Here is a 144,179-nt window from a genome sequence, read left to right as displayed (position 1 = left end):
TCTACTTAATCAAGGTTTTTACAGAATTACTTATAGTAATAAAGCTGGTAAAGTCCATTACGATTTGAGGTTATCACACAATACCCTGTGATCTTAATAAAAGAGGCACGTCTTTTTAGTGTGTCTAGACACAGTGTCTAGGGACCGTCTAAATATACACCTGCCAATCAAGAGCCACAGGTACAGGCCACGGAAAGAAAAGACCAATTAAACAAGAAAACAATCCGACTATTATTTCAGTACGTGGGTTAATTTATATACAAAATATAATACAGTTATTTCAACACTTTGACAATGGTGGTTTATTTTGTATTGAAAAATAAATCACATATACACGTTGCTGTGTTACTGGGATATATATTTTTACAGAACACTGCGATGCATCCGCAAAAATCAGGTATGTTTTGTTTCTTCAGTTCGAAGACTAATTCCCGACGTGACACGTTAGGTATTACGTAACCACCAGCTCGCCAAAGGGCGTATTCACTGGGATGGTACAAAATGGCTGCGCCTGTTATATATAATAACCGTCACATTTAACCGTTTTATTAATTAACTATGCGATTATACTTGTTGATATTAAGCAATAATGTGCATTATATATCGTTGAATATGCACACCAGTCCAAAAGCCTTGCTTTAGCATTCCTTTAAGATGACACGATCATTTGATAAAACCAGTCATGCATATAATGGTGGCCTGACTGGAGATATTGTTTTGTAACTTTCTTTTACATCCCGTGATAGCTCAGTTGGTAGAGCGGAGGACTGTAGAGTTGTATACATTGATATCCTTAGGTCACTGGTTCGAATCCGGTTCGCGGGAATCTTTTTTTAATTATTATTATTTTAAATTTTATTATTTAATTAAATTATTTATTTTAAACATTTCAGGCATTTCATTTCATGCGAAAGTTCCAACAGAGACCAGGGGATGCAGGTGGTTCTTTACGATTACATGACCTGGCTTACGAACACCAAACTATATAGAGCATAATATTATACATGAGTGGCCGTTAGATACCATTTATCTTATAACGAGTTGTTTTAAAATGTATCTAACGAGCGAAAGCGAGTTTGATATGTTTTTAAACAACGAGTTGTAAGTTAAATGGTATTTAACGGACACGAATGTATTATTCTATTTCTTACATATCCTCAAAAACCAGGTTTTAAGCAAATTAAAAAACCCATTTCGACTAAAAGTTATTTACAGCCCCTGCACTTACGCGTTACAGACAAATGACTGTCAGGTTAGCTATACGTCACAGTGAACTAGATTTCGACGTGCTGTTTTTCATTGGATGTATGGCATTGGTGACCTGGTCATCACCTAGGATCAGCCAGTCGTATGTCTTGAAACTGTTAACACACGTATATGTGTTAACAAGTATGTATTACAAAGATAACGAATGATGTTCCGGATCTGTAGTCCATAGGCCAGAGACCAAAACCCTCCTCCTCCCTCAGTGTAGTGGCCACTGGACTCACTCTGGGCCGGAGCTGTAGTCTATAGGCCAGAGACCGAAATCTTCCACCTCCCCTCTTAGAGATTTTTGGAGACAAGTATTTTTAGATGTCCCATTATATATCAATTTCATAGCCGCTTGAGTGCAGCAAAAACGTTAGTGGAATAAAAAAAATAAAAAATTAAAGAAATCGGAATTTGAATAGGGGTACCATTGCATACTTTGTGTCCCAATAGTACTACATGTGTATAAGGAAAAATTAAATATAGTGATGAAGTTACCATCCCCAGGAGGAGCCAGTAATCATTCCTAGACTGAGAACCGGACATAACAGACTGAATATCCGCCTACACAGACACAAGCTCTCGAATACAGCAACGTGCCTATGTGGACAGGGAGAAGAAACAACAACCCAATTCCTCCAGGAATGCAACCAGCATCATCAAATAAGAGACCAGATATGGCTTGCTTACGTATCCTTGGCAGAAAAATTACATGGCAACAAAGAACGCCTTAAGGAAACTGCCCAGTTCATCCTGATGTCGGGTAGAATCGTTTAATTTGGGAAAAGCAACCTATTTATGACTTGACAGTCATGATTAGAGTGAACGAACAGAAAACGACGACGACGAATCCAGCCAGTATCAGACCCAATTAGATGGGTTAAAGGGATACCAAACCGGCCTCAGTGGTGTCGTGGTTAAGCTATTTGACTACAGGCTAGTAGGTACAGGGTTCGCTGCCTGGTACCGGCTCCCACCAAGAGAGTTTTAACGACTCAGTGGGTAGGTGTAAGACTATTACACCCTCTTCTCTCTCACTAACCACTAACAACTAACTCACTGTCCTGGACAGACAACCCAGATAGCTGAAATGTGTGCCCAGGACAGCGTGCTTGAACCTTAATTGGATATAACCACAGAAATAAGTTCAAATGAAATAAAGGGATACCAACGCTAACGATTCATGTTGCGAGGTGGACAAAGTTAACTGTCCATCTTGAAACCGAAAATGATCCACTTAAAATGTAATTCATGACCACACTAGCTAACCACTGGAGCACATAACGGGTTTTCATTTAGCGATTAATTTGAGTGCGAGTGCGAATAATTTTTACGTGCTCATATACCACTAGAATTTCGAGCATGTCCGTCCCGGGGCCTGTCTCTGGATAGCCAGGGGCTTGTCCCGGGACAGAAAAAAATTAAGCTGACAATTTTGAAATTTACATCCAAAAATTAAATAGTGGGCCTTTAAATTTTTGATGCGCATCTCTAATTAATATAATTAATAAAGAAAATTCTACTCATTCAATTTGGTCGCTAGGATTAATTTCATAAATCTTATAGCCGCAGATTTGTCTTCCCTTGTAAGGGGAGATAATTCAATCGTATTGTGGTGGGATGTTAAGATGACACGATCATTTGATAAAACCAGTCATGCGTGTGATGGTGGCCTGGCTGGAGATATTGTTTTGTAACTTTCTCTTATATCCCGTGATAGCTCAGTTGGTAGAGCGGAGGACTGTAGAGTTGTATGCATTGGTATCCTTAGGTCACTGGTTCGAATCCGGTTCGCGGGAATCTTTTTTTTATTATTATAATTATTTTAAATTTTATTATTTAATTAAATTATTTTTATTTTAAACATTTTAGGCATTTAGTTTCATGCGAAAGTTCCAACAGAGACTAAGGGATGCAGGTGGTTCTTTACGATTACATGACCTGCCTTATGGATACCAAACTATATAGAGAATAATATTATACATGAGTGGCCGTTAGATACCATTTATCTTACAACGAGTTGTTTTAAAATGTATCTAACGAGCGAAAGCGAGTTTGATATGTTTTTAAACAACGAGTTGTAAGATAAATGGTAGCTAACAGACACGAATGTATTATTCTATTTCTTACATATCCTCAAAAACCAGGTTTTAAGCAAATTAAAAAAAAATTTCGACTAAAAGTTATTTACAGCCCCTGCACTTACGCGTTACAGACAAATGAGTGTCAGGTTAGCTATACGTCACAGTGAAATAGATTTCGACCGTGCTTTTTTTCATTGGATGTATGGCATTGGTGACCTGGTCATCACCTAGGATCAGCCAGTCGTATGTCTTGAAACTGTTAACAAGTGTTAACAAGTATGTATTACAAAGATAACGAATGATGTACCGGATCTGTAGTCCATAGGCCAGAGACCGAAACCCTCCTCCTCCCTCTGTGTAGTGGCCACTGGACTCACTCTGGGCCGGAGCTGTAGTCCATAGGCCAGAGACCAAAACCCTCCTCCTCCCTCTGTGTAGTGGCCACTGAACTCACTCTGGGCCGGAGCTGTAGTCCATAGGCCAGAGACCAAAACCCTCCTCCTCCCTCAGTGTAGTGGCCACTGAACTCACTCTGGGCCGGAGCTGTAGTCCATAGGCCAGAGACCAAAACCCTCCTCCCTCTGTGTAGTGGCCACTGAACTCACTCTGGGCCGGAGCTGTAGTCCATAGGCCAGAGACCGAAACCCTCCTCCCTCTGTGTAGTGGCCACTGAACTCACTCTGGGCCGGAGCTGTAGTCCATAGGCCAGAGACCGAAACCCTCCTCCTCCCTCTGTGTAGTGGTCACTGAACTCGCTCTGGGCCGGAGCTGTAGTCCATAGGCCAGAGACTGAAACCTTCCATTTCCCCTCTTAGAGATTTTTGGAGACAAGTATTTTTAGATGTCCCATTATATATCAATTTGATATCCGCTTGAGTGCAGCAAAAACGTTGGTGGAATGAAAAAAACAACAACTTAAAAATCGGAATTTGAATAGGGGTACCATTGCATACTTTGTGTCCCAATAACACTATAAGGAAAAATTAAATATAGTGATAAAGTTAACATCCCCAGGAGGAGCCAGTAATCATTCCTAGACTGAGAACCGGACATAACAGACTGAATATCCGCCTACACAGACACAAGCTCTCAAATACAGCAACGTGCCTATGTGGACAGGAAGGAGATACAACAACCCACTTCCTCCAGGATTGCAGCCAGCACCAACAAATAAGAAACCAAATATGGCCTGCTTACGTAAGTATCCCTGGCAGAAAAATTACATGGTGACAAAGACCACCGTAAGAAAACTATCCAGTTCACCCTGATGTCGGGTAGAATTGTTTAAGTTGGGAAAAGCAACCTATTTAGGACTCGACAGTCATGATTAGAGTGAACGAAAAGAAGAAGAAGACGCCGACGAATCCAGCCAGTATCGGACCCAATTAGATGGGTTAAAGGGATACCAAACCGGCCTCATTGGTGTCGTGGTTAAGCCATTTAACTACAGGCTGGTAGGTACAGGGTTCGCAGCCCCGTACCGGCTTCCACCCAGGATGAGTTTTAACGGCTCAGTGGGAAGGTGTAAGACTATTACACCCTCTTCTCTCTCACTAACCACTAACTCACTGTCCTGGACAGACAACCCAGATAGCTGAGGTGTGTGTGCCCAGGACAGCGTGCTTGAACCTTAATTGGATATAACCACGGAAATAAGTTCAAATGAAATAAAGGGATACCAACGCTAACGATTCCTGTTGCGAGGTGGACAAAGTTAACTGTCCATCTTGAAACCGAAAATTATCCACTTAAAATGTAATTCATGGCCACACTAGCTAACCACTGGAGCACATAACGAGTTTTAATTTAGCGATTAATTTGATAAATCTTATAGCCGCAGATTTGTCTTCCCTTGTAAAGGGAGATAATTCAATCGTGTAGCGGTGGGATGTCCGGAAATGTGTATAAAATCTTTCCCGTTAAGATCACACGATCATTTGATAAAACCAGTCATGCGTATCATGGTGGCCTGGCTAGAGATATTGTTTTGTAACTTTCTCTGATATCCCGTGATAGCTCAGTTGGTAGAGCGGAGGACTGTAGAGTTGTATACATTGATATCCTTAGGTCACTGGTTCGAATCCGGTTCGCGGGAATCTTTTTCTTTTTTTAATTATTATTTTAAATTTTATTATTTAATTAAATTATTTATTTTAAACATTTCAGGTATTTCATTTCATGCGGATGTTCCAACAAAGACCAAGGGATGCAGGTGGTTCTTTACGATTACATGACCTGACTTACAGATACCAAACTATATAGAGAATAATATTATACATGAGTGGCCGTTAGATACCATTTGTTTTACAACGAGTTGTTTTAAAATGTATCTAACGAGCGAAAGCGAGTCAGATACGTTTTTAAACAACGAGTTGTAAGATAAACTTTATCTAAGGGACACGAATGTATTATTCTATTTCTTACATATCCTCAAAAAACAATTTAAAATCTTTTTCGACTAAAAGTTATTTACACCCTTGCACTTACGCGTCACAGACAAATGAGTGTTAAGTTAACTATACGTCACAGTGTAATATATTTCGACCGTGCTGTTTTTTCATTGGATGTATGGCATTGGTGACCTGGTCATCACCTAGGATCAGCCAGTCGTATGTCTTGAAACTGTTAACACACGTATATGTGTTAACACGTATGTGTTGCAAAGATAACGAATGATGTTCTAACCAACGGGTGTGTAAGAAAATATTCTTACATTCATACCTTGTTATGAAAGTAGACGACCTGAATATCATCAGATATATGTGACATGAGATATATGGGTTGGAAGGAAGGAAGTGTTTTATTTAACGACGCACTCAACACATTTTATTTACGGTTATATGGGGTCGGACATATGGTTAAGGACCACACATATATTGAGAGAGGAAACCCGCGTTCGCCAGTTCATGGGCTACTCTTTTCGATTAGCAGCAAGGGATCTTTTGTATGCACCATGTCACAGACAGGATAACACATACCACGGCCTTTGATATACCAGTCGTGGTGCATTGGCTGGAGCGAGAAATAGCCCAATGGGCCCACCGACGGGAATCGATCCTAGATCGACCGCGCTTCAATTGAACGCTTTACCACTGGGCTACGTGCCGCCCCCTGTATGGGTTGAGGATCGCCCGCCCCCCCCCCCCCCCCCTTGATGGACACACTCAGTTACTTATTTTCCATTTCATAAATCAGTAGACTACAGACACATATTCTAAAGATGGAAATATATTTAAATATGTAATGCTAGTGTCAGACTACCAACTGTCAGCACAAAGTTGGCTAATTTTCTGCTCTCACGACTTCTACGACTTCTCAGTTGCTAGTCTGAGCGCTCTTACAACTCGATTCTCGTCGTATAGCCCATTAGTTAACACGGGCGCATCCGTCGTAAGCTGGGAGTTGCGGGAATTAAAACGCAACCGTCGAGTTGGCCAACTTCGTCGTAACAGTTGACAGTATGAGCCTAGCATAGCTTTCTTTGTTGAACCGTCTCCGTTAGTCAGGGAAATGATAACAATGGCAACAAATTCGGGCCTGACAGTATCTTTAATAACGTCACCGTTTTATCTCTGAATGTGCACTCACTTCTACAAATATTATCTCAGCTTCAGAACTATCTGTATTTCCCATCTCGAGAAATCGGCACAAATCCGATTTATTAAAATTAATCCTCACCGGTCTTTTCCAATAGCCATTGTTTTTCCTGACAGCGGTTTTGCGTTAAGCTATTGACAGGGCGGATCCAGAATTTTTGAGGTGGGAGGAGGACGAGAATTCTAAAACTGGATTCCGTAAACGACAAAGATCCGTTAAGTTAAAGTTTGTTTTGTTTAACGACACCACTAGAGCGCATTGATTTATTAATCATCGGCTATTGGATGTCAAACATTAAATTTGGGTAATTTTGACATATAGTCTTAGAGAGAAAACCCGCCACATGTTTCCATTAGTAGCAAGGGGTGTTTTATATGCACCATCCCAAATACAAGATAGCACATACCACGGCCTTTGATATAACAATCGTGGTGTAATGGCTGGAACGAGAAATGGCCCAAATGGGCCCAAAGACAGTGATCGTTCTTAGACCGATCTCGCACCAAGCGAGCGCTTTACCACTGGGCTACGTCCCGCCCATCTGTTAGGTTAGTACACGGCAGTGTTTCTGAGGGTACGGAGGTTAAAGTTATGTACGCTAAAATGTTGGAAATTAATGGATTTTTTGTTCACTTTTAGATAGTAAGAAAATTTCTATTTTAAAAGTTGTCAAAGCGCATGAAATGCAGTGTCCAAATTGAAACTCATAACCACGCAGTAGAGGTATTTATGGTCTGTTTTGTTTTTATTACCTACTCTCAAATTGTTTTCTGGCAGAAAGCCTGTAAGGCTTTTGCATCATATGTCAGTGTTTATAACGAAAATACGATAGGAAACAAATAGGATCTGTCATCTCTATGGGGGGATACCGGCCTCAGTTGCGTCGTGGTTAGGCCATCGGTTTACAGGCTGGTAGGTACTGGGTTCGGTTCCCAGTCGAGGCATGGGATTTTTAATCCAGATACCGACTCCAAACCCCGAGTGAGTGCTCCGCAAGGCTCAATGGGTAGGTGTAAACCACTTGCACCGACCAGTGATCCATAACTGGTTCAACAAAGGCCATGGTTTGTGCTATCCTGCCTGTGGGAAGCGCAAATAAAAGATCCCTTTCTGCTAATCGGAAAGAGTAGCCCATGTAGTGGCGACAGCGGGTTTCCTCTCAAAATCTGTGTGGTCCTTAACCATATGTCTGACGCCATATAACCGTAAATAAAATGTGTTGAGTGCGTCGTTAAATAAAACATTTCTTTCTTTCTTTTCTCTATGGGGAGAGGGCTCAGACTCCCGTGTCACCCCCCTTAAATGCGTCCCTGGATTGGCAGACCGCGGTCCATACAAACATCATCTGTTAGTTCGCAAGCTTGTAGCCGGATTTGGAGAAAAGTGAATTGTTTCTGCAGTGGTCAGTTTGTTTGTTAATCGTTAGTGCGGTGCGTATCGGTGTTTGGTCAGTCCGTCTGACCACACGGCGGGATTAAGTGGGGGGCACAAGATCTCGCTCAGGACAATTAGCAGCCAACTGTCCACTTAGAGTGAGATGTTTCTACACCTCTATCCGACAGACGGACGGACGGACGAACGGTGGGATACACCATCTGTTCTGATTAATGGTTCATGTCCAGCATTCTGTGGTTTTATTTGATTCAGTTAGTGAAACGAGAAAAACAGTGGTGAGATGTCGTTATTTAGTTTATTTATTTATATCAATAATAGGGGCCGGGACGTAACCCAGTGGTAGAGCGCTCGCTTGATGCGCGGTCAGTTTAGGATCGATCCCTGTCGGTGGGCCCATTTGGCTATTCTCGTTCCAGCCAGTGCAACACGACTAGTATATTAATGGCCGTGGTATGTGTGCGGAACGGGGAGTGAGGGGGTGGGGATAGCGGTGGGGTTGGGGGTTGGATGGGATGTGGCATAGCCCCGTCATTTCTTTATTAATATGTTCTGCATCAGAAGCTAAAAATGTCGTGTTTGAACACCCGACATTTAGACATCTGGTTGGGACGGGGTTAAAAAACGACCAGAGAATGGGTTCACTGTGGTGAATCGCTCCCACGCCGCAACCGCCTCAGGCGAGCGCTCGAAAGACATCTCGCGCATATATGTTAAAATCAAGCAATCACGTTATAAGTTAAAGTTAAAGTTAAAGTTAAAGTGAAAGTTAAAGATTGTTTCGTTTAACAACATCACTAGAGCACAATTGTCGACTGTTGGGTGTCAAACATTTGATAATTCTAACATATAGTCTTAGAGAGGGAACCCGCTACGTTTTTTTCCATTAGTAGCAAGGGATCTTTTATATGCACCATTCCAGACAGGATAGCACATATCATGGTCTTTGATATACCAGTCGTGGTGCACTAATGGACGCACCACCGACTGGGATCGATCCTAGACCGGTCGAGCATCAAGCGAGCGCTTTACTCCTTCTAGTTAGAAAGTGCCGAGGTGTCTGAAACCAAATATTGTTTAACATCCAATAGTTAATGATTCATAAATCAATGTGCTTTAGTGGTGTCGTTAAGCAAAACAAAATTTTAACTGTTTTTATTTATTCTTTTTCGGAGTGGGATTTAGCTCAGTCGGTTGAGTGACTTCTTCAGGTGCTTGCGTAACAGGATCGGTGGATCCATTCAAGAGATTGGGGTTTTTCTCATTCCAACGGCGAACCAATGCACCACAACTGTTCAAAGACCGTGGTATGTGCTTTCCTGTCTGGGAAAGTGCATATAAAAGATTCCATACTGTATGGGGTTTCCTCTGATTACTACGTGTTTGACATCCAATAGCGGATGATAAATTAATCAATGTGCTCTAGTGGTGTCGTTAACAAAACAAACTTTTAAAAAGTATTTTTCAAAAGAACGATTGGGAAAAATGTTACAAAGCAAAACAAAACAAAACAAAAAAATTCCCGTGAACCGGATTCGAACCAGTGACCTAAGGATATCAGTGTACAACTCTACAGTCCTCCGCTCTACCAACTGAGCTATCACGGGTTATGAAAATAACGGTATCTCAAGCTGGACCATTGTTCGCATCACTGAGTCGTGACCAATTACGGTATTTGACCCAACCTGTCAATCACTCGCGCAATCTGCGTGAGTACCACGGACCTCTGTGATTTAGTGATTAAACTATCGGACTTGAGGCTGGTAGGTGGCCTACTGGGTTCGAACCCGGGTACCGGCTTTCACCCAAAGCAAGTTGGCTACTACAATGACCTCCGTCTCTCTCTGTCTCTCCCATTTTCTCTCTCTCTCTCGCTTGCGCTCTCTACCATTCTCTCTCTCTCTCTCTCTCTCTCTCTCTCTCTCTCTCTCTCTCTCTCTCTCTCTCTCTCTCTCTCTCTCTCTCTCTCTCTGTCTCTCCCATTTTCTCTCTCTCTCTCTCTCTCTCGCTTGCGCTCTCTACCATTCTCTCTCTCTCTCTCTCTCTCTCTCTCTCTCTCTCTCTCTCTCTCTCTCTCTCTCTCTCTCTCTCTCTCTCTCTCTCTCTCTCTCTCTCTCTCTCTCACTAACAACTAATATTGCCACAACTAATTCACTGTCCTGGACAGACAGTCCAGATAGCTGAAGTATGTGCGCCCAGGAGTGGGTGTTTGAACCTTAATTAGATATAAACATGACAATAACTTAAAAAATGAATGAATGAATGAATGAATGAATGTTTAACGACACCCCAGCACGAAAAATACATCGGCTATTGGGTGTCAAACTATGGTAATGAAAACAAATAAAGTGATGATCAACATCAATACAAAAACTCAAGATTTAAATAAAAACACAGTGTAAAGAACTGTGCAAAAACACAAATATCACAGATAGATACCGACTTTTACTAAAAAAAAATTGTGCTGTATTGGCCATTCTCAAAGAGAATGTTACACCCCTGTACCACGGTGAGGTTACAGCACGCGCAGGGGCAAGTTAAACAATGAATGAAATCACGTGATATTGACGTTTTTTGCATCGAGCACGCACTCACGACAGCGGTTCAAGCACGCTGTCCTGGACAAACATCTCTGTTATGTGGGTCGTCTGTTCACAGGATTAACAGTCAGAGCTTCTAGATTATGGTAGCCCCACTCCCGTGGCTAGTGATATTCAATTTTGGGCTTGTAAATAACTACTATTACCATGCCCGACGGCTAGTGAAAAAAAGTTGTCAAATGCTGCATTTAAGTCTATTTTGTAAATATGAATATCCTGTCCCCACTTCTTCATGTACCTCCCAAATCTTAATGTTTTTAACCTCTATCTCCCTCTTTGGGTGACATATCTGATTATTACTATTAGTAAAATTGTATTTACTTTAAAGTAAAGTAGGGCTAGTGGATTTTTAATCGTGGCTAATACATTTAAAAAAAAATACTGATCCCATGGCTAGTGGATTTTATAAAAATTCTGGAAGCCCTGACAGTGGTTAGACAGAGAAGCAGAGACAGAGACACCGAGAGAAACAGAGAGCGCGAGATAATAAACCCGAGATGTACACCCACTCTTGGCTGCTGCCAGTACTGGGGTTCAAACCCTGTACCTATCCGCCTAAAACCAGATGGCTTAATCAGTGCACCATTGGGGCTGGTCAATCGCCAATGTGTTATCGTTAAATTGTTATCATTAAATTAGTCTAGCTAGGCCAGATGACAAATGCTAGCGTCGCGGACACACGCGCGTATTTACTAATCCACTTTCTTTTCAGCTGTTTCGCGAAACCACGTTTGATTTCTCGTCCGCCATGTTTGATCCCATGGCCCCGGGTCACGACCTCGCGAGAATCCGCGAGACGTGCCTTTCACGGCTGGTGAATGCACAAATATGTGATTGATATGCCTCTTACAATTATATTGTACCGCAGACATTGAATAATTGGTTCTGCATATTGAAGTAACGGCGAGTCAGCGCGTCCATTGTTTGTTAGACATCAAACAATACGACCCGGCTCGTTTGCGGTGACCTCCCCGTCTGGGACCAAGATGGCGGCTGGAATTCTATGACATATAGGTGGCGCGAGTAAAGCAGCGTGTGTGTAGCTCCTGGTTGTACTCTTAAATCAGTTATTCATTTTGAAGTACAATAGGTTTTAATCAAGAATGGAACTGAGAAATATTGAAACAGATCACAAACATCAATGACGTAGATCCATTTGTTTCCCTAAGGAGTGCAATGATCCTAGTATTCATGATTAAAGATCCTAACCTTAGTTATTAATATATAGAGGTTATTATCAGTGTTTTTCGGTATCGTCAATATCATATATTAGGAATACAAATTGTATTATGCGAGCCATAATATATTATTTTTATTCATAATATATGATACTGACGATACCAGAACACACGAGGGCAATAATCTCTTTTTTATCATACAATATCAAGCTTAATACAACGTGTTTTTGTAAACTGTATACGCAACTTTAACTCCAGTCAGCCATTACCCGATATTCAAATGATGTAAGAATATGTAACGCAGTGTCTTTTTGAATGGAAATGACGTCATTTTGGATGTCCTTACATCAAAATAAACTAGTGAGTAACGTTTTGTTTCCTGAACGCTGGGCAGCTTTCAACGTAAAGTTGCTATTATAATGTTTTTTACTTGATGACTATGACTGCATACGTCAAATATGGAGTGTCACCCTAGTACGTTTGATTAAATTTCAATAAACCTAGTGCCGTGACCTCGATTAATTTACATCTAATTTGCAAAATTATCAAATTCTTAAAGTATGTGATCTGAAAAATATCACATACTTTGATTACACGGGAAATGTAAGATATTACACATGTATATGAAAACAAATATTTACTATTATAATATTTTTGGATATTACAACTGTTTCGTCATTATGTTATAAATTACTTTTATCAACTAAATATTTGATGGCTGATGCTATTCCATATTTTGAACTTGTGCATACTTTTTCATCTCTTTCGTGAAACTCTTGCACATTTGTTTTGTCATCGTTTTAGATGAAGTGACAGCTGTAGTGGCAGTAATTATGACGGGTACCACCGGTGGGGCAGGATATGCTCACCTTTCGCCAACACTTGATACCATCACTGTTAGGACAGTGATTCATGAGTGCATGTCACCACAGCTACGTTTATTCCAAAGAGCTCTGTCCTGTGCTAGTTTTGATTTAGTAAACTAGTCCTGGGAGTGGCAGTCCTCTTTTTGGTGGTGCAATGATTTCTCCAGTATAGGATCCTTTCGAGAGTGGCTGTCGTCCTATAGACGAGGCACTAGATAGATATTCATGGACTCAACCACTATTTTGCCAAATACCCATTCGACTCTTCATGGTGCAGAGATCACGGATAACGGTTTTGATGCTCAGATTCATTCTTCAATTATAAATTCAGGAAATCAAAAGCAGGTTTTTTTGGGGGGGTTTTTGGGTGGGGTTTTTTTTTGGGGGGGGGGGGAGGGAGTCTTCTTCTTCTTTTTCCCCCTCGTCTTTGTAGTAGCCCAAAGTACCAGGGCTGGGCGATATTACTAGCAGCCTATTCAAAATGTAAATAACACGCATTTTGATAAACCCTACTTGTAGATACACTCGATAATTTCCGTATTTCAAGTTCGTTGTCGGTCGGAAATCCCCATCGAGTGGTCTTGTTGACTGTATTCATAAATGTGAAGAAAGGAAGGGTCTGACATTATAAAAAATATTGAATGTTTTAGTTACACTGAAGTCATCCATATATTTCATGTTTTAAATAAGAAGAAGTTTGTTTTATTTAACGACACCACTGGAGTACATTGATTAATTAATCATCGGTAATTGGATGTCAAACATTTGGTAATTCTGACTCGTAGTCATCAGAGGAAACCCGCTATATTTTTTCTAATGCAGCAAGGGATCTTTTATATGCACTTTCCCACAGACAGGAAAGCAAATACCACGGCCTTTGTGGTGCACTGGATGGAACGAGAAAACCCCCAAATAAGCTGAATGGATCCACTGAGGTGGTTCGATCCTGCGACGCAAGCACCTTAAGCGAACACTCAGCCGACTGAGCTAAATCCCGCCCGTTTTAAATAATGAACTTCATATCAACTTGTATCATGTATTTTCTTTATTGTTTCAAGTCTTGCTAAAAAATGGTTGACGCTGCTGTAAATAAAACAAATTCAGTCAGCCTCATCGTCACCCTCTAGTCCGGTCCAGGACGAAGGAGTTTTGTTTTTTGTTCAAGGCCAAAATAGAGGTCTCTAGAAGCTTTTTAGCATGCTTTTAAAGCAAGGAACCGGCCTCGGTGGTGTCGTGGTGAAGCCATCGAACATAAGGCTGGTAGGTATTAGGTTCGCAGCCCGGTACCGGCTCCCAACCAGAGTGAGTTTTAACGACTCGGTGGGTAGGTGTAAGGCCACCACAACCTCTTCTCTCTCACTAACCACTAACAATTAACAACTAACTCACTGTCCTGAACAGACAGCCCAGAAAGCGACCGTTTAGAGGAAATACGGTATATACTCGCCTGAGGTGCTTGGGTCGTAGGTTCGAGTCTCCTCGGTGGAACATTCTCTTATTAGTTTTTTCCACCTCACGACTGGTATATCTGTATCTCAAATGCCATGGTATGTGCTGTCCTATCTGGAAGAGTGCATATATATAAAAGATACCTCGCTGCCAATGGAACAATGTTTGAGGGTTTCCTATAAGATTACCGGTATGTCAGAATAAAATAATCAATGTGCTCTAATGGTGTCGTTAAACAAAAACAAACTTTAACCTTCTCACACTATTAGTATCAGCAATGGTAGCCAGCCAAAAAGTACAAAAGTATTATGTGGATGATGTCATGATCCCGCTAGAGCAAATCCTCCAATAATTCGGCTAAAATGAGTTGTCTGAACCCTTTTGACCATGTATTTCCATCATTTTACTCACACTATTGGTTGTAATCCATGTAAAAATCATAACGATTCATTTGCAACCCTATATAGTTCTATATAATCCAGATTTGGATATATTCGTTGAATCAGCCTGCACACCTACAAAAATGGAAGCCCGTAAGCCTATGGTGGGGTCAGCTGTATATTAATTTGGTTTTCAACTGGGGGGGGGGGGGGGGGGGGGACAATGCATTATGTCCAGTTGGAGGACATTGCCTCCTTCCGTTCCGACACCTATGCAATAAATGCATAATATTTAGGTAAACAGAATTAAACCGTTAATATAATTAATTTCATTTCAACTTATTTTCGTGCTTATATCCAACCAAGGTTCAAACACGCTCTCCTGGGCACACACCTCAGCTATTTGGGCTGTCTGTCCAGGGCAGTGGGTTAGTTGTTAGTAAGAGAGCAGTAAGAGAGAAGTGGGTGTAGTGGCCTTAGAGAGTGTTGGAGCCGGTACCGGGCTGCGAACCCTGTACCTACCAGACTGTAGTACAATGGCTTAACCACTGTGCCACCGAGGCCGGTTAATATAATTGTAAGTTTAGTAGTCAAAGGGCCGTAACTACGAAAATAACAATAAATGGGAGGAATTATCTCCCATCATTGTAACTATCGTTTCAAAGAATCGCGCACACTTCGACTCGAGCTCACGATGAGACAAGACGCTGCGACTTGTGCTCTCGACTTACCCCCCCCCCCCCCCCCACACACACACCTGGGGGAATGATAGCTTCCTTCGGAGCATTATTGGAGTACCGAGTCGCGTACACGGGGTCACGGGCAACCTCAGTAAAGAAGACTAGAAGAGGAGGGAGGAGCCGTGCGCCAGGGGCGGCTCGGGGGGATCCAAAGTTGGCGGCTCAACCGCCAGCGGCAGGTCCTTCTGCGTCGCCGCCCCCACCGATCCAGCAGAAAAGGACGACGACACCTATAGTGGAGAAGACCTTAGAAGCGACCTACGACGAGTTGAACACGGCTATGGCCCAGTCGCCGTCGAACCCCCCGACTTCTACGTCGACGCCTAGGCCAGCTCCGGTGATGCGGTCAACTTTACCGACCGCTCCCGTCGAGCCGCCAAAGGGACCTGTTGTTGTTGCGGCGGCGAAGCGTAAGGCCACTACACCTGCCATCCAGCCCGACACGGACAAGCCGCCGAGCCGTCAACTTAGCCCCCACCCACCACCAGCCCAGCCGGAAGACGCATGGACGCTTCAAGGTAGGAAGATCAAGCCAGCGTTCCGGCATTGCGTGCAGGGGGACACCACCGAATCCGGAAAGCTGATGGGTAAGTTCCTCAAACAGGCATGGACTCCGTTGCAGGATGGTACCCACTTCGAGCTACACCACCTCCGGACCAAGGACGGGCAGTCGGGACTCGTGCCCCACCGGCGCCGAGACTGCTTCCGACAAGCGATCCTATTACGAGAGATGGATAGCCAGACCATCCACAGGATCCTCAAGGCTATTATCGGCGCCGGCTACCACCAGGTCATCCCAGCTATATTGGACGGACAGGACGAAGTCCCGAACTTGACCGCCGGACCCCTCATCAGCTCGCCGTAGACGTCAACCTTTCTCAGGACATATAGATCGGACTTTAAACTTTTAGATCTCCGTTCAAAATTTTATGTCGAAATTGCTTCTTTTTTAATATATTATTATAATAGTATTAAATATATTATTAAACAGATTATAAATAGATGGATGAGAAGAATTGTAACACCACTTGGCAGAATATCTATAATAAAAGCCTTATTAATATCTAAACTCAACTATTTACGCGTAACTTTACCAAACCCCACTAAGTCGTTTCAGTGTGAATTAAACAAAATATTATTCAGGTTTGTATGAAATCAAAAACCAGATAGGATAAAAAGAATAACTGTATGTAAACCTGTTAAAAAAAGAGGCCTCGGTATGATAGATATATTTAATTATATCAAGGCTTTAAAGATTACCTGGATTCGAAAATTGGAAACGAAAGATTCAAAATGGAAACCTATTTTATTTGCTTGTTTTCCTCAATTTCGTAATATTTCTGTATTTGGTAACAACTTCCCCTCAAAATGTTTTAAAAATGTAAATAACCTGTTTTGGAAGGACTGTATTCAGGCTTTTTACGACTTCTCGACGGCAATAAAAGTAACATCCTTTGAAGATTTCTTATCTGAACCAATTTTTTATAATTCCCAAATAAAAATTGATAGGAAAACCTTTTTGAAAAAGAAATGGCTTGAGAAAGGCATTTCTCAGATTTGCGATCTTGTCAATGAGAGGAGATTTTTTGACTTTAAATTAATTTAATGATATATACGAGTTAGATGTTTCTTTTCTAGAATACCATGACGTCGTTATTTCCGTTAAGTCATATTTTAGGAAAACAAATATTAAAAAAGTTGAAACAAATATCTCCTTGGACGATTCTCCGGTTCAACGGACACTTTGCTCTATTAGAAAAGGCTCAAAATTATATTATTATACATTAACGTTGTCGAAAGTTCCGAATATTGCCATACTAAAATGGCAACTTCATTTCACTTCCAACCTAAACGGGTCTGTTATCTATTTAAAGCCATTTATAACCACTCAAGAAATAAAATTAAGATGGTTCCAATATAGAATTTTACACAGGATACTGACTACCAGCACCTTTGCTTATAAACTAAAACTTATTGACAGTAAAATGTGTACTTTTTGTCATGAAATGCGAGAATCTATAGAACATCTATTTTGGGAATGTAAAGTTGTTTAGCTTTTTCGGAACAATTTTTTGAATTGGTTATTAAAATGTTGTAATCATATATTTAACCTAAATTTATCATTTGATCTTGTTATATTTGGATGTAAAAGTAATACTAAAACAGATAATATTGTTGATTTATTATTATTGTTAGCCAAGTATCTTATATATAAATGCAAAGTGCAAAATGTACAGTTAAACATTACTCATTTCCAAAACGAAGTTAAACAAAGATACCTGATTGAGAAACATATTCACTACAGTAAAACCTGCTTTAATAAATTCGTTACCAAGTGAGCAATGTACCATTCTCTATTTGATATATAATCTTAAAATTACTTTTGTTCATTCATTTGTTTTTATCAGCCCGAACAGGTCACGTAAAATTGATGTAAAGTAAAACACCTTAATATCTGTATGCCTATTGTATATCCTACTTCTTTTTACAGACCACTGAAACGTTGTTATAAATAATGATAAACATGTACATAATCAAAACACGTGCGTGTGTCTGTGTGTGCATATTTGTTTTTCCTTTATCCTCCTCCTCTCTCTCTCTCTCCTCTCTCTTTTCATATATCATTATATACTTTCATTTACTCTAGATACTTGTTAAAATCCAGGTCCTTGTGAATATAATATTTTAATTAAGTCTGCCTATAAAGTAGTAACTACATTATGTGTGTATAAATTATATATAAAATTACTGTAACAACCCATGTCTTCTCCCTTTGCATGGGTTGATATTTGTCAACAAGGGAATGGTCAAGAAAAAATAAACAGTTATTAATATGAAGAAAAAAAAGAAGAAGAAAAAAGTCCGATCCTCTCTTCTTTCTCTTACATGTATTTATTTTTAGACTGTCCTAAAATGCTCCAAATTATATAAATATTCGGCCGAGCAGTCAATTCTTTTTATTTTTGGCTCGTAACTTTTTTTTATTTATTCTACTAACGTTTTTACTAATTGCTATTTTCAAAATTCTGCCCATTTTCAACACTACCCTCGGCTTCCCCATCCCGAGTCAGGCCACCGATCTTGTCGGAGGTCGGACTCGGGATGAGCGTGTTCGAGACACTGGTGGTGCACGAACACGTTAAACTAGTTATCCATCTATCTAATTACTTTTTGACCACCCGATCTAATCTAGCGCCAAATTTAATGAGCAGAATTTATTTTTTATTAATTATATTAATTAGAGATGCGCATTAAAATTTTAAAGGCAAGTCACTGGCTATCCAGAGACGGGCCCCAGGACGGACATGCTCGAAACTCTAGTGGTATATTAGCATGAAAAAATTATTAAAGTCAAGTCAAAGAATCACGTTATTGAATAAAAACAAACAAACTGATATCACGTAATAAATTAATTTTATTTGGCATATTTCTCAAAACAAATGTAAGTTACATTATTTATAGTTATGAAAAACATAATATATTTATGTCTCATATTCACCATCCAGTTGTAAAACGTTTTCAAAATGCTAGCTTAAAGGTGCAATGTCAAAGTCGTAATAATAGTGGTTCCCGTCAAAAATATTTATCAATTTTTGCTTTGAAACACAAAGTTTATACCTTCACTATATATACAAAATTACAACCAAGTAATTACATTTACTAGTAGAAAATTGGAAATGGATTGGTAAAATTACTTATAAAATATTATACATGTACATGTCAAACTGTGTTTCGGCAACAATGTGACTCAAACCAATTTACGAGTATAGGATTATTTGAAAATGACTGCATTATGGTCACGGTTGCAGGGCAATTAAATAACAAAATATTGCCTAAAAATTTAATATCAACCTAAATATATAATTATATAGATAAATATAAAATATATACATGTAGTTTTAAAAGATAAAAGAAATAAAAAGTACCTTTTTGTTAAATATATCATATGAAAAAAGAACCATTGGATATGTTACATTTATTGTGTACACAGCCAAAACAAGGGTGCAAAGAGTGACTGTCATCGACCTGAGTCATTTCTCTAAGACATTTTCTTTGAGATAAATGAAACATAAATGATTATAAATTTGGAATAAAGGAAAGATGAATGATCTCAGGAATAAAGAAGAAAAAGAGATGAATAAATTCATGCAATGTTGTTTTTCGAGTATGGATTTCTGATGATGCAAAAGAAATGAAAAAAATAATGTTAAGTTGTTTCTTTAGGATTTTTCATAAGGATAGACAAAAGATGAATGGTTATAATCTCTGGAATAAAGGGTAGTTGAATGAATTTAAAAAAATTTTTTTATTTAACTTTAAAAAAAATCATAATCATACAGTTAATACAATAACATTACGTAACAAATCCAATGTTTATAAATAAATATATAAATGTGAAATGTATACACAAAATACTAATAACAATATCAATACTAGTCTTGTTCTTGAATAAAATCCTAAAAGCAGTATTCAAAATACAGAAAAAACATCCACCCCCACAACATATGGACATTATAAATTAAAAAGATCTAAACAGTCGGACCTCGTTATCTCGATCTTTGTAAACTCATTATCCCAGGAAATCAGTAGATCGGGAAATGGTTCCACAACATCATTTTCATCAAAAGGCTACCGGGTAGTTTCAACTCATGACTGAATTCTTGCTATTTTGTTTTTATAGGATGGTTTCTTGTTAATACAAAAGAGATAAATTCATGGTAAGTTGTTTCACTAGGATATGTCCATGGGGATACAGAAGAGATGGATGATTATAACATCAGGAAAATGGACCGATGAATGAATTCATGCCATGTTTTTTTTTTTTTAAATTTAGTAACAGAGGAGAGGTGAACAAATTGATGCTATGTTACTGGTGCAACCCCTGCAATTAAGAAAATGTTTTATTTAACAATGTACTCAACACATTTTATTTACGGTTATATGGCATTGGACATTTGGTTAAGGACCACACAGATATTGAGAGAGGAAACCCGCTGTCTCCACTTCATGGGCTACTCTTTTCAATTAGCAGCAAGAGATCTTTTATATGCACCATCCCATAGAAAGGATAGTACATACCACGGCCATTCATGGTGCACTGGCTAGAACGAGAAATAGCCCAATGGGCCCACCGACAGGGATCGATCCCAAACAGACCGCACATCAAGCGAGTGCTTTACCACTGGGCTACGTCTCACTCACAATTAAGAAAAGGTCTATGGAAAACAACAACTAAATATACTAGTAGTCCATAGCCAAAAAAAGGTGCTGCAGAGAATTAAAATAATCCATGGTATTGATGATTGCTGTGGTCAATTGCAAGGGTTATGTTGTTTCTCTACTAAGATATTTTCTTGGGGAAACAGTGGTGTGGCGAAGGTGACTCCTGGACTGACAATAAAAGGTGAATGACCCCATGCCACATTGTTTTGCTAGGACGGTTTCTAGGACGGTTTCTAGGATGGTTTCTTGATCAATGCAAAAGCGATGAAGAAATTCATGCCAAGTTGTTTTTCTAGAATAGTCCAGTAGGAATATAAAATAGATGGACGATTATAATCTCAGGCACAAAGAGAGGTGAATGAATTTGTGCTATGTTGTTTGGGATATTTTCTTGTGAAAAGAGCTGAACGACTCCATGCTACGTTGTTTTTTCTCAGATGGTGTCTTGATGACCATGGGGAGGCGAAGGTGACTCCTGGATTAACAATAAAAGGTGTGTGAATTTGTGCTAAGTAGTTTTTCTAGGATGGTGTCTTGATGACAGGGGGCAGGAGGCGATTGTGACTCCTGGATTAACAATAAAGGGAGGGGATGACTTCATGCTATGTTGTCTTTCTAGGATGGTGTCTTGATGACAGTGGTGAGGCAAAGGTGACTCCAGGGCTGACGGCTGTGGCATCACTCTCATGAAGCTGTGGGTGAATCTGGCTGTTGCATGGCTCGCTACATGAACGCAACCACAGAGGAAACATACCGGTCATCATCGACATGTAGTTACTCTGAAATATCAAACATACCGGTCACCATCGACATGTAGTTACTCTGAAATATCAAACATACCGGTCACCATCGACACGTAGTTACTCTGAAATATCAAACATACAGGTCACCATCGACACATAGTTACTCTGAAATATCAAACATACAGGTCACCATTGACACGTAGTTACTCTGAAATATCAAACATACCGGTCACCATCGATGTGTAGTTACTGTGAAATATCAAACATACCGGTCACCATCGACACGTAGTTACTGTGAAATATCAAACATACCGGTCACCATCGACACGTAGTTACTGTGAAATATCAAACATACCAGTCACCATCGACACGTAGTTACTGTGAAATATCAAACATACTGATCACCATCTACGTGTAGTTACTGTGAAATATCAAACATACCGGTCACCATCGACATGTAGTTACTGTGAAATATCAAACATACTGATCACCATCTACGTGTAGTTACTGTGAAATATCAAACATACCGGTCACCATCGACATGTAGTTACTGTGAAATATCAAACATACCGGTCACCATCGACACGTAGTTACTGTGAAATATCAAACATACCGGTCACCATCGACGTGTAGTTACTGTGAAATATCAAACATACCGGTCACCATCGATGTGTAGTTACTGTGAAATATCAAACATACCGGTCACCATTGACACATAGTTACTGTGAAATATCAAACATACCGGTCACCATCGACACGTAGTTACTGTGAAATATCAAACATACCGGTCACCATTGACACGTAGTTACTCTGACACGTAGTTACTGTGAAATATCAAACATACCGGTCACCATCGACACGTAGTTACTGTGAAATATCAAACATACCGGTCACCATCGACACGTAGTTACTGTGAAATATAAAACATACCGGTCACCATCGACACGTAGTTACTGTGAAATATAAAAAATACCGGTCACCATCGACGTGTAATTACTCTGAAATATCAAACAAATGTTTTTGTTGTTAAAGAGCACATTAATGTATTAACCATTGGCTATTGGATGTCAAACATATGGTAATTTGGATATACAGTCTTAGGAAAGAAACCCGCTACATATTTTCTTAAGTCACAAGGGATCTTTTATATGTCCCCACCCCACTGGACTAGGTATGACGCTGGAATGGTTTATCTCACCTGAAGTGTTACAAATCTGCTACTGGGTGGAGTGTTGGCTTTCTTCATTAACAACTGTTCACAGTGTTCTACATCCTGAAACAGAACAATAAAAAAGGAATAAACACATTTTATAAAATGTAACCTAGAATTAAAAACCAATTAAATTAAAAATGATATTTCAATTGTTAAAATGAGTCCCAGCAGAGTCGGTTTAAGGATCGTTGGGGTCTGTAACACAAATAACAGCGAGTCCCCCTTCCCAGGATATATATTTTGCAACCCCCAAGGGGAGAGGGGAATATATGACCTGGGGAAAATATATGTACACATCACCGCTGGCCCCCTGAAGCACGGGTACATGTGCTAATAGGATAAACTGGCTCTGAGTCCAAGCAAGTTATATAACAGCAAAACAGGGTTCAAACTTAACAACGGAACCAACAGCACTTGACGTAGCACAGGGTTCGACAAATCCTCTAGTCCTCGGTCCTAGCTAGTTAATGTTTGGTCTGGGCTAGTAGAAATTATCAAATGTTTTACTATAATACATAGAGCACTAACCAATGGGCTAACTGACTGGTTTCAACATTTGCTGAATACTGACGTTATGACAATATGAACTGCTGTAGGTCACACAGGTGGGACGTAGCCCAGTGGTAAAGTGCTCGCTAACTGACTGGTTTCAACATTTGCCGAATACTGACGTTATGACAATATGAACTGCTGTAGGTCACACAGGTGGGACGTAGCCCAGTGGTAAAGTGCTCGCTAACTGACTGGTTTCAACATTTGCTGAATACTGACGTTATGACAATATGAACTGCTGTAGGTCACACAGGTGGGACGTAGCCCAGTGGTAAACTGCCCGCTTGATGCACGGTCAGTCTAGGATCGATCCCTGTCAGTGGGCCCATTGGGCTATTCCTCGTCCTAGCCAGTGTTCTACGACTGGTATATCAAAGGCCATGGTATGTACTATCCTGTCTGTAGGAAGGTGCATATAAAATATCCTTTGCTATTAATGGATAAATGTAGTGAGTTTCCTCTCTAAGACTATATGTCAAAATTACCAAATATTTGACATCCAATAGCCGATAATTAATAAACCAATGTGTTCTAGTGGTGTCGTTAAACAAAACAAACTTTTGTTGTAGGTCACGAGTTTTACAGAGGCAGTGTTTTTGCTGCTGGATAAAAATTACTGTCATCAGTTGTTGGGATAATTTATGGTTTTTAATTATGTTTATGTTTATTTGTTGCAAACGTTACTGTTTTAAAATTGCTGAAGGCAGTCTCCAAATTACCAAGCAAAAACCTTAATTTTTTTACTGTAGGTGACAAAATCTTAAATTCGAGCCCTGCAAAAAACTTGGGAATCACTGAAAGTTAAAAGTTAAGTTTGCTTGGTTTAATGGCGATTTATTAATCATTTAATCCTGTACATTTTTCCATGAGTAGAAAAGGATCTTTTATATGCACGATCCCACAGACAGGATTGCACATACCACCACCTTTGATATATCAGTCGTGGTGCACTGACTGGAACAAAAAACCAAAAATAGCCCAATGGGCCCATCGATGGGGATCGATCCTAGACTGACCACACATGTTAACAGACATTTTTTCACATCCAGTAGGAACATTGTGAAGGCTCACACTGGAAAATGTTTTGGTTTAGCCAATTTTCAGATTATGTACATCTATACAGAGTACTTCCTTAAAATTGTTAAAATGTGGTAATTTAAGGAATATTTTATTAGCCAAAACCTAAATGTTGTAGCCACTTTGAATAAAAATTAGCAATTGGCTAATTTGGCCATATACAGAGTGCGCCCTGTAATTGTGTTACTGCAGTTATATATAGTATACATTATACTCAATTATAGCCTTTTCAAATCTTTATACAGAGGACTGTTACAGCTCATACCAAGTGATCTACATCCACCCCATGATGCTACAGATACTTAAGGCACAAACCTGAATAAGCTGATTATTCCTACTAGCTACATCCACCCCATGATGCTACAGATACTGAAGGTACAGACCTGAATAAGCTGATTATTCCTGCTAGCTACATCCAGCCCATGATGCTACAGATACTGAAGGCACAGACCTGAATAAGCTGATTATTCCTGCTAGCTACATCCACCCCATGATGCTACAGATACTGAAAGCACAGACCTGAATAAGCTGATTATTCCTGCTAGCTACATCCACGCTACAGATACTGAAGGCACAGACCTGAATAAGCTGATTATTCCTGCAAGCTACATCCACCCCATGATGCTACAGATACTGAAGGCACAGACCTGAATAAGCTGATTATTCCTGCAAGCTACATCCACCCCATGATGCTACAGATACTGAAGGCACAGACCTGAATAAGCTGATTATTCCTACGAGCTACATCCACCCCATGATGCTACAGATACTGAAGGTACAGACCTGAATAAGCTGATTATTCCTGCAAGCTACATCCACGCTACAGATACTGAAGGCACAGACCTGAATAAGCTGATTATTCCCGCAAGCTACATCCACCCCATGATGCTACAGATGCTACAGATACTGAAGGCACAGACCTGAATAAGCTGATTATTCCTGCTAGCTACATCCACCCCATGATGCTACAGATACTGAAGGCACAGACCTGAATAAGCTGATTATTCCTGCGAGCTACATCCACCCCATGATGCTACAGATACTGAAGGCACAGACCTGAATAAGCTGATTATTCCTGCTAGCTACATCCATGCTACAGATACTAAAGGCACAGGCCTGAATAAGCTGATTATTCCTGCTAGCTACATCCAGCCCATGATGCTACAGATACTGAAGGCACTGACCTGAATAAGCTGATTATTCCTGCAAGCTACATCCACCCCATGATGCTACAGATACTGAAGGCACTGACCTGAATAAGCTGATTATTCCTGCAAGCTACATCCACCCCATAATGCTACAGATACTGAAGGCACAGACCTGAATAAGCTGATTATTCCTGCTAGCTACATTCATGCTACAGATACTGAAGGCACAGACCTGAATAAGCTGATTATTCCTGCAAGCTACATCCACCCCATGATGCTACAGATACTGAAGGCACTGACCTGAATAAGCTGATTATTCCTGCTAGCTACCGTATATCTTCGCCTATAAGTCAAATTTTTTTCACCCAAAAATTATTTTATAACTTGGGGGGTCGACTTATAAGAGGGTAAAAAAATTTCCCCCAAAAATATTACCGTTTTGGGGATTATTTTACAAGTTTTATTGTTGAAGTTTGCCCTGTATTTATACTCAAATATGTTAATTTCACACATTTGTTTTTTAATAACCCTTTTTTTTGACATTAGAACGGTTTTGGTTATGCAAAATGGCGTGTGATCTCACTCGCATGCCAAGAGAACAGTCCACTTAGTTAAAATAACAGTCATCACTAATAGCAAAAATGTCAACAATACTAACTACCTGTTGCCTGAGTTTATTTTGAAATCTGGTCACTGGCATTAATGGTTGTTCAAACAATGTTTTGTTGGTGATTAACTTCAGCTTAGACTGATATCTGCAGTTCACTGGAGCAATAGGGACATACATAAAAACCAGTGTACTTTCCAGAATTATCCTACTTACATGTATTAATATGGCGGCAAAACATGTGATTAACTGATACTTTCAGTTTTATTGTAGTGATCTGTTGTCAGTGTTTATAAATAAAGTTGTTGTCTGTGCACAAAACCATGCTGTACAGTGCCATACGGTAACAGCCAAACAGCTTTCACTATCTACTAAGGGAATATTTCGTTTTGATGCTATGTTACTTGTTTGCTATGTACAAAACGTTAAAACCAAAGTTTGTAAAATAATTTTCATTTGTTCAAATATTGTACATTATTGTTCTCATGTGCTGAAAATAAGAAATACTTCAATATTTATAAGTTGTTTTTCATGGGTCGACTTATAAACGGGTCAATAAAAAAAATACGTTTTCAGGGCTTGAAATTAGGGACTCGACTTATAGCCGAGATCGACTTACAGGCGAAGATATACGGTACATCCACCCCATACTGAAGGCACTGACCTGAATAAGCTGATTATTCCTGCAAGCTACATCCACCCCATGATGCTACAGATACTGAAGGCACAGACCTGAATAAGCTGATTATTCCTGCAAGCTACATCCACCTCATGATGCTACAGATACTGAAGGCACAGACCTGAATAAGCTGATTATTCCTGCAAGCTACATCCACCCCATGATGCTACAGATACTGAAGGCACAGACCTGAATAAGCTGATTATTCCTGCAAGCTACATCCACCCCATGATGCTACAGATACTGAAGGCACAGACCTGAATAAGCTGATTATTCCTACGAGCTACATCCACCCCATGATGCTACAGATACTGAAGGCACAGACCTGAATAAGCTGATTATTCCTGCAAGCTACATCCACGCTACAGATACTGAAGGCACAGACCTGAATAAGCTGATTATTCCCGCAAGCTACATCCACCCCATGATGCTACAGATGCTACAGATACTGAAGGCACAGACCTCAATAAGCTGATTATTCCTGCAAGCTACATCCATGCTACAGATACTGAAGGCACAGACCTGAATAAGCTGATTATTCCCGCAAGCTACATCCATGCTACAGATACTGAAGGCACTGACCTGAATAAGCTGATTATTCCTGCTAGCTACATCCACCCCATGATGCTACAGATACTGAAGGCACTGACCTGAATAAGCTGATTATTCCTGCAAGCTACATCCACCCCATGATGCTACAGATACTGAAGGCACAGACCTCAATAAGCTGATTATTCCTGCAAGCTACATTCACCCCATGATGCTACAGATACTGAAGGCACAGACCTCAATAAGCTGATTATTCCTGCAAGCTACATCCATGCTACAGATACTGAAGGCACAGACCTGAATAAGCTGATTATTCCCGCAAGCTACATCCATGCTACAGATACTGAAGGCACTGACCTGAATAAGCTGATTATTCCTGCTAGCTACATCCACCCCATGATGCTACAGATACTGAAGACACTGACCTGAATAAGCTGATTATTCCTGCAAGCTACATCCACCCCATGATGCTACAGATACTGAAGGCACAGACCTCAATAAGCTGATTATTCCTGCAAGCTACATCACCCCATGATGCTACAGATACTGAAGGCACAGACCTCAATAAGCTGATTATTCCTGCAAGCTACATCCACCCCATGATGCTACAGATACTGAAGGCACAGACCTCAATAAGCTGATTATTCCTGCAAGCTACATCCACCCCATGATGCTACAGATACTGAAGGCACAGACCTCAATAAGCTGATTATTCCTGCAAGCTACATCCACCCCATGATGCTACAGATACTGAAGGCACAGACCTCAATAAGCTGATTATTCCTGCAAGCTACATCCACCCCATGATGCTACAGATACTGAAGGCACAGACCTGAATAAGCTGATTATTCCTGCTAGCTACATCCACCCCATGATGCTACAGATACCGAAGGCACAGACCTGAATAAGCTGATTATTCCTGCTAGCTACATCCACCCCATGATGCTACAGATACCGAAGGCACAGACCTGAATAAGCTGATTATTCCTGCAAGCTACACCCACCCCATGACGCCCGTCAACCACCGTCAACTCAATCTGACGGACGCGAAATAATGCGCCCCTAAACTGAACAAATCACACTTGTATTGAATCCAATCCACAACGCCACAAACCTTTCCATTCTGTTCACAATGAACTTCCTAGAATACATTTTATAAATTGAAACACGATTGGTTGGTTATCTTTACACTGAGCCAATCAACTAGGAGTTCACTTATTATTAAGATCTCGAAGGTTTGGTTTTGTTTTATTTAATTTATTACAATGCAGGTAATGATCGCAAAATTTATTTTACACTGTTGTCGTTTTGATCACGTGCAGAAAAAATAATAGGTGCGTTGTCCAATAATTCTATGATGTGTATAATGTTTATACATGTTGATATCACAGTAAACGCGTATACCAACAACAAACGAATTTAGTAAAGCAGGTTTTGTTTTTGTTAATAGCATAGCGACGTACTCCAGACATTTCTACTTTCTATTTCACGATACTGCCACGTGATTTAAAGCCAAGAAGATTGACCTTGGTAGAGTCAGATTTCAAGTACATGTGATCGGTTGACGGGCACCTGAAACAAACACCGATTTAATTTCAACTCAGTAATTCCAATTTACTGAGTGTAAAGCATGTATATTTTAAAATTAAATTTACATTAGGTTTTTTTTTGTTTTTGTTTTTTGTTTAATGGGTTGCTATGATTCGCGTGTATAATAAATGACATGATGAAAGCTAATCCTGTTTGTAAAAAAATGTATTTATAAAAATTGTAGAAAGATATATTTGGGTAGAAAACAATAGATGTTGACATTTTCTCTGTTATGACGGTTTGTTTGTTTTTTGTTTTTTTTAAATAAAGAATTTGCAGGTACATAACATGTATATTATGATACCATGATAAATGTGATAACCCTGTGCCATGTGGTTGTTACACTTTTACATTCAGTTCACAGGTTTGTGTCCATGGAGAAATCATATCATTCTGCGATGAAAACCAAAATTATTATACTGTAAACCGTGAAAAAATGTGTGCGTATAAATTTCGCGTCGTTCGCGTTCCAACCTTATTTCGTGAAATTAATACGCACGCACTATTTTCCAGTTTGAAGTGTGCTTAAAGTGATGTCTCAATTTTCTAGTAAACCATAAAGGAAAACACAAACAAAATACAGTCATAATTAAATTTATTGAAAGTTGTATTAGAATATTCATTTTACAAAAGGTAACACAAATAAGTTAATAACTAGTAACTAACACTGATCAGAAACACAAATGTGGCCTTCAATTTTACGATCACCGTTCGTTTTCTGCAGATAGCGATACATGTTGCAACAACAAATTTCCAAGCGCATTTGATAAACTTTTTGTATTTATTTCATGTACTCTCGTTTCAGAAATGAAACTCAAAATCATGCAAAAATAACATGTTTATTGAACAAGCTAACATACACTGCGACTAATTGTTTTGTTTTGAAATATTTTACTGAGAATAAAATTCACAAAAAGATTCACTCAACAGGCACAGCCTATACACGAGCTCTCCTTGATGGCGACTAATCGTTAATTGTTTTATGTCACTTCAATCGATGGTGACTAATCGTTTATTGTTTTATCTACCAAAGGGTGTTAACAGTTAACAACTGAAGCTGTGAGTTGTGATTCTAATACAGGTGAGGTGGGTAGGGCCTAATCCCCTCTATAGACTCTGTACCAGGCACAATTGCTTGATGTAGGATAACAGAATACTGATTTACAGACAGTAACTTTATAACAATTACAGTGAGCTGTCTTTATCCACTTTTTTTTTTTTTAGCTGTCAACGGTGGTTCACGAAGGTATACATTCGCGAAAAAAAACACGTCTCAATATTAATACGGTTTACAGTACTTGTTTTAAATAAAACAGAATAAGCACAAACAAATCAGTTTCAATTCCTTATTCATAAATAGTCAACAGATTATCATGATTCAGAAAAAAAAGAAAGAAAGAAAGGTTTTATTTAACGATGCACTCGGTATTTTATTTACGGTTATATGGCGTCGGACATATGGTTAAGGACCACACAGATATTGAGAGAGGAAACGCGCTGTCGCCACTTCATGGGCTACTCTTTTCGATCAGCAGCAAGGGATCTTTTATATGCACCATCCCACAGACAGGGTAGTATATACCACAGCCTTTGATATACCAGTCGTGGTGCACTGGCTGGAACGAGAAATAGTCCAATGGGCAATCATGATTCAGAATTCTAATGCAACATGATATGCATATAATACATAAGAAATCGATAAATATTGTGATCATGGTTTCTTTTTCTTGTGTAAGACTGCAATGGCCCATTCCTTCATCTTTGAGAATAACCATCATATTAGTTAAATTAGGATATTTATTTTGAAAACACAAAACATTAACCCTTAAGATATTTAATTTAGAAATCATTACTCCTCAAACTTAATCATGTTCATGGGTGCAATTCCTCTCGGTCTCTTGCCTCTAATTCTGATTATTTTGAGGGTGCAATTTCCCCCTCTGCATTTTGAGGTGTGCGATTTCCACCCCCCCCCCCACCCCCCGTAAGCATTTTGAGGAGTGCAATTTTTAGCACTCCTGGGTTTTTCAAAAACGAAGGTCTGATCCACCCCATGATGCTACAGATGCTACAGATACTGAAGGCACAGACCTGAATAAACTGATTATTCCTGCGAGTGGCGTCAGTGGGTGACAGTGGCAGCGTGTTGGTCATCGAGAGTGTGTCCCGTCCACGCTTTGACTGCTGGAGGTTGTAACTTCCTGTGGTCCTCATCAGAGATTCTCTTTGCCCAACACTGTAATTTAAACAGACAATATCATAATTTAAATACCGGTAGCCACAACATTGTAATTTAAATAGACAATATCATAATTAAAAATACTGGTAGCCACAACATTGTAATTTAAATAGACAATGTTCTGATTTAAATAAACAACACCAGGGCTATCTCTGCCACTCACCAAATTCGCAAATTGCGAAGTTTAAGAACAGTTGGCAAATTTTATTTTAATTTGGTGAAACAAATTTATACAATAAGTGGTATTTTGTTGAAAAATATCTATATATTTAGCATTTTGGAGATAAATTGGCAGAAGTGTTTGATCACCAAGAGACAAACCCTGCAATATCAATTTAAACAGACACAATGCTGTCATTTAAATAGACACCAAATTGTAATTTAAATTACAAAATTGTGACTGAAATATTTAATTCACAACACTGATTTAAACAAATGAAATACTGTCAATTAAATAGATTATGGCAATTGAAATAGGCACAACACTGTAATTTAAATAGCAATAACAGTGGTTTAAATTTAGATAAACGACTAATTTAAACAGGCCGATTTTAACAGGATACTGTAATTTAAATAGACAACTCTGGTATTCAAATACCAGGTAAGCAAACTGTTGTTTAAACAGACACAACAATAATTTAATTCTACACACCACTTTAAAACTGCATTTTAGACATGCAACTGTTGCTTAAATATACAATATTAAATTAAATACATATATCACTGCAATTTAATGACAACACATACCCTATTTGAGTAATATAAACACATGTACAATCATACCACGTTTTCGCTTCATTCTCCACCCACCCCGACCAAAATAAATGTAAATACTTTTTACTGATGACTCAGTCATACATGACAATTTGCACTACAAGATATCGAGTTATCTTTCTTTGTTTATTAGACAATAAAACGAAACAAACAACTCACATTTCTTCGTGTAACCGATTTAGCTGCATCTCTTTCGCCGTCCATTTTTCCACCGTGGCTTGGTAGGAATCGCGCGGACCCATATGCATCATGAATATTCAGTCTGACAAATTGAACAATCTCATTTTTTTCAGATTGACTTGCCAATGCCACTTCCGTTAACTAAGGACGCCGTACCGCGATACTGCCTTCTAAACCACTCATTCATATTTACCCACCCGGTCTCTGTCTCTCTATTTTTTAAAGGGACATTCCTGAGTTTGCTGCATTGTAAGATGTTTCCGACTAATAAAATATTTCTACGATTAAACTTACATATTAAATATATTTTCTTGTTTAGAATATCAGTTTATGTATATTCAATGTGTTTCTGGCCGTCTTAATATTTGTAAGAAGCCCAATCTGGATTTTGTCTTCAAATAATTTGGTACGTACCAAAAATGAAATTTATCCTAGTACAAATTTTAGAACGACCAGAAACACGTTTAATATACAGTCACTAATATTTTATACAGAAAAATCTATTTGATATATAGGCCTAATTACAATCGTTAAAACGTCTCTGTTTTTCGATAACATCTTTTAAATTGCAGCCAACTCAGGAATCTCCCTTTAATTATTTGTCTATTATCTTATGTTCAATATGGCTGTAAAATATGAAAGGTAGCGTAACTTTAGGAAGACAGAAGTTTACTATTCAGTCTACTGTTGTTACTAAAACTACATTTCATTTCAAATTATTTTGGTGCTAATATATCCAATTAAGGTTCAAGCACGCTGTCCTGGACACACGCCTCAGCTATCTGGGCTGTCTGTCCATGACAGTGGGTTAGTTGTTAGTGAGAGAGAAGAGAGTGTAATGGATTTACACCTACCCACCGAGTTGTTAAAACTCGCTCTGGGTGGGAGCCGGTACCGAACTGCGAATCATGTAGCCTACCTACCAGCCTAGCTTACGTCCGACGGCTTAACCACGACACCTCATAGGCCGTTCTACAACTACAAACTCTGCTGCAGCTACTGCTACAAGTGACTAGGCATCCACCTCCTTCTATTACTAGTACGATATTACTGCAATCTAATTAAAATTAACTCCACTATTACATGTGGATCTAACAGCAGCCCATTGGAGCTCATGTCCAGTTGACCTTTCATTCGACCAATCTTAACCTTACTTGCAAAATCAAGCCAGTGATTTGAAAAGAATTTGAAAACATTCGGGATTATGTAGAGGATATACGAAATGATTCGGGTGAATTACGAAGTATGCCGGAAACTAATTGCAATATAAAAATTTATATAAAATTCGTTCCAAGACAGGAAAAACAACAAAAGGTAATGGTATAGCCATAAAATCTGTTTATACTAGTATACAATCCAGAGTTTATTACTGCACTTTCACCCCTGGTTTTTCAATGCTGAAATAGACCAACAAGTTTGCCTATTGCATAAATAGTCTCGCCCGATATTTTTAGAATTTGTATGCTCCCGAATAACGCTATGAAAGGCGAAGTGTAATTGGTCGATATTTAAATTGTTATTTATAGATGAAATGTCACCTGGACATGGGAGTCCACGCAATGCTGTTAGATCTACTGGCAGACCAGTAGAGCTAATTTTAATCAGATTGGATATTACTGCTACTATCATCTTCGTAGACATATGATTGACACCCAATAGCCGATGATTAATAAACCATTGTGCTCTAGTGGTGTCGTTAAGCAAAAACAAACTAACCTGTAACACGTATAAAATCAGAAATTATATAATTTATATAATCAATAAAAGAAAAGACACGATTCAACAGGATAACTTTTATTTTCAACGCAAACAATAGTCTAAACCAGTGGGATACGACAGTGTAAACACAATACATATAACAACACCTTAAACCTAACAACCAGTTAATTAGCTCTGGTTTATCAGTCACCTCGTCGGCATTTCATTTACAATACCCGTATTGATATTTCACCCGTCTTATATCGACCAAATAAAGTTGCACCGTTACATCTATCTGTGTAGGATTAACATAAGTACATGATCACAACCATCTATGTAGGATTAATACAGAACAGAACAGAACAGAACAAAACAGAACTTTATTACACTCAGGTCGTTCTGCAACAGTGTAAGAGGAACACACATAGTCTGATTTTGGCATCACTACAATGAAGGATTACTACAGCCAAAGTGACGGTCATATATGTAGAATCAATACAACCACATTATAACAACGATGTTGGATCAATACAACAATATCACAACCACCCGTGTATGATTAATACAATCACATCATCACAGTGATGTTGCTCTAATACAGCCATATCACAACCATATAAGATTAATACAATCACATCATCACAGTGATGTTGCTCTAATACAGCCATGTCACGACCATATAAGATTAATACAATCACATCATCACAGTGATATAGGATTAATAAAACCACATCGCAACCATCCGTGTAGGATTAATACAATCACATCATCACAGCGATGTAGGCTTAATACAACCACATCGCAACCATCCGTGTAGGATTAATACAATCACATCATCACAGCGATGTAGGCTTAATACAACATATCACAACCATCCATGTAAAATTAATAAAATCACGTCATCACAGCGATGTAGGATTAATACAACCACATTGCAACCATCCGTATAGGATTAATACAATCACATGATCACAACAATCTATGTAGGATTAATAAAATCACATCATCACTAAGACGTAGAATTAATACAACCATATCACAACCATATCACAACTATATCACAACCACATCACAACTATATGACAACTATTCACATAGGACTAATACAATGAAGGAAAGGGTGTACAGCTCATGACATACACGCCCTCCTTCCCCATAACTCTTCGTAAGGCATCCCATGATACCCCCCCCCCCCTAGAGCGTTACGTAATTGTTGAACGACCCTCTCCATTCAATATCAGAACGCTTTTATCATTACAGCTAATATTAAAATAATTTTATCATTTCAACCAATAAGCTTATCATTAAAACCTGTATTAGAATACTTTCGTCATTAAAACGGAAATTAGAAACTTTTATAATATAAATTAATATCAGAACACTATTATCATAACAACCAATATCAGCATGATTTTATCATCTAATATTAGAATACTATTACCATAACAAGCAATATCAGAACACTTATCATTACAACTAATATTAGAACAGTTTTTATTATTAAAACCAATATGAAAACACTGTTGTCATCTAAGTCAATATCAGAACACTATTATCATAACAACCAATATCAGCACTATTTTATCATCTAAATCAATATCAGAACACTATTATCATAACAACCAATATCAGCACGCTTTTATCATCTAATATTAGAATACTATTACCATAACAAGCAATATCAGAACACTTATCATTACAACTAATATTAGAACATTTTTTATTATTAAAACCAATATGAAAACACTGTTGTCATCTAAGTCAATATCAGAACACTATTATCGTATTTTATCATTAAATCAACAGAACACTATTATCATCAACCAATATCAGAACACCAACTAGTATCAGAACATTTTATAAATAAAACCAATGTTACTTAAAATCAATAGCAGAATTATAGTATCAAACAACCAGTACAGAACACTTATCTAGAAAGTATTTTCATTAAAACAAATATCAAAATACTAAAAATCATTGTACAACATATTTTCATTACATCCAATATTCATTATTACAACCAATACCAGAACACTAGCTTTTGGTTATTTAAAAACCCCAACACTTTTATCATTAAAATCAATAACAATGCACTTTTATCATTAAAATTAATATCAAAACACGTTTATCATTACAACTAATGTCGGAACACCAGGTAACTGTTACTCAGTATAGTTAAAGGGACAGACTCTAGTTTTTAAACACTAAAGCATATTTTTCACTATTAGAGCCGTTTATGATAACTGAAATCAAACATTAGTTATATTTTATTGTTTAGATAATCCATTTTTACCGAAGTGTTTCTGGTCATTCTGGTGTTTCTAATACCACAAAATGGTGGTTTTTTTCTTCATATTTTTAAAAACGCACGTGCGTCTGAAAAATAACACTTATGGAGTTGATTTTTAGTCTATTTTTAACGGTATTTCACCGTTTCAACGTCACAGACTCCTGTTTTACTCTCTTGTAACGTTGTCCAAATGTGTTACAGGTTTGTAACTTAACCAAACTTAGTGTCTATTTTCACGGGTTGAAACTAGGGTCTGCGACTTTAATACTTAGTATCAAATTTGAATGGAGTAGTAAGGTAAGGTGGGGTTGGGTAGAGGGTGTGGGGGGGGGGGGGGCATAATACAACAAATAAACAAACACAATGTATTTAATCTGTAACTGTAGTTGCTAAAAAGGTTAAATGTTAGTTGGAAACATAACACAATGGCAGCAAACTCTGGACAACCTCTTTAATTTATGCATGGCAGCTAGACATGTATTTCATGTGAAACTATGAAAAATGGGACCGGAACGTAGCTCAGTAGTAAAGCGTTCGCTTGATGCGCGGTCGGTCAAGGATCGATCCCCATTGGGCTATTTCTCGTTCCAGCCAGTGCTCCACAACTGGTGTAACAAAAGCCGTGGTATGTACTATCCTGTTTGTGGATTGGTGCATATAAAACATCCCTTACTGCTAATCGAAAAAGAGTAGCCCATGACGTGGCGACAGCGGGTTTCCTCTCTCAATATCTATGTGGTCCTTAACCATATGTCCGACGCCATATAACCGTGAATAAAATGTCTTGAGTGCGTCGTTAAATAAATCATTTTCTTCCTTCTACAAAAAGGGGGAAAACAAGAAAAAGTATTTTCTTCGAAAATTAGAGTCGGAGACTTTTACATCTCAAATAATCAAAATATTTGTGGGGTGTGGGTAATTTTTTAGCATGCTTCCATCAGAAAATGGTTTAAGTACGCTTGTCGTGGACATAACAGCTTTCTTCGCCTGAGAATTCTGTCCATGACATGTTCTAAATAGGCTATGGGTGGGACGAAGTCCAGTTGTAAAGCGCTCGCCCGATGGGCGGTTTGTCTAGGATCGATCCCAGTCAGTGGGCCAGTTGGGCTATTTCTCGTTCATCACGACTGGTATATCAAAAGCCATGGTACGTACTATCCTGTCCGTGGGAAGGTGCGTATAAAAAACCCTTGCTACTAATGGAACAGTGTAGCGGGTTTCCTCTCTGAGACTATACGTAAAAAAATACCAAATGTTTGACGGAAATAGCCGATGATTAATAAATCAATGTGCTAAATATACCCGAGATTGTGACCATTAAATTACGAGGTGTCGATCGAAACTTTATAAGACTGCGCCGACAATTTGTAAGCAGACGTGCTGACGCTTGCGACGGACGGTTCTACTACCTCGCGGTGGGTCAGTCGCTGTATGCACCGCGCGATGGGCTTCTTCGCGATGTGGTACATCCTGCGATTACAGAGCAGCGCGAAGCTGATCAGAAACCCGAGGGACCCGTTGATGATCGTGAAAAGCATCCATGCGAAGTCGTACTTGAGCACGATGGCGAACAGCCCCACCAACCACGTGACCCCGACCAGGACGATGACCTTGGCGGCGAGTTCAAGGTCCATTTTTCTGTTGACGGTGGCCACGACTCTGAAGGCTTTTCTCTCCTTCCAGATGCCGAGGAGAGCCAGGTAGACGAAGACGCTGTTGACGATGGTGATGAAGTTGGACGGGATAACGAAGAAGACGATCATGCTGGCCGATTTGGTGATCCAGCAGACGTCGTTGCCGTAGTTGGGGCTGTAGTCGCTGTCCGGGATGAAGTTGTCGAGAAGCAGGGCCGTGATGACGGTTAGTAGAGGCGGCACCACCGCGAACACAGCGGACCGACACAGGGTGAACGTCGTCTTGGGGTTTACCTGCAGGAATTAAAAACAAACAAACAGAGGACTGCATTAAGGACAAAACAGACATGAAAACCCGTATTAAATCACTCTACAGATCTCCCAAACTAACTGATGGTTATTTCCAGCTAACTCGGCATGAACAGGTGATCATGTTCCGACTAAGGACTGGACACAACAGACTGAACCAACACATGCATAAGCGGTTCCGGCTGGTACCCTCTTCCATGTGCTCCTGTGGAGAACCAGAATAGACGACCGAAGATGTCTTCCAAGACTGCAAAAATCTACAGCAGCTGAGGGACACTACCTGAACAACTACAACAACACTCCAGAAGAAGATGTATGGTGCTAAAAGTGATCAACATACAGAAGACAGTGTCATTCATAGTCATAGCTGGCCTCAACGTGTAGTCGTCAAACGAACGAAAATGTTGTCTGTTTTATTTAAAGACACTACTAGAGCACGTTGATTCATTAATCATCGGCATATGGTCATTTTGACACAGTCATAGAGAGGACACCCCACTACAATATTTCCATTAGTAGCAAGGGATCTTTTATATGTACCATCCCACAGACAGGATAGCACATAGCACATACCACGGCCTTTGTTGCACCAGTCGTGGAGCACTGGCTGAAACGTTAAATAGCCTAATGGATCCACTGACGGGGATCGATCCCAAACTGATCAAACATAAAGTGAGCGCTTTACCACTGGGCTACACCCCGTCCCGTCGAATGAAAAGAAGGACAACACCACTACTCTAAAGATCTACGGTAATACCTCAACCATTACTGATAACAATGTAATCGTTGTTATCATCACCATGCTATCATCGTCGTTGAAATCGCCATTTGAAGCCGACTAACTTACCATAGTCACCACAACCAGAAGGAAGGAAATGTTTTATTTAACGACGCACCCAACACATTTTATTTACGGTTATATGGCGTCAGACATATTGTTAAGGACCACACATATATTGAGCAGCAAGGGATCTTTTATATGCACCATCTCACCAACAGGTGGCACTGGCTGGAACGAGAAATAGCCCAATGGGCCCACCGACAGGGATCGATTCCACACCGACCACACATCAAGCAAGCGCTGTACCAATGGGCTACGTCCCACCCCCACTACCAGAATATCCTAAGACTAACACCAACATCGTCGTCGTCGTCATCATCATAATCAGCAGCAGCAGCATCATAATCACCATCTTCAGTAGCAACATCCACTAATGACCTTACCCCCACCACCATCATCATTATCTGCTATTAATCAGCTTAGGACAACTGGCTATTTTATTATTATCATTGTATCGTTCAATCGCCATGACTACAATAATCCTCATTAGTATTCGCCACTAATAACTGATTACCACTGCTTTCAATGACACCACCATCATCAACATTATCATCACCACCATTAGCACCATCTGCTACTAATTAACTGAGGACAACTGCCTGATCACCATTGCCTACAATATCACCACCACAAACAATTTAATCTTCATCATCACCACCACCACCACCACCACCACGACCACCAACAACACCATCTAATTACTTGAGAACACTACATGAGCACTGTCTACGCTATTACCACCACCACCACCATCATCGTCATCGTCATCACTATCATGAGTAAATACACCTGCCTACCTGACACCTCCATGACCGGAACGTCTGCCACATCTTGAAGGCGATCATGTTCATCACCACTATCATCATCATCATCATCCACATCCACTAGTTAGTAAATACAACTGTCATCATCACCATCCACATCCATTTTTAGTACATGCCACCACCACCATCATCATCATCATCATCATCATCATCACCACCACTATCCACATCCACTGTTTAGTAAATGCCACTTGCCTACCTGGCACCTCCACGACCTGAACGTGTGCCACATCTTGAAGGCGATCATGTTCATCATCATCATCATCATCATCATCACCATCCACATACAGAGTTTAGTACATGCCACCTGCCTACCTGACACTTCCACGACCTAAACGTCTGCCACATCTTGAAGGCGATCATGTTCATCCACAAGAGAGCGCTGAGAAATCCCCAGTGCGTGACGACGGACAGAACCACACAAATGGTGCTTCGTTTGGGCACGATCTCGCCCAGCAGGAACACCACGTAGGCGATGAACAGGGTCAGGCACAGGCAGAACTGGACCTTGCCGGGGTCACTAATGAAAAGAAATTAAAAAACAAAGTGAAGTAAAAAAAACTTACAAGGAAAAAGTTAAAGTTTATTTTATTTAACGACACACGGTCTACTGAGGTGGGTCGATTTTGCGATGCAGGCACCTCAGGCGAGAGCTCTTCCAACTGAGTTAGATCCCGCTCTCCCAAGACAAATGAGCAAAATGTTGGGTTTACCTTTCTATACAATACACATAGTTTTCACATAATATTTCAGACTGCAATCAATAGCACATATTACACTCACAATTTTGCAGAACCTACTTTTCATAATTAGCCTTTCATTTTCACTTTTGTTTGAGAGCACTGAATTCATGGTGATGCATGTATGTAGCTTTGTAAGGCAAGGCAAAACAAAGTAAAGCAAGGCCAAATATGATAAAGTTGGGCAGGGTCGGGTAGGGCACGGCGTTACATGTTTATGAATGCCTGGTAAAAGTAACTAAAATGAACAATGAATTCATGGTAAGACAGGTAAGGCAGGGCAGGGCAGGGCAGGGCAGGGCAGGGCAGGGCAGGGCAGGGCAGGGCAGGGCAGGATGATAAGGCAAGGCAAAGCGATAGGGCAGGACAGGAGAGAGCATGGCAGACAGGACAGGGTGTTACATGTTCATGAATGTCTGGTAAAAGTAACTAAAATGAAATGCCAACAGCTTACGTCTGATAGAAAGGTATGAACGCCTGCAGGATCAGCCGGATGAAGAGTGACACGACGGATATGGTGCAGACGACATTCGAAACGATGGACTCCACATACTCACTGGCCCGGAGAACTCTGGCGGGCGCCGTCCCTTTACTGGCCGTTTGGAAACAGACGTCGTACACGGTCGAGACGGAGTCCTCGTCCATCAAGCAGACGGCAAACTTAGCGTCCACTTTGACCGTCAGTTGCGAAAAAGCAAGCTTCAATGCTCTTGTCATTTTTAACGAGAGATCTGTCTGAAAGAAAGTAAGCTTGTCCAGAACATCGTCGCCAGATCTAGACTTGCAGAGGAAGGTCTGATCCAGTTTCCAGATGACGTCGTCGTCGTCGTCGTCGTCGTAGATCAACGATTTAGTCTCGCTGTCCAACACGCACCGGCTTCCTTCAGCGCCGAGGTGTCCCATGTGACGTATCAGAAACCGCGATAGTCTGGAGACAAAGGTTTCCATGGATTCGTAAGGCGGATCCTCCATGCCAGAGTCCGTCGGGTTGATGGTGCTTTTGATATTCAGCTTCACGCGACGCCTTTGACACGATCCTTCCTGCAGGGTGTAGGACTCGACGCAGTGGGTTATTTTGCAAGACGTAGTCCCGTTGTCGTAACAAGTCAACACGCTCACGTGTCTAGGTGGATTCGACATCTCCGATATCAGCCATTCGTTGTCTCCAGGTCCTTTTCTAAACGTGAATGACACATTGTCTGACCCGGAGGCTGGAATATCAGTTTCTGGTTCGCACGATACGTTGCTGGAATTGCTGTCATCAAGTCCTTCAAAACAGAACCTGTTGCGGTAGCGCTTTCCTGTTTCGGTAGAACGTACGTACGACGTAAAGGCGTTGCATAAAATCGAACTAACGTTGCTACTGTTTGCAGCAGAAGCTTCACTTCTTTCTTCTTGAACGGCCGGAAAACATGGCCGCATATTTGTGAGCGGTGGAGTCTTCCATTCGATGATCAATTCGTCTCTCGAAAGGCCACGCATGAAGTTATGCAATCCTCCAAAGCCAGCTTCACCGACAACCGAACCCGACCAATACTCCGTGCTGTACACCCCATTGCACTCGGCGCAGAATCTGTTTTTGAAGTGCAGGTTGAATTCAAATATGGAGACCGGCACGACATCTGCCATGGTGTTAGGGTCATTCTTCAGACATCGTCTGCTGGCTTTAGTGTCCACGTCTGCTGGACAACCCGATATCAGTAGAAAAGGGACGTACGGATGACACCCGATATTGACGGATATGTTGACGATAGGTAGATAATTTTCTTTGATCTGGTCCAGAGTAATACTCTGACAGAAGTCTAAAAAATCTTCGCAGCAGTTTTCATACAGCTGGCAGGCGAAGTCGCAAGAGCAAGGAATGGCGCGATATTGTCCGCACGCGCCTTTGCATGACGTCACGCTACTGCTACAGACCTTGGTATCATTTCGAAACTTGAAAAACCTTTGTAGGCTAAGTTCCGCATTAGATAGCCAATTGGTATTAAAGAATTTCGGTTTGTTCCGGGTATCTAACGATTTAGTCCGCAACGTTTTCTCGACGGTGGACACATCGACACTAACTAGTCCTACTTCTAGAACAAAGAGAATTCCAATCAAGTGATGATGCTTCATGTTTTGACTTCGCGTATCAACGCTTTGCTTCCTACAAAATTAATAAGATTTTCATATAAAATTAATCATGAATACTTTCAAACCAACAACAACAAACACGAAAACACCAACAAAACCCAAGCCAAACCAAAACAAGCAAAAGGTGAAAAACCAACAAAAAACTAGTTAAGGCCTTTGGTACGTGACACACCAGTATCTAGGGCCTCCACGAGTCCAAAATATTGGATTCGAGTACTCGAAGGTGAAACTCCACCCGGACCCAAATACCTGACACTTGCACTAGATGATGATGAGACTAAGGAATAAAGTAAAATAGCATTATGCATCTTAATTCCAGTGCTGAACACGGATGCCAAATAATGCCATTGTATTGCATTGCGCACATTCTCATAGCCCTGTGATTTAACCTGCGGCAAGCATATGGCAAAACGACGTAAAAAATATAATTAAATGAGAATGCTCTTCCTTGCACGGTGCTTGAACCTTAACTGGATATAGGCACATTAATGTGCTATCTCATTCTATCATATGCTTTGCACGGGTACTCGAATCCTGTGAACGGTCTTGAGTCTTACTAGACTCGACCTGTACTCGAGTACTCGTGGAGACCCTACCAGTATCCCTAGTTGTATTTGCATACATGTACACGCCTTTAAGGTTTGATAATTTTTATATAAATTGATAAAGAAGATATGCCCCTAACAATGATTTCCTTTAATGTACAGTAATCCGTAACAGATAGGTTGCAGTAACCTAGTTAATACCTTGATTCCCAGCTGTACTTTCATGCAAGGTTTGATGATCTTATATGGATTGGTAAAGACGATATGGCCCGGACAAGGATCCCCATTAATAGGTCGCCCTGACCTAACAACATTTTTGTTTTGTTTAACGACACCACTAGATCATATTGATTTATTTATCATAGGCTATCGAGTGTCAAACATTTGGTAATTCCAACATATCGTTTTAAAGAGGAAAACTGCTACATTTTTCCATTAACAACAAGAGATCTTTTATATACAACAAACCCAAGGCAAGATATCACATACCACGGTCTTTCATATACCAGTCGTGGTGCACCGACTGGCACGAGAAATAGCTCAATGGGCCACCGAAGAGGAGGTTTGACACCCAATAGCCGACGATAATAAGTAATAGCTCAATGGGCCACCGAAGAGGAGGTTTGACACCCAATAGCCGACGATAATAAGTAATAGCTCAATGGGCCACTGAAGAGGTTTGACACCCAATAGCCGACGATAATAAGTAATAGATCAATGTGCTCTGGTGGTCGTTAAAAAAAAAACAATTTTAAAAAATACAGTATATCTATTTTTGGTTAGTACTTACCTTACACGTGTATGGAGTCTTCATATCTACACTTTCTACAGATGTATGAAGCGTGTTCGGTCTATACTTCTCTTTACAGCGGTGGACAGTTTTCGTCTGCACTTCTCGCTTCAAACCTTTACAGTTCTAGTTATTATATACTTCTTTTTACAGGCGTATGACGTTTTTTCATTTGTACTTCACTTTGCAGGTGTATGGAACTGTCGTCTGTACTGTTCTCTACAGGCGTATGGAATTATTGTCCGTCTTTCTCTTTATGATGGTTTGGAGTTTTCGTCTATACTTCTCATTATAATTGTTTGGAGTTTTCGTCTTATTTCATATGGATGCTTCGTCTGTTTTTCTTTTAAAAAATATTTGTAGTCTAGTTCAGGAAACTTCTCTTTAACGACGTTTAGAGTTTTCGTAGGTATTTCTCCTTACACACGTAGAAATGCTACAACTGTCTTTTTTCCTCATGCGTTTGCAACGCTATTCAGTATACGCTGTTCTGTACACTTCCCTTGGTTCGTCACTTTTTCTCTGAACTTTTTTGAACTGACGAACGTTGTGCCACGTTTTTGGTACAGGCACGCAGAGCTTTGATCTGATTAGACCGAACGTTGTGCCACTTTTTTTTTGTACGGGCACGCAGAGCTTTGATCTGATCTGACAAACGTGCCACTTTTTTTTTGTACGGGCACGCAGAGCTTTGATCTGATCTGACAAACGTTGTGCCACTTTTTTTTTGTACGGGCACGCAGAGCTTTGATCTGATCTGACAAACGTTGTGCCACTTTTGTTTGTACGGGCACGCAGAGCTTTGATCTGATCTGACAAACGTTGTGCCACGTTTTAAGTACAGGCACGCAGAGCTTTGATCTGATCTGACGAACGTTGTGCTAGGGTTTGGTACAGGCACGCAGAGCTTTGATCTGATCTGACGAACGTTGTGCCACGTGTTTGGTACAGGCACGCAGAGCTTTGATCTGATCTGACGAACGTTGTGCCACGTTTTTGGTACAGGCACGCAGAGCTTTGATCTGATCTGACGAACGTCCGTCGTCTGCTATGACGTGTGTCCAATGCATATCCTACCATCTATTTATAAGCGAATAGACGCTGTTGTTGAAAGCAGAACCACTGACACGTGGAGCAACACGATAGCTGTCACGACGTCGGCTAATCAACTCCCAGTTTAATCCATTGTCAGAACTTTTCTATAACTGTCCAGGAACAGGTGCATGGTCACAACGCTCTTCAGGACCGACATAAACAGAACAATGTCCCGATCGAGCGTCCATCCATGGGCAGGGCAGTTCCATGATGACGCACGTCGAAGCGCTGTTCGGACAGGTTGAAAGAAGAAGGAGGCAAAGCGGAGCACCGCTAAGGATTAGGCTTAGCGAACCCCAACCCCCACACCCAAAAAATCCCAAACAACCACCCCATATTATTGGCAGTTACCAGTATTAAAATTTTGTCATGAAGAATTATAGTTCTAGAATGCACCAAAATGGAATTTTAGGACATCTAGTTTTCACAGTTTTCCACAACAATATGCTCCAAACCCCTCTAGAATTAGTGCATAAGCGTACGAGACAGGGGAGGGTGAGGGCAACTGCCTCCCCTAGGGCTGGAGCAAATTCTCAAAATCGGGCAAAACAGATAGATATTCGGGCAAAATGAACTTGCCTGAAATCTTTCTTGAATCCCCTGGAAACCACGAGAGAGAGAGAGAGAGATTAAATTGAGAAAAATGTTACCTCCATTCACGCTACTAATCCCACTCCAAGAAGTTTAGGTTGCAAAACTTACCAATTACTGCTATAAAAGATCCCTTTCTGCTAATCGAAACGGGTTTCCTCTGTCAATATCTGTGTAGTCCTTAACCATATAATCGTAAATAAAATGTGTTGAGTGCGTCGTTAAATAAAACATTTCCTTCCTTCCTTCCATTCTAGATCCGCCCCTGCAATCGGTGTTGTTTTGGCGCTTTTAATCAGCGGAAGAAATCCGACCCAAGTCAATCGAGTGCGGTTGTCGGGTACGTATTTCGGTCTTCGACGTAAATATGAAACATAACGTGATTCACATTCAATGTGTGCATTGATTTTCATTTCCAATTTTATAAACCTTGAAACTGATCTTGAGTTGTTTTTGTTGTGTGTAAAATATACTTTAAATTGTTTTAATAATAATAGAAATAGATTAAGAATATAGTTTTGTTGACAACAGCTGTTTGTAAAGTAGAGAGCTGAAAATGATGTCCAGCAACAAATCCTTCAGCGTGTTCCAGAGGCCGAGCGCTCACGAACATTTTTACTGGTACCATTCACCCCAAGTTAGAAGGGAGAGGGGCGAGAGTTTATGCAATAGGCGAACTTGTTGGTCTATTTCAACATTGAAAAAACAGGGGGAAAAGTGCAGTAATAAACTCTGGATTGTATACTAGTATAAACAGATTTTATGGCTATACCATCACGGGTTCCCCCCCCCCCCCCCCCCCCGTCTTGAAATGAATTTTATATAAAATGTTATATTGAAATTAGTTTCCGGCATACTTCATAATTCACTCGAATCATTTCGTATACCCTCGGCATAATCCCGAATGTTTTCAAATTACTGGCATGATTTTGCAAGTAATGTTTTGATTAGTCGAATGAAAGGTCAACTGGACATGAGCTCCAACGGGATGCTGTTAGATCCACCTTGTAATAGTGGAGCTAATTTTAATTAGATTGGTCCCCAAATTCTTTAGTGCTGGAGCAAATCCTCAAATTCTGGCAAAAACGATAGAGATATTCAGGCGAAATGAGCTGGTCCGAAACCGTTACATCATTCTACCCACAATATTAGTTATAATCCATGTAGTAGCGATTCGTTTTAAAACCCTATATAGCTGTTTGGCAGTGATACTAATATGAATAAATGTTGTTATCCAGATTCGGGCATTTCAGTTTAATTCAGCTTGCTCCCATCCTCCCCTTAAAGTGGAAGCCCGTATGCTTAAGACCGCATCTTCGATGCAATAACCTTTCAAGTTTGTGTGGGAGGGAAGACAACGAACTTCCTGCGTCTAAATGTATTGGCAACCTTTGTAAGAACATACTTGTGACGTTAGCAGCATTGTGTTAGCATCAGATCCAAAAGAAAATTAATCTGAGAACGAAACTGGCTGACTTCCTGTTAGCCCATGGTATAATGTCAACGCCGTTCATCTGCACGATGTAACAGTATAACCTCAAGTCCGATGCTTTATTACCCTCCCAGGTGAAGATATAGCGTTATCGTACAAATTTCGTACGCACCACCAGGTGCGTATTACAAACTGTATTTTGATTTGTCAACAGGGAACAGAGTCAATTTCAATTGGTTGGACAGCGACCTTATTAGCATAACGGGCCTATTTTTTTCATTCATAATTAATGTCAAGGTCAGTAACATCCACAACTTTTACTACAAATGTCATTCATTAAAAGTTGATGTAAACTGGACCGCGCGAGAAATATTTTTAAATAAAAAATAAAAATAAAAGAATGAATAGAACAATAATTAAACATATTCATTTTATTTATTATGTGGATTTTTGGTCTACAAATTATTATTGTCAGTTGTGATTTGTGAATTCATCATTATTAAGGTCTACGACAGTCACTTTTTGGACCCTTGTTTTGGCTTCGTACACAATAAATGAAACATATCCAACGTTAATTTTATCATATGATATATTTGACAAAAGGTAGTTTTTTATTTTTTTAAACTTAAACTTAATATTTTTTGTAGAATTATGAAAAAGTAAAATATACCGACCTGTAAACAGCGTTGTTTGCTTGTTGTAGAAATTTAACAGGGGTCAAGGTTAGTAGACCAGTTTTTATTTTAATGTGGCGATGCATTGTAATAATATAGCTAATGTTGAATTTGAATGACGTCAGAATTCCAATGACGTCACTTTGCACTTCCTTACAATAACCACAGACTGGGTACATGACGTTTCCGTTTTAAGAATGCTGGAAAAAATCCAATGGAAAATTCCTATTGATTTTTTTTTTTTTCGAACATTACTGAAGCACCTGAATGTGTTTGAAGAAAATTCTGTGATTGAAAAATTGTACCTTTTACGAAATATTGATTTCAAGTGAAATTACGGTAAGATATGCTATATTTATTGTGTACAAAGAAAGCCAAAACAAGGGCGCGAAAAGTGACTGTCGTCGACCTTAAAGTTATAACTAGTTTTCCCGTGAACTCAGCTGCTTTTGCAAGCTACACGTTTTTAACTGAAAAAACACTTGTTATTCTCTTATTTTTGGTCAACAAATTGTTATTGTCAGTTGCGATTTGTGAATTCATCATTATTAGCATAACCAGTGGGGTAACGAGAACATTTGTTTCTTGGGGGCGTTTTGTTAAAATATGGAATTATGCATTAGTTTTACCCATTTTTCAACCAATATGAAAATAAACATATATTGATGCATGTACCTTACAGCTTTCTTTAAATTAAAAAAATGAAACCCGATGGAAATTTATGGGGAAGTACGTCTACACCTCCCCTGAAAACGTCACTGAGAAGTAGCGGAAGTACAACGAACTATTTCTCAATGCGGCGGTACGTAGTCGTGCACCGGCTAGTTATGCAAATCAACATTCGGTCTTGAAATAGGCTACAAAATTGATTGATTGATTGATTGATTTATTTTTCATAATTTGCGTGATTTAAAGGAGGGTAATAAATAAAATACCACACTCGTTTTCGCTAGATATCATTTTTACGAAACTCGTGAACTTCCCAAACGTATCTGACCTCACTTTCGTTCGGTCAGATACGTTTGGGAAGTTCACTCGTTTCGTAAAAATGATATCTAGCGAAAACTCGTATAGTATTCTATATCTATATGAACAACTCGTTGTGAGATAAATGGTATCTAACGGCCACTCATATCCAGAAGATTCAGAATATGTAAAAACTCTCAATATTAAGATTAAACCTCATCAGTACGGACAACTACTTCTACGCGCCCGTTTTGGCTGCACTACAATTAAGGTGGTGATTAAATAATGTTCAGGTGTATACTAATGTACTGAGTGCGTTGTTAAACAAGAATTCTTATTTCTGATAGTACTGCTAAAGCAGTACATGTCCCCCTACCGCACCCAACGAATTTTCATATCTCCAAAGTTCAAGGGTCATTACTGTCAAAAACAAAAAAAAGAAAGAAAAAAAATGAAAGAAAGAAAGAAAGAAAAAAAAAAAGAAGAAAAAAGAAGAAGTCAAACTTGAATCTGTAACAGTACATAATAAAGATATAGGTTACAGTAAAATTTCAGCTCAACATCTTCAGGCATTCTTAAGGAAGAAACGAATTGGTTTATTTAACGACACACTCAACACATTTTATTTACGATTATATGGCATCGGACATGAGGTTAAGGACCACACAGATATTGAGGGAGGAAACCCGCTGTCGCCGCTTCATGGGCTAACCTTTTCGATTATCAGCAAGGGATCTTTTATATGCACCATCCCATAGACAGGATTACACATACATGTACCACGGCCTTTGATGTACCAGTCGACGGGGATCGATCCCAAACCGACCATGCATCAAGCGAGCACTTTACCACTGGGCTACGTCTCGGCCCCAAGGCATGTGCAAAAAACAAGTTTTCGTATATCTCCTAAGTTCAAGTACCATAACTCTGTCAAAAATATGCAAATCGCCATTATGGAAAAAACAAAAAAACATCCGAAAAAATACGTAGTACCGTGGGAACGACGGACAAAGATGAAACCTACAGTTTCCTTCGGTTGGTCCGGTAGGGGACTAATAAAATATTTGGGGTTTTTTTCAAACACTATATAATATTACCGACATGTTTTAAACACTGTATAGGCCTACAATGTAGTACAAACAAAAACTAACGAATCATTTATTAATCAAAAGACTTTTGCCAATTTTATTTGTGTTTGGGGATTTGGTGAGGTGAAAAACACTAAACAATTTATAAAAATGAAACAATGGTGAAAAACGTACAACTATAGTCCCCCCCCCCCCCCCCCCTTCCAAACCAGTACTGGAAAAATACCTTAATATCAGGCAAAAATAATAGAGATATTCGGGCAAAATGTGCTAACCTGAGACCTTTTAACACATCATTCTACCCTTAAAATTAGTTGTAATCCATGTAAAAATGTGTCGTGATTCGTTTACAACCCTATATACACGTAGTTGTTTGGTAGCCAGCATTTTCATTACATTCGGGGAAAAAGCATGTTTGCCCCCCTTCCCTACAAAAATGGGAGCCAGTACCACTACATGTATAACTCATATGATTTATTTCTTAACAGATTGTTTTCTAAATTACACATAAAAATAGTGTTCTTTTTTTTGTTTGTCATTTCCAAAACACTTACTTTTCTTCTTACGTCAAACCAAACTGAAATTATTTACAACCCCCCTCCAACGTATTTGTAGGATGACACGGACTATAGAATTCAGACATTTTACTTCATAACAAATCTTATGAAATATACAAATCCACAAACATTGGCACGTTGACTGTTGACATCTAGACAGGTTTGTCAGAATGAATGAATGAATTACGGTTTAACCTCAGGTTTTTCAGAGAATGTGTGTTGCAACTGGCAAACTTTGGCTCAACTGAACACATGCAATTCTGCAAGTCATCCACTTAGGATTTTCCAGTAAACTTTTTTTTACTACTAAATTAAACTATTTGACAGTAATGTTTATGGGGATATTGAGGAAGGTGTAATGTTTACGTTTTAAAGCAGAAGTTAATAAATAATTTTGACAGGAAGCTGCCATTATGCAACTACGACAAAGCACGTTTAAGATATTACATTCTCCCCCCCGGAGAAAACCTGGAGTCAAAAACTTTCCAAGCATGTGTGGAGAGTTGTGGGAGTGGGGACTCAGTTTTTTTTTTAGCAAAAACTTAACTCTTTACATAACGTCATAATTCAAGTTCTAACGTTTATAAGGACATTATTTCAAATGATGACTCACCTGTTGTTGTTTTTAGCAAAAACTGAACTCGTTACATAACATCATAATCCAAGTTTTAACGTTTATAAGGACATTATTTCAAAAATGTTAATTCAATCTATTTAATTTGAATTTAGACTCATAATACACTCACGTCTTACACCATGAGCTAACTGACTAGATGACCCCACATTTGCACCTGGCTTTATAAAGCAGACACAACTTTGTACAGATGAAATGATGATGGCATTGCAAATAAGCTTGAGATCTCATCTTTATAGTTAATGACAATCTGAACGACAAAACCCGTCAAAGAGATGAAGAAGCATCAATAAATTTAAAATATGGAATAGCATCAGTCATCATTTTGGTCAGTTATGCATCGTATTTAGTAGATATAAGTCTCCAAATGTCTATCGTAAAACTGTTTTGAATGTCCTCAGGAATCCGTGGACGTCATAACCCTGATGGATCAACGTCTGTGCCAGAATGATATGGCATTGTTTAAAATCTGCAAGTATCCAATGAGCAAAGATACACTGATGGAAAGAAATAAGGGAACACATCAAATTGTAGACCATATTTAATTCACTACTAGCGTAGTAATGTCTGTATTTCATACCAAGTTGTAATGTGGAATTGAATGTCTGTAGTGTTGACTGTGCTGCCTATATGTTCCCAGTCAACTTCTGACAATATCAATTGATTTTTGATGCAGTCATTATTTCTTGTTGCTACCCTGTATCTGTGTGATCCTTTATTTCTTTCCATCAGTATATTTTTATTAACAGAAAGACATCATGTGAATCTTGATGCAGATTCCAAGGGCTGCATCATGTATTAAGATTTTACTGTCGACCAGATTCAGAACATCAAGAATTTACATTACACTGTCCGATAAAGAACTTCACATTTCATGACAAGAACAAGCAAATAACAGTCAAGACAAATTAACAACAAAAAACGCACCTCAAAACATTATGGGCCGAATTCAGAAAGTCTGTTTTTTGGTGAAGCACAGGTGTTTAAGCATTATAAATATAAGTAGTTACATGCATGCAAGTTAAAAACAGGTTTTGTAAATTCAGCCCAAATTTGATTGCAAACGCCCAGTATTTCTTCTCCATATTAACATAATATTCAATCATGTTTGTCATGAATGTTTTTAAATAGCCATGCAACTGTGTCAACTCAATGTTTCCGTCCCCGTTTATATTCATCACCCATTATAAGGCGTTAGTCCCGTTGTTTTTCATTTACAAAGGGCACTTAACTCTGAACCCAGTAATTTTGCTCCCTTGCACATTTGTGACAAATCATCAACATTTGTCCTGTGTTTTACAACATGCAAGTAACTCTGTGAACCCAGTATCGTTATCCTTTGTAAATTAATAACAAATTATAGATGTCTGCCCTGTGCTTTACAACATGCAAGTAACTATTAACACAGTATGTGTATTCCGTGTACATTAATTACAGATCATAGACGTTTGTCTTATGTTTTAAAACACTTGAACAGGCATGTCACTATCAACCCAGTAGTGCAGTATTTCAACTTCATGACAGCAATCAGCAGTGCTGTAAGCCCTGCAATTAAGAAAATGTCCACGGCAAAAAAAAAAACCCCATGCCATTGAAAAAATCCTGAATGTAGTCCACGTCAAAAAAAGTGCTGTTGAGAATTATCAAACTCCACGGCATTGCCGATTGCCATGGCAATTGTAGGAGTTGGTGCTGCCAAAAAATGGCATTTTTCCATTGATGGATATTTACTTTGTTATTATTTGTAAAAATATTTGCGTCGCAAGATGATGTGAATTGCAAGGGCTGGTGTTTATCCTTCCATTGACATTTCCTGTCATGGACGTAAGAGCCGGTGTAAGTTGACAGATGTGCCCATGACAGATGTGCCCATGACAGATGTGCCCATGACAGATGTGCACGACAACAACTTGCACTGAATGTGCACATAAAGCCCTATGACCTGACCTGATCCTCCCACGTACATTACATAACCTTAGATCATTGTCCTTTGTTTTACAAAATGCACATATTAACTTGCTTAAGAAAGATTAACAGGAAAAAAATGTCATGTATTTGTATTTCATTGCCTATCCAATATTTGTACTTCACAGTTCATTCCTAACCTATTGTCGACTTTTGTAATGCATTTACAATGGGCATGTAATGCTGTCACCCTAAGATTTCTGCTCCCTTGTACATATTCATCACCCATTTAAAGTCATTTGTCTTGTAGTTTCATAACATGCATGGAACTCTTTTTAACGCTTTTAACAGCAATGGCGATCGAATGAGCACTGTTAAGAAGATCAGACTCTCTGGTACAGATACAGGTAGGCTAGGTCTCTGGGAGGGTGTTCTGAGAGTGCAACCTTCTCATCGTTGAAGATCACCCACTTGCCGTCTTTCAGAATGTGACACACGTAATGGCCAACGTTTGTCGATGTTCCCATGTGGCTGATGAAGGCAACTAGCTTGTATTCTGGAAAAAAACAGAAAAAGAAAGAAAAGAAAATCAGTAACTTGAATTTATCCTCCACAACCCCTGCAACTGCCCACGACAATCGGCAATGCCGTGGAGATTGCCGTGTAGTTTTTAATTCTCCACGGCACTTTTTCGCCTTGGACTATATTCAGGATTTTTTTAATGGCATGGTTTTTTTTTTTGCCGTGGACATTTTCTTAATTGCACATTTTTTTTCCAATAACCAGTAATACTGGCTGTTTAAAGTAATTTTATTTAGAATAACCAATCAGTCCCAGCAATGGGTTTTGAATTTTTTTTAATGATAATACAAGAAAACTTTAATGCAAACAAAATAGGTTATGCAATTTTGTTTTACGCAATCCTTTTCTGGGTTATGCAAAATCAGAATTTTGCTGAAGCTTGTGCAAGCCTTAAAGCTTACCGCTTGACCACTACACCATCCAAGCCAGTTGAAAACCTTTTCAAATTTTACATTTATTTAATTACGTTGTGGAGATGACAGCATGCTACATGTTCCATTGTGGAGGTGAGAGCACGCTACATGTTCCATTGTGGAGGTGACAGCACGCTACATGTTCCATTGTGGAGGTGACAGCATGCTACATGTTCCATTGAGTCGTGACAGCATGCTACATGTTCCATTGAGTCGTGACAGCATGCTACATGTTCCATTGTGGAGGTGACAGCACGCTACATGTTCCATTGTGGAGGTGACAGCACGCTACATGTTCCATTGTGGAGGTGACAGCACGCTACATGTTCCATTGAGTCATGACAGCACGCAACATGTTCCATTGCGGAGGTAACAGCACACTATATGTTCCATTGTGGAGGAGACAGCACGCTACATGTTCCATTGAGTCGTGACAGCACGCAACATGTTCCATTGCGGAGGTGACGGCACACTACATGTTCCATTGCGGAGGTGACGGCACGCTACATGTTCCATTGCGGAGGTGACGGCACGCTACATGTTCCATTGCGGAGGTGACGGCACGCTACATGTTCCATTGCGGAGGTGACGGCACGCTACATGTTCCATTGCGGAGGTGACGGCACGCTACATGTTCCATTGTGGAGGTGACAGCATGCTACATGTTCCATTACTATGACGTCTCAGGCCGTGACATCATTCCAGCGCTGACACAAAAAGGTTAACAGAATATTACTCACTTCCCGATCCGTCTCGATATGCCTGTCTCCCTGTCTCGGTGGACTGCTCCTCAGTTTCCATTGGCTGTTCCAGCTCATCAGCATGGCTGAAGATCCAATCAACAGCTCTCTCCACATTGTTATTCTGAAACACAACACCACTCATCAATCTTCTTTCAATAATAACACTCACACAAGACAGGTTGCAAAAAAAGAGAAGAGAGATAGAGAGAGAGAGAGAGAGAGAGAGAGAGAGAGAGAGAGAGAGAGAGAGAGAGAGAGAGAGAGAGAGAGAGAGAGAGAGAGAGAGAGAGAGAGAGAGAGAGTTAGGGGGGGGGGAAGGGAGGGAGGGAGTGATGAAAGATAAGAAACAGACAGGCAGATAAGTTAGAGATAGTCAAACAGAAAAGGAAGAAAAGAAGAGAGACATAAAAATACACACACACACATCCTAACATAGAGGGACATGCTGATAAAAAAGAGAAGAGACACACATTAAAGAGGCAGACATTGAGAAAAGAAACAGACAGACAGGTGATTTGTTTTGCTCAACGACACCACCAGAGCACATTATTCATTAATCATCATTTATTGGATGCATACACTTCATAATTCTGATATGCTGAGTTAACTTGCTACATTTGTTCTTTAGCAACAAGGGAAAGAAAGAAATGTTTTATTTAACGACACACTCAACACATTTTTTTACGGTTATATGGCATCGGGCATATGGTTAAGGACCACACAGATATTGAGAGAGGAAACCCGCTATCGCCACTTCATGGGCTACTCTTTTCGATTAGCAGCAAGAGATCTTTTATATGCACCATCCCACAGACAGGATAGTACATACCACAGCCTTTGATATACCAGTCATGGTGCATTGGCAGGAGCGAGTGCTTTACCACTAGCAACAAGGGATTTTTTATATGTACTTTGCTACAGACAGGAAAGCACATACCATGGCTTTTGATATATCAGTTGTGGGGCACTTGCTGGACAGGAAAAAAAAAAAAAAAAAAATCAATCAAAGAATGGGTCCACCATGGGGGTTTGATCCTAAGATACAGGCAGCTGGAGCCAGTGCTCTACCAACTCAACTAGATCCTGCCCCAGATAGACAGACAGAAAAAAAGAGAAGCAAATTTGTTTTGTTTAAGGACACCATCGGAGCACACTGATTTATTAATCGTCGGTTAATCGATGTCAAACATTTGATAATTTTGACTATTAGTCTAAGAAAGAAAACCGCTACATTGTTTCATTAGTAGCAAGGAATCTCTTATATGTATCATCCCGCAGACAGGATAGCACATACCATGGCCTTTTTAACATACCAGTCATGAGGTACTGGCTGGACAGGGTGAAAAAATATATATCGGAGAACGGGTCCACCAAGGGGGTTTGATCCTATGATCAAATCACTTCAAGCGAGTGCTCTACTGACTGAGCTAGATCCTGCCCCAGATAGATAGACAGACCGACAGAAGCGTACCGTAGACTTGAGGGCCTTGGTAGCCTGGTCCTTGTTGAATCCCATAGACATGATGTTTAACAGTGCTTCCTCGTTAGGTTGGAAATTGGCTTCACCCGACTTGGTGCCAGACGGCAACACGAATGGATCGGAAAAATCTGCAACAAGGCAAATAAAACATCACGTCGCAATTTGCCATGCAAGTTTCAGATATCGCTACACAATTTTAAAACATTAAACAGTAACTGCTAATAAATGTTTAAGTGACTAGAAATATCACTAATCAAGATTTTGAAACCAAAGTGTTCTCTGTAAACCTGACAGTTCCTCTGTCCAATGTTTATAAAATTTTAAGAAAAAATATGCACAACTAATGGCAAAGCTTTCAGCACATAATTACAAGGAATTAAAGGACCTACCTACCATAAACTGGTTTAATGTGGAGGAAAAAAAGACATTTTTAAAATTATAAAATTCATGATGTGTTTATAGTCCGTCTCATAGGGAACGCCTTTTTTCATACTATGGAATTTACTACAAGTTATTTATATCTGAACCGATGGTTGTCTAAATTGCACTCAAAAATAGTATTTTTTTGTTATTTCCAAAACACTTTAAACTTTTCTTCATACATCAAACCAAACAGAAATTATTTACAAAAAACATTTTTGTAAGAGGATGGGACAGACTATAGTTCCATTTACGCAGAAAGAAAGTTCACAAAAAAAGCTGCAAATAACATTAAAATCCATACGAAGTCGAACAGGGAATAAATGAATGAACTACAATACAAAGTAAAAATCAGATACGCTATCAAAGTAATTTCAAACTGTATTCTGCGAAAAAAGCGACCTATCATCTCAAGACAGGGAGGAGGGACTGGATCCCCCCAATCTGCCCCTGATGTTAACGAATACTGATTAAATGTCTCACCCCTTCCCCCAATCTGCCCCTGGTGTTAACAAATACGATTAAATGGCTCCCCCCTCACCCCAATCTGCCCCTGATATTAACGAATACTGTTTAAATGTCTCCCACTCCCCCCAATCTGGCCCTGATGTTAACGAATACTGTTTAAATGTCTCCCACTCCCCCCAATCTGGCCCTGATGTTAACAAATACTGATTAAATGGCTCCCCCCTCCCCCCAATCTGCCCTTGATGTTAACGAATACTGATTAAATGGCTCACCCCCAATCTGCTCCTGATGTTATCAAATACTGATTAACTGGCTCCCCCCTCCCCCAATCAGCCCCTGATGTTAACAAATACTGATTAAATGGCTCGCCTGGATCTCCCATGTGCTCCATGATCCAGTTGAGAGCGACCTCGGCTCCAGAGTTCTTGGTGTGGAACACGGCTCGACAACAGCCATTCCGGGCAAACCCCATGTCTACCAGCTGTTTGACAGTGGACTCGTCTATCTGTATCGCTGTAAAACAGTACAAAATTTCACATTATAATATATATATATATAACACAGCTAGACAACAGCCATTCCGGGCAAACCCCATGTCTACCAGCTGTTTGACAGTGGACTCGTCTATCTGTATCGCTGTAAAACAGTACAAAATTTCACATTATAATATATATATACTCTTCAAAAGAAGAAACGCAAAACCACATTGTCGTAACATTTGGAGAATTGATTTAATTATTGAATGGTGAGTCCGATAATTACCAAATGTTGCAGGATTGTTCACAATTCACTCTAGTCCATTGTGAGTAAGTGATAGGACACACCACCAAGGTCAAGGTCATCTGGAGTCAATACCGGGTGTGGCCTCCGCGTGTGTTGACAACTGCCTGGCACCGCCTGCCCATTGAAGCAACCAGAGTACGGATGACGTCCCGGGGGATGGTGGCCCACTCGGCCTGCAAGGCTGCTGCCAGCTCGGGCAGGGTCTGGGGCTGTGGTTGTCGCTGCCGGAGGCGTCGGTCCAACTCGTCCCATAGATGCTCAATTGGGTTCAAATCCGGTGATATCGATGGCCAAGGAAGGACATTAATGTTGTTGTTCTGTAGGAAAGCCGTTGTGAGACGTGCTGTGTGAGGCCTGGCGTTGTCATGTTGGAACACTGCGTTGGCGTTGGCCATAACTGGAACGATGTGTGGCCGGAGGATCTGGTCAATGTAGCCCTGTGCATTCAGGTTGCCCTGCACGTGGACCAGGTCAGTTCTGCCAGTGTGTGAGATGGCTGCCCACACCATGACACTACCCCCGCCGAATCTGTCCACTTCCTGCATGCAGTTTGCCGCATAACGTTCACCACGACGCCTATACACGCGACATCTTCCATCGTGACGTCGGAGCAGAAATCGGGACTCGTCACTGAACCACACCTGTCTCCATCGCAGTTGAGGCCATTGTCGATGAATCTGGCACCACTGCAGTCGGAGTCGACGGTGTTGTGGTGTTAAGATGACACCTCGAACTGGACGTCTGGCACGAATTCCTACCTCACGTAGGCGGTTCCGTACGGTCTGGTCGGATATCCTGCGCAAACCTGGTATTGCTGCGGCTGTGGAGGTGGCAGTAGTCAATCGTTCCCGAAGGTGGCGTACCAGGATGTAGCGGTCCTGCCCGGGGGTAGTGACCCGTGGTCGACCGGATCTAGGGAGGTCACGTGTTGATCCATGTTGCTGGCAACGGTCCCACAGTCTGGAGATGGTGCTTGGGGACACATGGAATGCCCTGGCAACGGCCGTTCTGGATTCGCCTGCGTCTAGTCGGCCGATGGCATTGTTTCTCTGCGGTTCACTGAGACGTGGCATGTCCTGGATTGTCAACTGTCGGCCAGATACAGAGGCCAGGCAAGCGAACACCCTGCACTTTTATACTGTCGGTGTTCATGTTGCACGTGCAGACAACGCACGTGCAGTGGTGACATGGTTTGCACGTGGCTGCGTTTTTGCAAATATTCACATTTTGGAACTTTATTGTACAGTAGCTGCGTTTTATCGAATGTAACCGTGGGAATGTGTTTGGGACATGCAATGACCTTATATTCACAAAGCATGAACCGGTAGGAAACATAAAATCGGAGTTATAACCCATTTGTACCCTTTTGCGGTTCTTTTTTTTAAGAGTATATATATATAACACAGCTAGACAACAGCCATTCCACACAAACCCCATGTCTACCAGCTGTTTGACAGTGGACTCGTCTATCTGTATCGCTGTAAAACAGTACAAAATTTCACATTATAATATATATATATATAACACAGCTAGACAACAGCCATTCCACACAAACCCGATGTCTACCAGCTGTTTGACAGTGGACTCGTCTATCTGTATCGCTGTAAAACAGTACAAAATTTCACATTATAATATATATATATATATATAACACAGCTAGACAACAGCCATTCCACACAAACCCCATGTCTACCAGCTGTTTGACAGTGGACTCGTCTATCTGTATCGCTGTAAAACAGTACAAAATTTCACATTATAATATATATATATATAACACAGCTAGACAACAGCCATTCCACACAAAACCCATGTCTACCAGCTGTTTGACAGTGGACTCGTCTATCTGTATCGCTGTACACATTATAATATATATATATATATATATAACACAGCTAGACAACAGCCATTCCGGGCAAACCCCATGTCTACCAGCTGTTTGACAGTGGACTCGTCTATCTGTATCGCTGTAAAACAGTAAAAAATTTCACATTATAATATATATATATATATAACACAGCTAGACAACAGCCATTCCACACAAACCCCATGTCTACCAGCTGTTTGACAGTGGACTCGTCTATCTGTATCGCTGTAAAACAGTACAAAATTTCACATTATAAGATATATATATATATATATATAACACAGCTAGACAACAGCCATTCCACACAAACCCCATGTCTACCAGCTGTTTGACATTGGACTCGTCTATCTGTATCGCTGTAAAACAGTACAAAATTTCACATTATAATAGTGTAATAATGGCACGCGCATTGGCACGGTATTTTTTTTATTTGAATGACATTGGCATTCGAATGACGCCACTTTGCATCTCCCTACAATAAAATAAACTGGGTGCATGACGCGTCCTTTTTCCAAATGCTAGAAAACATTAAGCGTAAAATTGTTGTTGAAAGTGTTTTGTTCAGAGATTAATGTATCCAACCGTGTTTATGCAAAATAGTGTAATGTAAAAGTGTACCATTACGAAATATGCAATTGTGATAAGATAGGCTGTTATATTTAGGTTGAAGACAAACCGATGTGGCTGGTGTTTTTCATCAAACTGCTACTTTTTTTACGGCCCTATGTACAAAATTTCAGTGTCACATCTAGTCAATCCCATTTACTCAACTCAATCTTTGCTGGTACGATCAACAATTCTGTAATTATTGTGAATTTCAACCCCTCATTAATTGACAATTAATGCAAGCTTTGCAACAAATTCTAAACTGTACACTGCTGATGTCTTGTTGCTCATTGAAACATCATTTAAGTTTACATGTGACATAGATCATTTACTGACCCAATTCGTAGAAAAATAACGTGTAGTAGGTCTCGATATCTGCTTACTTCTGCATTGCGGCTTGTTTGCAGTTGGTTTATAATAAATAAAAAACTAAACTTGCTTGCCTGTCATACCATTTTTACGCTCGTCAAATACCAAAACTGTCCACTCATTTCAGAAAAATGGTACGACAGTCAAATTTGTTTAGTATTACACACACACACAGACACACACACACACACAGACACAAACACACCCGACGTTAAAATCGTAGAGTGAAATCACTTCTCTTTCAAACTTTTGAGAGGGCAAACTTGTTAACAGAAGGGAGACTTGAATTTTTAATCTAAAATAATCTAAACTGCAGGCGAGATATCTCACCCGACGTCACGTCAGTCGACATACTGTATACTGTATACAGCGCATTCCCCAATTCATATTTCCCGCTGTTTTGCATAAGACACTCACCGGAAATGGAAATATAATAAAAGTAAAAAGATTTCTTTTCAAAATGGTGGCTTTTGTTTTGATTTTTTCGGCAAGTATTTTCGCTTGACAACAATGGCGGCACATTGCGGTCATTTTCAGGGATCGATAGCTGATTGTGACAGCTAATTTGATAATAAATTTGATTGTTTTACCAATGAAAATCACCAAATATTGCAATATGAATTGTAGTTCGGGTTTTAAAAATAATTCTGGTCAGAAAACCACTGTTATCAGGAATAACGGACATAAATACTGGACAGCTGGCCACAAATATCCTAACTAAATGCAACTTTTTCGATTTTTTGCCTAATTTTAATCACCATTAACTGATCTAAAAATCATAAAAATTACAAAAAAGCACGAAAATAATAGTTACCGATTCATATATGAACTTTATTTCATGTATTTATGAAACATTTAAGTGAATATATGTCAGTAAAAATTATAAACTTGTACCCACTCAACGTGGTTTTTGTTAAAAATTAATCCAGTAGTCTCAAGGTTAAACCTGTCTTATCGAACACACAGCATATTTTCCGGTGGAGCATGACACAAACTCCATAAAAAATTTGCTTGCCATAATCTAGATCCCCACTCATGTACAGTTTCCAGCACATATGCTTGACAATAGAATTAAAGTTGGTAGCACATGTAGGCCAACCTTTCTTACCAGAATGCGTTTTGTATGATTTTGTGGCACCAGTCTCGCTTCGCACTCTCAGACACCTTAACACCTCAAGTCCTTCACCATTCATCCGTGATTGTGTACAATGCAAGTGGTCACTATGTTTAAAAAGGAGACACAAAGAGTTCACCGTATGGTGACTGACACGGCGCAGTCAAGCTGGTCAAAACAAAGTTTTAGCTCACTTCACAGGCTTGCATGAGCCCTGTATATACTATACATATTTTGCCGTGTCATAAATTCTATCATTGTCTCATACACCTAATCAATCCTTGAACTGTGTCAGATTATTATATTCCTCCTTAATTGTAACTCCTAGGTCCTGAAATGTCTATGGCTGTTCAATTAGACCTAGGTCATCAGATCAAGCTGGCATCTCCATTCTCACTATGGTTTACTGTTGACGATTGACGACCCTAACATGATGTGACATCCAAGGATGATTTATTATATAAACGTAATCATTAAAAAATTATTCAGAAAGTTTTAGCTTTAAATTCTGCTAACAATTTCACAGTCTGTATGTAGACCTAAAGAGAATACAAACAATCTGTACCTGGCTGTTCCTGCTGGGCTGGCTGGTCCTGAGGTAGTTGTTCTTCACCGGGCTGAATTCCACTACCCCGCAACCGTGATATATCCAGCTCCAGTGGGGCATCAATGGAAACATCTACAATTAAAATTCAGCACAGAGTCAGCATTTCTAAAGTCTCAAGAGTTCGATTTCAAATAGTGTCATCTAGCTGGAGGGCTAAAACTAGCGACCGACCACGATGGCCCCCAATAAGCAAGGTTGCACGATGAGCTAGAATTCGAAAAACTAAGCAAACATTACTCAGATAGCGCCATTACTTTTTGATGAGCCATTCCAAATTACGCCCCAAATTAACTCATGAAAACTACACTATCTTTTCATATTTCGGACTTAATCCTATGGAACATTCAAAATTCAATAACACCATGAATGTGCCCGCCAGCTACCGACCTTGGTCGGGCTGCTGGTGCTCTCTTGCACTTGCCAGCACTGGCGACACCTCTACCCACCTCAAACTCTTTCCTGTAATGGTCGGAGGAGCCGGCAGTCGACACCTGCGCCCATGAGAGTTGTGTGCTACAACAGCTTGCTCTGAATGTGCACGTTAATCCCTGTGACCTGACCTGATTGTTTTCTCTTTTCATGAATACCTCAACTGACCTCTGATCTACAGCACTTCCCACCTAGTCTCACAGCAAACCTCATCGTTTCAGGAGAGCGATCACTCTCGATCTCCATAAGGAAGCTCTTAAGACATAATTACCTAGCTTTTTCGGGACCCAGTCATAGCCGACAGGTGAATTTCTTTAGCTGCACCATGAGGAAATCTGGAAATGTGGATAATCTTGTTGTTCTAGAGAGATGGAAGGAAACAAACAAAAGAAGAAAAGAAAATGTCATTCACATGGATAAAATATGATACTCAGCAATAATTAAATGCACATAGAAGGAACAAAAGAGCCTAAACAATTTTTTTAATCAAATATATTTCCAAACCCACTGCAATGTTTCAATTCATACTAAAACAATAAATCTTTTTTAAGGAAAAGAAAAAATAATTCGGGGGTGGGGGTGGATATTTAAAAAACCCACACAAAAAACAACAATACAATAATATAACTAGACCTACCTTATTAAAAACATAACCAACTAGAATCATTTCTGTTACATAGTAATGGAAAATTACTGAGAACTGTTGAAAAAGCAGGCTTTTTGTTTTTGCTTATAACTTTTGAAATGTTAATAGGTTTTTACAAAAAATATAATAATCAATATATATTGTTGCAAACTTGTCATTTACAACATTCTCACTCACACACGCACGCACGCACGCACGCACGCACACACACACACACCAGTATACATGAAGATAAAGATATTTCACACGTACTGCTTGGCTTGTGTTTTTGACTTGAGGGCTGAGCTGTAGAAGTCATCGACACTGACGACTTCCATGAAGGCATCTATGCACGATTGTAGTGAAATCCTAGGACGAACAATTTCTTTAGGATCTCTGAAAATAAACAATAAAAATTAACTGCCTGTACCCATCGATACATTTCATGTTTAATGACACCCATGCACATTTTAAACAACAATTAGATCAATGTTTGTTTTGCTTAAGGACACCACAGGGGCACAGCAAGCGATGTCTTACGTTTATTAACAAAACCTAGAGCACCAAGCCAAGTTGGAGGGATATTTTTTCTGCCGTCGACAGGATCCGATTTTTGGGATACAAAGAGCAAGGAGGGCAATGCTGATCATTGATTGGGGTTACTGGACACAAAGAGCAATTTATGGAGGAATCTTTTATATGCAACATGCAATACCTATACCTCCCCTGGTGGAACAAAAAATTAATTCTACAGGAACTTTAAGGAACTTCAGCTGCGTTTTTTCTTCTTTTTTTAAAATTATCTTTCCATTTGTGTAACAACTTAACAATGTCAACCTAAGACTTTGCCCCAGTATTCAAATAAAAATGTCACAAGTATTTTAGTAATAAGAAAACCCTGACATTATATTGTGTTGGTATTGAGCCAATAAATTACGATGTTTGGATAAATTCAATTCAGAGAACCAATTTAGATTGGAGCAGATTTAGTTTGGACAACTTACATTGTTTCTTTGTTGTTTTCTAATTGTTTCTTCTTTGCTTCATAAGCAGCCACTGCCTCTGCAATAGTTGTATTTTAAAGTAAACTATAGGACAAACATTATTTATAAATGCTACCACAGTAACTTCAGCTATTGAGAATTTCACTATATATGTCAGGTTTTCTGCCAGAAAGGAATTTTTGGGGGTATGGCACAATGGATTTTTGGGGGTATGGCACAATGGAATTGAATATTATATCTGCTCATATTTGAGAACATCTCCAAAGAAAACAATAATTAGCACAGAAAAATTAACTATTTTAATGCAATTCTGGAAAGACAATTAACGTGAGTTCGAATGCGTTATTTATATCGAAAACATTGAAAGATTCAATTTAACTATATGGAAGAAGAATCAAATCCCAAAGACGACAATAGTAGCATATGTGGCTAAAACTCCTACCTGCAGCATATCAACTGACATAAATGCCACGGATATAAATACTACCACCCCTCAACCTTAAGTGAATCAGAAAAAAATTGCAGGTCAAGCTGCTCATTTCTGAGATAATGGGTAGCATCTATGACTACCCTAGTTCTGCACAAAATATGAGTACTTTTTTTACAGGTACCCCATACATGTTTCAAGCACAAGGCTACTTGACACAGTGGTACTATTGCATACATTTTTTGCCCAGATGAAACTATTTTTTTTTTACAACCAACACACTCACATTTATCACCAATCACAGGACTTGTGGTGTTCACTTCTCTATCAAAAGTTGGGTGCAAGTTATTTGGTTTAGTACTACCTATAGAGTATCTTAAACATATACACGAGCGACCGGGGCTGTGATGTCTGTACAACATTACTCACCTAAGTTATCTGCCTTGTCTACCGGCACCGGCAGTGACAGACAGAAGTCCGGCCGGCTCGTGTATCTCACTTTACCGGAACCTGCGCACTGCAAGCGCTCTTCAATCTGGAAGCGGAAACACTCACCCGGGTTCTCGCTCCCTTTACTGTTTCTCTGAAACATATCAGACACAAGAAAACTTAGACATAAGTGAAACCTCTCAAAACTGGACCCTCTGTTTACCGGACGTTTCTCACCGTCACCTTTTAAATATCTGTACAGAAGAGAATCTCTCTAAACTGGATACCCCTTAAAACTGGACGTTTTACTTGGTCCCGAGCGTGTATTTATAAGATGTTAAACGAACTTCCATTTTGTATCATGTTTATATCCAGAATGAAATAATTTTCAGTTGTCACAAGCTTTGTTTTAAAATTATGTAGCGATTTCTGAAACTTGCGAATTGAATCGCAATGCAAAACCAAACAAAATGTTAATTGTGGGGGTGTTGTTAAACATTCATTCGTTCGTTTGTTCCGTTCCGTTCCGTTCATTCATTCATTCATTCATTCATTCATTCATTCATTCATTCATTCATTCATTCATTCATTCATTCATTCATTCATTCATGTATGTGGTAAAATGATTCAACCATCTTGGTCTCACCTCCGTCAGATTGATGAGATGCAGAAAGAACTCTTGTGAATCTTGTTGTCGTTTCGTTGAAAACTCGGGATGACCCTTCCCGATCAGCGTCTTGAACATCTGAGGTCGTATTCCAGACGGAGGCTACAGATAAAACACAGAATCATGTAGTCAGATTGGAAGTTTGTTTTCTTTAACAACACCATTAGAGCACACTGATTTATTAATCATGGCTATTGGAGATCAAACATTTAGTAATTTTGGCGTATAATCTTAGAGAAGAAACCCGCTATATTTTCCCATTAGTAGCAAGGGATCTTTTATATGCACCATCCCACAGACAAGATAGCACATACCATCAGTCGTGGTGTACTGGCTGAAGCGAGAAATAATCCAATGGGCCCACTGACGAGTATTGATCCCAGACCAACCGCGCATCAAGCGAGTGCTTTACCACTGGGCTATGTCCCACCCCTGTAGTGAGATTGGAGTCAAGCAGCCATTAGTGAGATTATTAAATAGCGGATGGCCCAATGCAGGGTCCGATTTTACGATGTGAACTCGGCGCTAAGATCACCTAAAGTGCACAAGGTAGTTATGTACTTAGTATATCTTAGCGAAGGTGATTTTAGAACTAAGATTGCTTCGTAAAACAGGGCCTAGGTCTTTATATTAACTGCCTAATGATTATTTAGATGTGTCACAGAAATAATGTATGCTGGGTTCAGAAGCCAAAATGGCTGTGATTTTGTAACATCAGTTTTCTTCGAGTCGATTATTTGGTGCAATTATTAACATTAATATGTGCAATATCCTTCCTGCTCCAGTCACTAAAATTGATTAAATTTGTATTTACACTTCAAATCCCAACTGTTAAATATTAACAGAAATAAATATTATTTAAATCAATATTATGCCTCTTGGAATATAAGGATTTGCAATATTTATCTACTGTAGGAATTTAAGCGATCTTTCCTACAAAAAGAACAAATTTACCATGGCCTCTGATAAACCGGTCATTTAGAAGTGGGTATACCATTACATCATTAAAAAATAATGAATCCATTAAAAAAAACCTCAATTAATTCAAATTCGTAATTTTTAGAGTATTTTCCTGTGTATCAAAACCATTAACAGTTTTTGATCACTGTTATACCTGCCTTTTAAAGTGCAAAAGACAAATTGTTGAGATTAAAACACAGCAAAAGGATAATACGTCCGAACTAAAACAGCGAAGGAAAAAGAAGAAAGTTACAGTCGCGTGACCGGAACAAGAGGGAGCATACTGCAGAATAATTTTAGGTCATCCCATTGGCTGATGGGATGTTCGAACCAGACTACTACCCATACGGGAATATGCACTAGTTTGAGTACAGATGATGTTGAAAAGAAGTGAGACAAACAGATCTAGAGCAGCACTCACTTGAATCACTTTGTCGGTCTCCATCGGTGACTGAGAGTATTCGCCCGACAACAAACCATGTCCTAATTTAGCCCTGAAATGAAAAACAAAATTAAACAGAATCCAGTTAAAACATTAACTATTGCATAACTTGTAAACAAAGATCAACACATATATTATAAGCCACTGTTTGTTTCTAAGTATTTTGCAGGACAGAATGTTTTAAACATAATTAGATATAAACATACAAATTATTTAAAATGAAATGGAAACCATTATCTAATGTAAAATAAAAAAAAAAACAAATCAACTGTTAGCAGTAACTTAAAAAACCCCAATGAAACTAATATTTATATGGAATTCATTATATTGCTTTCACTTACATCTGTACATTGAAATCCTGTACACAATTAGCTGGAGCATTGTGAAAAATGGCTTCTTTTCTGTCAAAATATCTGAAATAACAAACAGGTTGCTAGTTTTTTTATGATTACCTAATATGTATAAACAAGTGGTACAAATGACAAACAAAAGCATCAGAGCTGTATCAAGAGATATAAGAAAGAAAAAAAATTACTGGAAGATTATTAAGCTTCCATTGATCTAGTACAGCAGGGATTCTACAATGTTTATAAAATCCACTAGCCATGGGATTAGTGATTTTAAAAATATACTAGCCACGATTAAAAAATCACCAGCCCTATTTTACTTTAAGTTAATACAATTTTACTAAACTATAGTAATAGTTGGTTATATCACCTAAAGATTGATATAGAGCTTAAAAACACTAACATTTGGGGTTGGGGTTGGGGTAGGATATTCATATTGACAAAACAGACTCAAATGCTACATTTGACCAAAACAAATTCACTAGCCGTCGGGCATGGCAATAGTAGTTATTTACTAGCCCAACATTGAGTATCACTAGCCATGGGAATGGGGCTACCATAATCTAGAAGGCTAAGTACCTATACTTACAGTTTGAGAGAAATACAAAGATAATACAAAAGTTTCAAAACTATAAAAACATTAGATGCAATAGGACCAATAAGTATCATCCTGCTGGTTTTCGTCGTCGTTGTTGTTGTTGTTTCAGTCTTACTCTATTTCCTTCCAGTTATCTTCTTCTTTTTCAAGTTAAAATAAAAATATCTACAGTCCAACACACTACAACAATGACAAGTTAGGCGACAGCATAGCAAGAAATAATGTGTAGTGAACAACAAAACAAGCAACACAAATATTTGATAAAATTATTTCTTTTCACGATAAAATTATTTTGGTAAATAAGACTGTGAAAATGGACCTACATTTTCACAAAGATATTGATAACAGACAAAGAAAGAAAAAAAGAAATGTTTTATTTAACGATGCACTCCACACATTTTATTTACAGTTATATGGTGTCGGACATATGGTTAAGGACCACACAGATATTGAGAGGAAACCCGCTGTCACCACTTCATGGGCTACTCTTTTCGATTAGCAGCAGGGGATCTTTTATATGCACCATCCCACAGACAGGATAGTACATACCACAGCCTTTTTTACACCAGTTGTGGAGCACTGGCTGGAGCAAGAAATAGCCTGATGGGTCCACCGACGGGGATCGATCCTAGTGATAACAGACAATAAAACTAATGTGATTCAAAGTGAATGATATATTAAATAACTTGTAGAAAACTACATTAATAATCGAGTTTCCTTTGTTATTCAGTGTAATTATTCGAGACACTCGTCTCCGCCTGATGCGACAGACAACTCACTTCTTCTGGAAGTCTGGAATCGTGAACAGCACCTGCATCACCGAGTTCATGTAACAGCTGTTGCCAAGGTTACGCATGCCAGTGTATCCCGGGCCGTAGAGCGGCTTCAGTTTACTGCCGGCCTCCTGTATGACATCCCACTCTCCGATCTTCTGGTTCAAATCTATCTCCAGTTCCACCATCGTCTTCTCCGTCTGGCAAAGGAAAGGAATGATTCACAGATGAAAGTAGTTCACGAAAATAAACTCTGTACATTTTATTACTGGTAGTTGGGTACTGAGATTGACCCAAGGGCTAGCGCTGTACAATGGTTTAAAATGGAGGCCCCAATTCAGAATATACGCACAGCATCAGTCGAAACTATATTTAAGTTTTGAACAAAGAACAGGACAAATTTTTATACAAACAGTGGTAAACCTGGAAAGACTTTACATATGATTAAAAATCCAGAATTCTCGATAAATGTGAAGAACTTTCATCTCTGTGATGATTGCTGTAATCAGTTTCGGGATGTGACTTCCGACTACCTTAGGTCCACACAAAAATTGTCTTCTTAATTTTGGTAGGACCCCCCACACATTTTAAGCAAAATAGTAGCTGATAACGATAATAGTTCAAATTAAATGACCAGAATTTACTCTTAAGATGAAACAACATTTTATGACATCAAGTCCACAAGTCACCAATGGCAGGTATGGTCTTATTTAATGCAACATTAAAAGTTATGTGTACTGTGAACTTTGACCTGGTGAGATGCTATATGGTATTATGCAACCTAAAACTGTATAATTAGTTACAGTGCTTACCTTTTCCAGCGCCGCCAGATTGATTCCAAAGTGTGCTAAATGTTTTGCTAGGAGTGGATCTTCTACCATTTCATCTTCATCATAGGAATAGACATCTGTAAACAAGACACACAACAAATTAGTGAACGACTGGTTAGTTCTGTTTTGTTTGACGGCATCATTAGAAGACATTTATTAACTTCCAGATACTGTATATCAAACATTTGGTAATTCTAACATAGTTTTCAGAATTAGCAGCAAGGGATCTTTTATATAGATTTTGCCACAGACAGGGCAGCATATGCCAGGGCTCGAAACTCCCCACAAAATAATAATGGATGTCGGCAAATTAAGGTAAGTGAACCATGAACCACGAGCAAGATTTTAATGTGGAATAAATATATGCAATACAAATATTAATAGTGGCTCATATGTTATAGCTTTAAAGACGATCGCCCAAATATTATTTGGGCAACTAACTCCATTTTTTTTTTTTTAATATTTAAGTTGCCCAAACGGGACATTAGTCGCATTTAGTGACCTTGCCACAGGCCGTTTCAAGTACTGGCACATACCATGACCGTTGATCTTGGGGCAATGGCTGGGAACGCGAAAAAAGAAAGAAAAAGTAATAATAAAAAATAAATGAATGAAAAAGGGTCCTATGATGTAAGCACAACAGGCAGCTGTTTACCCAATGGGTCTGTTGAGGTGGTTTGATCCTATGACCGAAACACCTCAGACAAGCATCCGACCGATTAAACCAAGTCCCAGTATCAAAACTGTATCAGCTGATTCTGTAGCTAGATATACAAGGCATCTGACAATAAAGCTTATTTGTTAAAATAACTTTACAGGGAGAATAGGTACCAGGACCCCATTCCACGAAGTGATCTTAGCACTACTCTATGCACTAAAGGCAATCTTAGTACCAAGATCGCTTCGTGGAACGGCAACCAGAAATCTGGGCTAATAACAAACCACAAAACATTTGCCATTCACTTTTATGTTGGTTTTGTAACATTTGGTAATTTTGAAATAAGAGTCTTAAAAATGAAACGTACTACATTTTTCCATCCCACAGACAGGATAACACATACCACAGCCTTTGATATACCAGTCGTGGTGCCCTGGCAGGAATGTGAAACAGCCAAATAGGTCCATCAATCTCAGACTGACAGTGCATCAAGCAAGCGCTTTACCATGGGCTACATCCCCGCCCAATCAAACAAAATTAATTGTTTGGTCTGACGTAAGAAGAAAAGTAAAAGTGTTTTGCAAATAACAAACAATTCAGACAACAATTGGCTCAGAAATAAATAACTTGTAGTAAATTCCATAGTATGAAAAATGGCGTTCGCTGTGAGACGGACTATAAAAAAGAATCGGCTCAGAAATAAATAACGTGTAATAAATTCCATAGTATGAAAAACGGCGTTCACTGTGCGACGGACTATAGAAAAGAATCGGCTCAGAAATAAATAACTTGTAGTAAATTCCATAGTATGAACACACAGCGTTCACTGAGGGACGGACTATAGACAGTGTTCGCTGTGGGACGGACTATAGACAGCATTCGCTGTGGGATGGACTATAGACAGCATTCGCTCTGGGATGGACTATAGATGGCGTTCACTGAGAAACAAACTATAGACGGCGTTCCCTGTGAGATGGACTATAGACGGTGTTCACTGTGGAACAGACTATAGACGGCGTACACTGAGGAATGAACTATAGACAGCAGCGTTCACTATGGGACGGACAATAGACGGCATTCACTGAGGGACGGACTATAGACGGTGTTCACTGTGGGACGGACTACAGACGGTGTTCACTGTGGGACGGACTATAGACAGTGTTCAGTGTGGGAAGGATTACAGATACCATTCACCTGCTGAATCGCCAGTGATCGTCCCCAGCTTTACGGCCAGTGGGTGTTTCGCATGGTTGAAGTGCTCCACCGCGTGGTTGTTGCCACCGCTGCCGTCGAAGAAGCGTCGTCCACACAGGATGGTGCCATCAGTGAGGTTGAGCCAGAGGTTGGAGGTTAGCTCACACTGCTCACACTTCCAGCCACTCGGTGGGATCTTGGGACGGTTCTCCAGCTGGAGAAGATTGTCTGCGTGTCTGAAAAATATAAATAATGTTCACGTCCATGGTCGGGAAGCCAGGACCGATTTCCATTTTGACAAACAATGACATCTGGGATAAGCTGACAGGCAATACCTATTTGAAAACTCTTATTTTATACTTATATTATTTACAGGCCTCTGAGAATAGAAAATTTGCGTAAACCATTTACGGGTTACGCAAAGACAAATTTAGGTAATCCATTTCATTTTTATGTAACCCATCATGAACTTGTAAATGATGTCATAAATTCAATGCGCGCACAAAATGTGGGTTATGCAAAATATACTTATGCTAGCTAAACACGAACGAAACTCTCTCTCTCTCTTTCTGTCTCTCGATTTTCAGAGACCTGATTAATTATAACTAAATTGTGAATTAATTAGTCTTTAGTCCTTTAGCCCATTGTAAAACAAACAAAACAAATCCATGAAACAAACAGAATTCTTGTCCATTCCCACGACACTAAAACTGGAAACCATACTTAAATAAAGGTCAATGTTCAGCATTTCAGATAAAATCCAGACTTTTAACTTAATTCTTGAATGGTCAGCTGGTTTGTATTAAAACCTTTTTTTGGTGATTTTTTATTTCTACTCTGAAGTGGTTTCCTCAACAATGAAAATGTTGACAGCAATAAAAGTTTGTTTTGTTTAACGACACCACTAGAGCACACTGATTTATTAATCATTGGCTATTGGGATGTCAAACATTTTGTAATTTTGACATATAGTCTGAGAGAGGAAACCCGCTACATTTTTCTATTAGTAGCAAGGGATCTTTTATATGCACCATTCCACTGACAGGATAGCACATAACATGGCCTTTGACGTACTAGTTGTAGTGCACTGGCCAAAACGAGAAACAGCACAATGATCGATCCCAAACAGAACGCACATCAAGCGAGTGCTTTACCACTGGGCTACGTCGTACCGCACTATCGGCAGCAAAACAAAATCTAGGTTTACCAATACAATCTGTAATACAGTGAAACCTTCTAAACCAGACACCCACAGAATCAAGTAAAAAGTCTGGTTTTATGGGGTATACAGTTTAGTGAGGCTCTGTTCTGTACTGATATTCAAACATCTGCTATTGGTCTGGTTTTGAGGGGTTATGAAGAAGTTTGTTTTGTTTAATAACACCATTAGAGCACATTGATTTATTAATCATCTGCTATTGGATGTCAAACATTTGATAATTTTGACAGTTTTAGAGAGGAAACCTGCTACATTTTTCCAATAGTAGCAAGGGATCTTTTATATGCATCATCCCACAGACAGGATAGCACATACCATGGCCTTTGATGCATCAGTCGAGGTGCACTGGCTGGAACGGGAAATAGCGCAACAAGCGAGCACTTTACCACTGGGCTACGTCCTGCTAAGGGGTTATGAATAATAATCAATTTCAACCAACTTGGACTTCTGTCTCTTTTCGCCTTCCCACGTTCCTGCCATTGCTGCGGCTTCTTCCAATTTCCATGCATCTTCCGCGGCTAAAATACTCTGCACCGACAGTTGTACCTGGTTACAAAAACACACAGTGCAATTCAGTCATTACTGATAGAAATGGAATAAATGTTTCTTTAACAACACCTGAGCACATAAGAGTCCAACATGAGTACTGCAATGTTTCGACTGAAGTGAGGACCAAAAACAAAACTGGTTATCAGGGAACAGTTTGTGTTAAAACTTGATAGACAGTAAGTTGCTTTCGTGACACTCTTCTGAAGGAAAGGCAGAGCTAGCTCTGGGTGGACAGAAAATTTCGCCAAATCATCAACTTAAACTTCAATAATTTTCAAAAGCCTGGTTATTTTGTAATAAATTAACATGAATTAAATGAAATTTATTCGCCATATGACATAAGGAAATATTGATTTAATGACGCACTCAACACATTTTACTGACGGTTATATGGCATCGGACATATGGTTAAGAACCACACAGATACTGAGTGAGGAAACCCACTGTCACCACTTCATGGGCTACTCCTTTCGATTAGTAGCAAGGTATCTTTTATATGCACCATCCCACAGACAAGATAGCCGTTGATGTACCAGTCGTGGTGCACTGGCTGCAGCGAGAAATAGCCTAATGGGCCCACTGACGAGGATCGATTCCAAACCGACTGAGCATGAAGCGAGTGCTGTACCACTGGGCGACATCTCACCCCCCAAATGACATAAATTTTGGTATTAAACCGAAGGCAACACTTGCCATGTCCCCCCCCAATTTTTTTTTTTACGATTTGACTCCTGGGTGACACATGAACAGAACGATAGTTAGCATGAAATAGTGTGCAATTTAACAACTTACTATATCGGGTATATCCTGGTTGGGAAGTGGAACCTCAACAAAGTCCGGTAAGACGACTACAGACGTCTGCTCCTCAAACTTAAACTTCTTCTCGTCAACCTGAAATCCTCCTTCAACCCCTGAAAAACACAAATAAAACATATCTTTCCACAATTATTACAAATATTAAGACAAGAAAGCTTTGTATATTCAACCCCTGCAATTGCGCACGGCAATCGGTAATGCCATGGAGTTTTAATTCTCCAGAGCACTTTTTTTGCCTTGGGACTATATTCAAATTTGTTTTCCAATGGCGTGTTTCTCACCGTGGACATTTTCTTCATTGCAGAGGTTGCATTTTATATCATCTCTGCCTGGTGATGTTTGCCCAGCATATTAAAGTTAAAGTTTGCTTTGTTTAACTACACCACTAGAGCACATTGATTTATTAATCATGAACTATTGGATATCAAACATTTGTTAATTCTCATATAGTCTTAGAGAGGAAACCTGCTTCATTTTCCATTAGTGGCATGGGATCCTTTATATGCATCATCCCAGACACAAAAGCACATACCATGGCCTTTGAAATAACAGTCGTAGTGCACTGGCTGGAACAAGAAATGGCCCAACTGGCTTGAAACTGTTGGTTTTTTGTTGTTGTTGTTTTTTTGGTGTGTGTGTGTGTGTGTTTAACTGGAGCACATTGATTAATTAATCACCAGCTATTGGATGCAAACATTTGGTAATTCTGACTCGTAGTCATCAGAGGAAACCCGCTATATTTTTCTAATGCAGAAAGGGATCTTTTATAGACAGGAAAATACATACCACGGCTTTTGTCCAGTTATGATGCACTGGTTGAAACGAGAAAAAAAATAATCAAAGCAGCTGTATGGATCCACCGAGGTGATTCGATCCTGCACCTCAAGCGAACACTCAACCGACTGAGTTAAATCACGCCCCGGCTTGAAACTGATACAAGCAGGAATTTATTCAGGATATTTTGCCAGGATCCCATGTCTCATAGGATTGGCAAAAATATGACAAGTACAGTAAATCATACTTGGGATATTTTTTCAGACCAGTGAATAATGCAGTACCCCACTTTTACATTAATTTATTATAGAGAACAGACACAATTAAAGATATACATATATTGGGAATTCTTAGTACAGAAATTGGGAATTTTCAGTACCACTTTCTTTTGAGAAGAGGCCTAAGTTTGTACCAACAGAATGACTGGTTAAATCCCTGAAAACAGTGCTCTACAAAGCGAGTAAAATACTCGCCATGGCGACTAAAAACATTCCCTGGCGTCTAAAAAATAAAATCACATTCTCCTGTTGGCTACTGTCCAATAATTTTACTTTAATTGTAAACAAAACTGGACATCGGAAAACACAGAGAACCAGTAGCAATTTATCTTCCATAAAACATGTTTTCTATCGGTAGTTTGTTTGAAAAATAAAAGTTTGAGACAAGTTAATCGGACTATGAATAACGATTTTCCAGTATTCAAGAGTAAACACAGTGACGTTAAAGCGACATTCCTGAGTTTGCTGCAATATTTAAGATGTTATCGACTAATAGACTTTTTAACCATTGTAATTACATATCAAATCTATTTTTTTGCATAAAATATTAGTGGTTGTATATTAAACGTGTTTCTGATAGTAATATTTGTACTAGGTTAAATTTCATTTTATTTCCTAAAAATAAATAAAAAATTGTATGTACGAAATTATTTGAAGACAAAATCCAATTTGAGATTCTTACAAATATTAGGCCAAAAAACAAGAAGAAGTTTGTTTCAGGTAACATGGCCAAAAAAAGTAGGGTAGGTAGGTAGGATTTTTTTTTTTTATTATTATTTTTTTTTAGTTCAAAGGTTACCCTACCTTAAATGTGTTTGCCAGAGAAAAACTCAGTCTCAAGATGAAAGACATGAAGGCAAGCTGTCTGAAAAATCTTAGTTTACTCTTTGCAGCCAGAGAGAAATAAAAACAATTTCACTGTCAATGTCAGTTTTAAGTTTCACATGCCATTTTCAAAAGACAGGAAAACTAAAAAAGTTCAAATTCCGACTGCACAATGATGTCAACAAATTTCATTTGTTTTCGCTGCTAGGACTCTGAACGCACATGGCAAATAATTTAATACTTAAGACGTTTTTGGAGTCAGTCGCCAGATGGTGACGATAATAAATTCAGTCAGTCGCCACGCCAACATTTTGGTCGCATTGGCGACCATTTTGGTCGCAACGTAGAACACTGAAGTTAATAATTCCAATTTCAAACAAATTAGTTATGCTCATATCCATTCAACGTCCAGGCATGTCTAGTCTGGGTCCAGTTTCTAACAACACCAGTGATTTGGTCCAGGGCACGGCATAAGAAGTGCCAAAAAGTGGGGGGACCAGTAGCAATTTATCTTCCATAAAACATGTTTTCTATCGGTAGTTTGTTTGAAAAATAAAAGTTTGAGACAAGTTAATCGGACTATGAATAACGATTTTCCAGTATTCAAGAGTAAACACAGTGACGTTAAAGCGACATTCCTGAGTTTGCTGCAATATTTAAGATGTTATCGACTAATAGACTTTTTAACCATTGTAATTACATATCAAATCTATTTTTTTGCATAAAATATTAGTGGTTGTATATTAAACGTGTTTCTGATGGGGGTGTATAAAAACCATCGCTGCTGCCCCCCCCCCCCCCCCCCACACACACACCCCTCAACCTCCATTTAACACACACTGACATGTAAGAGTTATCCTACTTGAGAACTTCTGTCGTCTGCTTTGTCGATCCGCGACCACAACTTCTCTGTGCACTTCCCGACATCCCACCCCACCACAGCAGAAAAAAAAAAAAATTCAGGGTCGGTGGCAAAATTTAGGGTCGGTCGGGTGACTGGAAACAAACAATTTTTTTTTTGGGCCTTAAGACAACCAGAAACACATTGACCGATATTGTAAACGAGAAAATATATTTAATATGTAAGTTTAATCATAGAAATATTTTATTAGTTGGAAACATCTTACAGTGCAGAAAACTCAGGAATGTCCCTTTAAGGGAGGTAAAAGTAAAGTGTGTTTTATTTAACGACACCACTAGAGCACACTGATTTTTTATCTTATCATCGGCTATTGGACGTCAAACATATGGTCATTCTGACACTGTTTTTAGAGGAAACCTGCTGTCGCCACATAGGCTACTCTTTTTATGACAGGCAGCAAGGGATCTTTTATTTGCGCTTCCCACAGGCAGGCTAGCTCAAACCATGGCCTTTGTTGAACCAGTTATGGATCACTGGTCGGTGCAAGTGGTTTACACCTACCCATTGAGCCTTGCGGAGCACTCACTCAGGGTTTGGAGTCGGTATCTCGATTAAAAATCCCATGCCTCGACTGGGATCCGAACCCAGTACCTACCAGCCTGTAGACCGATGGCCTGCCACGACGCCACTGAGGCCGGTTTAAGGGAGGTAATACTTTGTTATGATGTTATATCCCTTAACTTGAATTTCCAGCGTTTAGAAATAATTCAGCTCCAGTTCAGTTTTGGACCAAGTCGGTTTTGGACCAAGTCGGTCTTGTCCCATTTAGAGCCAGGTTTTATTTAGGTATTAAAATGAGATTGTTGAGTCACCGTGTGTCTTTACTTGTCTGTTTGCAACTCAAACATTAATTATTTTAAATGTCGACTTATATATGTGTTATGTTGTGCTCCAATCGTCTCGTGCTTATTGGGATAACGGGTCTCTCCATGATAACGACGTCTCCAGTCGTGAATGTTGTTTTAATCACATAAGAATTCATGTTCACCAGTGGAGGATGAAAACATGTTTCTATTTTCATGACTCGACTTTAGACAGCTTTAAATGCACAACTATTTACAAAACAGTATTTATGGATTTACAAGGCAGTATGTGACGAAAATAAATATTATTTAAACCAAAAGTAAGGTAGCCAATTGGTATCTACTAGTAACATGTTGAAGTCTGGTAGATATTATCGCGATGCTTTTATTTAACTTTTAATGAGTACTGCAATTTAAATGCGTCCCTTAGTGCCATTAAAATAGTAATTCACTTAATTTCGTTTAATAAAATTATTGGGTAGGGAATTCGATAATGATAGTTAATAGTCTGTTTTAGTGGAACCGGACACAAACAGTAACTAGTAATTACTATTTTACAAACTAGGAATTACCCCTTCACGAGTTCATTTGAATGTGGTCCTAATAATAATTACAGCATTAGTAATGTGCCGTAAAATGGCAGATGAATCGATTTAATTACAAGTATATATTAGCTGGCTACTAAATACAAGTGGCTGGCGACTAAAATATTATACTTTACATAATATATATATTATAATTTAGAGTAAATTTTAACTTGCTTTGTAGAGCACTAGACAAGCAAACAATAACTGGTTACATGTTGAATCATTACATTCCCAAATTAAATGTCTTAAATTTGAGGATCCCCAGAACTTTATTCCTGTAAATCACAAAAATGGATGTACCCTACACTATAATATTGTCGACAGATTTTTTTAACACTAGGTACTTCACATCAAATGGTAACTAGCTGGTTATGTAATATAATTACCTCCACAGAAAAATCATTTACCTACTTGGTAAGAAACGTATCTGAGCATTTGGCACCTCATGACCACTAATATTTTGGCGCTCACCTGGCCCGCTCGCCTCCAAAATCATAATCGTAATACCAAGTAGGATGTAGTTTGCCAGGCCTGTTAGGCATATTGAATAATGCACTACAGTAGTCCTCCTCAGATAAGGCCCCTCCGAATAGAGATTCCCCTTCTATAAAGACATTTGGTTGTGCTAGTATTGATTTGACATGTAAATGAACCCCTCAGTAATAACTAACACAGTGCTCACCCTGTGCATTGCCAAATTAACCAACTGCTAATATTTACACAAAGTAGCTACATCATTTTACTCTCTGGCGGCTAAGACAATATTCCATAAATTAGCCACATTTTAATATTTTTAAGGAAATACTCTACATATGTGAAAATTAGATAAAACTTCCCCTGAGATAAGACCTTAATAGTGTGGAAGAATGGTAGGTTTTACTGTAGTAGAATATGATGATGAAAAAAACAAAAACCCAACCACTAAAATTTTGTGCCCTCGGTCTAGGCCTAGTCAGTCTGTGAATTGATATGGCTCTGTACTCAGTAGGTAAAAAATTATGTATACCACTTTCTGTTTACGTAACATTTTAAAATATTGACAAGTGAAGGACTTTGTAGAAGCAGTGGTCTGGAAATAGGCATTTACCTATTGCAAGTTTGGTTGGTTTCTCTGCAGGTGGTGGCAAATCCTCTGCAGGAATCTGTAGAATAATAAAAAATTATAATTAAGTACCCTGTTAAAATTCTTAATAATTTTTACTTATTTAACTATACAATTCGATTTTTTTTTTGGCCATTTTCTGATTGTGTGATTTATGATGGAGCAGTTACCAAAAATTGAACCATACATATATGGAACCTTGCCATTTGTAACCACAGATACACAGACTTGAACCAAAATAAAACAATAGAACAACAAGCAGGTTTTCTCAGGCATGACAATGACACTTGATGAAATCAGCTGAAAGCTTTGCGAACTGTGCGCAAAGTGGACAGTACACAGCCAAAGAAACGACCTAAATGGCTTTCAAATCCACAGATTTCCACGGATACGCGGAAGATTGCCATGCCTGATTTCTGCCAGAGGGTACCACGGGTAAAATTATGAACCCTAAAATACTGAAAATTAACAGATGCATTTTTTTTTTAAAAACAAAGATTATAGTAAGAGAACTGCTATTTAAAATGTATCAAAGTACATGAAATGCTGTGTTGAATTTCTAACCTATAACCACCTATTAGGTTATGATCCGGTTTGTTTTTATTACGCAGCCTCAAATTATTTTCTGGCAGAAAGCCCGACTAGGTGTTAAGTCAGTGTCTTGATGTCAATTGTTATTTTGTTTTTGAAATCAGATTAGGTCCAAAATATTACAGCAACTTTGACTTCCCACATACTACTGAGCACTAATACATGTAACTCGACGACATGATCAGACTTTCAGCAAAACAATAATTCCATGGAATTAAATGTTTCGCCTAACGTAAACATGCACTGTGATTCATGAACATCCATAAGTGCAACTATAAACCAAGTTTCATTGATTTAGAACTTGTAGTATGTGACAAATGGATCTAGATACGAAATTTTAATTCAAAAGGAGATGCCCTTCGATTACTGCTCGGTGTTAAAAACTTTTCAATTCTACCCTCACCTCTTTCCTGATTCTCTTTATTCTCAGGAACACTGCATTCCCTGTCTTTTCAAAATGCTGATGTACATGCTTCCTGCCAAAACCCAGAAAGGTTTTCATACAAACATATAGGCCATCTTGACTTTCCTGCAAAAACAACAAATGTAAACACGCTTAGAATTAAGAGTACTACCGGGAACAACAAATGTTCATATCTTGTAAGTTCAAGCGCCATAACTCTGCATAATTTTTTTAAAAATTGCCATGAAATTCAAACTTGATCTAAAAATATATTAAAAAAGTGTCACAAATAAAAATTCAATACCAAAATCACCAAATATTAAAACTAAAACCCGTTAGCTGCAGATCTCCGTGTCTAAGTGGTCTATCATATGATAAAAATTTGATCCTGCTCAGATTCCGTGCCAGATAAATTTATGCAAAAAATGTATTGACAAATGTTATGAAAGATTATTTTATTTCTCTCACAATATGGTTTAGCAAGGAACATTTTGTTTTCAAACCTGAAACAGATTTAGAATCAGCAATTTGATGGATGCTCTAGAATTGCATAAAAAAAGTCTGCTTTGTTTAACAACGCCATTACAGCACATTGACTTATTAATCATCGGCTATTGGATAACATTTGGTAATTTTGACATATAGTCTTAAAGAGGAAACCTGCTACATTTTTCCATTTGTAGCAATGGATCTATTATATGCACCATCCCAAAGACACATACCACGACCTTTGATACACCAGTCGTGGTACACTGGCTGGAACGAGAAATAGCCCAATGGGCCCACTGACAGAGATCAATCAACTTTCACTAACTTTGATTAATAAGCAAGGCCAAAAAAAAAAATAGGTGTGTTTCCGGTCGATCGACCATCCCTAGTTTTACCCCCCCCGACCCTAAAAATTTTTTCTCTTAAACTGAAAAAAAAAAAAAAAGTAAAAATAAAGGAGGACAACATCACCAAACAAGAGTATTTCCTTCCTTGCACATATTTTACGTACTATTATACGATACATTTTGCACATGTAATTCCCTTCCGAAAAACATCGAGAAATTATGGAAAAGCTTTTGTAATAGAGTTCCTTCTCCTGATTAGCTACCACCGAACAGCTTGGTCGGTCATGGAAGTAACCGAATGTACGAACATAACCTTGGTACAGGTTATTTCGATATTTTAACATCTGTTTATGCCACAAATCCATATATAATATTTATAGATAATGTTATATAAGTACACACACATTAAGGAAGAAAGGGAAGGGAAAAAACGAAAAAAAAAACGAAAAAAAACCCCTACCTACCTACCCTAAGTTTTTGGGGGATGCAATCGGAAACACACCTATTTTTTTGTTTGGCCCAATCAATCCACACATTAGTTACTGTAGGGTTTAAGCTATCGCTTGCCAAATGTAAATTAAAGTTGAACTTGGCGAATATATTTCATTAGTAACTCGGCAAAAATATAATTTGTAAATTATGTGTCATTTATGGATACATCATTACATGTACCACCAATTTTGCTGTTTGGCTAAATGAAACGTTAATTTGGCGACAGATTTTCTTAGAAAATTCACTAATATATATTCTGACTTTATAATTATTATTTTTTAATATACAGTTTAATTGCAGGGATTCTAGATTATGATAGCTCCACTCCCATGGCTAGTGATATTCAATGTTGGGCAAGTAAATAACTACAATTGCCTGGCCCGATGGCTAGTGAATGTTTTTCGGTCATATCTTGCAGTTGTCTATTTTGTAAATATGAATATCCCATCTCCACCCCAACCCCCCAGTGTTAGTATTTTTAATCTCTATCTTGTTCTTTAGGTGTCAGATCTGATTATTATTATTATTTAGTAAAATCGTATTAATTTAAAGTCTGCCTATTGTCCGAACCAAATTGTTAACAACTACGAAAAATTACTCTCCTACATTTAATTGCCGTTAGATTTCCTCCAAAGTTTGTCCAGACACAAATCTTGAAAAAAACATTACAATGACACAGATTCCACATACCAGATGATAACCATGTCACCTATATCGACTTCGCTGAGAGCGCATAGGGAAAAAAGCATGTAATTTTGTATTAGCTGCCATTTTGACTTTTTATGGAACATTCTTCAAGAGGGGTGAAAGGATAGGACTTAATGTAACAACGTCATAACATGTTATGATATAAAAGCCAACGTGATGACGTCATATTATTTATTTATTATTATTATTATTATCATCATTCACTAGAGATCATAGATTTCATAGTAACTGTGTCACATACTTTGGAGGCGTTCACCACTCTTGAAGAGTATTCCATAAACAAGCAACATGGCAGACGGCAGAAACCTGCATGTATTTTTCCCTATACAATCTCAACAAAGACAATATTGGCGACATTGTTGCAGTCTCGTGTGTGGAATCTGTATATTTGTAGTGGTTTTTTTGCGATTTGTGTCTGGACAAACTTTGGAGGAAATCTAACGGTAGTAACGGCAATTAAAGGTAGGAGAGTAATTTTTTGTAGTTGTTAACAATTTAGTTTGGACAATAGTGATTTTTTAATTGTGGCTAGTAAATTAAATCACTGATCCCATAGCTAGTGGACTTTATAAAAAATTCTAGAAGCCCTATTAACTGTATATATATTTCTTTTACGGGTGCCTTGACCAGTGAACAACAATTTGAAAAATGCATGACAAAACGAATAAAGAGTATGCACGAAAACACATAAACTCAAAACATTAGAAACTAACTGGATTATCAAATGAGTAAACACATTCGTCTTTGTACACTTTTTCTCCTCCCAAAGGAGCTTTGATTTTCGACAAATGTTGCCTCAAAAGGTCTATTGCCGACATCTTTTATCCAGGATATTATAAAATAATGACTTGCAAAATTTATCAAACATCCAAAACCCAATTTTACACTTTCTCCGATTTGAAACGTTTCTTCGTTCGTGAATTTTCGGAAAACACTCGGAACGTCTACGAATCATTACGGAGAATCCGTCATCGGCTGAAGTATTTCGAATGCTTCAACAGCTTGCCATTCGCACTAGTATTATTTTTATTATTCAGTTAGCATGTTTAACAATAAAAATAAAAGGCAGCCTGAAGATAAACATGAAAACAGTTCTCAGTAATGACATAATTTTTATTTTTCGTGTATCGCTAGTATTATGCGGAGCGCTGTATTTGGTCGAATTTTACCACAAATATATTTATCCAATCACAAATTGCGGCTTTAACCATCAATGTAAAGGTACGCGATGTTTAATTGGCCGAAGCGCGAACTTCAAAAGAAGAAAGCCGACACAGTGACAGGGTTGAAAGCTGAAGTGTGTTGTAAATGATTTGAAAAGTGAAAGATTCAAGTTGTCTGGTAAAACAAATAATCCAGAAACGTTGGAAAACGGGCAAGCGTATTGTGTTTGTTTTAAAAGTGTTTTATGTACACAAGAAAAGCAATCAGTATATCTTCGAAATCAAATGTAAAACCCCCCACCTTTTCCATGATTTTTAATTTTTGTTCACGAACTTCACTCCTCCCACACAACATTACATAACCAACTTACCAAGCCATAGGATTTCAAATTTCATGGGAAACACTTTTTGGGTTCCGTGCCCTGAGATCATGGGAACCCATCGGAAGCTGTTTTTAGGTTCCATGAAAACAAGTTATGGGAACCCATTTCTTATACCATAATGCAATGGATTGTCAAAATGCTATGCAGGTTGGGTAATATGTTCGAATCTTGCCAACTTACTTATTATTTTAAATGACAACAAAAAAAGGTTCCAATCCAACCAACTGACGGTATAATATCCGCCCGCACCCCCCAACAATATTTGTTAAAATTAGTGTACGTTTAGGGTTAGGGTTACTTATATACAATACTTTTTAAAACATTTTGTTCTATAAAAGTAATATAATATTTATATTTCGTAATCCAGTATCAGTACGTTTTGCCTTTGAAAAATTTGACATTTTGACTATTCTTTGTAAATTTTCCTCCAATACGGTGCTTTTATTGGTGCTTTTGGTAGAAATATAGCACAGAAGACACAATGAGGCATTATGGGACTAGAGGTTCGTTTAATTCAGTAAACACTCAGTTCATTCCGTCAAAATACACGCTCTGAGATTTAAAAGTATTAAAATGCAGTCTCACTTGTTGATCCACTGCGTGGCCGAGTGGATACAGTGCTCGGCTACAGTCCCGATGATCTGGAGTTTGAATCCAGACCCTAGCACTTGATATCGCTAATTCAATACCCCCAAATGGAGGGGTGCGGGCGGAAATCTACTGACTGGTTTTTTTTTTTTTTTTTTTACATCAAATAAAGGTTCCAATCCAGTCAACTGACTGTTTGCATTACGGCCAGTTCTGGGTTGAAAAAGTTGAGTCTGCCCAAGCTACCGATTATCCAACGCACAAACCCGTGGAAAGAGACACGTTTTCAAACTCAATATTTTCGACAATCGCCACTACATGGCCATTAATTTTTTTTTCTTCAAAGAAACCGATTCAGACTTTTTCTTCTTTGGAGCAGATGCCATAATGTCAATATTACATTTTTTGGTTGGGTTTGATTTGAGCGCAGTGTCGAACTCTGATTCGGGTTTACTCGAACACTGAGAAGTATGGCAAACACTAAAATCCGAATCGGGTTTCATGATTGTGTTGAAAACTATCTCCAGTAGTTTTACATGAGAAACATTATTATTTGTATAAAATATATATACATATAATAATCATGGGAAACAAAATTTCTGTTCCGTGGTTTTACCGACACACTACTGGTAATGATCGTTACCGTGAAATCCTATGGCCTGCATAATGATTAATTAATATAATCTCTTGCCGCCCTCTTTATATTTTAGTGTTCAGGTAATGTTCCATCATATCACTACAATGGGTGGATGGGGTGCAGGCAGATATTTCCCAAACACTGCATGTAAGATTATATCATAATATATGTATATTGATACCTGCCAAAAATGTTTTGGTGTCTTTCAGGTTATATCATGGGACTGACAGGAAGCAAGCCTGATGAGGGTGTATACTACAATGATGCAACACCAATCAAATATGAAGTACCTAAACGGAGGCTTAATCTTGACCCGAGGTCACCGTCTGATGACATCACACGTACCCCGATTGTTGTCAACAAAACACCTGAGACTTTGTTGGATCCACGCTCCCCAACTCCTGGCATTGTACGAACGCCCATTACAACTGTAGTGAATCCAGGTTAATACAAAAAGGCTTGTGCCGAATTTACAAAGACTTTATGTCTTACATGCATGTAACTACAGACATTTACATTGCTTAAACACCTGCATTTAAGAAAAACAGGCTTCGTAAATTCAACCGATTTTTTTTTTTTTTTTTTTTTAAATAGCAACCAAAGAGAATATTTGGAATGACATTTATCTCAATTGTTGAATGAGTTGAAGTATCGATTCCCCTTAGTGGATCCATTCTCTGAATGTTTTAAAAAATTTCAGTGCTCGAAATAGCGGTTTGCGAAAACCAGTCAATTTTTTAAAACCTGTCATGTAAAATGGAAATTCACTTGCTAACACTACCCAAAATCACAGGTCATTTGTCAAGAGACATATATGTAACAACAATTATCTCATCTTCTGGGGGTGGGACTTAGCTCAGTGGTACAGCGCTCGCTTGATGCACGGTCGGTCTGGGATCGATCCCTGTAGGTGGGCCCATTGGGCTATTTCTCGTTCCAGCCAGTGGTATGTACTGTCCTGTCTGTGGAATAATGCATATGAAAGATCCCCTGCTGCTAATCAAAAAGAGTAGCCCACGATGTGGTGACAGCAGGTTTCCTCACTCAATATCTGTGTGGTCCTTAACCATATGTCCGACACCATATAACCGTAAATAAAATGTTGAGTGCGTCATTAAATAAAACATTTCCTTCCTTCCTATCACATCTTCTGTTCAGCTTGTGATTCAGTTGTACTTTATCTCCATAATGATCTGAAATACATCTCACAGGTCCTAATTTTCCACATAGGGCCGGATGTAGCTCAGTCGTTGAGTGCTCGCTTGAGGTGCCTGTGTCGTAGGAACGCACCACCTCAGTGGATCCAATCAGCTGACTGGGTTTCTTCTCGTTACAACCAGTGCACGACAACTGGACAAAGACCGTAGTATGTGTTTTCCTCTCTGTGGGAAAGTGCATATAAAAGATCCCTTGCTGTATTAGGAAAAAATGTAGCGGGTTTCCTCTGATGACTACGAGTTATAATGACTAAATGTTTGACATCCAAAAGCCGATGATTAATTAATCAATGTGCTCTAGTGGCGTCGTTAAACAAAACAAACTTTATTTGTTTATAATTTTTCACACACTGTCCCAAACCCTTCTTTTACCTCGTGCCGTCATATTTTCAGCATGCCATATTTTTTCAGGGCTAGCTCTGGCAGTCTCCAGATTCTCCAAATGCGAATTTTATTTTGAGTTGGCGAAATAATTTTACTACATTTTATTATAAAATAACTGGTTTTCTGCCATTTTTGAAGTTTAATAAATAATTTGGCAAAACTTTGTGTTCACCCAGAGCTGGCCCTATTTGTTCTTAACAGGGCATATTCCTCTTGGCCTGCTATTTATTAAAAGTAAAGTTTCGGACCCTGTGCTCATTTTGGTGTCTACCTAAAAGTAAAATAATGTCCTAGCTTTATTTTTCTGACCTGATTCACTTTATCCTACAGTACAGTTGATGACACAGCACTATGACGTTCAACAATCCAACAGCATGATGGAGATCACGGACCAAGGCTCGTGCTATCCGGATACTTGTGATGTAAATGAAAACTGTACCCTGATAGATGTTCCTGCTAACAAGGCAGATGATAGTGGTATGTACAGTTGCTGGGGATCGTACGAGTGGTGGGAGAGAAGAGAGGAAGGAATTTCTGTTGACGTTTGTCAGAATTAAATTAATTTTCTTTTAATAGGGTTATCATTGTAAATTTATACTATAATAGGGGCAATTTTTCGTTACTTATTTAGTAGATGTTCACAGGATGTAGATTTAAGAAGAAATAATCCTCGATCTATAGTCTTAATTTCATCTTTCACAGGCTTTATTATCAACCTGATTGCAAACATGCCCATAGAGAATGATGGAGATCCAGAGTAATAGAACCCCTTTAACAACAATGTCCGATGTTGTCTTGAAGAGGAGATGTCACTTCTACTTTTTCAGTCCAATATTGATGCCTTAGGAAATGTATTTAATCTGTAATTTTAGATGTTAGCCAGCAAGGCACAATATTTCACAAGATCCGTTCTGTTCGCGTGTCGGTTACACAATTTTAAAATCACAAGAACTGCCAATGGGTTACGTGGTGAACAATTACATTCTATAATTAAAAGTATCATATATCAGTAATGAAAGTGAAAATCACTGTAGTGTTTTAGGATTAGGTAGGCCTACATGTAATTCATTGGTTACAATAACTGAACAATCGGTTACCTAAGTAAAACTCACGTGAACTGATTTCCAGTTAGCTAAGATTTTGAAATATTGTCCCCTGAGCCAGACATGATACAGTGGCAAGAAACTTTTAACCCTAACCCTTTAAAACATATTTTGACAGAGCTGATAGCAGTACTTGATAACAATGGGCTGGACATTTTGAGTGAAGTGAATCGCAGAGAGACAGAGAACAGATACCCGACAGGCAAGGATCTGTTTGAAGCCAGTGACTGCAGTGCACCACTTACCACAGAGTTACAGAACCTCTCCGAGGTGTCTCGTGAAGAAGTGGGAGTCATGTCAGAATTGCAGAACTTATCGCTGTCTGATGATGAAGCCACCACCTTGTTGTGTGCAAGCAAGTCGGGTAGTGGTGAGGAATTTCAAATTTTTCACTTTTGTTTCTTTTACAAGGCTCGAACTTAATGAAGGCATCAACAGCAAATTGTATACACCTGATGTACATTATTTGCCAGTATTTAACATTTGTACATTTGATAGATGGATAACAATTTAACGTACCCATATACCACTAGGGTTTCGAACACGCCCATTCAGAGTCCGACCTCCGATAAGATTGGTGGCCTGACCCGGAATGGGGGGTGTACATTTGAAATATGTCTAAATAAAACAAAATAACCTTTCAGTCATGTTTATTTGCCGCAAAAGTGACTTAAAAAAAAAATTGTAGTTAGGCTCATAATTGTCCTTTGTGGGCATTTAAAAAAAAAACCTCATTACTACGGGCAACAAATTTGAGTCCCGTTTTATCTCTCAGTGAACCCATTCTCTGTTTGGGTTCTTACTCATTTCCAGCCAGTACTCCACAACTGGTATATCAGAGGCTGTGGTATGTGCTTTCCTGTCTATGGGAATATGCATATAAAACATCCCATGACATAATGGAAAAATATAGTGGGCTTTCTCTGAAGACTACATGTTATGATTTTTGACACCCAAAAACTGATGATTAATTAGTCAATGTGCTTTATATTAGTGGGTTTCCTCTCTCAATATCTGTGTAGTCCTTAACCATAAGACTGATGCCATATAACCGTAAATAAAATGTGTGGAGTATGTCGTTAAATAAAACATTTCCTTCCTTCATTAAGTAAAACAATCCTTCCTTTATATTCATTCATTCGATTCATCCATTATTTCATTCATGCCTTCCCCTTTTTTTTTTTGTAGATAAAGTCAGTGCATCTAAAAAGACCAAAGGCTCATCCAAGATTCCTAGGCCCTGTCAGCCCAAAAAACTTTTCACCGAAAAGAAAAAGTGTGACGTGACACGTTCTCCACTGTCTACAGTTATTATAGACACGAATTCTCCGCGTAATATCATGCAAAGGAAACAGGTGAAGAAGATTGACAAGGCTCGACAGTGTCGTCTCGACGGAAGTAGACCACAAGACAAAGAAAATTTCAGTCATTAAAAAACCAAAAAACCAGGGTTCATACTACGGGTCAGGCAAACCCTAGAAATTCTGTAATTTGTATCCTAGAAAGTTTATAATTATCATTTTCCAGGCATGGAAAGTCGTGGATTATTTTAGTTGGTTCTTGGAAAATAAAAACTGGTTGAAAATAATATTTTTCTTGTTTAGAATAACACAAATTTGCATTAAAATATTGTAAGATGTTGATTGCAGTAAAAAAAAACTTTGAAAATCTTTAAAAAAAACAACCCAAGATGTAAATGAAAAATGACTTTAAAAGTAAGAGAAAGTCATGAAATTTGGTTAGTGATAAATTATGAGAGTCATGCTGAAGCGGATTGTGATTGATTTGTGAATAATAAAAAATCAGGAAGTGGAGAATGATTTAAATGAGATTGTCTTTAGATAGTGGATACTGAATTAATTGTGCATAGAAAAAATATTTAAACAGTGGATACTGAATTAATTGTGAATAGAAAAGTATTTAAACTGGATACTGAACTAATTATGACTGAATAAACATAAATATCAAAGGACAACAAATGAACACATATTGTGTCCAGGAGCTAAATAGGATTGCAAGCCCTGAGCTGGGACCTTTCCCTCATCAAACATGTGGATCGTCACGTGCTGACAACTAAATAAACAGGAAACCATTAAACATATTTGGGTAAGTTAATCAGAATTCGGTTCACATAATTTTCATGGTCAGTTACATGATTTATATTTGCATACCAAATAAAAGTACTGGTGATTATGAAGTTTCTAACCTTTAACATTCAAATATAACCATTCACCATGTAACCGAATTGGTGACAGCATATTATTAAAGTTGCATAACTGAAATGCGAACAGGACTGTAGTTCTCGTGAAATACTGTACCATGTATCAACAGAATTTTCGAAATTTGGTAGAATTAGTTGCAATTTCCAGGCAGAATGGAAGAGGATAGTGCCAAAGTGCCACTATATATTTGATCCAGAACATACAACAAAGGATTCTGGCATGTTTATTAAACTGTAGTTGTTTTATGCAAATTATTAAAGCATTACTCGTTAACTTTAATTTTGCAAGCTCTACAATTGTTATCTAGTTTGGTCTGGTTCAGGCATATGGGTATCGCTACATCCTGGTAATGTATTGCATCAATGCTTCTGCTTTGCTTCTCTCTACTACCACTATATACATTATATATATCAGCCGTCTATATTGCGTCCGATGTGGTAAATCAGTGTCATGTGAGACAGTTGGTTTTCATTTGGTGACTAAAAGATTTTATACTATCTATATTTGGTGACTAAATGATTTTATACTATCTATATTTGGTGACTAAAAGATTTCATACTATCTATATTTGGTGACTAAAAGATTTCATACTATCTATATTTGGTGACTAAATGATTTCATACTATCTGTATAAAAAAAATAAGTTTGAAGTCAACGTAGAGGGATAATATACTCAACAACGAAAGTTTAGCAAATATCTTTTATGATGTCTAAATTTGCCATGGTTGAATACACTTAAAAGAAAACCAGGTTCTCCTGCGTGAAGGCAAAGGTTGATGAGTTTATGTTGTTTGTAAATGGTAAATATTTCAGATGTGAATACTAATTAATAAAAATAGGTTAATTTATAAATGTTATGCCATTTCTTTTAAGCTAAACTTTCATTGTTGAGTATATATAGAGACACACCCACAACTCCCTCGCACAGATACCACACCCACACTGACACACACAGAAACATACACAGACACACCACACACAAAAACACACACACACACAGAAAGTTGCACTGTTACTGTTATATTGTATTGTATTTGAATATCCTCTACCGGGGAACATTTTGTTTTAGTTGACAAGTATACCCTACAAAATTAATTAAGGGCCATTAAACCTTTTGGTAAATTATTAATATGTTAGCAAGTGTTGATCCCAGATGACTTGTGTACGTGATCGTTTTTTTATATATTTTTATAATATATATCTGTAGTACGTCCCACAGGGAACACCTTTTTTCTTACTATGGAATTTATGACACACAAAAATAGTTGTGGGTTTTTTTTTAATTTCCAGAACACTTACTTTTCTTACGTTGAAGCAAACTGAAATTATTAACAAAAAACACTTGTAGAAGGATGGGACAAACTGTAAGAAAATATATAATGGCCCTTAATTCAATTTGTTGAGAAAAGAATTCTGGTTTAAAGACAAATAAAAATACAGAGCAAAACCAAAATGATTACTGGATTAGCATAATTTTTATGTTCTTGTGAATGGTTTTATAGTTTCAATCCTTGTTATGGCCATAATAAAATAAATTCTGGATTTCACCCCTACCCTCCGACAATAAAGGCCTGTGCCCATTATTTTATTTTATTTTGGCAAAAAAATTTAATTAAACAATTGTTCAGTGTACTGTGTAGCCAATGTCCAGAAAATAAAATATAAAACATTTTACCCCAGCCCCCATTTATTTTATTATGGCCTAATGAACACCTTGTGATATATTGTAGTTACATAATTGTTCGTTGTCAAACTTTTGATGTAATCATCTTTGAAAAAACAATTGTTCATGATTTATTGGACATACGTTTTGAAGAACAAATTTGAACATTATTATAGTTGAAATTTGTACCAGTGGGCATGCATACTTGTAATGTTTTCTCCAAGTTCAGTTTTTTCTCTTTCTCTCTCTCTTCTAAAGTTCTGATGTTAGTAAAGTTTCTTTGTTGTAAATGTTTTGGCATTCTCCACAAAGGTATATTGAATTAATAATATAGTTACTGTATTACTTTTGATGTTTTCATGTAAATTGTTTATCATCTATGTTGTAATAAAGTTATTTAAAAAAAAAATGTATGGTCCTTCCAACTTGTTCTTTGCGGTTTCAAATATTTCTCAGAGATTAGTTAAAATAAGTAACTAGATAAGTCCATATTTTGAACAAAATGAGTTCGATGCAAACTAATTTGAGTCGGTCAGTCAGTGTCTCTCTCTCTCTCTCTCTCTCTCTCTCTCTCTCTCTCTCTCTCTCTCTCTCTCTCTCTCTCTCTCTCTCTCTCTCTCTCTCTCTCTCTCTCTCTCTCTCTCTCTCTCTCTCTAACAACAACAGGAAGTGCTCCAAGACTATGACGTTCATGGTGTCGGAGTAAAAGAAGACCACGCAGCAGTAGAACTGAAATCCCTGACCCTTGAAATGCTGGACAGGCACTACCCACCCACCACCTGGACCTGAGTCTATACAGATGGCTCTGCAGAAAATGCTGTGCGAAATGGGGGAGGTGGTGTCTACATACAGTATCCTAACGGCAGCTCTGACACCAAGTCTGTCGCCACTGGTCAGTTCTCCACCAACTTCAGAACTGAAACCTGCGCCTTACTTCATGCTGCTCAGATCCTGAATGGAAGAGACGACCCATTTTCTCACAGTCTTCCTCACTGATTGCCGAGCCCTTCTCCAGTCTTCAGTCCACACAGATAGACCAGATCCTCCAGGATACCAGAAGGGAACTCCTAACACTGGGCTCCAAAACAAAACTGGTGTTACAGTGGATCCCCTCCCACTGTGGTATTATGGGAAATGAAAAAGCTGACAGACTCTCCAAGCTGGGCAGCAAACAGGAGCAAACTGCCCACCAGATGTTATATGGTGAAGTCAAGACCTTTCTAAAAAAAACCACTTCAAGAACATGTGGAGGCAGCGTCTGCAGATAGGGCCTGAAGGGAATGGCATCTACCAGCCGAACAGGTCACAACAGGTCACCATCTTCAGGCTGAGAACAGGACATTGTCAGCTCCTCTCGCTTCTCTTCAGGCTGAAAATCTCTCACACGGACGAGTGCCCATCTGGCATTGGTCCACAGACACCAGCCCACATTCTCCAATCCTGTCCACCTTTGACACTCTGCGACAGCAAACGTGGGGAGAAGCTGTGGGGACCGGCGACGTTGCTAAGGCTGACTGCGGACTTCGTCCACAATACTAGACTACCCATCTAACATGGCCGGGATCGCAGAAGAAAAAGGTGATGAGAGAGGTGGCCTGGCGTCCTCCCTAGATCTGCCACTGGACTTGGCAGCCAGATGTTCATTTCTCCATTTCGGCTACTACTGAAAAAGTTCCTTAACATGGCACCTTCCTACGGCTTGTGGTATTTATTTATTTATTATTATTATTATTAATGTTTGTTGTTTTTTTTTGGGGGGATGGGTTAACATAATTTGAATATTAAATATATTATAGCCATGTCAACTATATATATACTGCGTGTATATATATATATATATATATATATATATATATATATATATATATATATATATATATATATATATATATATTACAAACTGTAGCATGATAGTATGGTATTTGGCCATGTAGCAACATGATATGGTGGGGATTTGGGGCCATTTCAGGCATCCCAACTTTAAAAATGCATTACCTCCAACTGAAAATCAAAGACAAAAAATGTAATGCCTCACAGGTGCAAATCCAGAGGGAGGGTGCTGGGGGTATACCATGGGAATCTTTTACATAAATGCAATAGAATACGTTGCTCTCCCCCTCTAGAATATTAGCATGAATGCTAATTATAATTATACGTGTATTATCACTAACCCTAAGACTGAATGCTGGAATGTTCGGATGTCTTGCCAATTTCTTCTGTCGCTCCTATCACAGTCGCAAAAAAAACTTCTTTTTTTTTTCCTTTTTTTTTTTTTTTAAAATTCAACTTGCACACAAAAAATAGTAAAGTGTCACCTATTCTTTATTCATTCTACAAAACGAGAGTTATTCCCCTTAGAAGTTTCATTTGTTCAAAATAAGTTTGTCGGCACGAGATTTGTGTTAGTGAGTTAATGAATACAATCACAATGGGATCCAGGATTGGGTAAAGGAAGGAGTAAGATCTATAGAGGAGTTTGGGGCTGATGAATTAAAAAAAATAAAAAAATAAAAAGGACACTTTAAACGGACAATGTCAGAGTGGGGGAAGTGTGTCATGCTGTTTAACTTTCATATTAGGGTAGGACGGCTACTCTTTCTTTTATATGCAGCATCCCACAGACGAAGTTTAACTTGATGAACATGCATACCACAGCCTTTGTTACACCGGTTGATTTGTTTGTCTTATTTAACGACACCACTGGAGCACATTGATTTATTAATCACCAGTATAGGATGTCAAACAGTTGGTAATTCTGACATAGTCTTTAGAGAGCAAACCTACTACATTTTTCCATTAGTAGCAAGGGATCTAGTATATGCACCATCCCATAGACATGATAGCACATACCGTGGCCTTTGATATACCAGTCATGGTGCACTGGCATAAATAAGAAATAGCCTATTGGGCCCACCGACTGGGATCGATCCCAAACTGACCATGCATGAAGCGATTGCTTTACCACTGGGATACGTTCCGCCCACACTGGTTGAAGAGCAATGGCTGGAATGAGAAATAACCCAATGAGCTCACTGACTAGGATCGATCCTAGACTGACCGTGCATCAGTTGAGCACTTTACCACTGGGATACACGCCACAGTTGCAAGTAACTAGCTAGCAAACTTATTGCTCTGGCTTATAGCAATATAGATATTATTTTAAATTATAATTTATACTAAACAAAAAAAATAAAAAAAAAGCAATCAAGGAATACACACACACACACACACAACATTCAAACGCACACAAACACACATTCACACACATAAACACACAGGCCTGCACAAAAATTTGCATAACCTAAAAATGGGTTATGCCAAAAGATTTTGCATAACCTAGTTTGGTTTGCATAACCTGTTTTGTTTTCTTTATAATTTAATTTTTTTTTTTACTTAATTTTAAGAAACAAGAGTGGCAATGGCAAGTAAAAAGTATATGTATACAAATGTTTAAGAGATTTAAAAATAATAATAATAATGATTCGGACTATTGTAATAAAGTCACTGTAAGTGTAAAGCAATCTCTTGCCATTAATTTTATAATAATTAGTCTTATGTGTATATAATGTCATGACATTCAGTCGTGAGTGGGAGACTCGGTGCAATCCTCCTCATCTGAGGAACAGTGGATACTGATACTGTCACTATCATTATCACTAACACTGTTGTCACTGTCACTGTCACTATCATTATCACTAACACTGTTGTCACTGTCACTGTCACTATCATTATCACTAACACTGTTGTCATCGTCACTGTCACTATCATTATCACTAACACTGTTGTCATCGTCACTGTCACTATCATTATCACTAACACTGTTGTCATCGTCACTGTCACTATCATTATCACTAACACTGTTGTCATCGTCACTGTCACTGTCACTATCATTATCACTAACACTGTTGTCACTGTCACTGTCACTATCATTATCACTAACACTGTTGTCACTGTCACTGTCACTATCATTATCACTAACACTGTTGTCATCGTCACTGTCACTATCATTATCACTAACACTGTTGTCATCGTCACTGTCACTATCATTATCACTAACACTGTTGTCATCGTCACTGTCACTATCATTATCACTAACACTGTTGTCATCGTCACTGTCACTATCCGATTCAGAATTACAGTTAATAATAGGGTCACTGTGACTGGTTTACCCTGGTTGCTGATCCAGTTCAAGATTGTAATGACCATCACAATATCGCCCTTTTTGATTGGTTAAATTCGGCTATAACGCCTTATAACAACCAATGGGAAGATATTTATACAAACTTGATTGGTTACGAAAAAGCACTGCGTCGGGAACACGTCTAATGTTTTTACTCGCGATAAAGATATGTTGGTATGTTGCTGAGTCTAACCATGCAGTAAATTTTACACGAATGATAAATCGGTTATGCCAAATAAAATGGCATAACCGATGCATGAACGAAACGGTCATTCGTGCAATTTGTGCAGGCCTGACACACACACAAACACACATTGTCACACACACAAAACAAAACAAACAATAAACCCACTAAAACACCATACATGATACATAATGTTTAGTCTTAATAATATAAGAATACATGTGTGTATATGTGTTTTATATTTTCAGCATTTTATACCACAGTTTTAGGTGTCTGTCAGAACAAAACATGAGTGGAATTCTTGTCCTCATATTTCCTCTGTTGCTGAAAGCTGTCAGTATTTTGCTGGTCACACTGTTCTGCATCAAGCTAGTAAAGAGGATCCTTCGCTATAGGAAGTATTTCTCATTCTTCAACAGTATTCCTGGTGAAACAGATTTTCATCCAATCTGGGGAAACATGCACAAGGTACTCAAATGTATTCAAACTGAGCTATACATATTACATATATTTTAATGTATACTTTATATTCCAAATAATAAATAGAGGATTCGTCCAGGGCTAATTCTGGGTGAGCAAAAATTTTCGCCAAATTATATTAAAAAATAAAGAAAAACCCAGAGTTATTTTCCAACAAAACACCAATTATTACATGGAATTTTTTCACCAAATGAAAATAAAATTCGCCAATTGATCCTAAAATTCACAATTGGCGAATTTGGCGAGTGGCAGAACTAACCATGTGAGTATTTTTTAATATGGAAAATATCAATTGAGTTTATGTTAATAGGCTGAGACAAATACCGATTAACTAGATGAGGTTGATAATTTACATATTAAAAACATGAGTAATGAATTCTATTTTTCCCATAACACTTCTAAAATAAATTTTTTATAATAACATTTTAATTAAATGTAACCCTCACTCGGTGGAAGTACAACAGAACTTCAGTGCGGGTTCAAATATTTATTCAATTAAGAATAAAACCATATGGGAATAAAATCTGAAATACATAAAATATAAAACAACGTTTACCACACTGTTCAAAATATATACAAATACAATACATATACGTGTAGCTCAGTGGGTTAACATATACCGTCTATAAATACAATAATACATTTAGCGCGTACTTGCGAATATACATATATATGATACGCGTTAACCGTCATAAAAACCTTAATTAGTAAAATAATATGCTCACCAGAACATCTGGATTTAGCTTGCGCTAAACACACAGCAGATATATAATTAATAAGTTAACGACGACTTTGCAGTCGGTGGGGTTAATTAGGAGAGCGAAAAGATGGGATTTTAACTAGCATGCATTAGTATCTGTCATCGGTCAAAGTACAATGTATTCAGTCACACGTAGCCTGTCATGAATTGCACGTGCGTCGGACAACGCCCAACTGCACACCACAGCAACACTGCTGACCAACTGTCAAGGTTATACACAGAGCAGAAATGATATTTACCAAAGTCCAAACGGACTAACGTTCCTCCGGAGCCTTCCTAATCGTTCTCCTAGATCTCTCTAAATTCTAGCTATTTATTCTAAAATCAGAATTGGCCTGGGGGAGAACAAAGCGGCACCTCACGTATCATCTCATATTCTACCTCGGTATATTCTCTCTGATCGTCAGACTACTGACGCCATCGTCGCCAAATCGCAGTTGTAAAACCCGCACTCGCAGAGGTATTACGTAACTACTCGCCACATGGCCTCCACAGCGGGACTAAGTGCATATTGGAACGCAAGAATCGCGCGAGAAGTATTACGTAACAAGTTGTCCACCTGGGCTACGGGCAATAAACTGTACACGGCACCCTAACACAATTAAAATCGCCACAGGCGAAACAAATTAAGAGCATGTACCGTGACACACCCCCACCTCAAAAAGGATATTTCCTCTACTCTAGGAATAGGGAAATATACTACATTAAAACAAAGGGGTGCGTTAACCGACGCATACGGGCATTTATAACACATGTAATAATAAGGTGACTACCAGTAATCACACTGAGTCTCTGAGTCCCTGGTATACAAAAATATATATAAACAAAACAGAAATAAAGAATGTCAACACATTATCATAACGTTCAACTTCGGGACAGGGCATCAGCGATTACATTGGATGTGCCCTTGATATGTTCAATGGTAATTGGGTATTCTTGCAGAAGAAGACTCCATCTCAAAACTCTCTGGTTGGAGGCTTTCATTAGGATGGTCCAGTCCGTCTTCGTCTTCCTGGAACAGCACAGCTCCAGCACCCACGTCACTGGCACCCATAGCTAGCTTGAAAGGCACTCGGTAGTCTGGTGCTGCCATCACGGGAGACGAGTAGCGCCTCTGCTTGAGCCGGTTGAATGACTTCTCGCATTCACCTGACCAATGGAACTTCGTGTTCTTCCTTTTCAGCGTCGCACGTTTTCCAGGTTTTCTCCGATAGGCATGCTGTCGAATCTGTGTAGCGTTGGGTTCCCAGCGCACATCTTGGCTTAAGGTATTGGTAACCGTTGGAAGGTCCCGACAAATGGAAACATTGTCTTGTATCAATGTAGTCAGCTTTGCTCGCTGGGGGTTCAAGTCTGCTAGAATCTGGCCGTTGGCCAACTTGACCTCTGCAGTCTTGACGTCATCACCGGAAATTGAGTGTCTCTCAATTTGGACCGGTCCCTCTGGAACTATTGGCAGTCTGTCAAAATAACCTTTTAGCAAATTGATGTGACAATACCTACTTTTCCTAACCCTATCAGGAGTGTTTATCACATACCCTGTCTCATTAACCCGTTTGTGCACAACATAGGGCCCGAAATACCTATTCTGCACAGAACCCCGTTTAATGGGAAGGTACAGCAGCACCTTATCCCCTGGTTTAAATTCCCGACTCTTAGCCTTCCTATCAAACACTGATTTTATTTTGCTCTGAGCATGGCTCAGTTGCGTCCTAGCTAGTTCGGTCGCCGGCAACCTCCGATCTCTAACTCTCTTATTTATTAATACTCCCTTGTCCACAGTTAACAAGGTAGTGCGAACTGCCAACAAAATTGGATCAGCCCCCTGCTCTAGTACTAGCTCTTGTCTAATACAAGGTAAGTCCCCTCTATCAAACACAACTGGTTCAATTCCCCTCTGCGGGAGATCAACATGTTCTACCACATTTACTTTGTCAGTTGACTTATCTACCATTTTACTGACAACCTCATCCACTCCACTTTCATGGCTCACACACGTATCAGACAAATCACAAATATCCTCTAGATCCCGTGATAACCTACTGGTCATATCCCTAGTCATTACACACGCAGGATATTTAATCTCATCAACCTCACACTCTTCGATTGCTAACGTGCTGTCTTTAATTAACAGTTGGTCACATTTCGGCTGACAACACTGACTAGTCAAATCATTTCCCAACAAAACTCCTATGTTTTCAACAGGCAAGTCCTTCACAACACCCATAACGACTGGTCCCGTCACAAACTTCGAACACAAGAAAACCTTATGTAACCGGACAACCATATTTTCTCCAGTAACCGAGGTTAAAACCAAACTACGTCCTATGTCTGAATTTTCAATACCAGCTAAACACTCTTGCGTTATCAGACTCTGACTACACCCGGTATCTCTATAGATTGATATTGGCTTAGGACACAACTCTTGTTTCACATCACAAACCATACCAGTGGACACATACGGGTTTACTTTCTCTGCCATGGGACTAACCATTAACTCTCTCGCTAACGGAGCTGACCTCACTAAACCGACCACTTGCGCATTATCGCATTTCCTTTTAAAACAGTCCCCGATAAGATGGTTATCCTTTTTACAGTAACTGCAATGTGGACGAAAAGTTCGTGCATTGGCTGATAATGCAGGTCTATCCTTACTTTGCCCACCAGGTGCATTCCTTGCCTGACTAGCTGACCAACTAGATGACTCTCCCCGATAGTTACTTTCCCGGGAAAAACCTGGCTGAAATTTCTTCTTATCACCCTGTTGTAAAGAGCTACCCGGTACTGCCTGAGCTTTGTGTATTAACACGTAATCATCTGCCACTATACCTGCCTCCTCTATCTTTTTGACATCACGATCCTCTAAATGAATACGTAAGCTAACTGGTAATCCATTTTTAATGTCCTGTAAGATCAACAACTCCCGTAACTCGGTATATGACTCTACCTGATGAGAAACAACCCATTTATCAAACATCCCTGCCTTCTTAGCCACAAACTCACTATAAGACTGACCCTGCGTTTTTCTCAACTCGCTATACCGTAACCGATAATCCTCAGGTCGTAATTCATAAGCCCTCAACACAGCAGCCTTAACTAAGTCGTACTGACTTGCTCGCTCATCACTCATTGAATTATAAGCTATACTAGCCTTCCCCTTAAACTTAGACACGGCTAACAATGTCCACTTAGACTCCGGCCAGTTTAGCTGCTTAGCGGCCCGTTCAAAAAGTTGAAAGAACATATCTATTTCCTCGTCATCAAATACCGGCACTGATCTATAAGCCTCCGACATGTTAAACCCATTTCCGGCTTCTCGTCTGACTTCTTCAGTATTCAACTTTAACTCATATTCCACTTTTAATTTTGCTAACTGGAATTCTCTATCCCTATCTTTCTCTTCTCTCTCTCTCTCTCTATCTCTCTCTCTCTCTTCTCTATCCCTCTCCCTATCTCTATCTTCTCTTTCTCTCTCCCTCTCTCTATCCCTCTCTTCTCTTTCTCTCCCCCTCTCTCTATCCCTCTCTTCTCTTTCTCTCTCTCTCTCTCTATCTAATGCACGTTCTTCTCTTTCGTACTCAAGCTTTTTAAAAGCTAACTGTTGTTCCATACTCAAGTCACTTATCTCTATCTCTGGAACAATCTCACTGTCTTCCATAACAGGCCTATCACCAAAAACTTCCTGGATAATAATTGTCTTTATATCACCTAAGGTTTTAGCTGATGTTAAATCAATTTCTCGCTCACCCGCGATTTCAACTAACTCGGCCTTACGTGCTCGCTTAATCTCCACTACACTGAGCGTAGGCCTATCCAGCAAATTCTTATCCATGTTTAGATATGACGCACTTAATATTAATTAATTTTCTAGTGAACAACGTGTTACTTCTGGTAAATTTGTAAAAATAATTTATAAAGCCCCCATTTACAAACAATACTTTTTTAAATATGCATGTCCCGTTTCAGATCCCGGACGAGCGCCCCAATTTTCTACTCCTGTCACGGGGATTCTATAATTCCCGTAACTGAATAAAACACGATTATCAAAATATCTCTCCTAACTATATATCTATTAGATCTCTCTGTAACAGGCTGTTAAACCTAGTATGGCTCGTCTCTAGGTATGATCAGAGATACGATCTTATATAAGTATATATTATTATAGCACGTTAGTTCTCTAGAAAACACAACAAAAACACAATACACTTTGGAATCTGTATTAATCTACGCTGACAAATGTACAGCCGTAGTAGTAAATTAATAACAACAATAATAACAACCCAGAACTGATCACTTAATTAGTTAATCTCTGGGTGTCTAGTTACACAATATGCGAATCACTTCACCGTTACACCACACCCGCACGTGTGATAATTGAGAAACGCTTACAGGAGAAGTTAATTAATAAAGGAATTACAACACCATTCCTAACTGGTTAATTTATAATTAACCCTTACTACTCGTTCAGTAACGTGTGATAATTTAGGAACGCTTCTTGGGGAACTTAATTAATAAAGGAATTACAGCTCTATTCCTAACGGGTTAATTTTTAATTAACCCTAACTACTCTTCAGTAATCTTGTAACACAGAATTAATACTTATCACAATAAAGACAATAACCTACAGTGTACCTAGGGTCTTCTAGGATGACTGGCTAAGCTTTATATTACCAAATACTCATATAATGTTAGAACAATAAGTCTACGATTTACTTCGTCAGATGACCGAAGACACTGTCTAAAGAATAATGGTATAATACAGTATTAAAATATTTAAGTCACATCAATCACATCAAGGTTATACACAGAGCAGAAATGATATTTACCAAAGTCCAAACGGACTAACGTTCCTCCGGAGCCTTCCTAATCGTTCTCCTAGATCTCTCTAAATTCTAGCTATTTATTCTATAATCAGAATTGGCCTGGGGGAGAACAAAGCGGCACCTCACGTATCATCTCATATTCTACCTCGGTATATTCTCTCTGATCGTCAGACTACTGACGCCATCGTCGCCAAATCGCAGTTGTAAAACCCGCACTCGCAGAGGTATTACGTAACTACTCGCCACATGGCCTCCACAGCGGGACTAAGTGCATATTGGAACGCAAGAATCGCGCGAGAAGTATTACGTAACAAGTTGTCCACCTGGGCTACGGGCAATAAACTGTACACGGCACCCTAACACAATTAAAATCGCCACAGGCGAAACAAATTAAGAGCATGTACCGTGACACCAACCGACAACCCAGGAATACAATGCAGCCATTCACAACATTTAATCAATCATTAAAGCACTCAAACTGGAATAAATATAAAGTTAAATACATGTGTTTATAAATAAATATATTATTATTATTATTATTATTATTATAAATTATACCAAACTACCCTGGGTTACATACTTCCCCCCCCCCCCCTTGACAGTAAATGTCTCCTATTACTGAAACAACAATATTATTCAGTACTCCATCTGCAAGATAAGATAAAACAAACATTAGTACTGATAGCAGTGATAAAATATAGCAATATCTGTGTTGAAACATCACAGAATAATGTTAAGTAACTCCTTTTAAAAAAACGATGTAGGTAATACTACTATAACACGTTTCGCAACATGATAATATATCGCTATGGGCAGCAGCACAATGCAATGACATCAGGAGTTGAATTTTCCAACTAATACCTTCAACAGCATAACCATGAAACACCTTAAAAACTAGTTAAAATACTATATACACGTCATAAAATATACCTTGCACACCATTTAAACAAATACCTCATCATGTACCTGTTGGTAATATACCCAGTCCCCGTACCTATCGGGAGGTTTACGTTGTTGCTGAGATCGTCTATTTGGTTGTGATGGAGTTTCCAAAGATTCCTCCGATATAACTTCATCATTCTCTGGTGATTGTTCCTGGTTCGAGATGCTCTCCAGTCTCTGGCTTGTGTCACTTCGTAAATCCCTAGGAGTATTCTCTTCTAGGTGAACTGAAGTCTCCAAAGATACTGTTGGTTGTAACGATCGTCTTCTCTGGGGAATAACATACCTCAGGTGGGTTTGAGAACCATCGCTGCTAGAATCAGTAGATTCAGAACTTACGGACTCAACTCGTACCCGATTTCTAAACAGCTGCTTAGGCTTAACCCTGCGGTTAACTTCTACAAGTTCCTCAGATGGCAAAGCATTAAATGGCAGTAACAGATTACGGTGAAGCATCCGAAAGGGCCCTTTCTTTGTTTCACGCTGTACTCTGTACACCGGAATATCAGTATTTGGAATGTGAGTTACCAAATATGGTTCCTGCTCCCATCTGTCAGCTAGTTTATGTTTTCCCTTAATTCCAACTTTTCGAACCAGCACCCTGTCTCCTACTTCCAACTTGGAATCTTGAACTCTTCTGTCATACCGTTCTTTGTTCTTGTCGGAGTTTTTCATAGCTTCGGTTGCTGCTGTTTGATATGCAAATTGCATTCTCTTCCGCAACTTCTGAACATAAGAATTCTTATCTGGCGCTCCTTCACTCTGAGGTTATGTACATAGGAAGGCATCGACAGATAGTCTTGGATTCCTATGAATGTATTGTATGTTGTATACAGTGTGTCTGCGTGCTAGACATTGGGCGAGATCTCTTGCCTGCAGTAATCAGAAGGCTGATTTCAGTTTATTTCATCTTTTAATGAATGTTGTACTTCGTTTTCTCTGCAGGTGGGAAACACAACGGAGGTGCGTATAAAATATGTAAATGGGCTGATGCAGAAACATCCACAACTTTTCAGATTTTGGGTTGGCCCTTTCATTCCAGTGATTGTTCTAAATCATCCAGATACGATAAAGAAACTACTGAAAACTTCTGGTAACTAACTATATGTATCTACTACAGTATATAAATTAAATAAGTTTATAAAACATTTATGGGATGTCAAACATTTGGTAATTCTGACACATAGTCTTCAGAGGAAACCTGCTACATTTTTGCATTAAATCAGGTCTGGCCTGGTGCTTATAAAACTTTAATAAGAGTGAGACACTAATGTCATGACAACGTCATACAAATTGTATGTGTGTGACATCATTAGAGATCGAGTCTGGACTCTTAAAAGTTTTATAAGCACGGGCCCAGGTTATAGGGTTTACGTGCACGTCCAGAACAAGCTGTTATAGCACACACCTGTCATGGGTTCAGGTGTTAACTGTCGCCGACTCGTTTGTCCATTTTTCCATTAGCAGCAAGGGACCTTTTATAGACATTATAGGACAGCACATACCATTGATATGCCATTTGTGTGACACAGGTTGGCACGTGGAATAAAACCCAGTCAGAGAATGAGTCCACATCAGCCAAAAAAAGAAGTTTGTTTTGTTTAACTACACCACTGGAGCACATTGATTAATTAATCATCAGCTATTGGATGTCAAACATTTGATAATACTGACACGTAGTCATCAGAGGAAAACCACTACGTTTGTTCTACCCTGTAATGCAGCAAGGGATCTTTTATATGTACCATCCCACAGACAGGGTAGCACATACCATGGCCTTTGATATACCAGTTGTGGCTCACTGGCTGGGACGAGAAATAGCCCAATGGGCCCACCGATGGGGAACGATCCCAGACCAACCGCGCATCAAACGAGTGCCTTACCACTGGGCTACATCCTGCCCACCCACATCAGTGCTCTACTATACTACTGAACAAATCTTAATGTTCACTTAAATATACTATGTCAAAGTTATTAAAATTTAACATGCAATAAATATTTGATTAGCATTGTCTGTACCCCACAATTTGTAGAAATTTGCTTACCCCATCTACATCTTCAATCCTTTTAACAGAACCAAAACCACTTACCTACCATATGGCATTACCGTGGCTTGGGGAAGGGCTGTTATTAGCAGGGGGTGAGAGGTGGGCTCGGTCACGGCGTCTCTTGACCCCCGCGTTTCACTTCGACATTCTGAAGCCATACGTGGACATCTACAACAAGACTGCTGATGTTTTACTGGTTAGTATTTGAAGGACTAATACTGACTTCCCCTCATTTAACATTTATGATTGGTTAGTGTTTAAAAGTTTCAAAAATACCTTTTCCATCATTTACAGCAATAGAAATAAGCAGAATGTTTCATTTGTCCACCGGACAAGAACATTGAGAAATCGACTTGTCCAGCAATATCTTCACTTGTCCAAATAAATGTTTTCTTGCATTGAATGTTTTTACTTGTCCACTGGACAAACATTGAGCTACATTTTGCTTGTCCGAGCAGATTTTCACTTGTCAGATTTAATATCTTTGATTGGTTAGTGTTTCAAACTTGATGATTGCCTTCCCATCATTTAACATGTTTGATTGGTTAGTGCTTCAAGAGTCAAAATTGCCTCACAATAATTGAACATCTTTGATTGGTTAGTGTTTAAAGTTTCAGAATCACTGTAGCATCTTTGATTGGCTAGTGTTTAAAGTTTCAGAATCACTGTAGCATCTTTGATTGGCTAGTGTTTAAAGTTTCAGAATCACTGTAGCATCTTTGATTGGTTAGTATTTAAAGTTTCAGAATCACTGTAGCATCTTTGATTGGCTAGTGTTTAAAGTTTCAGAATCACTGTAGCATCTTTGATTGGCTAGTGTTTAAAGTTTCAAAATCACTGTAGCATCTTTGATTGGTTAGTGTTTAAAAAATGCTTCCCCTCATTTAAAGTCTTTGATTGGTTAGTGTTCATAGTTCCTAAATCACCTCCCAATAATTTAACATCTTTGACTGGTTAGTGTTTAAAGTTTCAAAATCACTGTAGCATCTTTGATTGGTTAGTGTTTAAAAAATGCTTCCCCTCATTTAAAGTCTTTGATTGGTTAGTGTTCATAGTTCCTAAATCACCTCCCAATAATTTAACATCTTTGACTGGTTAGTGTTTAAAGTTTCAAAATCACTGTAGCATCTTTGATTGGTTAGTGTTTAAAAAATGCTTCCCCTCATTTAAAGTCTTTGATTGGTTAGTGTTCATAGTTCCTAAATCACCTCCCAATAATTTAACATCTTTGACTGGTTAGTGTTCATAGTTCCTAAATCACCTCCCAATAATTTAACATCTTTGACTGGTTAGTGTTCATAGTTCCTAAATCACCTCCCAATAATTTAACATCTTTGACTGGTTAGTGTTTAAAGTTTCAAAATCACTGTAGCATCTTTGATTGGTTAGTGTTTAAAAAATGCTTCCCCTCATTTAAAGTCTTTGATTGGTTAGTGTTCATAGTTCCTAAATCACCTCCCAATAATTTAACATCTTTGACTGGTTAGTGTTTAAAGTTTCAAAATCACTGTAGCATCTTTGATTGGTTAGTGTTTAAAAAATGCTTCCCCTCATTTAAAGTCTTTGATTGGTTAGTGTTCATAGTTCCTAAATCACCTCCCAATAATTTAACATCTTTGACTGGTTAGTGTTCATAGTTCCTAAATCACCTCCCAATAATTTAACATCTTTGATTGGTTAGTGTTCATAGTTCCTAAATCACCTCCCAATAATTTAACATCTTTGACTGGTTAGTGTTCATAGTTCCTAAATCACCTCCCAATAATTTAACATCTTTGACTGGTTAGTGTTCATAGTTCCTAAATCACCTCCCAATAATTTAACATCTTTGACTGGTTAGTGTTCATAGTTCCTAAATCACCTCCCAATAATTTAACATCTTTGACTGGTTAGTGTTCATAGTTCCTAAATCACCTCCCAATAATTTAACATCTTTGACTGGTTAGTGTTCATAGTTCCTAAATCACCTCCCAATAATTTAACATCTTTGATTGGTTAGTGTTCATAGTTCCTAAATCACCTCCCAATAATTTAACATCTTTGACTGGTTAGTGTTCATAGTTCCTAAATCACCTCCCAATAATTTAACATCTTTGATTGGTTAGTGTTCATAGTTCCTAAATCACCTCCCAATAATTTAACATCTTTGACTGGTTAGTGTTCATAGTTCCTAAATCACCTCCCAATAATTTAACATCTTTGACTGGTTAGTGTTCATAGTTCCTAAATCACCTCCCAATAATTTAACATCTTTGACTGGTTAGTGTTCATAGTTCCTAAATCACCTCCCAATAATTTAACATCTTTGACTGGTTAGTGTTCATAGTTCCTAAATCACCTCCCAATAATTTAACATCTTTGACTGGTTAGTGTTCATAGTTCCTAAATCACCTCCCAATAATTTAACATCTTTGATTGGTTAGTGTTCATAGTTCCTAAATCACCTCCCAATAATTTAACATCTTTGACTGGTTAGTGTTCATAGTTCCTAAATCACCTCCCAATAATTTAACATCTTTGATTGGTTAGTGTTCATAGTTCCTAAATCACCTCCCAATAATTTAACATCTTTGACTGGTTAGTGTTCATAGTTCCTAAATCACCTCCCAATAATTTAACATCTTTGATTGGTTAGTGTTCATAGTTCCTAAATCACCTCCCAATAATTTAACATCTTTGATTGGTTAGTGTTCATAGTTCCTAAATCACCTCCCAATAATTTAACATCTTTGACTGGTTAGTGTTCATAGTTCCTAAATCACCTCCCAATAATTTAACATCTTTGACTGGTTAGTGTTCATAGTTCCTAAATCACCTCCCAGTAATTTAACATCTTTGACTGGTTAGTGTTCATAGTTCCTAAATCACCTCCCAATAATTTAACATCTTTGACTGGTTAGTGTTCATAGTTCCTAAATCACCTCCCAATAATTTAACATCTTTGACTGGTTAGTGTTCATAGTTCCTAAATCACCTCCCAATAATTTAACATCTTTGACTGGTTAGTGTTCATAGTTCCTAAATCACCTCCCAATAATTTAACATCTTTGACTGGTTAGTGTTCATAGTTCCTAAATCACCTCCCAATAATTTAACATCTTTGACTGGTTAGTGTTCACAGTTCCTAAATCACCTCCCAATAATTTAACATCTTTGACTGGTTAGTGTTCACAGTTCCTAAATCACCTCCCAATAATTTAACATCTTTGACTGGTTAGTGTTCACAGTTCCTAAATCACCTCCCAATAATTTAACATCTTTGACTGGTTAGTGTTCACAGTTCCTAAATCACCTCCCAATAATTTAACATCTTTGATTGGTTAGTGTTCATAGTTCCTAAATCACCTCCCAATAATTTAACATCTTTGATTGGTTAGTGTTCATAGTTCCTAAATCACCTCCCAATAATTTAACATCTTTGATTGGTTAGTGTTCATAGTTCCTAAATCACCTCCCAATAATTTAACATCTTTGACTGGTTAGTGTTCATAGTTCCTAAATCACCTCCCAATAATTTAACATCTTTGACTGGTTAGTGTTCATAGTTCCTAAATCACCTCCCAATAATTTAACATCTTTGATTGGTTAGTGTTTAAAGCTATAATCTTTTCATCATTTGATATATTTTGTTATTACTCAGCATTCAAATTTTCAAAATCGCCTCCTAATAATTTAAATTTTTTGATGTGTTGGTGTTTAGCTGTAATATTGTCTTTCCAGCATTTAACATTTTCGATTGGTTAGTGTTCAAAATTTCAAAATTAACTCCCAATAATGTTACATCTTTGATTGGTTAGTATTTTATAGCTGCATTCCAGTCATTTTGTTTTTTAGTTTTAGTTTGAAAAATTATATATGATATATATCAATAATCAAATATGATAACTAGCATACTTACGTAACATGTATTATGTTGTATGTTACTATGTTAAGTAGATTAGTTTATTTTTTGTTCTTTCTTAATTTTTTCAGGACAAAATTGAGCACTACTCTAAGACAGGAGAGAGTTTTGAATTGTTTTCCATGATAAGTCTCTGCACGCTGGACATTATCCTTAAATGTGCCATGTCGTATGACAACGATGTTCAACTTAAAGGGTAAGTTAGTGTTGGTTTATACAATAGGTATATGTTATTGCTTATTGTTTTTAAAATAAGTGGTGATAAAATAATATTTTCTACTAGAAATTAATACGTTCCAGTCACTGGTGTAACAGGGCTAGCTCTGGGCGAGCCAAAACATTCGCCAAATTGTCTATTAAACTTCAAAAATTGCAGAAATCAACAGTTATTTTCTAAAAAAATGCTGTTATTGTATAAAATTATTTTACTGAATTAAAATAAAATTCACCAATTGCATTCAAAATTTGCAATTTGCAAATTTGGTGAGTGCCAGAGCTAGCCCTGTGTAGCCAGGATTTTATAGGGGGTGGGAGAGGGGGCAACCACTCTGTCTATTAGTTATGTTATGGGGTGACAGGAAAATATATAACTTAGTTGAAAAAAGAGATATGATTGAGTGCCAAAGTTCCCATTGTCTCTCTTCCCCCCCCCCCCCCTCCCCCCTCCCCGGCTACACCAGTGATTCCTGTGCATCTTTGAGGATGTCATTGAACATGTCTGTCGTTCACCTCCATACCTTGTAATGTTAAAGACATGATTATTAGTCCACTACCAGTCTGTCTGTCTGTCCAACATAGAGTTTTCTGGACGTTTTTTTCATAATGCCTCTAGATATTGAGCAGAAATTTTACCACATTCTGTTACAGATCAAATTTGACCTTCATGGCAATTTACCCATTTTTGAAATTAGGAAATATTAAAAATTGTTCCCCTTAATTTCTTTCCACAATGCCTTAAGCTATTGAGCTAAAATTTTGTCTATAGCTTTATTGTGTTCTGTTACAGATCAGATTTGACCTTCATGGCAATTTACCCATTTTTGACAGGGTTATGGCCCTTGAACTCAGGAGATATGAAAACCAAATTTCCTGAATTGTTTTCAATATTGAGCTGAAATTTTGTCTATAGCTTTATCGTGTTCTGCTACATATCAAGTTTGACTTTCATGGCAATTTACCCATTTTTCACAGAGTTATGGCCCTTGAACTTAGGAGATATAAAAAATTGTTCAGCCTGGTAGGGACCTGTTTTGCTTTAGCAGTACTCTCAGAATGCTTGCCTTTAAATAGGATAGAAAACTTACTGCCATGTGGAGTCAAATAGAAATTATTTAATTCAGGACTTGATACAAAAACAACTGATGAGTAGCAGCATATTTGTTAACTAGGTTCTGTATTTTTGAATTTGTCGAAAATATTTGTGAATTTCCCATAACTACAGTGAAACTCCTCTAAACCTGACACCCTCTGGACCAAGTAAAAAGTCAGGTTTTAAGAGGTATTGGGTTTAACGAGGTTCTCTTCTGTATACAGATATTTAAAAAGGTACCACAAAAAACGTCCTGTTTTGAGGGAATTCTGGTTTACTGAGGGTCCGGTTTTGAGAGGTTTCATGGTATAAATAAATTTGTTTTTAGGGAAAGCCACCCCTACGTGAAGGCTGTGTACGAACTCTCGGAGTTGTGGTTTGAACGTGGAAGGTAAATATGAGCTGTTTATATTCATGGTTCAAGGTTCTTATGTGGAAAACTGAAGAAACAAAACAAAATTACTAACAGAAAACTAAATACTGTCGGTGAAATTACATACATGTACATTATGGTGGCTGTGAAATGTGTGTTGGTGGTTGTCTGTAGTGTTAAATAATTTCAGAGGAGTTAGTGATCTTAGAATTATAAAACATTATATGGGGGAGGGATGTTAAAAAAAGTCCTAATTTTCAAACATGCCTGGGAGAGCGGCGATTCAAATTCCTTGCAATAAACTTTAAAATAATATTTACTATTTAATATTTATCTACTAAATTGGTGTTAGTGTTAAGTTTATGCACATTTTGCATACGCTGTACTTGTTTCAGTGCTGGAAATTAATAAACTTACAAGATCAATTTAAAAAAAAAACTTTGTCATAACTTTATAGAATTTATTTAGTGTATTGAACCATGCCTTTATTTTAAATGAATACATTCAGTAAGAGTTATTGCTCATCTAGCACCATCTCAAAAGAGTTCATTTCAACTTATTTTCGTGCTTATATCCAATTAAGGTTCAAGCACACTGTCCTGGGTACACCTCAGTTATCTGAGTGGTCTGTCCAGGACAGTGGGTTAGTTGTTAGTTGGTTAGTGAGAGAGAAGAGGGTGTAGTGGCCTTAAACCTACCCATTGAGCCGTTAAGAACTCTAAACCATATACCTACCAGCCTGTAGTCTGATGGCTTAAAGGTCCACAATCATGGCACATTATTAATACACAGTATATATAAAAAATACATAAAGATTACGTTATTAAACATAAAAAAACAAAAATACCATCCCAATTATTAATAAAGTGACTTTTTGTAAAACGCTCGGGGGGAAAAAACACTGATCCAGTTGATTTGACCCGCATCTGACCTGTAATGTAGCATCCGGTGAATTCCACTCATTCATTAGTAGGTTAGCATGGCGACAGCATGTAATGATTCTTTGGAAAATAGCTAATTCTTATCGGACGTTAGTTTGGACATTTTGGACTTGTAGCATTTGTCTATTTATTCTAATGCTACCTCGATTGGTGAGGAAGGAGAAAATCCGTTAGGGGTACTTCCCTATCAGTTTGAACCGGAATACACTGACGATGATCTGGCAAGCCAAATGCGGTTTGGCACAAAGATACACCTCAACACGATGCATTTATATATATTAAAAAAATAAATGTAGGAAAAATATTTTTTAGAAAAAATCGCATTAATATTCGGTATGCCTATCTGTTTTTGTCTCCGGGCGATGTTGGGGATTTCGTTTTGTACAGCCCGAACATGAAAAATGTGAATTTTTCAAAACAAATATTTTTCCTACATTTAATTTTTTAACATATATAAATGCATCATGTTGAAGTGTATCTTTGTGCCAAATATGAACAAAGTACACCTCTGCATTAATATTCGGGCTTTGTTTTTGTCTCCGGGCAACATTCGGGCTCTGGGCTGCAAATAGGCTGAACCGGGGGGATACAGGCTTGGAACAGACAAGTTTTTTAACAAAAGTTTTGGTGCCATTCCCATCGACCATCTTAGATAATTGTCGTAATCCCCAGGTGTGAAATGGTCACTGCAAATCGTATCCCATCTTGACGGTCCTTTCCAATATGCACATGTTCAGTTTAAGAACTGCTTCCATGCAAACAATGTCGGTTTGTCTTTCGGAAAAATATGCAAGCTTTTGTACATCCATACACCGAACAATGGTTCACCATGTTTCACATTTGAAAGATATCTTCAAAATAATATTCCACACATACAATTCAATTCAATAGAATAACATTTTCGCGTTTTAAAAATACATGTGTTCCACTTCCATGTAAAATGTCTGAAAGGCTGGAAATCACACTTTCATGTTATGCCGGTTAGCATGTCACTGGGTCATACTCTTGGAGTTCAGAGGCTTTTTGGCAAGCAGTGGGAAAAACGTGACATTTTATTGTGAATATATTAAAAATGGGTAAATTTTGAAAAATTTATTTTATTGATACTTAATATATATTGTAAAAAGTATACGTAGATACCAAACAATAGTGAATTACGTTTTTGATAAATGTAGACCTTTAACCACTGCGCCACCGAGGCCGGTTTCAAAAGCGTGTTCTTCAGCTTACCGTTGCTTTGCTCCCAGTGCAGACTGCTTGTGTATACCTGTTTATGTTTCTATTCATATTCCTGTTAAAATAATTTTCTCTCAGGAATCCTCTGTTGTACCCTGACTGGATTTACCAATGGACAAAGGGAGGCCGTCGCTTTCTGAAGCAGTGTAAATTTGTTCATTCCATATCAGAAGACATCATAGAAAAGAGAAGACAGACATTGGTGAGATGTTCAGAATTGAAGAAATTGAGAAACTCTTTGTTTTATGTTTCATATAAAATCTATAACTGCATGTGCTTATCACAGCATTATATCAACTATATGTTAACAGTTTAATCTATGTTAACAGAGTTTAATCTCTCCAGGAAAACCCCCCACTGTGCATGTAACCTTGCTTTGTATGAGACCATCTCTATTTAAAGATACTAAGCTCAGAAATAAATTATATATATTATAGGTTTTATGGGATTTCCAGGGTGGGATGTAGCCCAGTGATAAAGCATTCGCTTGGTCTGGGATTGATCCCTGTCATTGCGCACATTGGGCCATTTGTTGTTCCAGCCAGATGACTGGTATGTGCTATACTGTCTGTGGGATGGTGCATATAAAAGATCCCTTGCTACTGAAAAATTTAGCAGGTTTCCTCTCTGAGACAACATGTAAAAATGACCAGAATGTTTGACATCCAATAGCCGATGATTATTAAATCACTGCTCTAGTGGTGTTGTTAAACAAAACAAACTAACTTTATGGGATTTCTAGATCATTGATAGTTTCATCAATATCCCTCATTTAGACGTATACCTTCTAATTAGTTTCATTTAAAAAAGAAAAAAAAATATATATATTTGTTAATTAGAAATAAAATGTCTACTAAGCATTTATCATGTTTTATTTTATTTTCAATATAAATGTAAAACATTATGCATATTATTAGGTTGCACTGCAGACGAGTAAAAAAAAGTCAAGTACCATGTGTTTTTAATTATATTCTTTAAAATTGCACAGTTCCTGTCGATCCATTTTTTCTTTTTTTATGCCAATCTACAGCTTTCATAATTGGTGAGAATACAACAAAACCAAAATATTTCATTTTATGTGTTATGATTTCAAAAAAGCTATTAATGTTCTAAATTTGTTAAATCTGTAATTACAATTTTCATTGCAGTTAGAGAAACGTAAAGAATCATCCAGCAAACGCTATCTAGATTTCTTGGACATTCTGTTGACAGCAAAAGATGAAAACGGAGTTGGGTTAACACCTTTGGAAATTAGAAATGAAGTTGACACGTTTTTATTTGAAGGTATCTCACAACTATTGCTTTTATATAACCGAGTGTACAAACATTAGCTTACAGTCAAACCTGTCCTAGCGTCCTGTAATCAGCAGTCACCTGCCTTAAGCGGCCACTTTTTTCCCCCCTCAATGATTTATAATGTAAATGCACCTGTAATAAGCGGTCATCTATTTAATGTGGCCAGTGGCCACCTAAATCGGATCCCAAATCGCTAAAATTCCTGTATTAAGCAGCCACTGTGAATGTTTACTATTATATAAAAGGGATATTTTAACAACAGCGATAAGGTGCAGCAAATAACTGATCATGACACCTTCAGGAATACTAGTACCCATTCAGTCCCGACATCTCTACTGTATATCAGTTAAGAAAGTATGACTCTGGAATGTATCTAATTGCTTCTGAGCAGGCTATGCTTGACATTTGTAGAGTCACTAACAAAGGCCGAGGTATGTACTATGCTGTCTGTGGGATGATGCATATAAAAGCTCATGAAGTGGTGACAATGGATTTTGTCTCTCAATATCTTTGTGATCCTTAACCATATGTCTGACGCGTAAATAAAATGTGTTGAATGCGTCGTTAAATAAAACGTTTCCTTCCTTCCTTCCATCATGGTATAATAAAGTAATATAAACACTAATCAAAATGTACTTTTGAATAATGGAACTGTACTGTACGTAGCCCAGAGATAAAGCTCTCACATAATGCGTGGTGGGACTGGGATCGATCCCCATTGGTGGGCCCATTGGGCTATTTCTCGTTCCAGTCAGTGCATCACGACGGGTATATCAAAGGTCATGGTATGTGCTATCGTGTCTGTGGGATGGTTCATATATAAAAGATCCAGAAATGTAGTAGGTACTCTAAGACTATAGGTAAAAAATTACCAAATGTTTGACATCCAATAGCCGATGATTAATAACTCAATGTGCTCAAGTGGTGTCATTAAACAAAACAAACTTTTAACTTTTTGCACTGTATAATATTGAAACACAATGCATTTCGAGAATGGTAACTGTGTTACAGGACAGCATTAATTCGTCTTTAAATTTGGGCAGATCTATATTTTTATTCCCCATAATGGCTTTTTGTAACCAATGTGATTTTCAGCCGGTCCATGGAACTTGAGGCAGAATGTCATAGGACAGAGGTTAGGTTGAGTAGTCACGTGAAGAGAAAATATTAAATTAAAAAAAAAATGTCTGCTTTCAGGTCATGACACGACCGCTAGCGCCACCTCGTGGATTCTGTACTCCATGGCAACGAATCCAGAGATCCAGAGAGAAGTGCAGGCAGAGGTGGACAGTGTGTTAGAACAGAGACATCACCACAGGGTGGAGTGGTAGGTTAGAGAAAAGAAAAGGAATGTCTTGTTTAACGACACCACTAGAGCACATTGATTAATTTACCATCGGCTATTGGATGCCAAACATTTTGATAATGCTGACACGTAGTCTTCAGATGGAACATGCATTCACCTGAGGTTCTTAGGTCTTAGGATCAAACCCCCTCGGTGGAACCATTCTCCAATTATGATTTGTTTTGCCATTCCAACCAGTGGTATGTCAAAAGCCTGTGGTATGTGCTGTCATGTATGTGGGAAAGTGCATATAAAATATCCCTAATACTAATGAAACAACATGTAGAAGGTTTTTCACTAACACTACATGTCAGAAGTACCAAACGTTTAACATTTAGTAGCTGATGATTAATAATGTGCCCAGTGGTAAAGCGCTCACTTGATGCGCAGTCAGTCTGGGATCGACTGCTTGTGTCATAGGATCAAATCACCTAAGTGGACCCATTCTCTAATTGATGTTTTTTTCCCATCCCAACCAGTGCTCCACAACAGTTATATCAAAGGTCTGTGGTATGTGTTGTCATGTCTGTGGGAAAGTGCATATAAAAGATCATTTGGTGCTAATGGAAAAATGTAGCAGGTTTCCTCGCTAAGAGTATATGTCAGAATTACTTAATGTTTGACATCCAATAGCCGATGATTAATAAATCGGTGTGCTCTAGTGGTGTCGTTAAACAAAACAAAATTTAACTGTTAATGTGTTTATCGGTAGAGTGTTCGCCTGAGGTGTGATGGGACTGGTTTTTGTTTTTCTCAAAAAACTGACCATGACTGGTAGATTAAACCTCATGGTAAGTACTCTTCTGTTTATTGGATACATGCATATGCAAGATCAGAAGGGGGGGGGGGGGGGGGGGGGGGGGGGGGGGGGGGTGGAGAGTGCTCATCTCTATGTAGCATGTTTCCTATGAGACTACATGTCAGAATGATCAAATGTTTAACATCCAATAGCCAGTGATTAATAAATCAATGTGCACTGATACTGTGTATCTATTACAGCTTTTTAATATCATTAACATACATATTACTTACAACTTTGTGTTTAAATTGTCTGTATTAGCAACTCCAATGTGTTCCTAGGCATCCTAGTATTTATAGCAGGGCTCGAACTTAACGATGGCACTGACGGCAATTGCTGTCATTGAGATATAAATTGCAGTAGGTAGAGAGCATTTTGTGCCATTAGTAAAGCTCCTCAACAATGGTGAAGTGTATACACCTAGTGTACATTATCTGCCAGTATTTAACATTTGCACATTTGAAATATGTCTACATACAGTAACATAACCTTTCAGTCATGTTTATTTGCTGCAAATGTCACTTTAAAAAAAAATGCCAGAACCAGGCTCATACTTGCCATCGGTGGGCCGTTTCACTCATGGCAATTCTTTAAGAAATTGCCAAGGGAGACAAATTCTTAAGTTTGAGCCTTGTATAGTAGTTCAAAATTACTTTTATGCTAAACAAAAAGGTACATTCCTCAGAAACTAATGTCAACAGCTTTAAGTGGTTTAATTGTTCAGGGCTTGAAATTCAGAATTTGTTACCTACAGCAATTCATATCACAGCTGCTGTAGTTGCTGTAGGTGCCACTGTTAAATTGTTGCTGATATTTTTTAATATTCACGAATGATCTGCCTGATTTAGAATACTTGACCCGAGTAATATAGCAGCTATAGCAGTTCCTGTTGTTGTTCCTGCTGTTAAATTTAAGCCATGATATTTCATTGTTGTTGTAATAAAGGAAGAACTGGGCATGCACTGCCCAGCTCCATTAAATTTGAGCCCTGATATTTCATTGTTATTTTCTTAATATTCAGGAATGACCTGTCTCACTTTGAATACTTGACTCGAGTAATAAAGGAAGGACTGCGCATGCACTGCCCGGTTCCGTTTGTACAGAGATACCTCACGGAGCCGCTGGAGGTTGATGGGATCACGATCCCCACGGGGACGATGTGTTCCGCTCACATAATGAATCTTCACCACAACCCCACGGTCTGGGAAGATCCGTCTGAATTCCGACCCGACCGGTTTCTGCCACAGAATACAAACAGCAAAGATCATTATGCATTTCTGCCATTTTCAGCTGGCCCCAGGTATGATATTTACTGAGGAAATTAACGCAAACAGGATATTATTGAGAAAAAAAAAATATAGCTCGCAATAATATTCTGCCCCATCCTATTTATGACCCGACCGGTTTCTGCCATAGAATACAAATAGCAAAGACGATTACGCATATCTGCCATTTTCAGCTGGGGCCAGGTATGATTTATTTACTTACCGTAGGAAATTAATACGAACAAGATGTTATTGCAAAAAGGACTGTCTAGATGTAGTTTGTAGTAATATTGTCCCAGCTCAGTTCCGCCCCGAATTGGTTGCCACAGAATTCAAAATGCAAAGACTGGTATGTTTCATTACTTAGGAAATTAATGCTAATAAGATGTTACTGCAAAACGTATCGATGTAGTTTGCGATAATATTCTGTCCCATTATTCTTCCACAGAATACCAATATCAAAAACCATTGGTGGCATAGCGTGGGCGGTTGCCCAGGGTGCAAAATTCTGGACTGGTAGAAGGGACTCGGGGGAGTGCTAACGGTCCACTGGTTAGGGGGCACAATACTTGCCTTGCCCCGGGCGCTGGCAACCCACGCTATGCCACTGAAAACTATTATGCGTTTCTGGCATTTTTATCATAATTTATTGCAAAAAACATGGGTCTAGATGCAGCCGACGATAATCTTCTGTCCCTTCCCAGCTCCGACCCACACGATTTCTGCCTCGGAATACAAACTGCAAAGATCATTACGCATTTCTGTCGTTTTCAGCGGGGCCCAGGTATGATTTAATTACTCAGGAAATTAATGCGAACAGGATATTATTGCGAAAAATCAGATCTAGATGTAGCTTGCAACAATATTCTGTCCTATCCCAGTTCCAAGCACGACTCAATATCCACAGCATTATCAAAGAACATTATGCATTTCTGCCATTTTTTAGCCAGGCCCAGCTATGATTGATTGATTTTTTAACATTGTTTCATGTTATATCCATGTACGGTTCAAGCACACTGTCCTGGGCACAGCTGAGCTGCTTGGGCAGACCCAGGATAAATATTTAGGAGGGGATTAATGACACAAGGGCTCTTCAATAAACGTTTGACTTCTGTGAAATAAAAATGGTAAACCCATTGTTAAAAAAAGGGGGTCACAAATGTACATTTGTTTATCCTACTCTATATAAATAAATATAAAATAAAATATAAAGTTTTTGTTAATCTGGCCCTGTGTGTTTTTTGTTGAATTTTAAAAGGTGTTCTCCTTTTTCTTTCAGAAACTGCATTGGGCAACATTTTGCTATGAATGAGGAGAAAGTAATTCTGGCCCGAATTCTTCACCGGTTTGTATTAATTAAGAATTTTACTCGCACTGTAGTTGTTTGGTCGTTTAGAGTTTCAATACACAAGCTTTGCTACTTGCTACTACCTGGTTGTAATTAGACAGGGGCCACCTGTAGAGACTATGTGAGTAGGGTGTACATCCCTTGTCTTGAGAATTAAATAAAAAAAATTCTTTAAATTATTTTTTTTCAAATTATTTATTATGTTTTTTTGTGGAGGGACGAAACTAATTTTCAGCCTATTTGATGTTGACAAGTCCCATACAATTATGCACATAAACACTGGGTGTACACCACTAAATCAATATGTGATAATATGGATAGGCTGGTGTCAGAAAGGGGGCAGATTTTTTTATAAACCAGATGTTACAAATCCCAGTATACCCACCTCCATTTCCCATTGTACAGTTTGTATACTCATGAAAATGTTGATAAAAAAAAGTGAACTATCTCCCTCCCTATAATCCATGTGCTGTACTATTACAATGAAACCTGTATAAACTGGACCCTGAACAAACTGAAATCATGTCAAAACCAGACACATTTAATGTTCCCAAATTGTCTTAATTCTAAAATGTGACTCTCTAAACACTGACAGTGGTACAGCGCGATCGATCTAGGCTCGATTCCCGTCGGTGGACCCATTGGGCTATTTCTCATTCCAGCCAGTGCTCCCCAACTGGTGTAACAAAGGCCATGGTAGGTACTCTTCTGTCTGTGGGATGGTGTATATAAAAGATCCCTTGCTGTTAATCGAAAAGAGTAGCACATGAAGTGGCGAGAGCGGGTTTCCTCTTTCATCAATGATAAAATGTGTTCTGTGCGTCGTTAAATAAAACATTTCCTTCCTTCCTAAACACTGGATGCTGTCTAAATTGGATAAATCCCTGCATTTCTTGTATTAATTTTTTCTTTTTTGTTTTTATTTAAGGTACAGTTTAGAACTTGACACAAGTCATAAAGTTGCGAAACGCTTTGCCGCAGTAATGAGGAGCGAGGAAGGAATTCACGTCTTCGCCAAACCACGAATTAAAGGGAATAACTGAGTCTAGCTAAAGATACAAGTCCAGTAACTCTTACATGAATCTTGTGATACAAGTTCTGTAATCAAATAGCTGCAAATTCTTTGGTAGAGTAGTTGTTAAACCATCATATTTAAGGTTGGTAGGTACTGGGTTCGCAGCTCGATACCGGCTCCCACCCAGAGCAAGTTTTAACAACTCAATGTGTAGGTGCAAGACCACTACACCTTCTTCTCTCTAACTAACCACTGAGCACTAACTCACTGTCCTGGACAGTCCAAACAGCTGAGGTGTATGCCCAGTACAGCATTCTAGAATCTTAATTGGATATAAGCAGGAAAATGAAATGAAATGGGTAATGGTTAAACCATCAAACCATCAGACTTGAGGCTGGTAGATACTGCGTTCACATCCTGGTACTGGTTCCCACTCAGGTCAAGTTTAACTGCTCATCATTGGGTAGGTGTAAAACCACCACAAGGACGTTTCTCTCTCTAACCACTAACAACTTGCCACTGACCTGTACAGACAGCCCAGATAGCTGAGGTGTGTGCCAAGGACAACGTGCTTGAACCTTGATTGAATATAAGCATGAAAATAAGTATAAGAAAGTAAGAACAGCCGAACAACTGACCTCCCAGACTTCAGTTATAGAGTATTCACAGGGGTAGGGTATTCTCCTGAGGTGCATTGGGTCGCAGCATGAATCAACATCATACACACACACACACGAGTAAAGTACGCTTATAATGACCTGGAAGGGACCATGATAGTTAGTTATAGCAGTAGTTCGTTGTACACATTTGCATCGAGTTTTGACTAATGTTGAGAAGGGCAATGGAGTAGTTCTGTTACAGACTGAACACAGTCAACGAGAAGTTGTGAGGCACTTTAATGTCAGTCAAGTGTGATTGGGTGGATGAGGCAACGACTTCAAATGACTGGATCCATTTCCTGTGCACAAAGACCAGGACCAGCATTAAGAAAGTCAAAAACAGGATGCATTTTCACTGAAGTGTGCGTGAATATGTGGATGGCAATCATGCACACTTTTATACCCATGGTGAGAACGCATTGCATGGGCACAACATACAGAATTTCAGATATAGTTTTTTTTTAAAAAGTTTGTTTTGTTTAACGACACCACTAGAGCACATTGATTTATTAATCATCGGCTATTGGATGTCAAACATATGGTCATTTTGACACAGTCATAGAGAAGAAACCCACTACGTTTGTCTATTAGTAGCAAGGGATCTTTTATATGCACCATCCCACAGACGGGATAGCACTTCAGATATAGGTGCGTTGAGACAACCCATTTGTTGGGGTCATAGTAGGTACATGAGTTTGCATAACTTTTACCATTTTGTTGTTGCCTCTAATTGAAATCCAAATGCTACCTAGGAAACCTCACTCTGGGCCATACATTCCTTCTTTCATAATTAGTGTGTTGGACGGGCATCGTTAACATGTAGTACTAACAATATGAGTGACCCATCACATACACATAGGTACATTGTTAATAAAACATTTGTTTCTTTTTGTCTGTTTTTCGCAGTATTGTATCTTCAATATACAGTTAAATCTCTCTAAAGTGGACACCCTTGGGACCAATTAACAAGTCCGGTTTTAAGGGCTATCCGTTTTAGGGAGGTTCCATTCTGTACTGATATTTAAAAAGGGGCTGTGAAAAAGCGTCCGATGTTTAGGGAATCTTGGTTTACAGTGTCTGTTTAGAGGGGTTTCACTGTATTACATCTTTCACTGCATCACATTTTGAATCAACCTGCTAAAACTGTCTCTCTCTTGTAACAAAGTTTAGTTTGTTTAACACATTCATTAATTAATCATCGGCTATTGGATGTCAAACATTTGGTAATTCTGACACATAGTCATCAGAGGAAACGTGCTACATTTTGTCTAATGCAGCAAGGGATCTTTTATATGCACCATCTCACAGACAGGATAGCACATACCACAGCCTTTGATATACAAGTCGTGGTGCACTGGCTGGAACGAGAAATAGCCCAATGAACCCACCGACGGGGATCGATCCTAAACTGACTGCGCATCAAGCGAGCGCTTTACCACTGGGCTATGTCCCGCCCCCTTATTGGCCAGAGCAGGTATCTGAGTGGACCCCAGTATTCTACTGTTCGAGAGCTAGACAAATATTTGGAAACCTGTTATAATTAGTATAACAGCACTTATAACATCCAAATCATGTATCCGTTTAGCTATTATCTAAGGTGAATACATTGGATTATTTTAGGATGCAACCATGCTTCAAGCATCAGAAATTGTTTAATTTTTCATATCCCCAAAACAAAAAATGGTTTATTCAAAAATAGGCTTGCGAGAGCGAACGTACAAATGAAACGATTGTTTTCGCAAATTTTAGAGGTCTTTGCTTACAAAACTTTAAACGTTTAGATCCAAAGCTAAAACTAGAATTTACTACGCATGTAATATCTTACATACCGCCCCCCACCCCCGAAAAAAAGAGAAGAAAACCCAGAAGAAGAAATATATTGAAAGATATAAAATAAGAGACAATTTGGTATTGTAGACTAAATTTAAGTCACAACCTGCATCATAACGTCTATGTAAACTACAACGAATGAATGACTGTTTAACGACACCCCCAGCACAGATATACTCATCGGCTATTGGGGTCTCAAACAAAGGTATGTATAGAAATCAAAACGATGTCATGTGTGACTGAATGTCAGTAACTAGTGTGGGATTGACTTCTTGACACTAGATGTCAGAATAACCAAATGTTTGACATCCAATAGCCAGTAATTAAAATATGCCTTAGTGTTTTAAAACTTTTTTTTTTTTTCTGACACTAGATGAAATTTTTAGCTGTTTTAAACATTAGGATGGGCCAGATTTGTATTGGATATGCAGACACCGATATTCTAAAAAGTAATAAGCACGTGTATTTAACATATGTTAGTTAAAAATGCTCTGTTGTTCGGAAACTTCTTGTAATGGAATCAAAATTCAGGAGTCTCTTTACAATTTTTTATACGGAAAGTTGACGTAAACCAGGAGGGGGGTGGGTGGGTGAAATTAGTGCATATTATTTATTATAAACATTTGGTACCCATTGGTCGTTGCATTGTTCATGCTGGGTTGCCCGTAAACATTCATTCATTCATTCATTCATTCATTCATGCAGATACCAATAGTTCTTAACGAACTTGTACACAAAAAAGAGATGAAAAAAACATCACAGTATGAATGTGGTTTACAGTATGTGTGTGTGTGTGTGTGTGTGTGTGTGTGTGTGTGTGTACACATGTATATACTCTTCAAAAAAAGTAGGGGAACTCTAATAAGAATTTACAGTTGCCAAAATTGTAAGGTATATTAGCTGTGGGGAATGGTTATATGATAATAGTGAATTAATTGAGCAAACATTACAACCGGTAGTTCAGTATTACAGTAGGTTTTATGACCACCAAAGATTTTGAAGGACGATTGGGGTTAGAAGTGGAATTTGAAAGTTGACGTGTTTTTTTTTATCTGTAAATGGTAAATTCAAACAATAAAAATGACTGAAAACAAAACAGTAACAACTGTATGATCAACAGAATGAAAACGATTGACAGAAATAATGTTCCACAGTGATTAATCGACCTTCCTGGAAATGGTCAAAATCGATAATGATACCCCACGCACGTGTACGGGGCAACTGCGTGATGCATGTGCAAACTATGGAATGTGTTTCGGTGTGTTGATAAACAGACCTGAACGTTTTCTACTAGGATGTCTGTGGTCAAAACTTATGTTCTATCTAACATTAATATTTCAGGTTCCCCTACTTTTTTTTGAAGAATATATATATATATATATATATATATATATATATATATATATATATATATATATATATAATGTGTGTGTGTTGTATACTGTTTTATGAAGTGCTAATGTGATGACATTGTATAATGATTTGCAATAAATACAGAACTTTATTTATTTCGTTACAACAGTCTTATGGTTTATTTTAAAGTTACCACATACATACACGTACGGGTGGTGTGCTTGGTTACTGTAGCACGATGATCTATTTGCTGTCAATTAAAATATCGAAATTGCGCTAATAGCCATGCATAGCAATGTGTAATGATGAGTACCTTTATGCTTAGCTCAAGTCATCTCCATCCCTCCCCTTATTGATATCGATAAGGGGAAGGCTGCAGGTGACTTGAGCTACTTTATGCTGTAACTGACTTGTTTCATGCATCTACATACCATGGCATGACGCGATAAGGAAGTTTGGCTCGGTGAGAGGTGGTGTTTAAAAAGTGCGGTTAATAACATTTACCGCACACTTTTTATCAGTGGGGGAAAACAATCGAATCATGGTACAATATTTAATAGTGCTTTCGAACGTGACTTAAACTGTACACATACCTTCAAACAGCACGTCATCATTATTAGACTTTAAGAGAACCAATAATACACTGGATTCACACGAATTAATAAAAAAAATTATAATCAAGAAACTAAGTCTTGATTTAAACAATATTTATTTCTGTTTATATATTAACAGATGGGATAGGCCAACAGGCGCAGCCTATATTAAGACCTTTCCCTACATTATACACTTGAAGGAATAACTGGTCAACATGGACATGTTGAGAAAAATACAAGATGTGCATTTAGTTTTGAAAAAAGTAAAAGTATTTTATTTTTAACCTGTCAAATATAAATATTTGTATGTAAATTAGAACAGAGAAAAAAGAAGAAAGGAGAAGGTGTACGGTTTTACCAGTCAAAACGTTTACTTTCAGCAATGAAATGATGGATTGCTTTGAAGATGAGTCTATTTTCTTGTAGTGTTAATTTGGGATCGCCATATATTAATGTGTTATTTAAATTTAAATGATTTAACCTGGATAGGTAGGCCTGACGCTCTCTATTCTAAGTCTTAACTAAGTCTAAACCTGAGATCATAGAGTTGTATTTTAAATTGTTTTTACCGGAGTATCTACTTTTAAGATTACAAAGTGTGAACGTGCCTTTAAATTGTGATTACCGCGACATTGCGAGTGTGTCAATTTGAACTGACCCATTTTCCTCCTTTATCTGGTTCATGTGTTTACTTGCGGAGTATCAAGTACTATGCAGCGTCATGATTCAATGGACAGGGTCGTACTTGGGTGAGGGCATTTACTCGCCCCAACCCGAAAAATACCATAGAATGCCCTTTTAAAATTAACGTGGGACATTTTGGTGTAGCTAGCGAAAACCCTGTGGTTGTTTATTTTTTATTATTATTATTATTATTATTATTTTTTTTATTTTTTTATTTTTTTTATATATATATATATATATATATATATATATATATATATATATTTTTTTTTTTTTTTTTTTTTTTTTAATTTATTGGTCCAACCCCTAGATAATTTAGGCTAAATTCGGCCCTGGTGGAATGATGAGCAGGACCGAATTTAGCGGGGTACCTTTTAGTGGCGAAATAGGCCCAAGTACCATCTCTCGTGATTTATTATAGTTTATAGTACACGTATCAATATTCTAGTCAACACGTACCGCCCCTTCACAGCCGTGTGTTCAGAGGGTGGAAGTCGAAATCAAAAACATTTTTCTTAACCATTTTTTTTTTTGTCTGGTAGAGCAGGATCCGACCCCCATAAAAACTTCGCTCGCTACAGTTTAGACCCCCACCCCACCCCACCCCACCCCTTGAACACGCGCCTGCTGTACCTGCCCATAAGTTGAAGGGGAAGGTGCATTCCTTCCGCTTCTAAATTAAAGCGGTAATTAGGCCTACTGTCAGGCGTTGTTTGTAACATAATCTTAAATCGTAAAGAAGCAGTCCGGAACCCTGGGGGTGATCGGAGGGGGGGGGGGGGGGGGCACCACCGTTTACATTAACCTGTCGTCCCATAGCACAATACAAAGACAGTGTGCCTCACCCCCACCCCAAATATAAAACCCTGGCGACGCCAGTGGACCGGAATGCAAGAAACAGAACGTTTCATTTTAATTCTTTTTATAGCACGTACCTAACATTATCATCAGCGGTTTCGAAACGTCAATCACCTTTGGTCGGCCTACTTTTCATACAAATATCTTTATAAAGCGGACAGCTTCGACGTTTACAAAGACACTGTTGTTGTGTTTTCGTTTGTTACAGAACCTTCTCGTTTAGTGAGATCCAAACGTCCTAAATAAACCTGTTGAAGAAGACGAAGAATTCATATAGGCTACAACTTGAACAACTATAATACTTCGTTGCCAGCAAAAACATGTGGCTTTTTATGACGCATCGTGTAGATTGACTTTGTGACACTTTTTCTGCGTTCAGTGAAAGCAAAATACGCTAACGTTCTGTAACGATTTTATTTGTTGTTGAAGTGGTTATTAGGTTTAACGCCAAGTGCTTAAACCAGTGTTGGTGAACGTTTTTTCGGCTCTGGTTGAACTTGGCCCAGTTTTGTGAAAATGTCTACACATCGTCTAGTTTTACCTATTTCGGCGCCAGTGTTAAAAAGTGCAGGGGTTGTCATAGTGACGTATTCACTTGTTAAATTATTAACATCGGTATGGAAGTTCTACAAATACTTCGTATTTTTCAACAATATTCCAGGAGAAACCGACTTCCACTGGTTGCTAGGTAACGCCCACAAGGTCAGTGTCATAAATATCCGTGGTTATTACACACCCCCTCCTACACACTCTTACCTCCTCCCACTCCACCCCTAATAACCGATCTATCGCTAAGCACCTCCCAACTCCTGTCTTTCCTCCCTTCTCTCCCCCCCCCCCCCCCCCCCACACACGCACACAGTATACATTGCTAGCATTTTTCACTGCCCCTATACAGCGATAGACATATATTTAATTTATCCACCCCTCCCCTCATTAATGTTGGAACTGCTAATGTGTGCACATGCTTAGTAACCTATATTGTGCTATTGTGTCTAAGATCGATCCCCGTCAGTGGGCCCATGGGCTATTTCTCTTTCCAACCAGTGCACCAAAGGCCGTGGTATGTGCTATCCAATCATATGGGATGGTGTATATAAAAGATCCCTTGCTACTAATAGAACTTGTAGCGGGTTTTCCTCTCTAAAACTATACGGTATGTTAAACTTACCAAATGTTTCACATCCAATAGCCAATTAATAAATCAATGTGGTGTCAAGCAAATCTAGTGGTGTCAAGCAAACTAACTACATTGTGCTAAGTGGCAGTTGTCGAGATATCTAATGTACCAATGTGCTTGTGGATTAAAAAAACTGCTACACTGCTGCTGTTAACCGAAAACTAGCCCTTCGTGCTTTCTGACCCTAAACTTTTAAGACCGTTACACAAGGCACAATATTTCACCAGAACCGTTGTTCTGTTCGCGTGTCGGTTACGCAACTTTAAAATCACGAGAACCGCCAATCGGTTACGTGATGAACAATTACATTCTAAAATTAAAAGTACCATATATCAGTAATGAAAGGGAACTATATTCACGTAACCGAACAATCGGTTACCTAAGTAAAACTCACGTGAACTGACTTCCGGTTACCTAAGATTTTTAAATAGTGTCCCCTGGTTACAAGAAAGAAATGTTTTATTTAACGACGCACTCAACACATTTTATTTTACGGTTAAACATGGCGTCAGACATATGGTTAAGTTTGAGAGGAAACCCGCTGTCGCCACTACATGGACTACTCTTTCCGATTAGCAGCAAGGGATGTTTTATTTGCGCTTCCCACAGGCAGGATAGCACAAACCATGGCCTTTTTGAACCAGTTATGGATCACTGGTCGGTGCAAGTGGTTTACACCTTCCCACTGAGCCTTGCGGAGCACTCACTCGGGGTTTGGAGTCGGTATCTGGATTAAAAATCCCATGCCTCGACTGGGATCCGAACCCAGTACCTACCAGCCTGTAGACCGATGGCCTAACCACGACGCCACCGAGGCCGGTCCCCCTGGTTACAGTTCAGCGAGTATTTTATACTAACGCTATTTCAACCAGGTATAGGCCCTATATAGCCTAATACTTGTGATACTTGCATGTTCTATAGAAGAACTACATAGGTCCATAAGGGTCTACCGGGCTTCTACAGATGGAGGGGGCGGGGGTGGGGGGGGGGGGAGTTGGCTGTGTCCCCTCCGCCTCACGTGGACGGAAATGTACGGTTTTTTGTCCATCTCTATATAAATAAATATAAAAATCAGGGCCCATATTTACGAAGCCATCTTAGCGCTACGAAATTGCAAAAACTATCGTAGGTTGTGACGTCAATACAGCACAAGCCATAATGACGTCATAGCTTACGATGGTATTACGATTTCGTAGGCAAAGATTGTTTCGAAAATATGGGTCCTGGCTTGTGTCCCCCTCCTCTAGCCATTATGGGCCTGCCTCCGCAGGATTGTATACTGGGTTGGGATTTCAAGAAATAATTCGGGAAGATGGAGATGAGCACACACACACACACCTTTCTAAACTTGTATGTACACTTATCCCATAGAACAGTACATACCATGAGGTTTAATGTTTTGACGAGAAAAACACAAATTAATCCCATCACACCTCAGGCGAACTCTGCCGATGAACTACATTTAATGTTAAACATTTCTTTTGTTCAACGACACCACTAGATCATCGGCTATTGGATGTCAAACGTTTGGTAATTCTGACATGTACGCTTTCAGAGGAAACCCGCTACATGTTTCCATTAGTTACAAGGGATCTTTTATATGCACCATCCCACATACAGGATAGCACATATCACTGCCTTTGATATACTGGTGCACTGGCTAGAACAAGAAATGGGCCATCGACGGAGATCGATCCTAGACCGACCGGGCATCAGGCGAACGCTTTACCACTGGGCTACTTCCCGCCCCAGAAGAAGCGTATAGGACAGAACGACCGACTGAGTAGAAGAAAGCTAAAGAAAGAAAGAAATGTTTTATTTAACGACGCACTCAAAACATTTTATTTACGGTTATATGGCGTCAGACATATGGTTAAGGACCACACAGAGTTTGAGAGGAAACCCGCTGTCGCCACTACATGGGCTACTCTTTCCGACTAGCAGCAAGGGATCTTTTATTTGCGCTTCCCACAGGCAGGATAGCACAAACCATGGCCTTTGTTGAACCAGTTATGGATCATGGTCGGTGCAAGTGGTTTACACCTACCCATTGAGCCTTGCGGAGCACTCGCTCAGGGTTTGGAGTTGGTATCTGGATTAAAAATCCCATGCCTCGACTGGGATCCGAACCCAGTACCTACCAGCCTGTAGACCGATGGCCTAACCACGACGCCACCGAGGCCGGTTAGAAAGCTAAAGAGTCTGAAACTGATATGGGTGGGCAACATTGAGGTGATCAAAAGATGCTATATTGGATAAAAATGCTTTGATCAACCTCTCTCTCTCTCTCTCTCTCTCTCTCTCTCTCTCTGGATGTGTGTGCTTTTGTATGTTACGAATTAAGCATTTCAGTCCGTGCCTAAGTACATGTAAAATAAATTACACAAACGTTTTAGTAATAAACCAAGCCTTGAAATAAGCGGCCGGTCACGGTCATTGTCCGGTACAAATTTGTAACTTGTCAGTAACAATGTTGATTGCGCCGGTCACCATGTCCGAAGCTCGCGTTGTAGTAAAAGCCGGCTGTTTTGGAGTCAAATACACTTAATGCACCGATTAAAAAAAAAATTGATTACGAATGAAAAAATACAAATGTGTACCAGTGGAATTCGAACTGGTTCGCGGGGCACTTGACAGTCCAACACGAAGTTCATCTACAGTCCGCGTACCTGTTTAGTAGGATTTTTTATAGTCTCGATTTTGCGGGAACTTACATTGTGAAAAGTGATGTCACGCATATTAGTAATTGACCTTTCGTACTTAGCGTATAGTTCCTGTGGCGTTTTCGTTTCAAGTTTGCAATTCAGATTGCCTCGTGGTTAACAATTAAAGGATGTTGAACAAAATAACTTCATTCTTTGCTGTAAAAGAACAGACAGGTACCGATAATAACAAATCAACTGTCCCTGTTCCCAGTATCCGCATGGATCAAAGAGTCCACAAATCTGCGTGTGTCAAATGCTAAAGATCACTCGGCAACCAAAAATATAGAATATTACCACAAACAAGACACTGATGACATTGAAAAAAATGGATGAGTCTGAGTCAGATCATCATGAATCTGAAAGTTCAACACAAACTGATAGCGACAACAGTTTAATGGGTTTCTTAAGCCCTATCCTAACCGGCCGCGAGCGATTATTTTAGAAATCATTGACTTCCATTGCCGCATCCTAAGTACGCGCGCGACGCGACAGATTTATATGTCGCGTCGCACGCGTGCGGTTAGGATACGGCAATTAAAATCCATGATTTCTAAAATAATCGCTCATGTAGCTCGTGGCTGGTTAGGATACAGCTTTACCAGAGGACATATATTAATGCACCATAGACTAGTAAGTATGTAACAATAATAAATGTCATCATTTGGTGACTATTGCCGTAATTGCTGCATTGGTTATTTAGTAATTAAATATATCAATTATTAAACAACACAAAACATAATTTATTTCATTTTTATTTACAATGTTTTGTGACCGGTACAATTTCTTTCATGTCGGGCACAAATTGATTGGTGCAGGACATTGTGTCAGGTACACTAAAATGTTTTATTTCAAGGCTTGTAAACTGATGGTTTATAATAGATTCGACTGTTAATTAAGCACGATACAGACTTTGCAACTTTCCTTATTTTCTCAACATGGTCTCTAGATCTGAGGTGATTTAGGATCCACTTCCGCACCACACCCCCACCCCCACCCTACACACACGTCCAATGATCCAAAAGATACATACGTTAAATTGGAAATATTTCCACTGAGCATACCGTCGGATCTTTGTCATAGCCTTTGAATTTTTGTTTCTAAGATTCTGAAATTGTAATTTTAGTAATATGGCAACCATCTTAATTTTATAAAAGTTGTGTGCAAGAATTTTATTCAACGGTTGGGGTGGGTGGGGGTGGGGAGGGTTAGGCGAGCGAATATTCTAGGGTAGGGGGTCGAGTCATACCTCCCCGAAAAATATATTAAAAAGAAAATTCACTATGAGCAGAGGCGGGGAGGGGGCGAGAGTGTGTATCAACCCCCAGAAAGTTGCCACTCACCTAAAATCGGCCACAATCTATCTATATATGTATTGGTATTACATCTCTACTTCAAAACCATCTCCGATTTGTCAACTTTTAATCTTAGATGCTTCCCGAAAGTAGGTCTGAGGAATTCCTGTATATCGTTTTTGTTTTTGTTTTGTTTTAAAAGCTGAGCAAAGTGAGCGAAGAGCGTCTGAACTACTTCAACGGGATGATGCTAAAGTACACGAAGATAATGAGGTTCTGGTTTGGGCCTTTCAAACCCGTGATTATCCTGCACCATCCTGACACGATGAAGAAAGTCATGAAGACTTCAGGTCAGTCATTAGCCCGAGTACCAGAGCAAGACGGAGATAAGGACAGTACTCTGTCCGAAAGAGGGCAAGACGGACATTTGGACAGTACTCTGTCCGTAAGAGAGCATGACGGACATTTGAACAGTACTCTGACCGTAAGAGAGCAAGACGGACATTTGAACAGTACTCTGACCGTAAGAGAACAGGACATTTGGACAGTACTCTGACCGTGAGAGAGCAAGACGGACATTTGAACAGTACTCTGACCGTGAGAGAGCAAGACGGACATTTGAACAGTACTCTGACCGTGAGAGAGCAAGACGGACATTTGAACAGTACTCTGACCGTGAGAGAGCAAGGCGGACATTTGAACAGTACTCTGACCGTAAGAGAGCAAGACGGACATTTGGACAATACTCTGACCGTGAGAGAGCAAGACGGACATTTGAACAGTACTCTGACCGTGAGAGAGCAAGACGGACATTTGAACAGTACTCTGACCGTGAGAGAGCAAGACGGACATTTGAACAGTACTCTGACCGTAAGAGAGCAAGACGGACATTTGGACAATACTCTGACCGTGAGAGAGCAAGACGGACATTTGAACAGTACTCTGACCGTAAGAGAGCAAGACGGACATTTGGACAGTACTCTGACCGTGAGAGAGCAAGACGGACATTTGGACAGTACTCTGACCGTGAGAGAGCAAGACGGACATTTGGACAGTACTCTGACCGTGAGAGAGCAAGACGGACATTTGAACAGTACTCTGACCGTGAGAGAGCAAGGCGGACATTTGAACAGTACTCTGACCGTAAGAGAGCAAGACGGACATTTGAACAGTACTCTGACCGTGAGAGAGCAAGACGGACATTTGGACAGTACTCTGACCGTGAGAGAGCAAGACGGACATTTGGACAGTACTCTGACCGTGAGAGAGCAAGACGGACATTTGAACAGTACTCTGACCGTGAGAGAGCAAGACGGACATTTGAACAGTACTCTGACCGTGAGAGAGCAAGACGGACATTTGAACAGTACTCTGACCGTGAGAGAGCAAGACGGACATTTGAACAGTACTCTGACCGTGAGAGAGCAAGGCGGACATTTGAACAGTACTCTGACCGTAAGAGAGCAAGACGGACATTTGGACAATACTCTGACCGTGAGAGAGCAAGACGGACATTTGAACAGTACTCTGACCGTAAGAGAGCAAGACGGACCTTTGGACAGTACTCTGACCGTGAGAGAGCAAGACGGACATTTGGACAGTACCCTGACCGTAAGAGAAAAAGACGGACATTAGTACAGTACCCTGATCGTAAGAGAAAAAGACGGACATTAGGACAGTAGTCTGACCGTAAGAGAACAAGACAGACATTTGGACAGTACTATGACCGTAAGAGAGCAAGACGGACATTTGAACAGTACTCTGACCGTGAGAGAGCAAGACGGACATTTGGACAGTACTCTGACCGTGAGAGAGCAAGACGGACATTTGGACAGTACTCTGACCGTGAGAGAGCAAGACGGACATTTGAACAGTACTCTGACCGTGAGAGAGCAAGACGGACATTTGAACAGTACTCTGACCGTGAGAGAGCAAGGCGGACATTTGAACAGTACTCCGTCCGTAAGAGAACAAGACGGACATTTGGACAGTACTCCGTCCGTAAGAGAGCAAGACGGACATTTGGACAGTACTCCGACCGTAAGAGAACAAGACGGACATTTGGACAGTACTCCGTCCGTAAGAGAACGAGAAGGACATTTGAACAGTACTTTGACCGTGAGAGAGCAAGACGGACATTTGGACAGTACTCCGTCCGTAAGAGAGCAAGACGGACATTTGGACAGTACTCCGACCGTAAGAGAACAAGACGGACATTTGGACAGTACTCCGTCCGTAAGAGAACGAGAAGGACATTTGAACAGTACTTTGACCGTGAGAGAGCAAGACGGACATTTGGACAGTACTCCGACCGTAAGAGAACAAGACGGACATTTGGACAGTACTCCGTCCGTAAGAGAACGAGAAGGACATTTGAACAGTACTCTGACCGTAAGAGAACAAGACGGACATTTGGACAGTACTCTGACCGTGAGAGAGCAAGACGGACATTTGGACAGTACTCTGACCGTGAGAGAGCAAGACGGACATTTGAACAGTACTCTGACCGTGAGAGAGCAAGGCGGACATTTGAACAGTACTCTGACCGTGAGAGAGCAAGACGGACATTTGAACAGTACTCTGACCGTGAGAGAGCAAGGCGGACATTTGAACAGTACTCTGACCGTGAGAGAGCAAGACGGACAGTTGAACAGTACTCTGACCGTGAGAGAGCAAGGCGGACATTTGAACAGTACTCTGACCGTGAGAGAGCAAGACGGACATTTGAACAGTACTCTGACCGTGAGAGAGCAAGACGGACATTTGAACAGTACTCTGACCGTAAGAGAACAGGACATTTGGACAGTACTCTGTCCGTGAGAGAGCAAGACGGACATTTGAACAGTACTCTGACCGTGAGAGAGCAAGACGGACATTTGGACAGTACTCCGACCGTAAGAGAGCAAGACGGACATTTGGACAGTACTCCGTCCGTAAGAGAACGAGAAGGACATTTGAACAGTACTCTGACCGTAAGAGAACAAGACGGACATTTGGACAGTACTCCGTCCGTAAGAGAACGAGAAGGACATTTGAACAGTACTTTGACCGTGAGAGAGCAAGACGGACATTTGGACAGTACTCCGACCGTAAGAGAGCAAGACGGACATTTGGACAGTACTCCGTCCGTAAGAGAACAAGACGGACATTTGGACAGTACTCCGTCCGTAAGAGAGCAAGACGGACATTTGGACAGTACTCCGACCGTAAGAGAACAAGACGGACATTTGGACAGTACTCCGTCCGTAAGAGAACGAGAAGGACATTTGAACAGTACTTTGACCGTGAGAGAGCAAGACGGACATTTGGACAGTACTCCGTCCGTAAGAGAGCAAGACGGACATTTGGACAGTACTCCGACCGTAAGAGAACAAGACGGACATTTGGACAGTACTCCGTCCGTAAGAGAACGAGAAGGACATTTGAACAGTACTTTGACCGTGAGAGAGCAAGACGGACATTTGGACAGTACTCCGACCGTAAGAGAACAAGACGGACATTTGGACAGTACTCCGTCCGTAAGAGAACGAGAAGGACATTTGAACAGTACTCTGACCGTAAGAGAACAAGACGGACATTTGGACAGTACTCTGACCGTGAGAGAGCAAGACGGACATTTGGACAGTACTCTGACCGTGAGAGAGCAAGACGGACATTTGAACAGTACTCTGACCGTGAGAGAGCAAGGCGGACATTTGAACAGTACTCTGACCGTGAGAGAGCAAGACGGACATTTGAACAGTACTCTGACCGTGAGAGAGCAAGGCGGACATTTGAACAGTACTCTGACCGTGAGAGAGCAAGACGGACATTTGAACAGTACTCTGACCGTGAGAGAGCAAGGCGGACATTTGAACAGTACTCTGACCGTGAGAGAGCAAGACAGACATTTGAACAGTACTCTGACCGTGAGAGAGCAAGACGGACATTTGAACAGTACTCTGACCGTAAGAGAACAGGACATTTGGACAGTACTCTGTCCGTGAGAGAGCAAGACGGACATTTGAACAGTACTCTGACCGTGAGAGAGCAAGACGGACATTTGGACAGTACTCCGACCGTAAGAGAGCAAGACGGACATTTGGACAGTACTCCGTCCGTAAGAGAACGAGAAGGACATTTGAACAGTACTCTGACCGTAAGAGAACAAGACGGACATTTGGACAGTACTCCGTCCGTAAGAGAACGAGAAGGACATTTGAACAGTACTTTGACCGTGAGAGAGCAAGACGGACATTTGGACAGTACTCCGACCGTATGAGAGCAAGACGGACATTTGGACAGTACTCCGTCCGTAAGAGAACAAGACGGACATTTGGACAGTACTCCGTCCGTAAGAGAGCAAGACGGACATTTGGACAGTACTCCGACCGTAAGAGAACAAGACGGACATTTGGACAGTACTCCGTCCGTAAGAGAACGAGAAGGACATTTGAACAGTACTTTGACCGTGAGAGAGCAAGACGGACATTTGGACAGTACTCCGTCCGTAAGAGAGCAAGACGGACATTTGGACAGTACTCCGACCGTAAGAGAACAAGACGGACATTTGGACAGTACTCCGTCCGTAAGAGAACGAGAAGGACATTTGAACAGTACTTTGACCGTGAGAGAGCAAGACGGACATTTGGACAGTACTCCGACCGTAAGAGAACAAGACGGACATTTGGACAGTACTCCGTCCGTAAGAGAACGAGAAGGACATTTGAACAGTACTCTGACCGTAAGAGAACAAGACGGACATTTGGACAGTACTCTGACCGTGAGAGAGCAAGACGGACATTTGGACAGTACTCTGACCGTGAGAGAGCAAGACGGACATTTGAACAGTACTCTGACCGTGAGAGAGCAAGGCGGACATTTGAACAGTACTCTGACCGTGAGAGAGCAAGACGGACATTTGAACAGTACTCTGACCGTGAGAGAGCAAGGCGGACATTTGAACAGTACTCTGACCGTGAGAGAGCAAGACGGACATTTGAACAGTACTCTGACCGTGAGAGAGCAAGGCGGACATTTGAACAGTACTCTGACCGTGAGAGAGCAAGACGGACATTTGAACAGTACTCTGACCGTGAGAGAGCAAGACGGACATTTGAACAGTACTCTGACCGTAAGAGAACAGGACATTTGGACAGTACTCTGTCCGTGAGAGAGCAAGACGGACATTTGAACAGTACTCTGACCGTGAGAGAGCAAGACGGACATTTGGACAGTACTCCGACCGTAAGAGAGCAAGACGGACATTTGGACAGTACTCCGTCCGTAAGAGAACGAGAAGGACATTTGAACAGTACTCTGACCGTAAGAGAACAAGACGGACATTTGGACAGTACTCCGTCCGTAAGAGAACGAGAAGGATATTTGAACAGTACTTTGACCGTGAGAGAGCAAGACGGACATTTGGACAGTACTCCGACCGTAAGAGAGCAAGACGGACATTTGGACAGTACTCCGTCCGTAAGAGAACAAGACGGACATTTGGACAGTACTCCGTCCGTAAGAGAACGAGAAGGACATTTGAACAGTACTTTGACCGTGAGAGAGCAAGACGGACATTTGGACAGTACTCCGTCCGTAAGAGAGCAAGACGGACATTTGGACAGTACTCCGACCGTAAGAGAACAAGACGGACATTTGGACAGTACTCCGTCCGTAAGAGAACTAGAAGGACATTTGAACAGTACTTTGACCGTGAGAGAGCAAGACGGACATTTGGACAGTACTTCGACCGTAAGAGAACAAGGCGGACATTTGGACAGTACTCCGACCGTAAGAGAACAAGACGGACATTTGAACAGTACTCCGACCGTAAGAGAACAAGACGGACATTTGGACAGTACTCCGTCCGTAAGAGAACGAGAAGGACATTTGAACAGTACTTTGACCGTGAGAGAGCAAGACGGACATTTGGACAGTACTCCGTCCGTAAGAGAGCAAGACGGACATTTGGACAGTACTCCGACCGTAAGAGAACAAGACGGACATTTGGACAGTACTCCGTCCGTAAGAGAACGAGAAGGACATTTGAACAGTACTTTGACCGTGAGAGAGCAAGACGGACATTTGGACAGTACTCCGACCGTAAGAGAACAAGACGGACATTTGGACAGTACTCCGTCCGTAAGAGAACGAGAAGGACATTTGAACAGTACTCTGACCGTAAGAGAACAAGACGGACATTTGGACAGTACCCTGACCGTAAGAGAACAGGACATTTGGACAGTACTCTGACCGTGAGAGAGCAAGACAGACATTAGGACAGTAGTCTGATCGTAAGAGAACAAGACGGACATTTGGACAGTACTTTGACCGTAAGAGAGCAAGACGGACCCTCCAACCCACCCCTCCCCTTCCCTGTCCTGGACGGAGGAGCCGGCCGAGGCCGGTACCTGTTCCCAGGACAGGCGTGCGCTACAACAGCTTGTTCTGAATGTGCACGTTAAACACTCTGACCTGACTTGACCTGAAAGGGGGTGCTGTCGAGTATGTATTGTGTGTATTAGTGGTTAATATGTGAAAAGTGTGTTATCAGATAATTCAAAAATTATCAATGTAAAGGTATTTAACGTCAAACATAAGATTATTGTTGTATAATTAGAGTTGGAATCTTTGGTAGGCATAGATTGCGCAATTTTTATATACACTATTCTCTGACGGTAATGAGAACGTCATAACTGTCCAAATATCCGTCTTGCTCTCTTACAGTCAGAGTACTCGGGCTAGTTGGTCATCTGTGCACGCCAAGGTGTCATTCCGTATAGACTGCTACAGAATACTAGATAATATGAAATGCAGTATGTGTACCATACGGATTGGTACCTTGGCTTGCAACGATGCAGGTCAGTATGTTTTAAAGACAGTTAACACTTTGTTTTGTTTACCCCTAGAGCAGATTAATTAATCATCAGCTATTGGATGTTAAATATTTGGTAATTGTGCAGGCACGTAGGAATGATAGCTGGAGTTTGTGGGGACAGCGCACACTCTCTAATGTACCGGGCACAGTCTCTAGTGGTGGAGTGGGCACAAGCCAGATATTTATTTACATAGAGTAAGAAAAACACCCCGTACATTTTCATCATCAAGTGTGGGATACATCATACAAGCACAAACCCGGTTTCTACGGGCCGTTGTGGCACGAAGTCTTCAGAGAAAACCTGTTAAATTCTTCAAATATATATATTCTACATATCATTATGGCGACAGTGTTAACGTATGTTGTTAAAAACACAACAGGCAAATATGTCAACCAAATTATGACCCATACATGTAAATGTGAATACTACAAGTTACAAGGACCAGTTATGAATAATCTGTATGACATTGCTTTTCTTGCAGAACCCAAACCCAGAGGACTGTTAGGTAGTTACCAACTGGCGCTACCGTGGCTTGGGGAAGGTCTATTATTAGCAGGGGGTGAGAGGTGGGCTCGGTCACGACGTCTGCTGACCCCAGCGTTTCACTTCGACATCTTAAAGCCATATATTGAAGTCTACAACAAGGCTGCCAACATAGTAGTCGTTCGTATATATTTTATTTTATTTTGATATATCCTATTAATATTTACCCTTCCAGCCAGTGCACCACGATTGGTATATCAAAGGGCGTGGTATGTACTATCCTGTCTATAGGATGGTGCATATAAAAGATACCGTTCTACTAATGGAAAAATATAACGGGTTTCCTCTTTAAGACGATATGTCAATAGCCGATGATTAATAAATCAATGTGCTCTAGTGCTGTCGTTAAACAAAACAAACTTTTAAATCCAATTAAGGTCCAAGCACGCTCCGCTATCTGGGTCGTCTGTTAAGAATAGTGTTACTTAATTGTTATAGAAAGTGAAAGTTTTTTTAACTACACCAAATTTATTAATATCCGGCTATTTTATGTCAAACATTTGGTAATTTTGACATATAGTCTTAGAGAGGAAACCCGCTACAGATTTTCATTAGCAGCTAGGGATCGTTTATATGCACTATCCCACAGACGGGATAACATACCACGGCATTTGATATACCAGTCATGGTGCACTGGCTGGAGCGAGAAATAGCTCAATGAGTCCACCGACGGGGATCGATCCCACACCGACCGCTAGTTAATGAGAAATGTTGATGTAGTCCAGGTGTCTGAAATTGGCAGAAATTCCTGCCGCACATTCGGTCCTATAAGCTACAAATTCCACCGGACCAGATCAAAACCTGCCGGACCAGTCATGATCATGAAGTATAAAAGCAAAATATTTGCTGATCCGACGGGACGGCAGGCAAAAAGAACTCCTGGTCCGTGGGGATGTTGACAGGCAAAAAATGGTCGGGACGCCAATTTTTCGACCCATGTGGGGCGGGACGTAGCCCAGTTGTAAAGCGTCCGCTTGATGCGCGGTCGGTCTAGGATCGATCCCCGTTGGTGGACCCACAACTTGTATAACAAAGATCATGGTATGTACTGTCATGTCTGTGGGATGGTGCATATAAAAGACCCATTGCTGCTAATCGAAAAGAGTAGCCCATGAAGTGGCGACAGGGGGTTTCCTCTCTCAATATCTGTGTGGTCCTTCCAGCTCCGACCAACTCCTGTATGCACAGTATAAACAAAGGCAGTCATTTACGACTAGGCGCTTCGCTTTTATCAACCTGACTTGTAAAACAACATGAATGACTACATATTTTTGAATTTGGATTAATAGAACGAAATGGGGTTATAGTATTTTCTCTCTTAAAAAATCCAAAGAAAAATGCATATTATTAGGCCTATTGGTAGGGTACGTTGGAGCACTCACGTAAGTGATAATTTTCTTTTCTTTGGGACTACGTAATTTGTCAGATTTGATGGGAAAGTCTACTTAATCAAGGGTTTTACAGAATTATTTACAGTAATAAAGCAGGACGGCTGATAATGTCCATTACGATTTTAGAGGTGATCCCACAATACCCTGTGATCTTCATAAACAGGCACGTTTTGTTTACAAATATTTTTGTGTCTAGACACCTTGACTGGTGACCGTCCAAAATATACACCTGCCAATCAGGAACCACAAGTCCAGGTCACGGAAAGAAAAGATCAATTAACTAAGAAAACACTCCGATTATCATTTCAGTACGTGGTTTACTGTATGGACAAAACATAATACAGTTATTTCGACACTTTGACAATTGAATGGTGGTTTATTTTGTATTGAAAAATTATATATACTTATTGCTGGCTTACTGGGATGGATATTATTACAGAACATTGCGATACATCCGCAAAAATCAGGTATGTTTTGTTTCTTCAGTTCTTAAACTAATTCCTGACGTGACACGTTAAGTATTACGTAACCACCTGCTCGCCAGAGGGCGTATTCACTGGGATGGTACAAACTGGCTGCGCCCGTAATATATAATAGCAGTCACATTTAACCGTTTTATTAATTAACTATACTATTATACTTGTTGATATTAAACAATAATGTGCATTATACATCGTTGAATATGCATACCAGTCCAAAAGCCTTGCGCGAGCATTCCTTTAACCATATGTCTGACGCCATATAACTCGTATAACTGTAAATAAAATGTGTTGAGTGCATCGTTAAATAAAACATTTCCTTCCTTCCTTCTTTCGACCCATGTAGTCATTATTAGTACTTCTTCATTAGATTTGAGAAAACGAAATAATTTGTTCAGGACTATACAAGTTCGGAGGACAAGGGGGTTGGGGGGGGGGGGGGGGGGGGGGGGTTGCAGTTGCCTCCACCACTGAAAGGTACAAATAAACAAATAAATGTCGGGACGGAACAGTTTTCTCCACCCCTGAAAGGTACGAACAGACTTCGGTACAGTTTTCTCCACCCTCTCACGAGATACGAAGAGGCTTCTGTGGCGTAGTGGTTAAGTTATCGTAATGGGTACTAAGTTTGCTAGCCCAAGTACTCGGTAAGAGAGTTAGACGGACATTTGGAAGGTTATACGCTCTCTTTACAGCGGGAATCTTTGACTACTCTTTAGTGAGCAGCGATTGCGCAAAAATTACATAGCTTGCTATCTGACTGTAATGAGAGCGTCGTAACCAAATGTCCGTCCAGCTCCCTTACAGTCAGAGTACTCGGGCTATAGGATCACATATCAATGGCAGGTCCCACCCAGAATGAATTGCAATGACAATGCTTTGTTTTACAGAATAAAGTCGAGCAGCACGCGATTAATGGAGAGAGTTTCGAACTGTTCGGCTTGATCAGTCTATGCACGTTTGACATCATCCTGCAATGTGCCATGTCGTACAACGATAATATACAACTTAAAGGGTAAAGTAAAAATAAAATAACAAAAATTAACATATAAATTTATTTTTTTAGTCCTTTACCGGTCCAGCCGGAGGGGAGTATATGTTTCATCTCCGTCCTGTCTGTCCGTCAGTGCATCCGTCTGTCTGTCCGACATATAGATTTTTTTCACAATGCCTCAGGATATTGAGATGAAATATTGTGTATAGCTTTATCATCTACTGTTACAGATCAAGTTTGACTTTCATGACGATTTACCCATTTTGCACATAGTTATGGCCCCTGAACTTAGGAGATATGAAAATGTGTTTTCCGGACGTTTTTTAGTTTGTAATGCCTGAAGATACTGAGATGATATATATATATATATATATATATATATATATATATATATATATAGCTTTATCATGTACTGTTATGATACAGACCAAGTTTAACTTTCATGGCGATTACCCATTTATGGCCTTTGAACTTAGGAGATACGAACATGTTTTGGAGCCGGTAGGGGACATGTATTGCTTTAGCTGTACTCTCATAATGCTTGTTTAAATTAAAATTCTTACACACCCGTTGGTGAGAACATCATTCGTTATTTTTGATAACACAAACTTGTTTACACATGTACGTGTGTTAATAATTTCAAGACATACGACTGGCTGCTCCTAGGTAATGATCAGGTCACCAATGCCATACATCCAATGAAAAAAAACCCAGCACGATCGAAATCGATTACACTGTGACGTATAGTTAACCTGAAACTCATTTGCCTGTGACGCATAAGTTAGCTACAAATGCAAGGGCTGTTAATAACTTTTAATCGAAAAAGATGTTAGAATTTGCTTGAAACCTGTTTTTTGCGCATATGTAAGAAATAGAATAATACATTCGTGTCCGTTAGATTAAATTAAAATACCATTTATTTTACAACTCGTTATTTATAAACGTATCAAACTCGCTTTCGCCATTATTATTCTCAATATATGCACCACCACACAGACAGGATAGCACATATCACGGTATTTAATTTACAAATGGTGGTGCACTGCTGGCACGAGAAATAGCCCAGTGGGCCTACCGACGAGGATTGATCTCAGACCTACCACGCATTAGGCGAGCGCTTTACCACTGGGCAACGTCCCGCCTCCCCCCTCCATGCACAGCTGGTGCATTAACCTAGTGTAACGCATACTACAGATGAACAATACATTGAGAACTCACAGTAGTACTACAATATATTACTGCTTTATGCACCAAGTACCAAGTACCAAGTAATGTTCACCGAATTGTTATATTTGTTATTGATGCATATCAATAATACAATCCTACTAATTGATACGCGTTTTATTAATTTTTCCCCGTCATGGTTCATTTAAGAAAAATATTGTAGATTTGTATTTTATATATTTACAGAGACGGTCACCCGTACGTGAAAGCTGTCAATGAACTCTCCCATCTGTGGTTTAATCGAGGAAGGTAAGTTTATGAGAGTCGACATTTTGAAATATTTCAAGGTCGAAATTTTTACAAGAGTTGATAATAAGAACATTTATGAAACAATTGATAGTCAGTTCGATGGAGTTGATAATAAGAACTTTTATAAAACAACTGATAGTCAGTTCGATGGAGTTGATAATAAGAACATTTATAAAACAACTGATAGTCAGTTCGATGGAGTTGATAATAAGAACTTTTATAAAACAACTGATAGTCAGGTCGATGGAGTTGATAATAAGAACTTTTATAAAACAACTGATAGTCAGGTCGATGGAGTTGATAATAAGAACTTTTATAAAACAACTGATAGTCAGGTCGATGGAGTTGATAATAAGAACTTTTATCAAACAACTGATAGTCAGTTCCAGACTTTAAAATATGGCACAATAACATTCATGATACTTGCGATTGTGACTTTAACGAATTACGCAATAGGGCCGTATTGTTCTGTGTAAAGAACTATTTGACTGGATCTAATCATTTGACTGTGGTTATTACATTGTTCTGCTTCAGGAATCCACTCCTTTGCCTAGACTGGATCTACAGACGGACGGCGAATGGACGTCGGTTTATGGAACAGTGTAAATTTGTGCACTCCATATCAGAGGAGATAATAGAAAAAAGAAAGAAAACTCTGGTAGGATATCGTTTAGTTTGAAGTAATGCACATAGCACGGTCGTATTTTTAAGATATGGTAATTTTTTAAAAGATAAATACACCCAGTCACAACATTATATACATACCAAAACAAAATGTAAAGCTAAACAAAACCTGTTTTTCCTAATTGTAGTATTGTACCTGGGAAACACAATACATATGATTTCATTCCCAGTAAAAAAGGTTTGTTTTGTTTAACGACACCACTAGAGCACATTGATTTATTAATCATCGGGTATTGGATGTCAAACATTTGGTAATTTTGACATAGTCTTAGAGAGGAAACCAGCTACAGTTTCCACTAGTAGGAAGGGATCTTTTATATGCACTATCCCACAGACAGGATAGCACATACCACGGCCTTTGATATACCAGTCGTGGTGCACTTACTAGTACAAGAAATAGCC

At 39.1% G+C, this 144,179-nt stretch overlaps 6 protein-coding genes, 1 long non-coding RNA gene and 4 other non-coding genes across 16 annotated transcripts in view; 6 read left to right on the top strand and 5 right to left on the bottom strand.

The window, feature by feature from the left end:
- The first annotated feature begins 736 nt into the window (after window positions 1-736).
- Window positions 737-825, top strand: Trnay-gua. The gene is given in 2 exon segments: window positions 737-773; window positions 790-825. It is a non-coding gene; the product is annotated as a tRNA-Tyr (tRNA).
- A 2,136-nt stretch (window positions 826-2,961) lies between these two features.
- Window positions 2,962-3,050, top strand: Trnay-gua. The gene is given in 2 exon segments: window positions 2,962-2,998; window positions 3,015-3,050. It is a non-coding gene; the product is annotated as a tRNA-Tyr (tRNA).
- Window positions 3,051-5,341: 2,291 nt separating this feature from the next.
- On the top strand, window positions 5,342-5,430 carry Trnay-gua. Its single transcript is given in 2 exon segments — window positions 5,342-5,378; window positions 5,395-5,430. It is a non-coding gene; the product is annotated as a tRNA-Tyr (tRNA).
- Window positions 5,431-9,844: 4,414 nt separating this feature from the next.
- Trnay-gua lies at window positions 9,845-9,931 on the bottom strand. The gene is given in 2 exon segments: window positions 9,845-9,880; window positions 9,895-9,931. It is a non-coding gene; the product is annotated as a tRNA-Tyr (tRNA).
- Window positions 9,932-20,623: 10,692 nt separating this feature from the next.
- LOC121390435 lies at window positions 20,624-32,257 on the bottom strand. The gene is made up of 4 exons (XM_041522251.1): window positions 32,091-32,257; window positions 31,010-31,154; window positions 22,702-22,776; window positions 20,624-21,539 (listed from the first exon to the last, which is right to left on the bottom strand). The coding sequence occupies exons 1-4, from the start codon at window positions 32,180-32,182 to the stop codon at window positions 21,363-21,365; spliced, it is 489 nt and encodes a 162-aa protein (XP_041378185.1). The 5' UTR covers window positions 32,183-32,257; the 3' UTR covers window positions 20,624-21,362.
- Window positions 32,258-49,830: 17,573 nt separating this feature from the next.
- On the bottom strand, window positions 49,831-51,573 carry LOC121389945. Its single transcript, XR_005960124.1, has 2 exons — window positions 51,212-51,573; window positions 49,831-51,178 (listed from the first exon to the last, which is right to left on the bottom strand). It is a non-coding gene; the product is annotated as an uncharacterized LOC121389945 (long non-coding RNA).
- Window positions 51,574-51,713: 140 nt separating this feature from the next.
- Window positions 51,714-83,489, bottom strand: LOC121389943 (ubiquitin carboxyl-terminal hydrolase 5-like). The gene is given in 21 exon segments (XM_041521611.1): window positions 51,714-53,413; window positions 54,593-54,716; window positions 56,067-56,203; window positions 57,333-57,476; window positions 62,265-62,378; window positions 63,007-63,037; window positions 63,039-63,096; window positions 63,634-63,756; window positions 64,365-64,422; window positions 65,221-65,374; window positions 65,867-65,989; window positions 67,269-67,341; window positions 67,631-67,702; window positions 69,014-69,207; window positions 69,820-69,914; window positions 71,690-71,925; window positions 73,348-73,454; window positions 74,250-74,368; window positions 79,550-79,604; window positions 80,559-80,684; window positions 83,308-83,489. Coding segments are annotated over 21 exon segments (2,421 nt in total). The 5' UTR covers window positions 83,413-83,489; the 3' UTR covers window positions 51,714-53,240.
- A 315-nt stretch (window positions 83,490-83,804) lies between these two features.
- LOC121390317 lies at window positions 83,805-91,044 on the top strand. 4 transcript variants are annotated; one of them, XM_041522100.1, is made up of 5 exons: window positions 83,805-83,935; window positions 85,575-85,808; window positions 87,297-87,443; window positions 88,188-88,439; window positions 89,258-91,044. In XM_041522100.1, exons 2-5 carry the CDS (start codon window positions 85,583-85,585, stop codon window positions 89,500-89,502), a joined length of 870 nt encoding a protein of 289 aa, XP_041378034.1. In that variant the 5' UTR covers window positions 83,805-83,935; window positions 85,575-85,582; the 3' UTR covers window positions 89,503-91,044. The 4 variants fall into 4 exon arrangements, with proteins under 4 accessions (XP_041378034.1, XP_041378037.1, XP_041378035.1 ...); XM_041522103.1 differs by having other exon boundaries at window positions 83,874-83,891; XM_041522101.1 differs by having other exon boundaries at window positions 83,923-84,044.
- Window positions 91,045-94,329: 3,285 nt separating this feature from the next.
- Window positions 94,330-120,455, top strand: LOC121389969 (cytochrome P450 4F12-like). 2 transcript variants are annotated; one of them, XM_041521652.1, is made up of 12 exons: window positions 94,330-94,355; window positions 96,567-96,786; window positions 104,269-104,416; window positions 105,398-105,567; window positions 109,344-109,468; window positions 110,910-110,972; window positions 113,210-113,333; window positions 114,280-114,415; window positions 115,625-115,754; window positions 117,593-117,871; window positions 119,116-119,181; window positions 120,113-120,455. In XM_041521652.1, exons 2-12 carry the CDS (start codon window positions 96,607-96,609, stop codon window positions 120,225-120,227), a joined length of 1,536 nt encoding a protein of 511 aa, XP_041377586.1. In that variant the 5' UTR covers window positions 94,330-94,355; window positions 96,567-96,606; the 3' UTR covers window positions 120,228-120,455. The 2 variants fall into 2 exon arrangements, with proteins under 2 accessions (XP_041377586.1, XP_041377585.1); XM_041521651.1 differs by having other exon boundaries at window positions 94,331-94,411.
- Window positions 95,532-96,501, bottom strand: LOC121389832 (clumping factor A-like). The gene is made up of 2 exons (XM_041521480.1): window positions 96,476-96,501; window positions 95,532-96,072 (listed from the first exon to the last, which is right to left on the bottom strand). Exons 1-2 carry the CDS (start codon window positions 96,499-96,501, stop codon window positions 95,532-95,534), a joined length of 567 nt encoding a protein of 188 aa, XP_041377414.1.
- Window positions 120,456-126,344: 5,889 nt separating the features above from the next.
- Window positions 126,345-144,179, top strand: part of LOC121389968 (cytochrome P450 4F1-like) — a 25,031-nt gene continuing 7,196 nt past the window's right edge. The window contains exons 1-6 of one of the 2 annotated variants that reach the window (XM_041521648.1): window positions 126,345-126,878; window positions 131,556-131,703; window positions 138,695-138,876; window positions 141,517-141,641; window positions 143,031-143,093; window positions 143,628-143,751. In XM_041521648.1, the coding sequence (XP_041377582.1) occupies window positions 126,693-126,878; window positions 131,556-131,703; window positions 138,695-138,876; window positions 141,517-141,641; window positions 143,031-143,093; window positions 143,628-143,751 (828 nt within the window). In that variant the 5' untranslated portion in view covers window positions 126,345-126,692. Of the gene's footprint in view, window positions 126,879-131,555; window positions 131,704-138,061; window positions 138,196-138,694; window positions 138,877-141,516; window positions 141,642-143,030; window positions 143,094-143,627; window positions 143,752-144,179 lie in introns of those variants that run through there. The other variant, XM_041521650.1, reaches the window with a different exon arrangement.

Source organism: Gigantopelta aegis, chromosome 15, assembly GCF_016097555.1.
Source record: "Gigantopelta aegis isolate Gae_Host chromosome 15, Gae_host_genome, whole genome shotgun sequence".
NCBI classification, from domain to species: Eukaryota; Metazoa; Mollusca; class Gastropoda; order Neomphalida; family Peltospiridae; genus Gigantopelta; species Gigantopelta aegis.
Note: the sequence above shows the minus strand (reverse complement) of the source record. Positions and strands in the feature narration are given on the sequence as shown.

Coding starts and splice junctions, on each gene's coding strand:
- LOC121390435 (XM_041522251.1), bottom strand. CDS start 32,182: ATGATGCATATGGGTCCGCGCGATTCCTACCAAGCCACGGTGGAAAAA. Junction 22,777..31,009: donor GGAATAATCAGTTTATTCAG/GTCTGTGCCTTC, acceptor GTTCTGTTTCAG/GATGTAGAACACTGTGAACA. Junction 21,540..22,701: donor GCAGATTTGTAACACTTCAG/GTGAGATAAACC, acceptor TTGATATTTCAG/AGTAACTACATGTCGATGAT.
- LOC121390317 (XM_041522100.1), top strand. CDS start 85,583: ATGGGACTGACAGGAAGCAAGCCTGATGAGGGTGTATACTACAATGAT. Junction 85,809..87,296: donor TACAACTGTAGTGAATCCAG/GTTAATACAAAA, acceptor TTTATCCTACAG/TACAGTTGATGACACAGCAC. Junction 88,440..89,257: donor TGCAAGCAAGTCGGGTAGTG/GTGAGGAATTTC, acceptor TTTTTTTTGTAG/ATAAAGTCAGTGCATCTAAA.
- LOC121389832 (XM_041521480.1), bottom strand. CDS start 96,501: ATGTATGGTGTTTTAGTGGGTTTATT. Junction 96,073..96,475: donor GGTGTTTTAGTGGGTTTATT/GTTTGTTTTGTT, acceptor TGAATCGGATAG/TGACAGTGACGATGACAACA.
- LOC121389969 (XM_041521652.1), top strand. CDS start 96,607: ATGAGTGGAATTCTTGTCCTCATATTTCCTCTGTTGCTGAAAGCTGTC. Junction 109,469..110,909: donor AACGATGTTCAACTTAAAGG/GTAAGTTAGTGT, acceptor ATTTGTTTTTAG/GGAAAGCCACCCCTACGTGA. Junction 113,334..114,279: donor AAAAGAGAAGACAGACATTG/GTGAGATGTTCA, acceptor TTTTCATTGCAG/TTAGAGAAACGTAAAGAATC.